Raw genomic sequence first — 144,179 nt, forward strand, 5'->3', positions numbered from 1 at the left:
GGAGTAAGGAGGGAGGAATTCTCTTGGTGGCATCTCTTTTACCTGGACGCCCAGTTAAATGGGAACAGTTCTGTGATCCCCAAGGATCAGGGGGATCTTATAAGCCATGCACCATGAAGATTAATGGCGCATTTCCCTATCTGTATTTTTCTGTGTATTTCCCTATGACACAGCAGTCAGTAAAGTCTTGCTCAAATGCCTCAATGGTGTCTTTTGTCTACGCTAAGGCCAGAGAATCATCAGCCTTTGTGGTTGTCTTGAAAGAACCCTCCTCACTTGGAGATTCCTCTTCAGTAGTAACCTTCCTGATTCTCAGGTTTGTTTTCCTTAGGGAAGCTTTTCTACGCAAAATCTCTCTCCTTAAAACCTATGAAGTGTATATCATCAACATCCCCATTTTTACAGGTAGAAACTGAGTTCTTGTGAGGTTGAGGAACATGCCCAAGGCCACAAGGTAGCAAATGGCAGAGCCAACTATTAAACCCATACTTTTTCTCATGGTCTGTAATAATCGCTATAATAAAGGTTCAGGCCAGTAATTTCTTTAAATGTGTAATGCACAGAGTAATGGAAAATTATAATTTATTTATCTTGACCATCACTTCTCCTTGCCTCTCCACTTCAGAGGCTAGACTTGTCCAGGGAGTATAAAATATGATGTCTTTTACAAATGCATCTAGTATGAATAACTAAGAATATCAGTGGCTTTTGGTAGCCTCAGAACACAGGCTTCTACTTTGATTTGCTTTTTAAAAACTGAAATATAATTCACATGCCATAATATTAACCCTTTTAAAGTATACAATTCAGTGGTTTTTAATACATAAAAAGATTTGTGAAAGCATTGCCGCTATACAATTTGAGAACATTTTCATACTTTGATTCACTGTAGAATATTTTGTTTTGTTTTTTTGAGATGGAGTCTTGCTCTGTCGCCCAGACTGGAGTGCAGTGGCCTGATCTCAACTCACTGCAACCTCTGCCTCCCAGGTTCAAGCGATTATCATGCCTCAGCCTCCCGAGTAGCTGGAATTACAGGTGTCTGCAAACATGCCCGTCTAATTTTTGTATTTTTAGTAAAGATGGGGTTTCACCATGTTGGCCAGGCTGGTCTCCAAATCCTGACCTCAAGCGATCTGCCCGCCTCAGCATCCCAAAGTGCTGGAATTACAGGCATGAGCCACCAGGCCCCGCTTAGAAGATATTCTTATAAGAACAAGACAGTAACTAAGTATGTGCAACTAAAACACTAAGATCTAGAGGGCCGGGCATGGTGGCCACGCCTATAATCACAGCACTTTGGGAGGCTGAGGCAGGTGGATCACCTGAGTTCGAGAGTTCGAGATCAGCCTGACCAACACAGAGAAACCCCATCTCTACTAAAAATATAAAATTAGCGGGGCATGGTGGCGCATGCCTGTAATCCCAGCTACTAGGGGGGCTGAGGCAGGAGAATAGCTTGAATCCGGGAGGCAGAGGTTGTGGTGAGCCCTGATTGTGCTACTGCACTCCATCCTGGGCAACAAGAATGAAACTCTGTCTCAAGAAAAAAAAAAAAAAAAGATCTAGAGATCTCAAATGAACCTTGAGTCAGTAAATGTAGTGCTGCTACGCAGTCTTAAAAGGGGGATTGCATTGCAAATAAGATGATGACATATATCGTGACAGAATTTTCCATGGTCCTATGGCCATCAGGATAAACACACGAGTAACAGAAGGCTCTGTTCTGGAAGTGTGAGTCTTATCATTCCATTACAGCTTGGTCCAATACTTAATAAAAGAAAAGTACTAAACTATTAAATAAATTCTATTGAGAACTGCTCAAGAAAATTACAACTACTGGTTTCCTATTTTGTGTGTGTTGACATGATGGGAAAAAAAAAACACTGCAGTTCAATAGATAATCACATATTAAGACAAGAAAACCGAAAAGCTAACGTAATCTTACAAATTAGGTGATGTATGTAAAATCATTTTGGGAGTTCCAAAGGATTTACAAACATGAGCTAGTGTTACCAGATAAACAAATTCAAAAGATATCATAGCTATATAATAAGAGCTATTGACCACACACTTACTGATAATTTTATGGAAATAAAGATTTATAGTAAAAATAGTTGCACTTATACAATATTTCTCATTCTTTTTAAAAAGTTATACATGTACAAGGAAAAAAGTTCAAATACCGCAATAGTATAAACGGTGCAAAGTATTCTTTTTTTTTTTTTTTTTGAGACTGAGTCTTGCTCTGTTGCCCAGGCTGGAGTGCAGTGGCATGATCTCGGCTCACTGCAAGCTCCGCCTCCCAGGTTCACGCCATTCTCCTGCCTCAGTCTCCTGAGTAGCTGGGACTACAGGGGCCCGCCACCATGCCTGGCTAATTTCTTGTATTTTTAGTAGAGACAGGGTTTCACCGTGTTAGCCAGGATGGTCTCAATCTGACCTCGTGATCCGCCTGCCTCGGCGTCCTAAAGTGCTGGGATTATAGGCGTGAGCCACCGCACACGGCATAACTGTGCAAAGTATTCTTGACACATAGGCCCTCAATTCTTATCCTCAAAGGCAACCTGAGTTTCTCCTTTTTAACATATCCATATGTTTTATGAATTTTATATCAATATATCTGTTCACTTTTTTTTTCTTTTTTTTTTTTTTTTGAGATGGAGTCTCACCCTGTCACCAGGCTGGAATGCAGTAGCATGATCTTGGCTCACACAACCTCTGCTTCCTGGGTTCAAGTGATTCTCCTGCCTCAGCCTCCCTGAGTTGCTGGGACTACAGGCGTGCACCACCATGCTCAACTAATTTTTTTTCTATTTTTAGTAGAGATGAGGTTTTACCATGTTGGCCAGGCTGGTCTCGAACTCTTGACCTCAGGTGATCTTCCCGCCTTGGCCTCCCAAAGTGCTGGGATTACAGGTGTTAACCACCATGCCCGGCCTCACATTTTTACTTATATCTTTGGAATAAAAATAATTGAATCTCAAAAAAAATAAGAAAAGATTATGACATATAGGTACCACTGCGTCAACAATGAGGCCCCAGCAGACACATTTGTATTCTGTCCAGCTCAAGAGCTGCTCTCTAAAAGTGATGAGAAAAAGGGTCAAGGGAGGGTAATGAAGATAATTAAAGAGGAGGAAAGTAAGATTCACAATGAAAACTTTGAAGAGTTTGCAGTTATTTAGTCTACGAAAGGTGAGTTAAGAACAACCTTAAAGTATATGAAAGGATTACTATACAGAAAATGGTGACCTTTTCTTTCACCCTCTTTCATTCACTAAGGAAAAAACAAAGAAAATGGGTTTATTTTACAGTATAAGTCATTAGATTAACAGAAAAAAAAAAGTCATGACACAGAGCCTTGCCAACCACCAGCAAGGCGGTGGCAGCAAAATGTCCCCTGATGCTTAAAAAAATTATTTTTGATTTGAAATTTTAGACTTAAAGTTACAAAGAATGGTATAAAGAATTCCCTTATACAGATTCCCCAATGTTAACATTTTATTGCATTTGCTTTATCATTCCCTTTACATATATTTTGTCTGAACCTTTTGAGATTAAGTTACAGACATGATTCCTCTTTACCCCTAAATACTTCAGTAGGTATTTCTACCAACAAAGACACTCTTTTGCCCAACCACAGTAATATTATAACAAACGGGAAATTAACATGGATATAATACTATTATTTAATCTACAGACCTTTTTATTTTTTTATTTTTTACTTTTTCCGGTTCAGGATCATGTCTCTTAAACTCCTTTAATCTGCAAAAGTTTTTCTTCAGTCTTTGTCTTTGATGGCTTTAATGTATGTAAGAGTACAGGCCAGTTATTTTAAAGGTTGTTCCTCAACTTGGGTGTCTGGTGCTTAAAAACACAAAACAAAACAACAGAATCTCAGCGTTTTGAGAGTTTGAGGTGTGGTCCTGCGCCAATACTTAAATAAGCCTCTCTCCTCAAGGTTCCTTCCAGCCACCTTACACAGATTATCCTTACTGAATTAGATTTATAGATGGTGGTGATAGACAGTAAAACATTTTTGTATTCAGAACTAATTGTCTTGAATTACATATATTCCAACCCCTCCACCACATTTTACAATTTTAATTTAACAAAAGTAAGTTTGTTGAAGAATTAGCACCTACTCTTTAAACATTTAAGTCTTAAATTACCTGTAGACTCCCATTTTGACAATCTCACTTCTGCAGTGATGAACTATGCCCTAGGCTCAGAAGACAAAGAGCTGCAAAAATGGGTGTTACTCATTACAATCATTCAACAAATATTTGTTGAGTGCCTAGTATATATCAGGCTCTGTTCCAAGCCCTGGGAATACATTTGAGAACAACAACAAAAAAAATCCTCATCCTTGAAAACCTAGTTGGAAAGATTAACCTTTTTTTTTTTTTTTTTTCCCTCAGACGGACTCCCGCTCTGTCACCCAGGCTGGACTGCAATGGCCAGATCTTGGCTCACTGCAACCCCCACCTCCCAGGTTCAAGCGATTCTCCTGCCTCAGACTCCCGAGTAGCTGGGATTACAGGTGTGCGCCACCCCACCCGACTAAGTTTTGTGTTTTTAGTAGAGACGGAGTTTCACCATGTTGGTCAGACTGGTCTCGAACTCCTGACCTCGTGATCTGCCTCAGCCTCCCAAAGTGCTGGGATTACAGGCGTGAGCCACCGCGCCCGGCCCGGAAAGATTAACTTTTAAATTACAAAAAAAAAAAAAAAAAAGATTAACCTTTAAATAAATTAAAAAAAAAAAATCAGAAACCGGGATTAGACTTCCTTAAGCCATTTACGCCGGAGGTTGCAAATTCTTTTTGTGAAAAATCACACCTTGGCGATGACCTTGGGCAGTAGGATGTAAATAACTCCCACAAGCTTAGCGTTCCAATAACGGAACACAAGGCATAAACTAAACAGGAAGAAGGCAAGTCTGTGTGAATATGGTCAACTCCAAGACTCAAGATTCTAATGTGGATACTGCTGCGGAATTCCTGGTAAATGCGCTGATTTAATAAAGTCTTCGGTTTATCCAAACGGGCTACACAAATGATTAATCCAAACTCCAAAGCCCTAGAAAGAACAGGCGGGGCCCAGTTTCCCGAAGTGTTCCAACCACTTTTTCAGCAACAGTCACCTGCTTGGCTACGAGCCTCCGGACCGCCGCGCGCTAGCTGGTCCGCCCCACGGGGGCCACGCACCGGGTTCCGCGTCCCTGCGAGGCGGCACCTCCTGGGCCCGGCAGAGCTGAGCACCTGGGAACCGCGCACCGAGAGCCCGACGGGGAGGTGGTTAGCTGGAACCGGCTCCTCCAGGCGGCCTCGCCCACTGCAATGCAATCTGGGTGGTTTTTCCAGGTCCCTCCCAGCCTCCTTCCGCGCCCAGTCCCTGCCCCCGCGACGCCCGAAGGCCTGGACAGGTGGCTCGGAGTTACCGGGGCTAGGGAGAAGCGAGGCCACTGCAGCAAGCCTGCCGGAATCCATTTATGACTCCGCACTCCTAAGTCCAGGACAAGGAAGCACCCAACTCTGGAACTCAAGCAGCGGACGAGGGAGGTCTCGAACGCCGTCGCAGCGCTGCGAGTGTGGGACCCTGGCCTTCGCCCGCTCTAAGGGGACGCGAGCTGCTACCCGCATCACGGGAGGCCCCGCCTCCGCCTGCACCTTCTCCTGCCAGGAAACGAGACGGCACGGGCCTCGGGCTCCTCTTCCCCCCGTCCCGGGAGCCTGAACCCCCAGTGGGAAAGCCGGGCCTCCAGCTTCCCTTGACACGCGTTCTGAAAGGATTTGTACCCGGAGTGGGTTCGGCAGGGATAGGTGCATGGTTGCCCGTTTCACATCGTGAATATGAACGGGGCTGGACACCTGGAGCCGAATTAGTAATACTTCAGACAGAATTCTGTTCCCAAGAACAAATCGCTTTGAGATGTATAACCCGAGAAAACTTCACCCGTAGCGCTTTTCTCTCTAAAATGTCAACAAGACCCAACAACATACTGCCACAGATGTGGTGGCTGGGGGTGATGGTGGGGGGGCACGAGCCTCTGGCAGACCAAGCTGAGGTAGAGCAAGGAAGGTTGTTTGGGAGCTTGGTCAACACACTCCAATACAATAACAAACGCATGAGCAGAGGGAATGGGATCAGGGCGCAGAACCTGGGAAGAAGCCTGCTTGGCCCGAATTAAGAAAACTTTTATTAGGCATGCGGTTAGATGCTTTTCATTTGGGGCCCAAGGCAAATAAAAGAAAATGGGCCCCAGCCCTGGAGATTGTTCCAGCTTCAAAGTAGCAGCCTGGACCAAACCAGACAGAGCATTTAGAGTTGAGAGAAAAACGAGCGGGCTCCATTGTGCCCGAGTTTCCTTGCAGGGTCCCCCAGCTGCTTTGCGCGCGGTGAGTAACTGCGTCCTGGGGCGTGACTAGGTGGCTGGGCGTCCAGCCCGGGGCGTCCGGCTCTGCCGTGCGCCGGGTTCCTCTCCGGAAGGTGGGCACTGCGGCGCGTTTGGGAAGAGCGTGCACCCGGGCTCCGGCCAGGAGAAGGGGAGGGCTCGCAGGATTTCTCCTGATGTTTGCACTGAAAGGTGTGTTAGCTCGGGAGCGGCTTTTCCGGGGATCGGCAGTTGCCCCTGCCACCTCCTGGCTGCGGTTGGCAGGTCCCTCCCTCAGCGGTTCGTCCTCCACCGGCGCCGCGCCCTGGGCAGCTCCGCGCCCCGGGCCTCACCTCTGGCCTCCTTTCGCCTCCCTGTACCTGGCCTTTTCGCTTGACCCTTCAGAACCTTCAGGCTTCATTCCCCGCAGCCGGTATTCTCCGAGCCCCCCCGCCCCGCACCTCTCAGTGGGGACCCCTCCCCCCAGCGACTCCGCGCCCTTTACCTCTCCGAGCCCTTTTCCCGTCTGGCCTCGTCTACCCTCTGGATGGCAACCGCCTCTTCCCCGCCCCTCGCGCCTCCCCCTCCTCCTCTCTCGCCCTGGCCTCTCCATTCATCCAGCCATTGTCTCCCGCCCCTTCTTCCCCCTCCCCAAGCGGCCTCCTCCCCCACCGCTGCCACGTCGTGGTTTGAAGGAGCCAATGGGCCGGCGCCGCCAGGTGTCTCTTACCTGCACCACGTGGGGGAGGGGGAAGGGGCGGGCAGGTAGAGCCACATCCCAAAACAGAAAAGCTTTCAGCCATTGCGTGCCTCCCGGGGGTGCAGCATTGCTCCAGGCTTTTTGCATAGACGCCCGGGCAACTGAATACAAAAAGGGCAGGCCTCCTGCGCCCTCCTTCCCACCCCCCTTCCTGCCCTGGGCGTGGAGCACCGGCCAGGTGTGGGCTTGGGTGGTTGGTTACCGCCTTTTGCAGTAGCAGCAGCGAGGAGGGGGGGTGGGCGCTCTTTCTTTTTCTCTTAGAAGAGGGTTTAGCACAGGTTTTTTCGTTCTCACTTCCACCCCGCCTTACCTCCTCCTGACCCCCCCCCTTCTCCCCCTCCCCACCTATCGTCATGACGGCCTCTCCGGATTACTTGGTGGTGCTTTTTGGGATCACTGCTGGGGCCACCGGGGCCAAGCTAGGCTCGGATGAGAAGGAGCTGATCCTGCTGTTCTGGAAAGTCGTGGATCTGGCCAACAAGAAGGTATTTCTTCACGTTTTCGTCTAAATGCAAGGAATGGGGCAAGAAGTTTGTAGTAGAGGTTTGGGCGGGGAGGGGGGTGGAGGTAGGTAAATAAGTGCTCTTGTTTGCCCCCTTGTGAGTCTGGACCCGCGGCCTAGGGAAGCTAGAGTAAAACCAAACTTGTTGGCCAACTGCCTTGGAGCCATTTCAGCCCTCCGCAACCTGGCTCAGGTGGGGAGGCCAGCGCTACCGAGAATGGTTCTTTGGCCGTCGGGGGACGCCCCGCCGAGACGAGGTGGGGTCTCGGAGGCCCCGGGATCCACTTCCAGGGCCTTTCCGACCTATCGGGTGGGGGGTGGGGCGGGGGGGCAGGAACGCACTGGAGCCGATGGCGAGTCAAGAGCTTTGATTCTGCGTCCGGACCCCTAGAGAGGCGCGGGTCCCCCCAGCAGGGGAGCGAGGGTGGAGGGTGCAGAAAGCAGCTCCGAAATTGAGGGAAACTGACCCCTGCTTCTTTACCTTCGGAGGTGGGACAGTTGCACGAAGTACTAGTTAGACCGGATCAGTTGGAACTGACGGAGGACTGCAAAGAAGAAACTAAAATAGACGTCGAAAGCCTGTCCTCGGCGTCGCAGCTGGACCAAGCCCTCCGACAGGTGACAGCCCCGGGTCACGCCGCCCACCCCAGCCTGGGCCCAACCCCACCGCACCCTACGCCCTCTCAGGGCGGCCCACGCGTGTTCCCGGAGCAGGGTGGCAAGACTCCCGCCCGGCCGCGTGGGTGGGAGCCCCGTCTGAGGGCCGGAGCGCACCGTTTGGGCGGGGGTCGCTGCTTCTCTTCACCTCCCGGCCCCAAGGGTTTGGGACCGACATTCACTAGTTTTCGAGTTGCTTCCAGAGTAGTTACTGGAGCGGGAGAGTCAGCTCCATTTTGCCAATTGATTGACGTGCGGAGTTTGAATCCTAGCGCCCCCATCTCCAGGTCCAGACCCTAGACGCGCCGCTCCCCTGCGGGGTTTGGGCCCACAGCCTTCGGGCAGAGGGCGCTGTGGCGTAGACGTCCAGGCGGGCCCGCGGGTGTGCAAGAAGTAGCACAGTTTGGGTCGGAACTTGAAGGTGCCTGCCTGGTTTCAGGCTTCTGAACTCCCAACGAAAGGCTCGGTCCGTCGTTATTTCTTTAGTGGCCTTGGTCCCAGGACCAGGGAGGTTTTTGAGGTCCGAACGTGCAAGGCTGCCCGTTGGGTCACTGCGGAACTGATGGAATCCCCTTATTAGGACTGAGGTGACCTAAAAACCGGCTGTTCCGGGGTGCTGACGGGTGCCGGATCGGGTAGGGCGGGGTGCTAAACCTGTGCACAGATGAATGCTCTGCGCTCTCATGACCTCTGCCCTAGCACACGAGCCTCGAGTTATAGGAGAAAGCTATCCTTTCTGGGGTGTATTCATCCAAGACTTTTTTCCAGATCTGTATACCCAGTACCCGTATTTGTTTATCAGAAGCTGGGGTCTTAAGCCTGGCACATCCAAACAAACAAAAAGTAACACTAAGGAATGATGTAATCTGAAGGCAACCTGCTGATGAGATGAGACATCTGACTTAAGTCTTGAGTGAATTTTTTTGTAAAAACAGAAGGGAGAATGCATTGACAAGTTTCTCCTGGGCGCGAACTGCGGATTGATTGGAAAGCTTCCCTACCTCGAGGAAGTAAGGAGGTTTGTGGGAAAGGAGTCTGTCTTTCCAAGGTTGCCCCAGCACCGGTGTCCCCCATCAGGGCCCTTATCTCAGTTTTCTCTGGCTATCGCCAAGGGGAGTTACTTTGCAGAGTTTCTAAATGGTGCATCAGTTGCATCCCTGTGTGTATCTTGTTCTTGCAGTTTAACCAGTCAGTGAGCAATGAACTGAATATTGGAGTAGGGACTTCTTTCTGTCTCTGTACTGATGGGCAGCTTCATGTCAGGCAAATCCTGCATCCTGAGGCTTCCAAGAAGGTAAGAGTGCTGGCTTCTGGAAAAAAAAAATGGTTGGACCTTTGGGGTGACTGGAAGTTTTTAAAAATTTTTGGTTTATTCAAGTTTCTCGGTTTTTAAAAATATGCATATAGGGAGTTATTTTAATGAGTACAGAATTTCAGTTTGGGAAGATGAAAAATCTCTGGAAATGGATGGTGGTTATGGTTGCAAAATATGTTAATGTACTTAATGTTTTACTGAACCATACTCTTAAAAATTATTAAAATGTAAATCTGGTGTTATGTATATACAAAGATACTCTTTGGTAACTTAAAATAGTCTCTTTATGTCCAATTTTCAAGATGCATGACACTCTCCCTTTCCCAAAGCTAATATGGAGTGTGAATTTTTGACATTTAAAATAACTATAGAGAGGAAAGAACTATTTTTAGTATGTCATAATATTCCCATTTGTGTTGAAAATCCTAGAAAGGAAGGAAAAAAGAATTAAACCTTTAAAGTTGTATTTCTAATCATTTCATTAAAAAGGCTACTTAAATAAGACAACGTTGTATCTAGTGAAACCACAATCGTAGCACTCTTCACTTTGTCTGATTTTAAGTAAATGTTCAAAACTGATTCTTGCATCAAAACAAAAGGGTCACCCTCATCTTTTACCTTTGCTCGTTTTTCTGACATAGAGAGGATTACAGAGTGAGAGAAATATAGTCTTACTATAGGTAAAATGTGATTTCTCTCCCTGGATAAATACCAAGAGGCTGTGGGAAAAGGAACAGCAGAGGCAACCCACCCAGTGTAGCCAATCATTGCTAATACACTGTCTCTTAACAACTTAAATTAGTTTGAGCTGTAACTTTTTATTGTGGTAGGCAGGCACTGAGCTTGAAAAGATGGAAGTAGAATATATTTAGGTACCTGTATGAGGCAAGGCTTGCAATGAAAGATGTAGACTGACAAATGACCCAGGCAAGTAAGCACAGATTTTATTTCGTTTAATATATTATGACAATTTAAAAAGTTTGAAGGAGTAACTCAAGTTCTTGTGTCTTCAGGAAATCTCTCCTTTTATATGAGTCTTAGTAATTATTTGATAAAAGGGGAAGAATTTTTTTAAAAAATTAAATGCTAGACTAGTTGCTACATCCTTACCAGACATAGTGATAAGTAAGGATTACTTTTTTCCTCCCAGACTCACATGACAGAAGGACAAGACTTAATCTTTTCTGTTGGGCCAGAGGAAAATAGCTGTTTTCATTATTTAGGTGGACTACTTTGGGTATAGGAAAACATCTGGAGAAAAAGTAAGACTTTTTCCTCAGCCACTACTATTAGGATTTTGATTAAATACAGAAACTAAAACAATTTTATAGTGAAAGTAATCCTGTATATTCATTAAAGGGAAAATGGCAAAACATGAAAAAATCCTGCCACTCAATACATTAAAATGTTCTTCTCTAACATGAACATGTTTGGATATATTCTTCCAGAATTCTGTAGACAAGCATTATTTACAAAGAGCATTCATACTGCATAAGCCTTTTAGCCTACATTATCTAATAGAACATCAACATTGTTATAAGCACTAAATAAAATACTCAGTATTTTAAATGGACACAACAACTTAAACTGATTATTGTTGAACATGTGAGTTACTGTCCTTACAAACAGCTTTTAAGTGAGCATCTTTGTAGGTAATAGGCAGGTTTCGTGGTTCTTTTAGTTGTTAACTTTTTTAAAAGCTGTGACCATGATGCAGCAATACTGATTTCAGAATACAGCATGAATAGGTCACATCTAATAAAATCCAATAGAAGGAACTTGGAGAGGAGACATTTTGCATGAACATTTAACATTTAAAAGTCTTAATTTCCTTGATGTTCTAATGTAAAAATGGGTAAAAATTCCCAGCAAATTAACACAAACAATTTTGAAATTTTAAGAAAAATCTAAATTGAGTTTTTAAAAGGATTATCTTTAAAAGCTATCCAATGCTGAGTTATTTTGTTAAAACAACAAAAGAAACAGTAGTGTAATATTTGTCCAGACAATTGTGCTTTGCTTAATAGCCACAGTAGTGGTGCTAATAGCTAAGAATAGCAGTAACAATTTCTCCTTTGCCTTTGGGATTTGTGAGTTTGTTTTTGTTTTTGTTTGAAGTCTAATTTGAGTTCAAAGGTACAGCTACAATATTGGTCAAGAAGACTAATGTGGGACTATTATTTGGCACAAAAATAAGCCTTTTCAGTTAATCAGGAATTTACTATTCTAATCTCACTACTGAAAATATGCATTATTAGAACCCAATAGTTAGAACTACCCAGTTTTACAATCTAATCCTGCATCTGTATGAAAACTGAAAGGGCTGCTAGTGCTGCCTGAAAATACAGATGTTCTAAAATGGTTATGGCTGGAAAAAAGAGTAGTATTAACAGCCAGAAAATATGAAGTATAACAGCCCAAATGTATCACAGCTTCAGAATTGTTTCGAATGGAATGCATACTGAAGCACAAACATGGTAATCCACTGCCTTAAAACAATAATTTTTTTTCATGAGACTGGTACATAGGATCTAATATAGAAACAGGACCAACTTTTAAAAATAAAGCAACTCTTGGCCGGGCGCGGTGGCTCAAGCCTGTAATCCCAGCACTTTGGGAGGCCGAGACGGGCGGATCACGAGGTCAGGAGATCGAGACCATCCTGGCTAACACAATGAAACCCCGTCTCCACTAAAAATACAAAAAAATTAGCCGGGCGTGGTGGCGGCGCCTGTAGTCCCAGCTACTCGGGAGGCTGAGGCAGGAGAATGGCGGGAACCCGGGAGGCGGAGCTTGCAGTGAGCCGAGATCGCGCCACTGCACTCCAGCCTGGGCGACAGAGCGAGACTCCGCCTCAAAAAAAAAAAAAAAAAAAAAAAAAAAATAAAGCAACTCTTACATTAAAATTTAAATTTTTTCCATTGTAAAATATGCTTATATTTCAATTTTTAGGTTCCTAATTGTAAGAGAAACATTGAACCAAATTCACCTAGTTAACAGTATCTACTTTGTCCTTCCTCAGAATGTACTATTACCTGAATGCTTCTATTCCTTTTTTGATCTTCGAAAAGAATTCAAGAAGTGTTGCCCTGGTTCACCTGATATTGACAAACTGGATGTTGCTGCAATGACAGAGTGTATCCTTTAAATCATTACTCAAGAATCATTTGAAAAGATAGTTCCAGGAAAAAAATGGTAATTCAAGAAACTTTCAAACATTTTAAATTTTGTCAGCATATGGATAAAATTGGCCTGTCCAAAATTTGTCTACTCTGCTGAGAAACTAACACAATTATAGACGTCTTTGAAAGTAGTTATAATTAATCAGATGGTTGGATGGATTTGGAGATGGATATTTTGGTGAGGTGATCACATGTAGAATAGGATTCCGTTTCAGATTATGTAATGTGTGTGTGTGCGCTGGAGAAAGAACATGAAGACTTCAGTGCAGAGTCTAAGGCCACTTTTTCTTGGTTACTGTGATTTTAGGTTTATTTTGGCTTCTTTAGAATGAAGTCAAATAATTTTTTTAATTAGTGGATATATCCCCTTTACAAACTGCAGTTCACTGGTCCCGCTTTTAGCCTCCCCTGAGTTTTTCAAATACAAGATTATGCTAATTATAATAAGCCATCTTTGAAGATGATAAAATGGGGGTCTGGATTGTTCCCCACATTCTTTAGTTACCAAAATAATATATTTGATGCATGATATATTGTAAAAGTAATTTTAAAATTACAAATCTATAATCACAAATGACCCATCATCTTACATTCATTAAGTCTTTAAAGTGCTAACTAATAAGCAGGCATGTGCTAATATATCAGATGTAAAGTTGAGTAATTGTTGCCTTGGGTGGCTTCCCAAAAGCCACTGTGAGAGTCATCATGAAGTTAAAACTAAGTTACCTTCAGTAACTTGTGGGTTGTAGATGCTTATTCCCAAACTTTCTCATTCATTTTCAGGAACTAAAGCCTGGTTTTTGTGTTACTTCAGGATTTTTTTTCCTGATTGAAGTTTGCTTGCATATATTTCATAACTACTTGTAAACAGGTCAAATCCATTTTCCTTTGCCTTCTTCTTGGAGTCAGGTAGCTGGAATTTTGGCTTAGCATGACCGCTAGTGTTGGGAAGAGGGTGTAATAAGTTCACTGTGACAGAATTCTTATAAGAATTTTGTTAAAAAGTTGGTACAGCAGAAAAATTCTCACTGGTTGTTCTGTTGGTTTGAATGTTGTATTAGACAGCTCAAGCTTCCATAACAAATACCATAGACCAGGAAGCTTAAACAACAGAAATTTACTTTCTCACAGTTTTGGAGGCTGGGATGTCCAAAATCAGGGTGTCAGCATGGTCAGGTTCTGGTGACAGCTCTTCCTGGCTTGCAGGTAGCTAGCCACCTTTTCTGGGGGGATAGCAGAAGGAGTTATCTTCTTACAAGGTCACTGCCCTATCTAATTAGACCCCTCCACCCTTTGACCTCATTTAAACTTAACTCCTAAAGACCCTCTCTCCAGATAGTTAAATTGGGGGTTGGGCTTCAACATAGGACTTTGGGGGAGGTGGGGAACACAATTCAGTTCTTAAGTATAAAACTTTTTGATGCAGATAGTTGGTCTTCTACAAAATAGCCAGAGTACCTAGAGAAAAATTAGAAGACAGTGGAGGAAAAATCTAATAAGCTATCTTAATTTAGAAAAAGACAACTTCTGGTTGGACGGGGTGGCTTACGTCTGTAATACCAGCACTTTGGGAGGCTGAGGAGGGAGGATGGGTTGAGACCAGGAGTGTTGACACCAGCCTGGGCATTATTGCGAGAACCCATCTCTACAAAAAGTAAAATGAAATAAAAATATTTTAAAAAATGAAAAAAACAACTTCAGTAAGGAAAGGAAGTATATTAAGGATTATTGCGCCGGGGCAATATAGAGAAACACAATGTCAACAAAAAATAAAAAAATTAGCTGCACATGGTTGCATAAGGCTGTAGTCCCAGCTCTACTTAGGAGGCTGAGGTGCAAGGATTGCTTGAACCCAGGAAGTCGAGGCTGCAGTGAGCTGTAATTGTGCCACTACACTCCAGCCTGGGTAACAGAGCAAGACCCTGTCTCAAAAAAAGTGGATTTTATTCTTAAATGTTTTAATATTTAATATCATACTTGTACATGTCTTTCTCATTTAACAAGTTAGAAATGCTAATAAGCTTTCTTAGCAACGGTTTTTGTGTTACATTGCTGCTGTGGTCAGTTATTTTGACTGCTATTCAGAGGAATACTTAATTTCCCTGACTAGGCTACCAGACCAATTTCTGAGGCTAAAAGCAATTATGTCCAATCTGAATATCAACTTGTGCTCATCTGTGCAAAGTATTTCTACAATGTCTGAACTGAAGAATAGTTCTGTTCTTTCAGAGCATTAAACATTTTCCTTGCCAATATGAAAGTGACGCTGAATTGGGAGATCTATAGTCATTAAACATGGTTTTGCCAAGTGGACAGAAGGTCATTTTACTCTTCAGGAATTACCTGTTTCACCTGGTAAACCAGTGGGGGAGGGAAAGGGGCTTCTGTAAACACCTGGAGAAGAGCAGATAAGAGAATGTGCAGGTTGAAGTGTTTAATTTTTTTGGTTGTGAAATACTTGTATTCTTGATTGGTTGTTTTAAATGAGGATACAGATATATCAATTTGGACCCTCAGTGATGTCACAATATTCTAAGTGTGTTGGAAACGTGCTTTATTAACTTTATATCCAAGTAAATTTAAAATTTTTAATAATTCAGTTTTAGCTGGGCAAGGTGGCTCATGCCTGTAATCACAGCACTTTGGGAGGCCAAGGTGGGTGGATCACTTGAGGTCAAGAGTTCAAGATCAACCCTGCCAACATGGCGAAGCCCCATCTCTACTAAAAATACAAAAAGTAGCCGGGCATGATGGCGCACATCTGTAATCCCAGCTACCCAGGAGGCTGAGGCAGGAGAATCACTTGAACCCAAGAGGCAGAGGTTGCAGTGAGCTGAGATCACACCATTATACTCTAGCCCAGGTGACAGAGTGAGACAAAAAAATTTTTTTTTCATTTTTTAGAGATGGTTCCTCATATTTTGCCCTGGCTGTTCTCAAACTCCTGGCCTCAAGCCATCCTCCTGCCTTGGCCTCCCAAAATGCAGGATTATAGCTGTTTGCCACCATATCCTGGCCTCATTTATTTTTTAATTAGTAGGCTTTATTTTTTTGAGATGTAGTTGAGCTATGTTACCCAGCCTTGTCTCAGACTGCTGAACTCAAGCAATTCTCCTGCCTCAGCCTCCTGAGAAGTTCAGATTACAGGCGCATCTGCTGTACCTGTAATCTCAACTTTTTATTATTATTATTATTATTATTGTTGTTATTATTATTTTGAGATGGAGCCTCCCTCTGTTACCCAGGCTGGAGTAAAATGGCACGATCTTAACCCACTGCAACCTTTGCCTCCCGAGTTCAAGCGATTCTCATGCCTCAGCCTCCCAAGTAGCTGGGATTACAGGTGCCTGCCACTATGCCTGGCTAATTTTTGTATTATTAGTAGAGGTGGGGTTTCACCATGTTAGCCAGGCTGGTCTCCAACTCCTGAGCTCAAGTTATCCACCCATCTCGTCCTCCCAAAATGCTGGGAGTACAGGTGTGAGCCACTGCACCCGGCCCCAACTTTATTTTTTAGACCAGTTTTAGGTTTAGAGCAGAATTGGGCAGAAAGTATAGAGTGTTCTTATATAACCCTTGTTACACACATACATACACACTCTCTCTCACTCACTCCCCCACTGTCAACATGCTGCACCATTGAGCAGAAAGTATAGTGTTCTTATAGAACCCTTGTTATTCTCTCCCTCTTCCTCTCCTCCTCTCCACTTGCCCCCTCACTGTCAAAGTGCTATACCAGAGTGGTACATTTGTTACACCTGATGAGCCTACATTGACAGTCATTATTACCCAAAGCTCATAGTTTACATTGGGTTTCACTTTTGGTCTTGTACATTCTATGGATTTTGACAAATGTATAATGACATCTATCTACCATTGTTGTATCAGAGTACATTGTAGTAATAGCATAGTACAGAATAGTTTTTTTGTTTAGTTTTGTGTTTTTACCTGCTACCTTAAAGTCTTTTATCCCTAATAGAGTAGTTTTATTGCCTTAAGACTCCTCTGTACTTTGGCCAATCATTCCTCCCTCTGCCTTAACCCCTGACAACCACCAATCTTTACTGTCTCTATAGTCTTGCCTTTTCTGGGAGGTCATATAGTTGGAATCGTGTAGTATGTAACCTTTTCAGATTGTCTTTTTAGCCAGTAGTATGCATTTAAGATTAGTCCATGTTTTTTCGTGGCTTTATAGTTTCTTTTTAGCACTGAATTTCATTGTTTGGATGTATGGTTTGTTTATTCGCCTACAGAAGGACATCTTGGTTGCTTTCAAGTTCTTGCAAATATGAATAGTGCTGTTATAAACATCACATGCAGGTTTTCATGTGGACATAGGTTTTTTTATTCATTTTTATTTCTATTTTTTTTGAGACAGAGTCTTGCTCTGTCACCCAGGCTGGAGTGCAGCGGCGGTGATCTCGGCTCTTTGCAAGCTCCACCTTCCAGGTTCACGCCATTTTCCCGCCTCAGCCTCCGGAGTAGCTGGGACTACAGGTGCCCACCACCACGCCCGGCTAATTTTTTGTATTTTTAGTAGAGACGGGATTTCACCATGTTAGCCAGGATGGTCTTGATCTCCTGACCTCTTGATCCGCCCTCCTCGGCCTCTCAAAGTGCTGGGATTACAGGTGTGAGCCATTGCGCTCAGCCTAGGATTTTTATTTATTTTGGTAAGTATCAAGGAGTGTGATTGCTGGATCATATGGGAAGAGTGTCATTTTTTATATCTCACTGCAATTTTTGTGTTTAAGGCAGACTTTTTTCCAGGGGGAATGGTGAGGGAAAGCAACCAGGCCTTGCATTTAAAAGAACAATATGTGGAACTTGAATAATATGCAGTATTTCAAGGCATTTATGGAAGATGAAAGAAAATTATAGTGTGGTCACTTTCTTTTTCCCCCCTAAAGTCTCACTTTCGCTCAGGCTGGAGTGCATTGGTGCTGTAATGCTATCATGGTCATGGCTCACTGTAGCCTCAAACTCCTGTGCCCTAGGCTCAAGTAGTTGGTACTGCAGACGTGCACCACTGTGCCAGGCCAATGTTGCGTATTTCTAATGGAAGAAGAGACTAAAACCCAATTTGTAGAGTCACAAAGTCTGAGCTGAGTATACACTGCCACACAGCAGCTTTGCTTTCCTGGGAGTTACTAGTGTCTGCCGAGCCAAACTTTAATCTTGAGTATTCCAAAATGAAAGCTTTGTAAGTGAAGTGCCATGTAAATGAAAAAGTAGGACCATTTTGATAAAGAAAGGGTTTAGGAATTTTTTTCTTTTTCTTTTTCTTTTTTTTTTTTTTTTTTTGAGATAGAGTCTCACTCTGTCGCCCAGACTGGAGTGACACAATCTTGGCTCACTGCAACTTCTACCTCTCGGATTCAAGCGATTTTCCTGCCTTAGCCTCCCAAGTAGCTGGGACTATAGGAGTCTTCCACCTCGCCTGGCTGATATTGTATTTTTTGTAGACACGGTATTTCACCATATTAGACAGGCTGGTCTTGAACTCCTGACCTCAGGTTATCCACCCACCTCAGCCTCCCAAAGTTCTGGTTTTACAGGCATGAGCCACCCCACCTGACCCTGACCAGGAATTTCATGAGTGTAGTTCTGGTTCTTATTTTTGGCACTTCTTTCCCTCTTTTGTCTTTGTATTTGTTCAAAAATACTTTTTTTTTTTTTTTTTTTTTTTTTGAGACAGAGTCTCTGTCTTGCCCAGGCTGGAGTGCAGCGTGCAATCTCTGCACACTGCAACCTTCGCCTTCTGGGTTCAAGCAATTCTCCTGTCTCAGCCTCCCAAGTAGCTGAGATTACAGGATGTGCCACCATGCCCAGCTAATTTTTGTATTTTTAGTAGATACGGGGTTTCACCATGTTGGCCAGGCTGGTCTGGAACTCTTGACCTCAGGTGATCTGCCCTCCTCGGCTTCCCAAAATGCTGGGATTACAGGCGTGAGCCACTGTGCCTGGTCCTAAAACACATTTCTGATGTTGATATTAGGCCTTTGAGTTATTCCAGTTTTATTGTTGCCTGCTTTTGAATCATGTGATGCTAGCTGAGAGACCTCATCTAGCAGGTAAACTGTGGATTACATGTTGTAAGCTTTTTACTTAATCAAATGTGGGTGTTGAGGGTGTGATGATAGGGGTTGGGGCTTTTTTTTTTTTTTTTTTTAATTATCTTAGATCCTTTAGGGAAATTAATACTAGTTGTCTCCTGCTGAAAGGACATTTGTGTAAATGGCTTCTTTCATTTTTTTTTTAACTCATTTTTTCCCCCACTAATGTTGGATGGAATTACTTCCTCCTGATTTCTTAACCTGCTTTTTGTTAGCTGTTTGTCAGGAACTTACTTATTCTCACTAATCAAGACTTCTAATATTGTGTTTACATCCCTTTGCCAAGCATTTATTAAGATCTTATTTTTCTGAAAGTATGGTAAGGAGGACAGGTGAAAATAACTATCAATTGACTGCTTACTACATATGCCATGAACGGCTCAGTGGGGAGATTTCATCCCCATTTTATCGCTAGGGAAACTGAGGCTTAGAGGCTTTGTCTTTAAGTTAGATGCTCTAGCATCCAACAATATACAAGGTGAAATAGTTTAGAATGCATACAATCATTTGAGGCACGCTGGCTACCTCAAATAGGTTGTCTCCCTTTTAAGTTAATATCCTGTGTTTGTTCAGCACATATCAAACCGTAAAGCAGTAGAGTTAATTTTGTAAAATATGTATTCCATGATAGGGTATTGCATTCGTATGTGCTGTTTGACATGATTACGATTGCCATTTCACTAGGGCAAATTTTCATTATCAGGAAAAATCACTAAACTGCTCATGCCTGCCCATTCAAAGGTTAGTAGGGTGTGTATGTTTCATCACTTCTTGGGGGTGTAAAGGATTCATGGGGGGTGTGTGTGCACATATGTGTGCTCTATTAGTGTGTGACATTAGCCTGTTTTTCCTATAGGTTACAATTGGGGATAATAGGATAGTAGTTAAGAACATGAACACTGGGGGTAATTTATTTGACCCCTCAGCCTCAGTTTCCCCATCTTAAAATGGGTAAGACTATTGTATAAGGATTAATGAGATAGTGTGTGCTGCCACTTAGCTGGTGGTTAGCCTGCTCCACACTCTGCAATGCTGACTGATCCTGTGGACCCTACCAGGTTGTCGGGTGTCTCAGAACAGGAGAAACAGCTGGTAAGGGACTTTGGAAATGACTTCCTTATTGTTTTAAAACTTATATAAACTATTTTATACAGAGAATTTTTTTTTAACCTTACGTGAGACTAGATGTAGACCTTTCAAAGTGTCAGCTACATGTTAGTACAGGTAAACTTGAAAGTCAGGAGTTTATTCTAACAGTGAAATGAGCTGGGGCTTTATAATTTTACAAACCTTCACTGCCCTGCTGTAAAGGTGAAGGCTAACACTGAATCCTCCTTGGTACTTTTCTGTGTATGGAAGGGATTTTAATATATATAATATATCATCAAGTATACAGATAAGCTGGGCCAGTAGTTGACCTTGTTAGCTGGAGGGGGAAGGAATTATCTCTGGCATCACATTGGCGTGACATGAGCCAAATCAGCAAGGATACTGGTTTGTCATCTGCAGTGAATGAAGTGACTAGAAATACTGCATATTCCTTGCCAGCCCTCAGACTGATGTTAATTAAGTGTGGTTTGTTTTAATTATAAAATATTTTGGCCTGGTACAGTGGGTAATGCCTGTAATCCCAGCACTTTGGGAGGCCGAAGCAGGTGGATAACCTGAGGTCAGGAGTTTGAGACCAGCCTGGCCAACATGGCGGAACCCCGTCTCTACTAAAAATACAAAAATTATCTGGGTGTGGTGGCGGGTACCTGTAATCTCAGCTACTCAGGAGGCTGAAGCATGAGAATTGCTTGAACCTCGGTGGCAGAGGTTGCAGTGAGCCAAGATCGTGCCACTGTACTCCAGCCTGAGCGACAGCAAGACTCCATCTCAAAAACATAAAATATTTTACTTTTAAAATGGGAGTTTGGAAATTTCAAATTAATCCTTTTGTTTTAGAAAGCTTCGGAAGACTTATCAAGGAGTCTCTCCTTTTCCTAATTTGTTTATCCCATATAAGTGTCTTTTTCCAAAGTAAAGTTTTTAATATCCTTTGTTGAATGAGACCCTACCTCCATCTTATTTCTTCTAGGGTATAATTGACTTACTAGGTTTGTTGGAAATCCTTCCGCATGACTCTTCAGTACAATAATATCTCCAAGAAGTAATATTTGTTAGGTAGGGATCTTATTTTTTATCCTCTAAGAGTAAGAGGCTGGGTGCAGTGGCTCATGCCTGTAATCTCAGCACTTTGTGACGCTAAGGCAAGGGGACTGGAGCCCAGGAGTTCAAGACCAGCGTAAGCAACACAGGGAGATCCTATCTCTACAAAAATAAATCTAAAAATTAGCTAGGTGTGGAAGCACACTCCTGTGGTTCCAGCTACTTGGGAGGCTGAAGTGGGAGGATCACTTGAGCCCAAGATGTCAAAGCTATACAGTGAGCCTTAATCACACCACTGCATTCAAGTGTGAAGATCCTGCCTCACCAAAAAAAAAAAAGCTGGGAAGTAAGGTTTAAAACTAAGGTTGTATTAACCTGAGACAGCTGGTTGGGATATGACAAAAGTAGGATTTTAAGTATGTGTGCATCTGTGTCTGAGTGGTTTTTTTTTTTTTTTTTCTGATACGGAGTCTCGCCCTGTCACCCAGGCTAGGGTACAGTGTGCGATCTCAGCTCATTGCAACCTCCACCTCCCGGGTTTGAGGATTCTCATACCTCAGCCTCCCAAGTAACTGCTGGGATTACAGATGTGCATCACCATGCCTGGCTAATTTTTTAACTTTACTTTTAGTAGAGATGGGGTTTCACCATGTTGGCCAGGCTGGTCTCAAACTCCTGGTGTCAAGTGATCCACCCACCTTGGCCTCCCAAAGTATTGGGATTACAGGGGTGAGCCACCACACCTGGCTTCTATTTTTTTTTTTTTAATTTTATTTTTACGTTTTTCACTCCTCTCAGCTCATACCTAGGTTTTAGATTTTTTCCCCCAGCATTTTATTGCTGTTGTTAAATAGTTTTGGTTGTTTTGACTTCTGGTTATATTTTCTTATGGTGACATTTTTTGTTTCCTTCAAAGCTCACTTTAAAATATATCAGATTATATGTAGAACTTAAATTTAAAATTTTGCAACCAAACTGGGCACAGTGTCTCAGGCCTGTAATCCCAGCATTTTGGGAGGCTGAGGTGGGCAGATCACTTGAGCCCAGGAGTTTTGAGACCAGCCTGGCCATCGTGGTGAAACCCTGTCTCTACAAAAAATACAATTAGCCAGGCATGGCGGCATTCGTCTGTAATCCCAGCTACTTGGGATGTCAAGGCTGGACAATCATTTGAACCCGGGAAGTGGAGGTTGCAGTAAGCCGAGATCACGCCACTACACTCCAGCTTGGGCAACACAGTGAGACCATGTCTCGAAAAAATAAATAAATTAAGCAAACAGCTAGGTTTGGTGGCACACGCTTGTAATCCTTACTCCGGAGGCTGAAGTGCGAGGGTCACTTGAACCCCAGGAGTTCTGGGCTGTAGTGCGGTATGCCCATCCAGCATCCGCAGTAAGTTCATCATCAATATGGTGACCTCCGGGAGTGGAGTGGAGGGCTGCCTAAGGTGGAGTGAACTGTCCCAGAAACAGAGCAGGTTAAAACTCATGTGCTGATCAGTAGTGGGATCGCACCTATGAATAGCCACCGCAATCCAGCCTAGGCAACATAACAGGACCCTAGTCTCAAAAAAAATAAAAAGGACAACTCTTTTTTTTTTTTTTTTTTTTGAGACGGAGTCTCACTGTCGCCCAGGCTGGAGTGCAGTGGTGCGATCTCAGCTCACTGCAAGCTCCACCTCCTGAGTTCACGCCATTCTCCTGCCTCAGCCTCCTGAATAGTTGGGACTACAGGCCCCCGCCACCACACCGGCTAATTTTTTGTATTTTTTTTAGTAGAGATGAGGGTTTCACCGTGTTAGCCAGGATGGTCTCGATCTCCTGACCTCGTGATCCGCCCCCCCACCGCCTCGGCCTCCCAAAGTGCTGGGATTACAGGCATGAGCCACCGCGCCGGGCCCATAAAGGCAACTCTTTTAAGACTAACATCTCTATCACATGATTTTAGAAAATTCAGTTTTTAGATGGAAGACTAATCAACTTTTCTCTTTTTTTCTTGCTATGTTTTATCAGCTACTCCTTTGTTCGTTAGCACAGGTATTATAAGCCTGTCAACATGAAATTGTGTTACTGTACAATAAATGAAAGTAAACCATAGAAATGGACTTAACACCTTGTGAGGGTTCTGTGGCAAGGAAAACAGCTTTCAGATGAAACTTCGAATTGGAGTAATTATAAAACAGTTTAAACTTGTCTGAGTTAATGTATCACCTTATTAAAAACTTAGTTTAAAAAGATATTATTTACAAGTAAAAATTGGATGTTCTGAAACCAGATGTGACCAATTTTAGGTAGTTGGGAAGGATAACTTTTTTAAGTAGATAAGCTAATATTGATAAACTTCATACAATTTCTCTCTGAATTATATCCTCAGCTAACACAAGTGTGAATTAAATCCTCAAACCTGTTTCATCAGTGGTGGTCATAAGGAAAGTGTCCCTCCTGTTAATATATAGACCAAGTCTCTAGATTCCTCTAACATGCATATACAGTTTTACTTGCTCATTTGCAGCCTGAAATGATGAGTTTTGTTCCCACCACCTCTGCCTGTACCCTTCCTCATTTCCTTGAGGCATTTCTCATTTGTAAAGCTGGCTAAGCCTGTTTGTGCTGTTGTGGCTGCCTTGAGGGCAGAATGAGTAAGTTGCATGAGGAGCTATAAATCAGGAGGCACAGACTCATCTTTCCTTCCCTCAAGATCAGACGTGTAGCAAGTAATTCAATATATACTTATAAATTGATAGGGGAAAGAATTACTACTAAAACTTTTTTTCTCATTCCTCTCTGTCACTCGTTTTCAGTGATGCTAAGGATCATAGATTGAAGAAACTGGCCTACTGAGGCTGTGTGTGTGTGTAAGGAGATGGCTTGGGCATTCAGGAGGTTGGGTGACTTACAAGTTGTTACACAGCTTAGCGCCGCTGATCCTGGTTGTGACGGCTTAAAGGGAGACGTGCTGGGACGTGTTGTGTGGCACCAAGGTAGCCAAATGTCAAGAACATATCCTTAGTTAAAAAGTAGAATTCATTACAATGATTCTTCAGCTACAAGTCTATTTTTAACCAGGCAGGAATGCTTTCCATTTTTACTTTTTATCTCTGTCTGCTTTAGTTGACTTTTATCTATGAATTTATAAAACTTCTCACACACTATTGTTCAATAGTCAAATCACAGCTGTCGTGTAATCCCACCTCCATTACCCAGCAGCCAGGTGACTGGGTGAACTACTGAACATCACTCAATCCCAGTGGTTTGTTTGAGATGGAGTCTTGCTCTGTCACCCAGGCTGGAGTGCAGCGGCCATGATCTCGGTTCACCGCAACCTCTGCCTCCCGGGTTCGAGCGATTCTTGTGCCTCAGCCTCCTGAGTAGCTGGGATTACAGGCATGCGCCACCACATCCAGCTGATTTTTGTATTTTTAGTGGAGACAGAGGTTCACTATGTTGGCCAGGCTGATCTCAAACTCCTGACCTCCAAGTGATCCACCCACCTCAGCCTCATAAAGTGCTGGGATTACAGGCATAAGCCACCATGCCCAGCCTTAGTGTCTACAACTGTTTGGTTTTGCTATAATCTATCTGTCAGAGTTATTATGAGAATTGGAAGAAATAGGGAGTGTTTGGCACAAAATGGTGTCCAATAAATGCCACCGTTTAAGTCAGTAGATCCTTGGAAGCTATAGAGATGGTGATAGATGGAAAGAGATCAGAGGAAGATGGGGGCCTACACCCAGGAAATGTTAAGACGGTCAAGAAGATAGCATAACATTATAGGAATAGTATCTAATGAACTCTAAAATTGACAATTGTGGCCAAGAACAGTTTTGGTGGGTCATTTGTGGCCTAGTTTGGTTCAGGGATTAAGATAAGAGTGCTTTCTTTAGAGGGTGGTACCTGAGCAATGTTGAGAAGGCTAGGTAATCCTGCCATTAATAGATGAGAGGAAAGCTTAATTTGAATGGAATATACTTTTATATTCCTTTCAAATCTAAATTTTCCCCATATTCTGTTTTGAGACTGATTGACAAACATTCCTGTGGCATCCTTTTTATCTGGCCATCTTTTTGCAATCTCCATTCTTCTGTAATAGGTCAGAGGTCAATAACCTTTTGCTGTAAAGGGCTAGAAAGTCAATGTTAGGTTTTGCGGGGCACATTAGGGTCTGCTCACACAGGTGCACCTTGTTTCAGTGTGCTTTACTTTATTGTGCTTCACAGTTGTTGTATTTTGTCTTATTTTTATTTTTGAGAAAGGATCTTGCTCTGTCACCCGGGCTGGAGTGCAGTGGTGTACTTCTTGACCTCCTGGGCTCAAGCGATCCTCCCACCTCAGCCTCCCGAGTAGCTGCAATGACAGGCCAATTTGTTATTTTGTAGAGATGAGGACTTGCTATCTCAGGCTGGTCTTGAACTCCTGGGTCCAAGTGATCCTCCCACCTCAGCCTCCCAAAGTGCTGGGATCACAGGCATGAGCCACCGTGTCTGCCCAGTTTTGTTTTGTTTAAAAAAAAAAGAAAATGGAAGGTTTGTAGCAACTCTGCATTCAGCAAGTCTACTGACAACATTTTTCCAACAACACTTGCTCACTTGTCTCTCTCACCTTTCAAACATTGTCATTATTCTGTTGTGGCGATCTGTAATCACTGGTCTTTGTTACTGGTGTAATTGTTTTGGGGCCAGCAAAGCAGGGCCATATTAGGTGGCAAACTTAATTGGTCAATGTTGTGTGTGTTCGGCTGCTCCAACTGGTGGTTACCCCATCTCTCTCCCTCTCCTTGGGACTCCCTATTCCCTGAAACACAATATTGAAATTAAGCCAACTAACCCTACAGTAGCATCTAAGCATTCAAGTGAAAGTAAGAGTTGCATATCTCTCACTTTAAATCAAAAGCTAGACATGATTAAGCTTAGTCAGGAAGACACGTCAAAAGCTAAAGTAGGCCAAAAGCCAGGCCTTTTGTACCAGATGATTTGCCAAGTTGCATAAAGGAAAATTTCTTGAATACTCCAGTGAATATATGAATGATAAGAAAGCAAAACATTATAGGGTGTTAATCTGAGCAAAGATGAGAAGGCTAGGTCCCACTTGTCATTTATAGAAGATAGGAAAGCGTAATTTGAATGGAATATACTTATTGCTATGATATGGAGAAAGTGTGAGTGGTCTGGATGGATCAAACTAGCTACAACATTCCCTTAAGCCAAAGTGCAATCTAAAGTAAGGCCCTAAGTCTCTTCAATTCTATGAAGGCTGAGAAAAGTGAGGAAGCTGCAGAAGAAAAGCTAGCAGAGATTGGTTTACGAGATTGAAGGAAATAAGTCATCTCTACGACATAATTCAAAGTGAAGCAGAAAGTGCTTATGGAGAAGTTGCGGTGAGTTATCCAGAAGATTTAGCTAACTGATCAAGGTAGCTACACTAAACAGCAGATTTTCAATGTACTAGAAACAACCTTCTGTTAGAAGATGACGCCATCCTGGACTAACATAGCTAGAGAGGATAAATCAATGCCTTGCTTCAAAAGTTGATTCTCTTGTTATAGGCTAATGTAGCTGGTGACTTTAAGTTGAAGCTAACGCTCATTAACCATTCTAAAAATCCTAGAGTTCTGAAGAATTATGCTAAATTGACCAGGTGTGGCAACTCATGTCTGTAATCCCAGCACTTTGGGAGGCCGAGGTAGGTAGATCATTTGAAGCCAGGAGTTCAAGACCAGGCTGGCCAACATGGTGAAACCCCATCTCTACTGAAAAATACAAAAATGAGGCCGGGTGCAGTGGCTTATGCCTGTAATCCCATCACTTTGGGATGCTGAGGCGGGTGGATCAGCTGAGGTCAGGAGTTCAAGACCATCCTGGCCAACATGGTGAAACCCCATCTCTAAAAATACAAAAATTATCTGGGTATGGTGGCGCGTTCCTGTAATTCTACCTGCTCGGGAGGCTGAGGTAGAGGTTGCAGTGAGCTGAGGTCGTGCCACTGCACTCCAGCCTGGGCGACAGAGCAAGACTGTCAAACAAAACAAAACAAAACAAAACAAACAAAACCAAGAATTACACTAAGTCAACTCTGCCTGTGCCCTCAAACAGCATCACAGGCTACCAAGGAATCTTTGATGAAAGGAAGAGGCAATGGATGTGGCAAGCTTCATCGTTGTCTTATTTTCAGAAATTGCCACAGCCACCCCAACGTTTAGCAACCATCACCCTGATCCATCAGCAGCCATCAACATCTAGGTAAGATCCTCCACCAGCAAAAAGATTGACTCACTGAGGGCTCAGATGATTAACATGTTTAGCAACAAAGTTGTTAAGTTGTTTTTTATTTTTGGAGACACAGTCTACCTCTCGCCCAGGCGGGAGTACAGTGGGGTGTTCTCAGCTCACGACAACCGCCACCTCCTAGTTTTAAGCGACTCTCTTGCCTCAGCCTCGTGAGTAGCTGGGATTACAGGCATGTGCCACCACGCCTGGCTAATTTTTGTATTTTTAGTAGAGACGGGCTTGGTCGTCTCTTGGTCGTCATATTGGCCAGGCTTGGTCTCGAACTCCTGGTCTCAAGTAATCCTCCCGCCTCGGCATCCCAAAGTGCTGGGATTACAGGTGTGAGCCACTGTGCCCGTCTGCAACAAGGTATTTTTGAATTAAGGCATGTACATTTTTTAAAAGACATAATGCTATTGAATACTTAGTACAGTCAAACCATAACTTTTATATGTAGTGGGAAACCCACAGAATTGTGTGACTTGCTTTATTGTGATATTCACTTTAATATAGTGCTCTAGAACCAAGCCTACCATATTTTCAAGGTATTCCTCTATTTGATGGAAACACATCCGTATTTTAGAGAGATTCACAAAACTTCATGTGAATTCCTGGTTTCACCCTCAAACCAAGTTTGACCTATGTGTTTTGAAGAGTATACTTTTGGTAAAGAAGCACATTGGCCTGTGTTGACTCTGAGTGCTTGAATTGTTTCCAAAATTTGCTGCCTAGAACTAGCATCTGCTGTCATCAAAGGCGGACTATCCTACAGGGCTCCGAAAGTGTTCTATAATGGAATTTCTAAGCAAAAGTGGCAATGTGGAAGTAATGTCACATCAGTAATCTGCGGTGTCCATCTCAAACATTAGGCCAAAAAAAGTCATTTAATACCTTGTATTGATAACGTCACCATATCTTGAAATCAGCATGGTCATTGCCTTGTATGTGCTTTACAGCTTCAGAGAATTAAATATTCTAATTAACTTTGTTGCATACTTTGATTTGAAACGAAATGAAAATGCTCAGTATTCATTTGCTACAACTGGATAGATAAAAGTCGTATTCCTGGTAATATCTCAGGACTGGATTGATTTGGCCCTTTTACCCAAAAGGGCAGTTGGAGGCTAAGTTGAATGACTGACTGATGGGAGGCAGCCATTCTGAGATTTCTAAAGGAAGCTCGGCTAGATCCATCTTCCCTCTCTTGGCTTGGTATAGGTTTAATTTTGATTTAGAAGTAACCTGATTTTACCTTTCCAAAGTGTTTCCTTAACTTAATCTCACAGATTTAAATTTTGAGAAGAATAGTTCAGTCTCTCGATATGGAGCCTCTCAAGTTGAAGATATGGGGAATATAATTTTAGCAATGATTTCAGAGCCTTATAGTAAGTATTGCTTTTATAGTAGTGCAGTCCAGAATTTGTACTATTTTTCTCTTACCTATACTCAAATTTCCTCCTGCAACTTTGTCTCCCTAATCACTAAATGATGACTTGCATGTTCTCATTTTTAGATCACAGGTTTTCAGATCCAGAGAGAGTGAATTACAAGTTTGAAAGTGGGACATGGTAAGTGCTCGAGTACTATTTATTTGAGCTTTTTAACTTGTTTTTGTTTGTTTTGTTTTGTTTTGGGACAGAGTCTCGCTCTGTTGCCCAGGCTGGAGTGCAGTGGCATGATTTCGGCTCACTACAAGCTCCGCTCCCCAGGTTCACGCCATTCTCCTGCCTCAGCCTCCGAGTAGCTGGGACTACAGGCACCAGCCACCACGCCCGGCTAATTTTTTGTATTTTTAGTAGAGACGGGGTTTCACCGTGTTAGCCAGGATGGTCTCGATCTCCTGACCTCGTATCTGCCTGCCTGCCTCGTCCTCCTAAAGTGCTGGGATTACTGGCGTGAGCCACCGCACCTGGCCTTTAACTTGTTTTTGTTCATATTGTGCCACTTAATTCTTGTCATATTTTAGAAACTTTACTAATCCTTTTAGCTATCCTTTCTCACTGTTAGGTCATCTGTAAAAGAAGGTTGTATTACTTAGAGCTTGGATACTGGGAATAAAATGTAATGACTTAGTGGCATCTTTAGTCACCCTGACCTTAAGTATATTACATGCTCGTATCTGTGATTGTTATTTTGGTCTCCCCAAACTATCCAATCTTTCACTTAGAAAATTTCCAAAGGAGAACTTGTAGGCTTTAATAGAGTTCACAATTTTTACTGAGATAAAATTTTACGTACATTCTATAAGTACTTTATTTATTTTCGAGACACTGTTGCTCTGTTGCCCAGGCTGGAATATCGTGGTGTGATCTCTGCTCACTGCAACCTCCGCCTCCCAGGTTCGAGCGATTCTCGTGTCTCAGCCTCCCCAGTAGCTGGGATTACAGATGTGTGCCATCACACCTCACACCTGGCTAAGTTTTGTATTTTTAGTAGAGAATGGGGTTTTGCCATGTTGACCAGGCTGGTCTCAAACTCCTGGCCTCATGTGATCCACCCACCTTGACCTCCCAAAGTGCTGGGATTACAGGTGTGAGCCACTGTGCCTGGCTATATAGGTTTCTACTTTAAAGCCAAGGAAATAGCTGGGGAGAAGTATGAAGTGGTATCTGTTAGTGATCGCAGGTAGACCTGTTTGTTTGTAAATCACTCTAATGAATTGAGTGTTTGCTTGGTCTCTGAAGTGAATAGAAACTTCTGACAGCTTTGCCCATAGAGACTTTGAGGCCGATTTAGTTATGAAGAAAGTGACTTATTAAGAAAATGTCCTGAGAGAACTGAAAATATGAACTTAGGAGGGATAAGACATCAAAAGGTGTCAAAAAATATAATAAGTGATTTGCAAGTGAGTCATTAAGGTGTAGGAACTCACAGGCATTTCTATGGATATTCTCTGGGATGGCTCCCTGGTTTGATGTGGGGGATATTTTAATGGCAGACTTCTTACCATGCACACATATTCCTCTTGCGGGTTACTTGTCAGCTTTATTCTGATCCTAAATTCGGCTGCTAAACTGGATTTAAACCCCACATGTATACTGGCTAGATTTGAGAATGAATTCAAACCTATATTTTGGGATTCTAGGAACTTTCAGGACATGAGCGTGCCAAGCAAACATTTCCTCTTTTTTTTTTTTTTTTTTTTTTTTTTTTGAGATGGAGTCTCACTCTATTGCCCAGGCTGGAGTGCAGTGGCACAATCTCAGTTCACTGCAGCCTCCACCTTCCAGGTTCAAGTGATTCTCCTGCCTCGGCCTCCCAAGTAGCTGGGATTGTAAGCATACACTACCATGCCTGGCTAATCTTCATAATTTTAGTAGAGACGGGATTTTACCATGTTGGCCAGGCTGGTCGTGAACTCCTCACCTCAGGTGATCCACCTACCTCAGCCTGCCAAAGTGGTGGGATTACAGGCATGAGCCACCACGCCTGACCTTCCTCAGCTTTGATAGATAGATGATTTGCTGAGTGAGCTAGCTGTGTTGGGCCTACCCAGATGGCCATCTTTCTATAATGAACCACCTAAACAGTACTTTGAGCTGTACCCATGTAATTTTTGAGGTTATAAGGAAAATCGAGTAGTATTGGTAGTCTGAACACCAAATAATACATCCTGTGTAACTAGGCAGTTGTCTTGCAGGGGGTAATAGTTGTCTGACTTGCTGGCATTTATCATGCAACCTGAAGTTTTGCTTCATCCACAGCAGCAAGATGGAACTTATTGATGATAACACCGTAGTCAGGGCACGAGGTTTACCATGGCAGTCTTCAGATCAAGATATTGCAAGATTCTTCAAAGGACTCAATATTGCCAAGTTGGTTTTCTTCAATATCTATTTTACTTAATCCCACAGGGGTAATGGATTTTCTATCTTTTTTTTTCTCACTGTATTTTTTTTTCTACTTGCCATCTGTTTTATTATTCTCAAAGGGGAGGTGCAGCACTTTGTCTGAATGCTCAGGGTCGAAGGAATGGAGAAGCTCTGGTTAGGTTTGTAAGTGAGGAGCACCGAGACCTAGCACTACAGAGGCACAAACATCACATGGGGACCCGGTATATTGAGGTATGTCCTCAAAATCTGAACCCCTGGACATCGCGAATGAGAATTAACATAGGCTCAGAAACACTAACTTCTCTGTCTTTTCTCAGGTTTACAAAGCAACAGGTGAAGATTTTCTTAAAATTGCCGGTGGTAAGTGCCTTTTATATAATGTGGCTTTAGTTAATAAGAATATGAAAATTTTGCATATTTAATTTAGCAAGAGTGGATAAATAGGGTCATGAATGGTTTTTATTTTCTACTGTAACATGGGAATAGATTTTCTTCCCCAGAAGTAGAAGCTTCCGGTAATAACAGTGAGCTTAATGTATAACACTTGTCTTAAGGCTTGAGCCAGCCTACTATAGTTAAATAGCCATTAAAAATAGTACTATACAAAGGTGAAAAGGTGATATGAAGTTGTATGCATATGGAAAGGCTAGGTTGTTTTGTTTTGTTTTTTTTGGAAACAGAGTTTTGCTCTATCACCCAGACTGGAGTGCAGCGGCACAATCTCAGCTCATTGCAACCTCCACCTCCCAGGCTCAAGCAGTTCTTGTGCCTCCGCCTCCAAATGTCTGGGCTTATAGGTGTGTGCCACCACGCCTGGCTAATTTTTTGTAATTTTAATAGAGATGGGGTTTCACCATGTTGGCCAAGCTGGTCTGGAACCCCTGGCTTCAAATTGATCCTCCTGCCTCAGCCTCCCAAAGTGCTCGGATTACAGGCCTGAGCCACTGTGCCCGGCCAGGAAATGATATTCTTGAAAAGAGTCAGAAAACTGCTTTCAAACAGCTATGCTGCAATACCTGGGATTATTGCACATGTGCTTCTAATTTTTCTCTAAACTTAACACGAGTCGCCAGAAACATGGTAGTTTTGGGTCTCACAGTATTTTTGGATACATATTTACGGTAATATGGTTAAAAAGAGGGTGGAACAGATGTGGTTTTTTTTTTTTTTTTTTTTTTTTGAGACGGAGTCTTGCTCTGTAGCCCAGGCTGGAGTGCAGTGGCCGGATCTCAGCTCACTGCAAGCTCCGCCTCCCGGGTTCACGCCATTCTCCGGCCTCAGCCTCCCGAGTAGCTGGGACTACAGGCGCTGCCACCTCGCCCGGCTATTTTTTGTATTTCTTAGTAGAGACGGGGTTTCACCGTGTTAGCCAGGATGGTCTCGATCTCCTGACCTCGTGATCCGCCCATCTCGGCCTCCCAAAGTGCTGGGATTACAGGCTTGAGCCACCGCGCCCGGCCACAGATGTGGTTTTTATCCAGTTATTTAGTGATTAATAACTTTAAAGGAAGTAACAGATGTATAAAACATTCACTGTGCTTTTTGTCTGATTTTTTTTCTACACATGTATCTAATTTGTAAGTTTCTATTGCTCATTCATATTGTTTTATAATTTCCTTTTAATGTGTTATGAACATCCTACATTACTCAATTTTCTTAAATATTAATTGCTACATAGTATTATATGTACCGTAATATTTTAAAACATCCCTGTTGGAGCTGGGCACATGGCTTGTGCCTGTAATTCCAGCTACTTGGGAGGCTGAGACAGGGAGGATTGCTTGAGCCTTGGTGTATTTTGAGAATGGCCTGAGCAACATAGCGAGATTCTGTCTGTAATAAATAAAATATCCCTGTTGAGGATTTAGAACTCATTTCCAACTTTTGACTTTAATATATTGTGGTAAATAGTTTTAAATCTCTGTGTGTACCACTCATTAGGATAAATCTCTAAAAGAAGGATAGCTGAATCAAAAAATTGTGGACCTTTTCAACAGCCATTTGACACCTATTGCCAAATTATATGAAGATGACTTTCACTGTGTAAAAGAACATTTGTATTCCCGCATTACATAGCCCCGGTGAAAATTTTGCAGCTATAGAACTTATAGGAGCAGCATCCTATTAACACAATTTGCTGGTATATTTTTGCTCCAGTTCATCTTTAGATAAACTCTAAGGCTTCAAAATTCAGGACTTTAGGAGCATTTCCAGAGTTCCCAAGCAATGTTTGATATTGTTTGGGGCCAAATATATTTGGAGTTGCTGTGGTTTTACCTAAATCTTGACATTTTGTGATAGATGCATTGCAACTTGGAGATGGCAAAGTCAATTAATGTTTATATCGTTTCTGGGATTTCATTGTATATGGGCAATGCGATAAGAATTTGCTATTGGGCCTGGGCTGGGTGGCTCATGCCTTTAATCCCAGCTCTTTGGAAGGCCAAGGCAGGCAGATAACTTGAGGTCAAGAGTTCAAGGCCAGCCTGGCCAATGTGGCGAAACCCCATCTCTACTAGTAATACAAAAATTATCCAGGAGAGGTGTAGGGGTGTGTGTGTGTGTGTGTGTGTGTGTTTGTGTAATCCCAGCTACTCCAGGAGGCTGAGGCAGGAGAATCACTTGAACCTGTGTGGCGGTGATTGCAGTGAGCTGAGGCACTCTAGCCTAGGAGACAGAGTAAAACTGTGTCTCAAAAAAAAAAGCACAAAGAAGAATTTGCTATTAGGGAAAATGTTACTAGTGTACGAGTTTCAAAGATACACATTTAAGTATTTGCTATATGACAACACTGTACAAAATGTTTTATGTTAGGCAGAATGTTGATCAATATTGAAAGTAGGTACCCCATATAATCATTATACTATTGTTTTTACTCAAGAGTGTTTGAACCTTTCTTAATTTAAAAAAAAAAAAAAGTAATTGAGTTACTTGCAGATGGTTTTCTGGGGGGGGGGGGGAAGTAATCAGGAAAAGATTTTTGTTTTTAAAGCCAAAGTGCTTTATATCTGTTACCCTACTTAATTTTCATAATTTATGACATAGGCAATCTTACAGACCAGAAAAAGCACAGAATTGAACTGGACTAAGATTATGCCCTAGTAAGCAGTAAAACCAAGATTGGACCCAGGCATTCTGGCTCCAGGACCTGTGCCTTTAACTACCACAATGACTTACTAGTGATCAGCCCATGATTTTATTGTGTTGCCAGCTTCCTAAAATAAAAAGGATGTTTTATGAAGAAGGGGAGGAGTAGGAGAAAATTCTGATTTCTAGGATGTTATTTTGAATTCAATAGGAGTGTGGGTCTTCATTACGAACTCAATACATTGGCAGGGCTTTTATCACTTTAAAAACGGTAATGTTGATGTCTTAACTATTTCTCTCCCTGCTTCCTGGTATTTGTTTTCCCTAGGTACTTCCAATGAGGTAGCCCAGTTTCTTTCCAAGGAAAATCAAGTCATTGTCCGCATGCGGGGGCTCCCTTTCACGGCCACAGCGGAAGAAGTGGTGGCCTTCTTTGGACAGCATTGCCCTATTACTGGGGGAAAGGAAGGCATCCTCTTTGTCACCTACCCAGATGGTAGGCCAACAGGGGACGCTTTTGTCCTCTTTGCTTGTGAGGAATATGCACAGAACGCATTAAGGAAGCATAAAGACTTGTTGGGTAAAAGATACATTGAACTCTTCAGGAGCACAGCAGCTGAAGTTCAGCAGGTTGGTTTTAAAAACGAGTATGTTGTACCTTTGCATTGATTTCTGTTCTTTATCTCTGAAAACAGTCCTACATTACTCATTATGTTAAAATAAAACTGGCAAAATACTGAAAGTGTAACTGCATGAAAATAGTCTTGATTCTATAACCAAGAGATAGCCACTGTTATCCTGTACACACACAGAAAACATACTATGTGTTTTTACAGAAATGGGATACTGCTATAGCTGGAATTTTGTATTCTGGTTTAAAACTGTATCTTGAAAGTTTACCCATGTCTGAAAAGTTTCATCTTTAAATATCTCATGGAAGTGCATACTTTATCTAGAAATTCCTCTAGTGTACATTTAGATTGATCTTTTTCTACTGTAAGACATTTCTATGTAAAATGCTTGAACTGTCATCAGTTTGATTTCTGTAGCACTGGATATAGAGCGTGAGCTTTTAAGGTTTTTAATGTGTTGCCAAATGTTATTTCCCAAAAGACTTCATCAGTTTCATACCCTGCTGGTGAGCTCTGTCCTGTTTTTACTAGCTTTCCGCATGTGTGTGTGTGTGTGTGTGTGTGTGTGAGTGTGAGTGTGTGACAGAGTCTCACTCTGTCGCCCAGGCTGGAGTACAGTGGCGCACTCTCGGCTCACTGACACCTCCGCCTGCCCCAGTTCAAGCAAATGTCCTGTCTCAGCCTCCTGAGTAGCTGGGATTACAGGTGCCTGCCACCACACCCAGCTAATTTTTGAATTTTTAATGGAGATGGGGTTTCGCCATGTTGGCCAGGCTATTCTCGAACTCCTGACCTCAGGTGATCCACCCACCTCGGGCTCCCAAACTGCTGGAATTACAGGTGTGAGCCACTGCGCCTGGCTACTTTCAGCGTTTTTGAGGCACAAAATGAGGCAATCACTTCCTCAAAAATGTACTGAGATCTAGGCATTAAACCATTTACAGAATCACAAGCTTTTCAACTGTTCTTTACTTACCAGCCACCAGCTGAACATGTCTTCAGGGATCAGTTTTTCTTTGTAGCAGAAATGGTATAGACTGCTTTTCCAACTTGCTCTTTACATAGCTTTTCCAATTTGCTCTATTTGTGTCCCATAGTAGAATAGTGATTCAAATGATTCCACAGATCTGCTTTGTAAGTATTTAGGATACTTACTTCTGTGAGTTCATCAGAGTCTTGTGTAGCTTCTGCATCCCATTATATGTTGTGATTTTAAATAATTGTGCAAAGTTAAGAACCTTTTTACCTAGTAGAATACCAAAATGATTTTTGTACTTAGAATAAGTTTAGGTGAAATTCTAAATTATTTTTGTGTTCCATTGTACTGGTGCTCTTGAACCCTAAACTAGCTACATTCTTACAGTTTAAAATTTAAATCTGGCCAGGTGCAGTGGCTCATGCCTGTAATCCTAGCACTTTGGGAGGCCGAGGCGGGCAGATTGCCTGAGCTCAGGAGTTCAAAACCAGCTTGGGCAACAAGGTGAAACCCCATCTCTGCTGAAGATACAAAAAAAAAAAAAATTAGCTGGGTGTGGCAGTGTGCACCTTTAGTCCCAGCTACTTGGGAGGCTGAGGCAGGAGAATCGCATGAACCCAGGAGGCGGAGGTTGCAGTGAACTGAGATCACACTGCACTCTGGCCTGAGTGACCAAGCAAGGCTTTGTCTCCCCCCACCAAAAAAAAAAAAAAAAAATCTTTATACCTTTTTGAAAATGTCATAAGTGCTGAATCTCTAAAATGTGCTTGAGTTTTCAAACATGGCACGCATTCTTCCCAAACCAGGAGAAAAAACTAGATAGAGATGTGGTTTCAGATCTTTACTTGGAAGGAGAGTTTCTTTTATGAAATCATGGCCTAGAACAAGCTACTGCAGGTCCTGGCTACTGTGTGTTGGTTTGGGAATAGAGTAGGCTGCCTCTCTATGATTCTACTATGAGTTGCTTTTGGGTGTGTGTTCTCTCTACTTCTCCATCCTTCCTGATGTATTTAATAGGTTTTGAACTAGTCATAGGTTCTTCCACTGTTTTTTCTTCATTACTAGTAATCATTTTATTCAATAAATATTTGAGCACCTCTTAATTGTCAGGTATCATGAGATGCTTCACCATTTCCTGTCCTGAGTTTATCTATTACTACACTAATTTTCTATTCTTGTTCTTCTAATGTTTTTGCTGTGTCTGGATTGTTGATATAATTTCTTTTTTCTTTTTCTTTTTCTTTTTTTTTTTTGAGACGGAGTCTTGCACTGTTGCTCAGGCTAGAGTGCAGTGGCACGATCTCGGCTCACTGCAAGCTCTGCCTCCTGGGTTCACGCCATTCTTCTGCCTCAGCCTCTCGAGTAGCTGGGACTACAGGCGCCCACCACCATGCCCAGCTAATTTTTTTGTACTTTCAGTAGAGTTGGGGTGTCACAGTGTTAGCCAGGATGGTCTCGATGTCCTGACCTCGTGATCTGCCCACCTCAGCCTCCCAAAGTGCCGGGATTACAGGTGTGAGCCACCGTGCCCAGCCCCTGTTTATATAATTTCTTATTAAAGTCTTCATGTCTCTTTTTCATGCCGTTTCTCTGGTGGTGCTGTTTGATTTTTGTCCCCTCTTACTCAGCAACTGAGCAGGGTGTGAGTGGGGAAATTAGTGCATGTTTTGGGGAGGCATTCACTGATTCTTCTGTATTGTCAGTTTATGGGATGTTAAAGGCTAGAGTGATTAAGTTGTTCAGAAAACCTGGAGATGCCACAGATGGCATTTGCCTGAGGACTTCTAGTATTATGAACTAGTTGGCATGCTCTGAGGCAAAAGTGGACAAGAGCCTTGTAATATGAGTGTTGCCTAAGGGCAGTCTTTTGTCTAAAATTCGCCTGACCTATCACCATCTGTTTCCAAGAAAGGTGAATTCTGTGAATCTAGAAGATATTCAAGATCTTGTGTCTTACCACTGTCTCAAATTCACAGGGAAACTAAATTACTATTCATCTTTATAGTCAAGAAATGATTCTTTTTTTTTTTGAGACGGAGTCTTGCTCTGTCTCCCAGGCTGGAGTGCAGTGGCCCGATCTCAGCTCACTGCAAGCTCCGCCTCCCGGGTCCACGCCATTCTCCTGCCTCAGCCTCCCGAGTAGCTGGGACTACAGGCGCCCGCCACCTCACCCGGCTAGTTTTTTTTGTATTTTTTAGTAGAGACGGGGTTTCACCGTGTTAGCCAGGATGGTCTCGATCTCCTGACCTCATGATCCACCCGTCTCGGCCTCCCAAAGTGCTAGGATTACAGGCTTGAGCCACTGCGCCCGGCCAAGAAATGATTCTTTTCAGTTCTTTATATACACCCATTCTGTCTTGTGCTATTATTCATTATATTTTAATATAATCCAGAGTGATTTTTGGCCTGATTCTTTTACTGGGTCATTCTCTATTTCTTGGGTTTGGAGGTGGAGTATGAAGGTAATGAGGGGAATAGTGTGTACTTAGTGAAATGATATCTAATGCATTGCTACAAAAGTCCACATTTAGTGATATGTTCAGAATTGTATAAAAGCGGCAGCTTTAGGGATAATAGTCCCTCATAGATAGTGATACATTGTTACAAGTAGACACTAAGTGTTTAAATGTTTTGTGTTGTACGCCTCACCGTGTATTTGACAAAAATGAGTATCATGCTTTCCCTGCTGAAATGCATGAATCCCTTTCTCCATTACTTCTCAAACTTGCATGTACTTCTGAATCACTTGAAGATTTAGTTCAGATGAAGAGTCATATTGATTAGGTCTGGGGTGGAGCTGGATTCTGCATTTCTGACGAGCTTCCCAGTGATGCCATTGCTGATCTGCGGAAAGCAGGGGAGTAGCACAGCTCTAAATCACTTCTGTTTTGCTTTGAGTACAGGTGCTGAATCGATTCTCCTCGGCCCCTCTCATTCCACTTCCAACCCCTCCCATTATTCCAGTACTACCTCAGCAATTTGTGCCCCCTACAAATGTTAGAGACTGTATACGCCTTCGAGGTCTTCCCTATGCAGCCACAATTGAGGACATCCTGGATTTCCTGGGGGAGTTCGCCACAGATATTCGTACTCATGGGGTTCACATGGTTTTGAATCACCAGGTAAGAACGATACTTAGTGGAAAACTTATTTGCTTTTTCTCACTACGTATGAGAATATCTAATACTAGATATTAGATAATCTATTAGAAATATCTAATATTGGCCGGGCGCGGTGGCTCAAGCCTGTAATCCCAGCACTTTGGGAGGCCGAGACAGGCGGATCACGAGGTCGGGAGATCGAGACCATCCTGGTTAACACGGTGAAACCCCGTCTCTACTAAAAAATACAAAAAACTAGCCGGGCGAGGTGGCGGGCGCCTGTAGTCCCAGCTACTCGGGAGGCTGAGGCAGGAGAATGGCGTGAACCCGGGAGGCGGAGCTTGCAGTGAGCCGAGATCCGGCCACTGCACTCCAGCCTGGGTGACAGCGCGAGACTCCGTCTCAAAAAAAAATAAAAAAAGAAATATCTAATATTAGATATTAGTCTTTGATAAATAAAATTAGTCTTAGATAAATTTAGATAAAATTAGTCTTTGATAAATAAAATTAGTCTTAAATTACTTACATCTAATTAAAAAGTACATAGTCCTCAGTTACACACTAAGTCTTTAAGGAAAGACTTAACTGTAAATACAAGAGGTCTTTAGAATGAACTGAAAATAATGCTATCATTAGTATAATAATTCAAATTCAGCTTTGATTCCTTCATCACATATATCCATCACATTATCAATAGCATCAAGTAGGCACCACATACATTATCAGTCTTGACACAATTTTTCTTATTTTGGCTACTCAACCCTGCAACTCTGCTGTAGTGTTACAGCAATCATGGATGATGCTTATTTTAACAAATAAGCATACCTGTTCCAGAATATTTTGTATCCATAGACTATCTAGAAATGGCTTATTTCGTATTTAATATATACATGTTAGACATCAAATTACATTCAATAGCAAGCAAACTCAATGAAGACTTGTATCCACACCACCTAGAAAGAACAATATGTGTGGATCATAACAGGCTCTCAAATGTATTAATGAGTTGCTGAGAAGCCTGTATCAAAATCTAATGGAATTCTTCTGTATGCAAATGTAAAGTATTTCCTAGATTATTGTCATCTAATTTTTGGTTAAAGAAAATATGTTTACTGGAAAATTAACAGTATCTTGTGCTGTCATAAGCAGCATAAAATTTTACAAACCCACAAGACAGGTATTTCTAATTGAAACTTTGGAACTTTTTTTTCTTTTTTTTTTGAGACAGATTCTCACTCTCTCGCCCAGGCTGGAGTACAATGGTGTGATCTTGCTCACTGCAACCTCTGCCTCCTGGGTTCAAGCATTTCTCCTGCCTCAGCCCCCCGAGTAGCTGGGATCACAGGTGTCCACCATCATTCCCGGCTAATTTTTGTATTTTTAGTAGAGACAGGGTTTTACCATGTTGGCCAGGCTGGTCTCAAACTCCTGACCTCAGGTGATCCACCCACCTCGGCCTCCCAAAGTGCTGGGATTACAGGCGTGAGCCGCTGCAACCAGCCTGGAACTCTTTATTAAATGCAAAGCTATATTAATTTTTGAAAATGTTTTCTGAGGATTAAGGATTGAATGTAGGCTTATATTGAAAATACTGAATTTTTTTTTTCCCTAAATTGCTAATTTCTCACCTTTTCACTTGGAGATTTGGTCACTTCATAACTGTAATCTTGTCTCACTGGAAAGCATGTACCATTGGATACAAGGAGTCAGAAAACCATCCTGAGCCCTTGCCTTCTATACCAGTTTTCTCCATCAGCACATGCTCGTTCTAAATCTTCAGTCAATATTAATATTATACAACTTGTTATCTGACCCTCAGCATGCTTCACTGGTAGGAGTTTTTAATGAATACAATTGCCCACATTTAAGCATCACCAGGGAATTATTTGGTTTCTTATTGAGTCACCACTTCTAATAACCCAGAGGCCATTACTCTTTGATTAACAACAGTATTTGTCTCTCTTTGACTCATGTGACCTACTGTGATTACACTTGGGGAAAGGTTCTTAGATGATGGGCAAACTCTTAGCTGCCTTGAAGATGTTAGGTTTCCATCTTGGACTGGGTTTGTTGCTAGTTTCCCTGGTATGGTAACTCTAATGGTAACTTGCATGGTAATAATTTCATAGTCCTTAAGAGACTTACTGAGAAAAACCATAAAATAAGAAAGTAGTCCTATAAGCTGATCATGTCTTTTTCTCCCCCATAAAACATTCATGCTCAATAAAACTAAGGCGTTCTACCTCTGTGGAACACAAATCTACAGGCTTGGTTTGAAATAGGGGATTTTAGCAAGCTATTACTAATAGAAAATATCTATTAGTAATACCTGTTTGACCAAGGTAGAGCTGTAAGGAGTGAGAGAAGGGCTCCCAAGCAAGGCTGATGATACATACAGCTCTCACCAATAATCACTGGGCCTTGTACCTCCCAAATTCCTTGCCCCCAAGCTACATTCCAACCCAGGCCTCAGGGATAAGGGAAGAGTGAAAGGGATATGGCAGGTCAGTGATGAACTGAGAGTCGAAAAAGAACACCGGTTTGTTCATTTTCCTGTAGGAGAGTACCTAAAGCTCCAGTGCTGGTTCTGTTACTAGCTTTTCTCAATTGAATGAGATTTAATCAAATTTCTCAGAAGAGAAGAAAAACTAACACACGATCCTATATTTTGAAACCACAGTCTCAAGGAGACCCTTTCAAAACCTTGTAAATCTGATACTAATTAACAAGTGAAAAAGGCCCATTTTCAGCTATGAGCTCTCAAAACTGTTTCTTAAAGGTTTTGTTGGTCATTCTGGTGATCAAGTGATGAAATGCAAGTCAGGTTCCAGCAGACCACACCATCACCCGGATTTTGTGGCTGAAATATCTGTATTATGGGTGATTGTCACTTTGCATGTTCTATAAGCAACCATTTCCTTGTTGAAGGAGACAGTCTCCTTTTGTTTTTATTCTTCCCCCACACACTCAGGGCCGCCCATCAGGAGATGCCTTTATCCAGATGAAGTCTGCGGACAGAGCATTTATGGCTGCACAGAAGTGTCATAAAAAAAACATGAAGGACAGATATGTTGAAGTCTTTCAGTGTTCAGCTGAGGAGATGAACTTTGTGTTAATGGGGGGCACTTTAAATCGAAATGGCTTATCCCCACCGCCATGTAAGTTACCATGTAAGTTTTTCTTGGGTCTTGGCGCTATTCTACGCTATATGCTGGTAGGTGCTTAAGCTGCTTTCGTAACTCTCTGTGCCCCTGGTTCTTTCTGAGGCAGGCGAGGTGGTTATATAAGGTTCTCCCATCTGTAATCGGTAGTATCTGGTAATCATTTAAGACCTTGGTTGTGGACACCCATAATTAGAGATGCTACAGATATGCTTTCAAATTATATTCCTGCTTTTCCAGTGATAAGCACTTGATTTCTGAAGCTTAGTGTGCTCCAGATAAGCACTGACTCTGGGAGGCAACCTGGCTATATAGATAATTTTAGTACGCATTTAAAGTCAAAATAAAAGTATGGCTGGATTGTTTTTCTTTTCTTTCTTAAAACATACTAACCTTTAAGAAGGTCGGTTTGATGCACATGTTGCATTTAACTTTTTGAGCATCAAGTCTTTTTTGAACATTTTTGAGCATTTCTGTTGCTCTCCAGGCTATCTGGAATGAGCAAGTTAGCAAAAACAAAAAACAAAATGAAACAAAAAAACACATAGATTAATTAGCCAAAGTTTCCTTTGGATCACAGGATCAGTGCTTAATTTCAAGCCATGCTCTTGCTCATTGGCACCTGGGTGCAAGCCATCTGGAATCCTGTTTGAGGGGAATAAGCCCTGTAGTATATGAAGTTCTAGTTAGTGAATAAGGAACATATGGGATCTGATGTTAAAATTTGAGTCTTTTTTTACACAATTTCTCCTGTAAGTAAGATGTACCTTCTTAGGCCTGTTGGGTATGTTTAAAGAATATAGTATTTGCAGTACAGTTCAAAGATAACTAAGAAAGTAAACTGGATTGTGTGCTTGATTCCCATAAAGTGGGGGATTCGGGCACCTCACTTTCTAATAAGAGGGACCTATACTAATAATCTTGTTTGGTAAAGTATTATTTGTAGAACATTCAGTGGGGCTTAATCCTTTTTATCTTTTGAATTTCTAAATGCTAATATTCCATTTACCTGCTGCTTGCTGTTGGTGAATATCTTAGAGTTGATCATTAATGAGTATGAAGTTTTGGAAATTTATAATTGGGTTAAGAGATCTTACAGTAATCTCAATTGTATGTCTTCAGTATATAAACCACTGGTAATGTCAGTAGCTTTTACGATATCCTTTAGTGATAATCTGTCAAACATTGTAGGATAAAGCCTCTGTGTGACCCAAATTCTGCTTTTGGAATATCCTTTCACTTGTCTATCCTCCTGGTCATTACAGACTTTTCCTCTGAAGACTTTCATTTTTACCCATTTTTCCTCACAAACCCCCAAATAAAAAAGATTTAAAATCCATGTGTCAGCCAGATACAATGGCTCACACCTGTAATCTCAGCACTTTGGGAGGCCAAGGTGGGAGGATCACTTGAGGCCAGGGGCTCAAGACCAGCTTGAGCAACATAACGAGACCCCTATCTGTACAAAATGTTTTTAAAAGCCAGTCATGGTGGCACACACCTGTGGTTCCATGGGGAGGCGGAGGTGGGAGAATATCTTGAGTCCAGGAGATTGAGGTTGCAGTGAGCCATGATCGTGCCATTGCACTGCAGCCTGGGCAACAGAGCAAGATCCTACCTTCAAAAGTTCCCATAAGAATATACCTTCAATACTTACCAAAAATGATGATAACATTTAGCCATATTTCTTTTTAGTGGAAGAGCTTAGTTTTTTAAAAACAAAATTCCAATTTTTATGTAACTAATACCTGTTCTACTGGACTTTTTTTTTTTTCCTGCCAACGCACTTTAGGTGGTTGCCTAGTCAGCCACCACGCCCAGCCATGTATGTTTGTTTTATTGGTGTGAGGCACTGTCCTGTAATGAACTGCTTGATAGTTTTGAAATCAGAATATGAACCAGGCATGGTGGCTCACGACTGTAATGGCACTTCGGGAGGCCAAGGCGGGCAGATCACCTGAGGTCAGGAGTTTGAGACTAGCCTGACCAACATGGCAAAACCTTATCTCTACTAAAAAAATACAAGAAATCAGAATATGAGCACAGGCTGCTTAACTTTCTGTAAGACTTAAGTGCCTCAATTTGTGTTGTTGGTCTTTCTCTTGCACAGTTTTTGATGAGTATGAAAGAGGCCCTCAAGTTAAACGTGATATCAATATGTTGACCTTTGGTCTGTATGCCCATATTTAGCTTGCTGTCTTATTTATCTCCATGGAAATGTAGAAACTCATAAGAACAAAAGACAATTTGAATTCAGCTTGGAGATTTTTGTGGGAAAAAGTTATCCCTTGGGCCTCTGCTGATTGCAAAATATGGTGGTTCTAGGTTTGAAGCTTAAAGTCAGGCACCCCATATTAATTCAGCATCTTGTCTTAACTCTTCTGTTGGGTATAGATGGCCCGGATAGTTGTGTTCATTCTACAAGTGAAAGTATCAAGTGACCAGCCACTGGTCTTCTGTTTCTAAACCTAGAAGATGTTGGATAACCAGAAGACAATGGAGTTTGGGCCCTTTTTTTTTTTTTTTTTTTTTTTTTTTTTGAGACGGAGTCTCGCTCTGTCACCCAGGCTGGAGTGCGGTGGCCGAATCTCAGCTCACTGCAAGCTCCGCCTCCCGGGTCCACGCCATTCTCCTGCCTCAGCCTCCCGAGTAGCTGGGACTACAGGCGCCCGCCACCTCGCCCGGCTAGTTTTTTGTATTTTTTAGTAGAGACGGGGTTTCACCGTGTTAGCCAGGATGGTCTCGATCTCCTGACCTCGTGATCCGCCCGTCTCGGCCTCCCAAAGTGCTGGGATTACAGGCGTGAGCCACCGCGCCCGGCCTGGCCCATTTTTAAATTTAATTTGAGTCAGCTTTTTATTAGTTGATTCCCAGGAAGACTTAGGCATCAATTCCTTCGGGACTATTTCCCAGGTTGGGTTTTTTTCTTTTTAAAGGTCTGAAAATATAAATTAGCTTCAAAGTCCATCATGTGGGTTGCCTTTAGGTGAGAATAATGCAGAGTTGATCTGCTCATTCCTTTTAGGTCAGTTCCTTCTGGCACAGTCTATGCTTTGACCTAATGTGTGGTAGTGGCCAAGAGAGGTTTATCATGACACTTCTCATTTGATGCTGTACTAATGGGTAGATAACAAGAGGGAGTAGAAGCATAACTTAAAATTTAAAATATTTTGTAGCCTCTAGTGTGAAACTTATACTAAACGTCAGTTCCATGTTTCTTTCCTCTGAGAGTTGGTTTATAGTAACTGGCACTCAGGAACATGGGGGGGAAAATTACATATTGTGAAATGGTTGAGAAGACATGAAAATCCACTTGATGTTGGTGTTTCCGAATTTCAGGCTAAGAACTGTTTTTTAGGTTGACAGTGTGGAATTCAGATACTTCTATGTGTTAACTATATAATCAAAAGGAAATTGCTTAGGATAGGATAAAGAGCTATAATCTTTTTCTTTAAAATGTGTAGATGGAGCAGTGACTTTATGGTTTTAGTGCTAGCACGTGCATGTCAGCTGTGACAAACATGTCTCAAAGAATCTCTCTTTGCATATCTAGGCCTGTCTCCTCCCTCCTACACATTTCCAGCTCCTGCTGCAGTTATTCCTACAGAAGCTGCCATTTATCAGCCCTCTGTGATTTTGAATCCACGAGCACTGCAGCCCTCCACAGCGTACTACCCAGCAGGCACTCAGCTCTTCATGAACTACACAGCGTACTATCCCAGGTAAGGCTCTGACAGAAGTGGAAATGAGGGGCAGAAACAAAGGACTCCTTTGATAGCCAGTGGCCGAGCTCACAAAAGAATATTGTCTGCCATGTTGAAGGTTAGCGTGGCAGGCCACAGCCTCTGGTCATATCTCTGACCAAGAAGGTTGTTTCAAGACAAAGCGAAAGAAGTATAGTTTTTAACCATATACTGACAGCAGGATCTTTTAGGTCAACTATGTCTACAGCTTTCCTTTTTAACCTCTCCTGTCGTAGGACCCTAAGTGAGTAGTGATGTAATCACTGCAATAGGGTGGCAATATCAGATGAATGAATCATAAAACAGGAAAATTCATAACAGGGACAATGGTATTTTGAAGTAGTGTGAATTCATGTTATGGCACAGTGAATAAAAACTGTTGCTTTAAATATTCCAGGGCTTATATTCTTTTCCTCCTAAATCTTTAAACAAATCTATAAACCGATCCAGAATTAGATTATTCAGTGTTTTCTTAGAGTCTATATATTTTAAGTCTGTCTTTTTAGTTGTGTTCAGTTTCTTAGACATAGCATCCTAGGGTATCATGGAGAGAATGTAGTCAGTCTGGGAGTTGGGAGACTGAATGTTAGCTTCTTTCCAAGCTATTTAGACAAAATATTTTGAGTACATACGCAAGCATGTAAGTGAGGCTTATAATAAGTGTCTTGGACCTAACCTGTCTGATCCTACAGCTATGTTGCATTGTACATCCAATATACAGTTTTCCACTAGGAAATAAGAGTTGGGGGTCTCATAGTAACAGGCAAGTTTGTCGCCACTTTTAATTATGTTTTTTATTTTGTTAGGAGTTTTTAAAACATTAATGCTATTGAACATATTCTTTATTCCACTGGAGAAGAAAAATAAGAAAAAGGCTATGACAGTTGTCAGCTAGAAGGTTTGAAAAGGCTGAGAAGCATGAGTAATTGTTCATGATGGAATACTGTGCCAGACACATAGCCCAGCCCCAGTCTGCCACCCTCTCTGGACGCTGTAGTAATTGCTTATGGCATCAGAATGTCAGGAGTGGAATCCTTGGGGTCTCTGAATGTCTGCCAGAGTCCTCGTTCCTATAGTGTAATTGTAGAATATCCACTTCATCACTACTTGCCACCTGAGTATGGTATAGGAAGGAGTTTCTTGGAAATGAGACCGTGAATCTTGAAGCCCCAAAGGCAGAAGGCACTGACATTTATGGCTTAATAGCTCCTGTAATTTTGCATCTGGGCCTGTAGGTCAATATATTTTTCTACCAGTAGTTTAAAAATTTGTAATGTGCTCATTATTAAGTCTGAATGTAGGAATATAGTGAGTAAAAGTGAAGAGTCCCATTTTATACACTTCCAAGTCTAGAAGTAACCGTTACTATCAGTTTGGTAATACACATGGATGCTTCCAAATAATGTGTCATCTTAATGTGTACTGTCTAATAGTTTCTTGTTCCTTTTTTAAAAACTTGAAAATGTGTCAGTGACTTCTTTTTTGTATATTTACCTCATTCTTGTAATTTCCTCATAATGTCCAAAGAGTAAAAATATAATTTAAGTTTATTTGTAGATATTTGTACTTTTAATTTTTCTCTATTAAAGCTCATGTTGATCTTTAAACACTTGATTTTATCTTTCTCTCTCTCTCTCTCTCACTCTCTCTCACTCTCTCACTCACTCTCTCTCTCTCTCTCTCTCTCTCTCACTCTGTCTCTCTCTCTCACTCTCAAACTTTTTTTCCCCTACTAGAGACGAGGTTTTGCCATTTTGCCTAGGCTGGTCTCAAACTCAAGTGATCCACCTGCCTCAGCGTCCCAAAGTGCTGGGGTTACAGGGGACATGCTTGTATTTCTGTAGGACAGTTTTACAGAAGTATAATTTTAAAAATGAAGGTTGGGTGCATTATAAATAAGCTAATACTTCCAAATTAACCCCTAGAGTGTGTTATTTTATATTTCTCCACTTTTAGTGAAATTACCTACATAACAATATGAAAGCATTCAAACATGGGAATTATATGTTCTTATTTATGCTGTAAATCTGGTATGATTTAAAAAGCATATGCCAAAAGATGTTTTATAATTTGGATAGAAAAACATCAATTTTTTTTTTCTTTTCTTTTTTTTTTTTTGAGACGGAGTCTCGCTCTGTCACCCAGGCTAGAGTGCAGTGGCCGGATCTCAGCTCACTGCAAGCTCCGCCTCCCAGGTTTACGCCATTCTCCTGCCTCAGCCTCCCGAGTAGCTGGGACTGCAGGCACCCGCCACCTCGCCCGGCTAGTTTTTTGTATTTTTTAGTAGAGACGGGGTTTCACAGGGTTAGCCAGGATGGTCTCGATCTCCTGACCTTGTGATCCGCCCGTCTCAGCCTCCTAAAGTGCTGGGATTACAGGCTTGAGCCACCGCGCCCGGCAATTTTTTTTTTTCTTTTGAGTCGGAATTTCGCTCTTGTTGCCCAGGCTGGAGTGTAATGGCACTATTTCGGCTCACCGCAAGCTCCGCCTCCTGGGTTCAAGCAATTCTCCTGCCTCAGCCTCCCAAGTAGCTGAGATTACAGGCAGGCACCACCACACCCAGCTAATTTTATATTTTTAGTAGAGAAGCGGTTTCTCCATGTTGGTCAGGCTGGTCTCAAACTCCCGACCTCAGATGATCTGCCTGCCTCGGCCTCCCAAAGTGCTGAGGGATTACAGGTGTGAGCCACCGCGCCCAGCAAAAAACATTAATTTCTAACCTGGCATAAACTATTGGGCATTTGAGTCTATTAAAAAACTTTGTTATGTAAATGCTCAAGTATGTTTTGGCCTCCACTCTGATAAGTGGGAAATCTGAAACAGCATATTCTAGGGATATATTAATCAGAAGCTCTTGTGTTTTTCTTTATTTTTAAATTTTCTCCATTAAAAAAAAAAAGCCACAAGTGGTAGGTTATGCCTGTAATCCCAGCACTTTGGGAGACTAAGGTGGGAGGATCACTGGAAGCCAGGAGTTAGACACCAGCCTGAGACTCAAAGTGAGACCCCATCTCTACTAAAAATAAAAAAAAAAACTGGCTTGGCATGGTGGCTCATGCCTGTAATCCCAGCACTTTAGGAGTTCGATACGGGCAAATCATTGGAGGTTAGGGGTTCGAGACCAGCCTGGCCAACATGGTGAAACTCCACCTACTAAAAAATACAAAAATTACCCAGGTGTAGTGGTGGGTATCTGTAATCCCAGCTACTTGGGAGGCTGAGGCAGGAGAGTTGCTTGAACCCAGGAGACAGAGGGTGCAGTGAGCCAAGATCATGCCACTGCACTCCAGCCTGGGTGTCACAGCTAGACTCCGTCTCAAAAAATAAATAAAAATAAATGGGCTGGGTGTGGTGGCTCACGCCTATAATCCCAGCACTTTGGGAGGCCGAGGCAGGCAGATCACAAGGTCTGAGACCAGACTGGCCAATATGGTGAAACCCCATCTCTACTAGTACCAAAATTAACCGGGCATGGTGGCGGGCACCTGTAGTTCCAGGTACTAGGGAGGCCGAGGCAGAAGAATCGCTTGAACCTGGGAGGCGGAGGTTGCAGTGAGTTGAGATCGTGCCACTGCACTCCAGCCAGGGCAACAGAGCGAGACTCCATCTCAAAAAATAAAAATAAAAATAAATGAGGCTGTCATAACAGCATCTGGAAGAGCAGGTGAAATGAAAGCTTGTATGCCTCATGTGGTTTTGTTTTCTCTTTTTGGGCTTGTGACCCGCTTCTCTCCCTCAAAACAGGGTTTCAGTTATCCAGTGACTCATACGTTAGCATAGAACAGAAAATAATGAGAAGGGCTTTCCATTTGGGTTGTCTCTGATTATCAATACAAAATCAGTTACATCACATCTTTTCTCTTTCATTACATCAAGCCCTACTTTTTCTTCTGACCTCTCATGTTTCTCAGAAAAGAATATTCTCCTTTGCATCAAAGGTGTTGCATAGGTGAGAGACACGCTGATTCTTCAAAGAAGGAATGACATACATACCTTCTATGCATCTCTTGCCTTTCATATGACACTATAAATTACAAGTAACGTCATCTTTTTTGTTTTTGTTTTGCGAGATGTAGTCTGGCTCTGTCACCCAGGGCAGAGTGCAGTGGCGCTACCATGGCTCACTGCAGCCTTGATCTCCCAGGCTTAAGTGATCCTCACATCTCAGCCTCCCAAGTAGCTGAGACTAAAGGCATGCACCACCTCACTCGGCTAATTTTTTGACTTTTTGTGGAGACAGGGTCTCACTTTGTTGCCCAGGCTGGTCTCAAAGTACTGAGCTCAAGCAATCTTCCCACATCAGCCTCACAGTGTGCTGGGATTACAGGTGTGAGCCCCCATGCCCAGCCAAGTAACAACATTTTGAGCCATCAAAGGAAGCACAGGAAGTTTTACTTTTTTTTAATGAGTGATATAGTCACAAATAAACTGTGCATGCTTGTATAAAAGCTTTATGGTGAGGAATAACCGTTTTCTTTCTTGGGATAACCCTTTGTTGTAAAATCAGCTTTTGTTATAACCCAATGAATGAATATGTATATTTAGTAATATGTGTGTGTTTTTCTATCTTTGGTTTGTTGTATAGTGTTATTGTGTTCTATCCTGGAATTCTTTGTAGTTGAACCAGAAGAATACCAAGCCTCAGAGATGCTTATATTTCCTATTTTGAACTTGCCCTTATCATTCCAGTTTACTACTTTAATTGAAATTTTTATTGAGATTCACATGCAGTTGTAAAAAATAATACACAGTGAACCCTTGTACACTTGGCCTAGTTTATCCCAATGGTAACATATGGGAATCAGCTTACTTACTAATTCGCTTGCTGTTGCAAGTGTTCTCACAGGACCAAAAAAAAAAGAGAATTCTTGATTTAAAAGTTTTCTTACAAGTTAAATATTTAGTATAACAAATGCAAACAAGAATTTAGCATCCAATGAAATGATGCTAGAAGTAATAGTAATATTGATGCAATATGAAGCAATATTATAATATGAGAGAAGTGCCAGGTAATTTTTGTGGGTGGCCATGATTACGATTATCAGTGTTTTCAGTTTGGATTAGGTGTCTAAATGATGTAAAGAAGAACAACTGCTGTGGGCAACTCACTCTGTACTACCAGTCAGCGAGAGTTCAGTATGGCTTTCAGGGAGGAAATGACCCTTTTTAATTAAAAACCTTAATGCACCTTCTGAGAATAAAAATACAAATATGCTTAATCCTTTTTACCGTTGCACAAAATTAGCAAATGTGTTGGACCTCAAGGAAAAATAATCAGTCAAAACACCTAACAGACATTTGGTTTCAATTTAAAAAATTGTTTTTCCAAGGATTTTTTTCTTATAAAATTCAAACCATATTAATCAAATATAACTTAAAATCCCTATTATAGACACTTGCAAACAGAAGTTGTGAGATTATATATCTACCACTAAGTTTCAACAATATCTTTTTTTTTTCTTTGAGATAGTCTCGCTCTGTTACCCAAGCTGGAGTGCAATGGCGTGTGGTCTCAGCTCACTGTAACTTCTGCCTCTTTGGTTCAAGCAATTCTCCTGCCTTAGCTCCCCGAGTAGTGGGGTTACAGGCGTATGCCACCACCAGGGAAATGTTTAAAATAGGGCAATATGAGGTGAAATAAGCTTACTGTGTTTATCAAGATTGTCTCCTATATTTTGGTTAAGTTCTTCTGCTTTAAAGTCGTTACTACTTTAAGAATAAAGTATATAATTTAAAGGTATGTCTGATACAAATAGTTAACAGATGAAAAAAATGATCCCTAGGTTTTGTTCTTGGGGGCGGTGGGGGTGGTAGTAGGAAAAGCAATAGCAGTAGATGAAACAAGATTGGCAAACTTGATATTGTTGTGCAGGGCACATTATCTCACGGCTGTAATCCCAGCACTTTGGGAGGCCGAGGCAGGTGGATCACTTGAGGTCAGGAGTTTGAGACCATCCTGGCCAACTTGGGGAAACCCCATCTCTACTAAAAATACAAAAGTTAGCCAGACATGATGGCACATGCCTGTAATCCCAGCTAATTGGGAGGCTGAAATGGGAGAATCACTTGAACCTGGGAGGTGGAGGTTACAGTGAACAGAGATCGTGCTACTGCACTCCAGCCTGGGCAACAAAGTGAGACTCTGTCTCAAAAATAAATAACTAAATGATAACCAAAAAAATCTTCAAAAATAATAACTTTTGTGAATGTGCCTATCTGGAAAGTGCTTTCCATTACTTTGCCAATGTGCCCAAATGTTCATGGATCACAGTGGATTTTACTTGCTTCCTAACCTAGGATTTAAATAAAAATACTGCATTTTGAAATGTCATTTTTTCCTAAATCTATAAAAGGATCAGCTGTGTTATTTTGTACTTTCAGCTGAGCAAGAAGACTACTTTTAGCCGAGCACGGTGGCTCACACTTGTAATCCCAGCACTTTGAGAGGCCGAGGAGGGCAGATCACCTGGCGTCAGGAGTTCGACACCAGCCTGGCCAACATGGTGAAACCCCACCTCTACTAAAAATACAAAAATTACCCGGGCGTGGTGGTGCACACCTGTAATCCCAGCTACTCAGAAGGCTGAGGCATGAGAATTGCTTGAACCTGGGAGGTGGAGGTTGCAGTGAGCCGAGATTGTGCCATTGCACTCCAGCCTGGGTGACAGTGAGATTCCTCTCGAAACAAACAACTTTCAAAACAGTTTCTAATATAGGATTTTCTTTTTTCTCGAACACTCTGAAGAGACCAAGTATAGGATTTGTTTGAAAACTAGTGTGGGATTTATTTGAAAACTAAATTCTTTTAGGGGACTTTATGCAGTAATCTTGTTTTGTGTAAGCAGTCTCTCACTTTGCTGTGTGTTTGGAACAATATTAAGTTAACGCTAGTATGCAGTTCCTTTTTTGTAATCTTTGATACAACTGGGGTAAAATTTTTTTTTTTTTAATTTTGTTTTTTGAGACGGAGTTTTGCTCTTATTGCCCAGGCTGGAGTGCAATGGCGCGATCTCAGCTCACCACAACCTCCGCCTCCCAGGTTCAAGCAATTCTCCTGCCTCAGCCTCCCGAGTAGCTGGGATTACAGGCATGCGCCACCATGCCCAGCTAATTTTGTATTTTTAGTACAGATGGGTTTTTTCTGTGTTGGTCAGGTCCATCTCGAACTCCCAACGTGAGGTGCTCCACCCACCTCGGCCTCCCTAAGTGCTGGGATTACAGGCGTGAGCCACTGCGCCCAGCCTGGGGGTAAATTTAAGTTTAGTTTCCAAATTTTTTTGGCAGCACATACATTTGCCAGGTATTTGGGTGAAATATATTCTTAGAAGATTTATTCATTTGTGCCAAAGTGTTTTCCTATTTATTTGGTTCCTTAGACTTTTCTCCGAGTGGTAGAAACACAGGGCTGTAGAAGCCTGTATGGACTTTTAGGAGCACTAACAGAAATCCAGGGTCCAGAGGTAGTCATCAGTCCATAGACTGCTGTAGTTATTAAATCCATGAAGAACCTTGAAAAGTTAACCTTATTAATTTCAGATGAAATTTAAAGTCAGTTTAAAGGTTTCCTACATGAAAATTGACTAGGTTTTACACTGGCAAGGACTGAAACAGAATGTTTCCAGTAACTTCCAAATATGTGGTATTTGTAACACTAGGGATGTTAATGTTGATAAAATGGTTCTGTGCGGTCATTTTGCAAAGCAGTGGAAATTAGATTTTTCTGCAGGGTTTCGCAAAAATGTGAAACAATATGTAGCCCGTGATTCAGAGGGGAGAATGTAATTCTCTAATCTTCCCACTTAATCCATTCCTCTAACCATACATATGATACTTTGGCCTCTCTTTTTTAGAGAAATTATGGCAAGTCTGCAGGGCGTGGTAGCTCACGCCTGTAATCCCAGAAATTTAGGAGACCAAGGTAGGAGGATCACTTGAGCCCAGGAGTTAGAGACTATCCTGGGCATACGAAAAATTATTTTTTATGTTGGGATGGTGGCACCCACTTGCCCACTTGTAGTCCCAGCTACGTGGGAGGCTGAGGCTAGAGGATTGCTTGAGCCTGGAGATTGAAGCTGCAATGAGCTGTGATCCTGCCACTGCTCTCCAGCCCTGGGAGACAGCACAAGCCTGTCTCTTAAAAAAATAAATAAATAATAAAAAGCCACGTATATCTATATATGGCAAATCCTCAAATTGTGAATATTAATACTCTCTCATACTTCTGACTACCTTTATTTTAGAAAATCACCTGATAACATTAAGTAGTATTACCAATGTTTGTACTTTGTAATTATTAAATGGAGGAAGAGTATTATAAATCTTGTTATCAATATAGTATATATTATGAGTATGTTGATGTGGTGGGCATCTTGGCATCCAGTATGTTCATATCTTGTTTTATATACAATTTTATATGATTTGTTAGGCTACACTGTATATTATAAAACTAGACAATATATATTAGGGTCTGGAAAATATAGAGTAGGGAGAAATTTGTGGATAACAGAATCTTGGCCAATTAAATTGATATTGGCATACCAATGGGCTGTGCGGGAGCTTGAGACTGCAGGGAACTGTGATTGTGCCACTGCACTCTAGTCTGGTTGACAGTGAGACCCTGTCTCAGCAAAACAATAAGGTTGGGTGTGGTGGCTCTGTAATCCCAGCACTTTGGGAGGCTGAGGAGAGCAGATCACCTGAGGTTAGGAGTTCAAGACTATCCTGGCCAACGTGGCAAAACTCCATCTCTGAAAAAATAAAAAAATTAGCCAGGCATGGTGGCAGACGCCTGTAATCCCAGCTATTTGGGAGGCTGAGGCAGGAGAATGGCATGAATATGAAAGATGGAAGTTGCAGATCATGCCACTGTACTCCAGCCTGGGCGACAGGGAGACGGAGTCTCAAAAAAAAAAACAAAAACAAAAAGAAAACCAACAAAAAACAATGGGTTGGGAACAGGTAGTCAAAGCAAAGGAAGATTGAATGGTAAAATTCATAATTTAAAGGAAAAGATCATAACTTATCAGGGAAATGGAATTTTTATTTACATTGTGTTTAGAAAAACTTAATACCTATATATGTTGTTTTGTTTGAGACAGTCTCCCTTTGTCACCCAGGCTGGAGTGCAGTGTTGTGATCTCAGCTCACTGCAACCTCTGTCCCCTGAGTTCAAGCGATTCTCCTGCCTCAGTCTCCTGCAGCACCCACTACCCTGGCTAATTTTTGTATTTTTAGTAGAGACAGGTTTTGCCATGTTGGCCAGACTGGTCTCGAACTCCTGACCTCAAGTGATCCACCCGCCTCGGCCTCCCATAGTGCTGGGATTACAGGCATGAGCCACCACGGCTGGCCTATGTTACCTATATATGTACAGAGGATATTACGTGCTGCAGTGGAGGAAGTCTTTGACAACTTTATAATATATTAACTCATGTATTTCATTCAGTAATTTCCTAACATGATCTTGGTGCAGCTTACTGAAGGAGCCTTGGCTGTGATCCTAAGTAATTAATGTCTTTGCAACTATGATGCTCTAACAGTTTTCTGGATACAAGCCTTTAGAAAAGCCCCTCTAGTATTATTTTCTTTCCCTTCATTTCCTCACATCCCTTCAGCTCTTTGTTCAGGCAACCCTACGGTTGCTTATCCAGCTCAAGGACAGTCTCCTTGTTAGTTTATTTGATGTGGTGTAGTCTCCAAAACTTTAGAACCTTTGAATACACTGCTACATTGACTTGGTCATTTGTCCCTAACCCTTCATCCTGTCCCTCTGTCATCCTGTCAATTTTTGAACTTTTATATCTTTTGAGTACAAGTTACATTATTGACACCATGTATATATGATATGTTAATAAATACTGGGCACTTGAGAATCTGAAATATAAAGGTATAATGGAGGTAAGAATCTAAAACAGTGACATTATTGAACTTAACTTTAGATGAGTTACTAATTGGCATAGCACTTTTTAATGAACTTTTTATTCTTAACTTGGCGTGTGATTAGAAAATTTTGTGCTTAATCCTTATATTTCTCTAAACTACTGCCATAAAGTCAATACACATGATTTTTATTACAGCTTTGAGGTAATTTGATAAAATTTACCTATTTTAAGTGTTCAGTCATTTTTAGTATATTTACAGAGTTCCAAAATTTACAATTGTAGAATAATTTTACAATCTATAGGTAATCATGTAACAGTCTAATTTTAGAATATTATGTCACTCCAAAAAGAAACCTTATGCCCATTAGTTAGAAACTCCCATTTGCCTGTCGTCTCTCTCTTCACTGACCCCTCTCCTCATCCCTAAACAACTATCAATCCATTTTCTATTTCTATAGATTTTCCTGTTCTAGATAATGTTTCAGTTTCATTCATATTGTAACATATATCATCCCTTTTATGGTGAAATAATCATTGTAGAGCCATACCACATTTGGTTTATCCATTCATCAGTTGATGGCTATTTAGAGTTGTTTACGCTTTTTGGCTATTAAGAATACTACTTCAAACATTTGCATTCATGTTTCTGTGCGGACATAGGTTCTCAGTTTTCTTGGGTATAAGAAGTGGAATTGCTGGATAATACAGTAACTTTAGCTTTCAAGAAATTGCCAACCAGCTGGGTGCTGTGGCTCACGCCTGTAATCCCAGCACTTTGGGAGGCTGAGGCAGGCAAATCACAAGGTCAGGAGATCGAGACCATCCTGGCTAACATGGTGAAACCCCGTCTCTACTAAAAATACAAAAAAATTAGCCGGGTGTGGTGGGAGGGCCTGTAGTCCCAGCTACTCGGGAGGCTGAGGCAGGAGAATGGCGTGAACCCAGGAGGCAGAGCTTGCAGTGAGCCGAGATTGCACCACTGCACTCCAGCCTGGGCAACAGAGTGAGACTCCGTCTCAAAAAAAAAAAAAAAAAAAGTTTTCCAAAATGGCTTCACCATTTGACATTCCCACTAACAGCATACGAAGGTTCTAATTTCTGTAATTCCTTCCCAATTCTTACTGTCTTTAATTTTACCCATTGTCTTGGGTGTGAGTTTGCTATCTCATGGTTTTGATTTGCCATTTCCTTAATAAGCATTGGTTTTGAGAATCTTTATATGTGGATCTTAGCTATTTGCACATCTTTGGAGAAATGTCTACTCAAATCCTTTGCACATTTTTAAGTTGGATTATTTTCACTTGTAAATTTTTTTCATATATTCTAAATATGAAATCTTATAAGACATCATTTACAAATATTTTCTCCAATTCTGTAGGTTGTCTTTTCATTTTCTTGATAGTATCCTTTAAAGTCTAAAAGTTTTTAATTTTGATAGTTAAGTTGTTCTTTTTTCCCTTACACTTTTGGTGTGATATCTAATCCAAAGTCACAAAGATTTACTACTATGTTTTATAAGTGTTTTGTAGTTTTAACTCTTAGGTTTAGGTATAATTCGATTTGAGTTAATTTTTTGTGTGGTGTGAGGTAGGGGTCTAAAATCATCCCTTTAGAAAAAAATAGTCATCCTTTTATGTGTTGATAGTCCATTGTTACAGCACCATTTATTGAAAACACCTCTTTCCACATCAAATTGTGTTCTAGTAACTCTTATCAAAAATCTATGACCAGCTCTTTTTGTGCCATCAAAATGGTGCACATGAATGTCCTGACCATTGCTCTTAAGAGCATCAACAATGTCAAAAAGAAAGGCAAACATCAGGTTCTTAGAAGGCTGTGCCCCAGTGTGATTGTCCAGTTTCTGACTGATGATGAAGCATGGTTACAATGGCGAATTTGAAGTCATTGAGATCAGAGCTGGGGAAATTGTTGTGAACCTCACAGGCAAGTTAAACAAGTGTGATCATCCTCAGATTTCATGTGCAACTCAAAGATCTAGAAAAGTGGCAGGATTATCTGCTTCCGTGTCATCAGTTTCGTTTCATTATACTGACAACTTGGGCTGGCATCACAGACCATGAAGAAGCACGATGAAAACACACAGGAGGAAAAACCCTGGGATTCATCTTCTTGGGGATATAATGTATACAAATAAAATTCCTCAACAGCCAGGTGCCGTGGCTCATACCTGTAATCCTGGCACTTTGGGAGTCCGAGGCGGGCAGATCATGAGGTCAGGAGATCGAGACCATCCTGGCTAACATGGTGAAACCCCCCCCACCCCAAAAAAAATCCCCCAACAGACAAAAACAAAACCAATTGATAATAAGTGTAAAGGTTTATTTCTGTTCTCTCAATTGCATTCCGTGGGTCTATATGCCTCTCCTTGTGCTAGTACTATACTGTTGTGATTGCTGTAGCTTTGTAGTACGTTTTGGATTTGTGAAGAAAAAGTCCTAATTTTTCTTTGTTGACTATTCTGGATCCTTTGTATTTCCATATACATTTTAGGTTAAGTTTTGTCAATTTCTGTATGAAAGACAGCTGGAATTTTGATAGTTATTTAATTGCATCTGTAGGTCAATTTGGTGGTATGGCCATTTTAACAATATTAAGTCTTGCCCAGGCATGGTGGCTCATGCCTGTAATCCCAGTACTTTGGGCGGCTGAGGTGGGCAGATCACTTGAAGCCACCAGTAGTTTGAGACCAGCCTGGCCAACGTGGGAAACCCTGTCTCTACTGAAAATACAAAAATTAGCCGGATGTGATGGCACATGCTTGTAATCCCAGGTACTTGGGAGGCTAAGGCACGAGAATTGCTTGAACCTGGGAGGCAGATATTGTAGTGAGCTAAGATCAAACCACTGCACTCCAGCCTGGGTGACAGCAAGACTCAGTCTCAAAAAAAAATTACATTTATGAACATGGGCTGCCTTTCCATTTATTTAGATGATTTTTTCTTTTAACAATGTTTTGTAGTTTTCAGTGTGCAAGTCTTGCACTTTTAAATGCTTTTCTATTTTTGATGCTATAGTGAATAGAATTGTTTGATTTTTGGTGATTGTAGTGTATAGAAATGCAATTGATTTATCCCTGTATTGATCTTATGTAACCTTGCTGAACTGGCTTACTCGATCTAGTAGTTTTTTAGTAAATTCTTTATTTTTCTACATATAAGTTCATATTTGTCTTTATCTTGTCATTTTTATAATGTGAATTATTATTGCTGATTCTTATTTCAGTAATCCACAAAAGACCTTAAAATTTAGAATTTAGGGTTTTTTTGTTTTGAAACAGAGTCTCACTTTGTTGCCCAGGCTGGAGTGCAGCAAATCTTGGCTCACTGCAACCTCTGCCTCCTGGGTTCAAGTGATTCTTGTGCCTCAGCCTCCCAAGCAGCTGGAATCACAGGCATGTGCTACCATGCCTGGCTGATTTTTTTTTTTTTTTTTTTTTTTTTTTTTTTTTGAGATAGAGTCTCGCTCTGTCGCCCAGGCTGGAGTGCAGTGGCACGATCTCAGCTCACTGAAAGCTCTGTCTCCCAGGTTCACGCCATTGTCCTGCCTCAGCCTCCTGGGTAGCTGGGACTACAGGCACCTGCCACCATTCCCGGCTAAATTTTGTATTTTTTAGTAGAGATGGGGTTTCACTGTGTTAACCGGGATGTTCTTGATCTCCTGACCTCGTGATCCACCCACCTTACCCTCCCAAAGTGCTGGGATTACGGGCATGAACCACTATGCCCGACCTAATTTTTTGTTGTTGTTTTTAATTAGAGACAGGACTTTACCATGTTGGCCAGGCTGCTGTCACATTCCTGGCCTCAAATGATCACCTGCTTTCGCCTCCCTGAGCTACCATCCCTGGCTAATTTTTTCTTTTTTTCTTTTTTTCTTTATTTTTTTTTTTTTTTTTGTATTTTTAGTGGAGATGGGATTTCACCATGTTGGCTAGGCTGGTCGAACTCCTGGCCTCAAGTGATCTGCCCGCCTTGGCCTCCCAAAGTGCTGGGATCACAGGTATGAGCCACTGTGCCCCGCCTAGAATTTAGGTTGATGAAAAATTCTTACTCTCATGCCCTGTCAGGTAGATATATGACTTTTTAAATTTTTCTTATGGTTCTTTGTATACAGCAGGTAATCATAGTTGTGAAAAATAAGGGTAAGAATCCAAATTGTGTTGTATTTAAGCCTCATCAGAATAGATGGTACCTTAGATGTGGAATATAATTGTCATTTATAACCTTAAATTTCTAGTTGTGCAACATTTACTTTGGCTGGTTTTATCTTGATTATATTTTGAGAGTACTAGAGACCTCAGGCTTAATTTATAAAGGAGATCTTTAGGCAAATGGAATAGAATATGGCAGGACAAAGCTGTGAAAGTAAGTTGTATGCTGTGAAAATGACCTTTTATATCTAGTCTGGAAAAGTCTAAGTAACCAGTAATGAAATTTGTGCAGAAGTCCTGATGGTCTTTGAGGATTAGACTTGCTATCTATCTGAGCAAACACCATCTTTGAGTGAATGCTAGTTGTATAGGAGGAAAGTAATGAACCAGAAGTCGAGTTTGAGTGGTTCTTATAGTTTGGCAAGAGGTAACTTATGTGACCCATTGAGAAATTATTAAACTCTTAGCTTCTGTTTCTACCTCTGTGAAAATGAAGAGGTATGGCTGAATAGTGGCTAATGTCCTACTCAGACCAAAAGTTTAGCATTTCTTCTTTCTCTAGTCTCATAGTTGCCCATAAATTGACTTAAAATCTCACATTATGATCACTTAGTAGCCTTTAAAATATATTTATATCAGTGTCTGGGTTTTGCTTTCTTGAGTTTCTAATTTTTAATTTGTTGCGATAATATCTCATAATAGAGAGTTGTTTAAAAAACAACCCAAAAACTCTACTGGTGATTCTTACTTGCAAATTAGTTAAAGACTGCTGCTTTAGCAACATAATAGGTTAAGGGCAGCTTAATGTCAAGTAATAGTTTCAGGCTCCCATTGTTTTTAAAATAATGAAATATGATGGTGATGAAAATAGCAAGAATGAAGTAATGTTACAGCATTTTTATTGTTTATGAAGTAATTTGATATGTTAAGTCACTGAAGCTGAAGAGCAGTTCTGTGAAACTAGGAAAGTGCTGATCACCCCCTAGTTAGCAAATGAAGGAATTAAGTGACTTACTCAAGGTAGATGTGCTAATTAGAGACAGAGTCTGGGACTGGAGGCACATCTGACTCCATTCTCATTAAGCCATCTGGTAGGATTATGTATGATAGATAATCTCAAAGACTTTTAGTCCTTTCTGTTATGTGTTTTTCTTTGAAATGGGACAATTACCAACTCAGAAAGATGAATAAAGGTTAATAATCCTAAGTTGCGAGTGTATATTACTCGCTGATGACTTTTTTAAAATTCCCTATATATTTTCAATTATGAGTTTTAATTATATTAAACTGCATATGTAATATGAATTGTGTAATAAAAATAATTTTTTAATAATGGCCACCAATTGAGGTAGAAAACAGACTGGGTGGGAACAGGGTGAAACTAATTGCATAATATGGTAATGACTCGAGATGTCACATAAAGTTGGGTGTTCACTTGGCTGTGTTCCTTGGAGGTTATGGTTGCAGATATACCTGAAGACCCACTGATCAATTTTCTCCCTTGTGTTAACGGTGATTGATTTAATTTTTTATGTATCCCTTCCAACTTCCCCCACCCCCATTTTTTAAAAGGCAAGAAAATATAACTAATGGGCACTCTAGTACTTTGATTCGCTGTAGTACTGCTGTGCTATTCCTCATGCTCATATGGGTAGAACAGTCTACTCTTTGGTGCAATCACTTTGGATACTTTTGGTCTCCATGGCTGTGGTTCCCATTAGTTCTTTGTATGTGTGCCTCTTCATGCCTTAGTGTTCCTGGTAGCTAGCCTGTGAATCATCAGAGAACTGGGCCTCGGAAGTGGTGCTTTGTGGTGGAGTTGACATGAGGCTTACTTCTGTCCTTCCTCTTCTCTTAAGAATCTCAGGGATGTGAGGAAGCCCTGTATGTAATTCTGCACTAAGCTCTAATCTCACTGCCTTTCAACTTTTGGCTTTCGTGGTAACGTGAGACAGAACTGCTGTGGTGTTTTCACCTGTCTTAGGAAAGACAGCTCTGAGAAGTATAAGAAAGGTTGCCTTGAGAAATTCTGTTTCCTTAAGTAACTAATGTTTTTATAGTAAGTATTCAACATTGTCTATTCCTATTGGTTCACTGTGCTTTCTCTTCCTTTAGCCCCCCAGGTTCGCCTAATAGTCTTGGCTACTTCCCTACAGCTGCTAATCTTAGCGGTGTCCCTCCACAGCCTGGCACGGTGGTCAGAATGCAGGGCCTGGCCTACAATACTGGAGTTAAGGAAATTCTTAACTTCTTCCAAGGTTACCAGGTCAGTAGCTTGAAGGAGAATAATCCTCAGTGCCCTTATTAAGTTGATTTACCTAAAGAATGCAGCCAGGAAAGAAACAGATTCTATGAAACTCGTGTGTGTATATATGCTAATGGATTTGCTTATGGAAACAAATAGATCTGGAGTCACTGTGGGGACCAACTTCAGACTCATCCCCTTGTCAAAAATTAAGGCTTTTCCATGCTGTCTTAAGTCTTCCAACTTAATCTTTTAGTTACTTTTTGAAAAGTGAGCTACTTTGGGAAAGCTCTTGAGGGCATGCAGCAGTATGAGTGTTTACATCTAGAATAGGATTGGCTAAGGGGTTTTATTCAAAGTCAAGTGTCAAATCCTTGACTAAACCAATAAGTACTTAAACATGGATTTTAAAGGTGAGTATTTAAACATGGTCAGAGGCCCCTGGATAACCTGAAGAAAAAAAAAAATTGCCTAACTCCTGGGAGACTCATGAGTCTTTAAGTGGTGACACCTTAGAATGAGCTCTCAGGTGTTTGGCGAGCCTTTCATATTTATTCTTGTGACGCTAATGTTTGCTCTTGGCAGTTTTTTCTACCTCAGTCTGTGTCCATCAGCTGTTTTCTCAAATATGCTAAAGAATGAGATGACTTTTAGTTAAGAGTTCTTTAACAGTGAACATTGTCATCCCATCTAAGCAGATACCTTTCTTTCCTCAAGTCACATAATTACCTAAGTCTTGAATTCCTTCTTTCCTGCCATGTCTAAAAACTAAGTGACTTACAGTCTTTTTATTGTACTAATAGCAAAAATTGTCCTCTTTCCTCCTGGATCTGAACGTTTCTTGAGTCTTTAGAGTTGAGAAGCTGTTTTCGGAATAATAGTCACATTCTAAAATAGCCCGTGAGCATTTTCAGTACAGCATTACAAGGGTTGTGTCTGTAGAGGCTAATTGATGATTACAATGGGTTTACGAGCTTGGCATCTATGAGTCATGGAGGACTGTGATCTCAGCTAAAATTATCTCAGGGGTGATGCTACCGGCCCAAACCTACCAAGTGGCTATCATTTTCTCAGGGGCTTTTAAACATACAAAGGACACTTTCTGACAAAGAAAATCTATGGCTCATAGTGAAAAGCTGAAGGAAGGTGGAGGTCAGTAGATACTCCTCCCTTAGCAATTTTGCTGCCTTTAGAAGACTTTGAAAGGGATTAAAAAGTTACTTTTTCAGCTGTGTGTGGTAGCTCACGCCTGTAATCCCAGCACTTTGGGAGGCTGAGGTGGGTGGATCACGAGGTCATTAAATCGAGACCATCCTGGCTAATGAAACCCCGTCTCTACTAAAAAAAAATACAAAAAATTAGCCAGGCATGGTGGTGGGTGCCTGTAGTTCTAGCTTCTTGGGAGGCTGAGGCAGGACAATGGCATGAACCCAGGAGGCAGAGCTTGCAGTGAGCTGAGATTGTGCAACTGCACTCCAGCCTGGGTGACAGAGCGAGACTCTGTCTCAAAAAAAAAAAAAAAAAAAAAAAAAATTACTTTTTAAACTTCCTGTCTGATTCGTTAGATTATAAAAGGAAGATTTTACTGAAAACTTATTGAAAAGGTTGCTTATTATGGAGAAAACATTTTGACATGTATTTTATTTTTTCCTTTGTTTTCCTAGTGAAGAAAGTTCAAAGAAAGTTTCGGGTTTTAGTACTCAGCTCAATTAATTTCTTTTTCGTTTGTTAGACTAACAAACTTTTACATTCACACTGAATAGAATTAGGTTGCCTTACGTATAAATTAGTAATGAGATGAAGCAAAATTGCTCTTTATTATTAAGAGTGTCGGCTGGGCATGGTGGCTTACACCTGTAATCCCAGCACTTTGGGAGACTGAGGCAGGTGGATCACTTGAAGTCAGGAGTTTGAGAACAGCCTGACCAACATGAAACCCTGTCTCTACTAAAAATACAAAACCTAGCCAGGCGTGGTGGCATTCGCCTGTAGTCCCAGCTGCTCAGGAGGCTGAGGCAGGAGAATCGCTTCAACCCAGCAGGCTGAGGTTACAGTGAGCCAAGATCACGCCCACTGCACTACAGCCTGGGTGACAGAGCGAGACTCCATCTCAGAAAAAAAGTGTCATGGCTGGCATTTGTGGGTATTTATTTTACCACAACCATGCAATAGGGATTATTTCTATGTTTATGACTAAAAGATTCACATTCTTCAAAATTAAGATAACATAACTTCAGTCTGTAGCAGTTTTTCTTTTTAGTAACTTCTTAGAACCATTCAAGGTTGAAATAGAGTTGTCCAGTATAACTAGAAACATAACGATTATGCAATATTATTTCATCTCAAGGCATTTGGCCTTCATTTCTGAAGTGCTTGGAATTTATGAACTGGAACAGTGAGTTAGGATTACATAGGAACTTCAGTTATCTAATTCAACCTATCAGATTTTTCTGATATCTTCTTCAGTAATCTGAGCTTTGAGGCAGTCATAATGCATGCACTCAAAATCTTTACACCTAACTCAATTTTGTATCATTCTTACATAAAACGCGTATTTTCTACTATCTTGAAGAGTCCATGCCTTCTTGTTTCGTGTTCTCAGTTAAATTCACTATGGGGTTCCATCTTCTTTAGATTTGGCAACCAAGACGATAAAATCAGTGGATGACATTTTTAAAAAACTGTTCACTTAAGGGTAATCTGTGTTTACCGAGAGTGCATATATTGCTGTTGCTGGCTTAATGGGAGGTTTTAATTTTATTTCTAGTTATTTTATATAATTATATAATTATATAATAACTAAGCAAATATCCAGGCAATAATTGGTTGAGTAAATAAAATTTCTTTTTCTTTTTTTTTTTTTCAAGACAGAGTCTCGCTCTGTCACCCAGGCTGGAGTGCAATGGCGCAATCTCAGCTCACTGCAACCTCCGCCTCCTGGGTTCAAGCAATTCTCCTGCCTCAACCTCTCAAGTAGCTGGGATTACACGCGTGCCACCATGCCCAGCTAATATTTTGTATTTTTTTTAGTAGAGAGAGGGTTTCACCGTGCTGGCCACGCTGGTCTCGAACTCCTGACCTCGTGACCCACCTGCCTCCACATCCCAAAGTGCTCGGATTACAGGCATGAGCCACCGCACCTGGCCTATTTTTCTCTTTTCTATCTATTCTGAAGCTGAAGAAATTTGATGGTCTCTGATTCTGTCTCTTAAAAATACATATCTTGATGTAATAATGGCATATATAATTTTATAAATTATCTTTAAATATAATTTTTTATGTATTTTCCCCCAACCTTTAACAAAATTTCTTACATAAAACTACTCTAGGCCAGGCGCAGGAGCCCAGGAGGTCAAGGCTGCAGTGAGCCATGATTGCACCACTGCACTCCAGCCTGGGTGACAAAGAGCAAGACCCTGTCTCAAAACAAAATTTCTTACATAAAACTACTCTAGGCCTGGGATTACACCTGTAATCCCAGCACGTTGGGAGGCCGAGGCGGGTGGATCACCTGAGGCCAGGAGTTCAAGACCAGCCCGGCCAACATGGTGAAACCCTGTCTCTACTAAAAATACAAAAAAATAGCCACGCATGGTGGTGCACGCCTGTAGTCCCAGCTACTCAGGAGGCTGAGGCAGGAGAAGTGATTGAACCCAGGAGGTGGAAGTTGCACTGAGCTGAGAATGCGACATTGCACTCCAGCCTGGGTGACAGAGCAAGACTCCGATTAAAAAAATATATATGTTAAGAGGGCCAGGTGTGGTTGCTCCTGGCAACCTGGTTGCTCCAGAGCAAGACTCTGTCTCAAAACAAACAAACAAAAAACTACTCTTTGTGTCTTCCATACTTCATCTGGGGTGGAGGTAAAGCCAGAAAGACCAAGGATTTACAAACTACCATGAAAATACTTGATAATGAGGATGTCATTCTGGTCCGTAAAAGAAACGTGTGTATATTTTAGATAATACTTTTTCATACTGAATGGACTCTCAGGTATCCTTACACAAATCCTTTAATATTTTCATTTGCTCTTTGTACTACCCTTTACCATCAATGCCTTTTACATTTTCAATAAATGCGAGTTTTTGTTTCTCTTCAAGTACTGATTGTTTCTTTGGACCTCTCACTCCTAGCAGCTTTACTTGCTGCCCTATTGGGAGAATAAGACTGATATTACAAATACATCTAATGCTATCTAAAATTCACTGCGTTGTTTGGAGATACTGGGTATTGGGCTTATTGTACAATGCCTTGCAAATAACTAGTGCTCAAATATTTGATATCTAATCATACCTGCAGTAGCGTGAAAACAGTACTATGCAAGATCTGAAGAAATTGGTCTCCTAAGAGACCAATATGTGTATGTGTGTAATCCATGTTTTCAATCTAATGTCCTGTGTGTGTGTGTAATCCATGTTTTCAATCTAATGTCCCGTGTGTGTGTGTGTGTGTGTGTGTGTAATCCATGTTTTCAATCTAATGTCCATCCTAGAAAGGACTCTTATGGTATTTAAACATGTTAAGAAATAAAGATTTGGGTTAGTAGATATGTATATGGCTTGTACCTGTGTTTGTTTCCTCCTATCTAAATGTCCTATACTTTCATTGGTAGATCTATTTAGTTGAAATATTATCCATAGTGACAGTTTGTCCGTCTTTTGATCCTGTTTGTTTTAACTTGCGTTTTAGTATGCAACCGAGGATGGACTTATACACACAAATGACCAGGCCAGGACTCTACCCAAAGAATGGGTTTGTATTTAAGGGCCCCAGCAGTTAGAACATCCTCAGAAAAGAAGGTAAGGCTTTATGATGTGCAAGTTAAATTATAAAGGGCCAAACAAATAGAGATCAAGATTCTGAAGGCATTTAGAAATCAACTGAGAGAATCCTTTTCTTCAGTGTAATATAAAATATCAGATATCCTGGAAGGAATGGAGACTAGAATTAAGTTTGTCATCTAGGCACATAGAATCTAAGCAACATTAATGGATCAGAGTTGTTATTGTGGGGCAAGGGAAGACTTTTCCCTTTGGACATTCATTTACTATCTCTCATGTGGAGTACGAGTTGGGTATTCTTTTTTTTAATTCAGGTAAAAATTACATAACATAAAATTAACCATTTTAAACTCATTTACAACTCAGTGGTTTTTAATATATTCACTACATTGTGTAACTACTACCTCAATTTAGTTCTAAAACATTTTTGTCACTCCCTGTTTTCTCTCCCAATAGCTCCTGGCAACTAATCTGCTTTCTGTCTCTGTGGATTTGGCTATTCTGGATATTTCATATAAATGGAATCATACATGTGACCTTTTCTGTGTTTATCTGTTTAGGTTCAACCTTGTAGCACATGTTAATGCTTCATTTGTTTTTATGACTGAATAATATTTTGTTTATGGACATATGACATTTTATCCACTGATAGACATTTTAATTGTTTGCACTTTCTGGCTATTGTGAATGGTGCTGATGTGAGCACTCACGCATAATTATTTGAATATCTGTTCTTAATTATCTTTGGTGTGTACCCAGGAGTATAATCACTGAGTCATGTAGTGATTCTTTTGGATTGGGTATATTTTTCCTGTTTCCTCTTTTAAAAAGATTGTTGTAGAATATACACAACAAAACTTAACAATTTTAAAGTGTCCAGTAGCATTAAGTGTACATTCACATTGTCGTGCAACCAGGTACCGCCATCTACCTCCAGAACTTTCTCATTTTCTCAAACTAACATTCTGTACCCATGAAACAAGAATTCTCCATTGCTCCTTCTCCCCAGCCTATGGTAACTACCATTCTACTTTGTCTCTATGAATGTGACTATTCTAGGTAGTCCTAAGCAGATTGATTTGTCCTTTGGTAACTGGCTTATTTATTTCACTTAGCATTATGTGTTTAAGTAGATTTGGGCATACGTTTACATGTGCTTTAATCCAAGATGATTGGAAGGTTTTTTGTTGCATGTCTTTTTCCTTTTCTAGAACTAAATGTAGACAACAGGAACCCTGATAAGTTTCTTTGAAAATAGTCTTCTAGATTAATGTTTTGAGTCCAGTTTCTCCTCAATCCCCATTAATCCACAATCTTTTCTTAAAGGATACTGGCATTCTTTGAGGCTTCTTGGGAGATGTAGTTGTAGGGCTGTGTTCAGGAATTTTGATACTGGTTTTTATTCATTTTTGATTGTTGAGTTTTTTGAAGTTGGCATGCTGGCATGCCCAATTCTGTTAACATTTTCATGGCTGTGGACCCTGTGGGCTTTAACCATGTGGTTTCTAAACTGGAAATGAGGTTGCCAATACTTTGTCATCATTGAGAAATAAGAATTTGCATCTTAGCCCTTTGCTCTGAAGTGTGGAAACCCCAGTTCTAAGTTAGAAGTGAAGATTTTTTTCAGATCTGTCATTTTCGGTGAGGTTTCAGGATACTTGGTCCTACTAACGAGTGTCACGTACGAATGCTTTGCAGTGGTAATGGGTGTTCTCTAATCTTTGTCTCAGTGGTGAGAATACATTGTTCTAGCCTGTTGATATCCATTTTGGTCCGTATTTTCTTTTCATGTGTTCATTGTTGAACACAATGTTGTCTATGAATTTGATTAACACACAGTCTATATTTTTAAATGAGTATACTGGATAAGAAATGACTAGAAATGGAAGCTTTTGACATTATACCAGAAATGTCCTAAACTGACTATGAACCATTACTCACCACCTCTAGTTTTTTACCCTATATTTATATATTTGGAGTCATGACAGAATAACAGATTGGGTGCTGTGTTCTAATCTAGATGTCTGTATCTTTTCATCATAATAAAGTCAGGTGCCTTTATATTACAAATTTTTAAAAATACAGATCAGGCTAAGAGCAGTGGCTCATGCCTGTAATCACAGCACCTTGGGAGAACAAGGTGGGCAGATCACTTAAGCTCTAGGAATTTGAGACCAGCCTGTGCAACATGGCGAAACCCTGTCACTACAAAAAAATACAAAAAATTACCTAGGTGTGGTGACATTTACCTGTAATCCCAGCTACTCTGGAGGCTGAGGTAGGAGTGTCAATTGAGCCCAGGAGGTCAAGGCTGCAGTGAGCCATGATTGCACCACTGCACTCCAGCCTGGGTGACAAAGAGCAAGACCCTGTCTCAAAACAAAAGAAAAAGGATAGATCACTGTGTGAAATACTTGGCATAATTTATCTCATTTAATTATCTTACCAACTCTAGGAGATAGGATTATAAAAGTATTGGGTGCTCATTGCAAAGAATTTGGAACAGAGAGACAGGTATAAAGAAGTCACTAATAATCCCACCACCCAGAAACAAGCATAATAAATACTTCCTTTCATCCTCTCATACCCTCATGCAATTTTGGACCTTGTTTCTTTCCCCTTAACCTTGTATTGTTTTATATATATATATATATATATATATATATATATATATATATATATTTACCACCTCCTTATCAGTATCAAATTCATCATCATAACCAAGTGGCTCATGCTTTTGTAAGTACTTACATCCACAGTTTCATTTGAGACACAGCATAACCTTGCAAGGAGGCATCATGGGCCCATTTGACAGATGAAGAAATGAAACCCAGAGAGGTTAGGCAACTTCCACAAGTCATACAGCTAATGATGAAGCTGACAAAAAGATCCACGCCTTCTGGCTTCACTCTGAGGACTCTTTTCTGTTAACCAAACAGTAGCATGGCAAAGTGCTTCCAGTGGACTGCATGGTGGACCCCGAGATATATCCACGTCCTGATCCCTGGAACCTGTGACTATTACCTTCTATGGAAAAAGCTGTAATGAGGTTCTTGAGAGGACAAGTAGATCATGAATTATCTGGCTGGCCCCTAGATAAAATCACTTGTGTAAGAAAGAGGCAGAGGGAAATCAGACAGAGACACATACAGAAGAGGAGGCAGCGGTGTGACCAGGGAGGCAGAGATGAGAGAGCCGTTGACACAGCTCAGGAGTGTTCCCAGCTACCAGCAGCTGGAAGAGGCAAGGACCTGACTGCTCCCTGGAGCCTCCAGAGGATGCGCAGCCCCACTGACAAAATTTCTCACTCCTGGCCTCCAGAATTGTTAGAGAATGAATACCTCTTATTTTATGCCACCCAATTTATGGTAACAGCAGTGACAGGAAACTAACAATATTTTTAAAAATATATTAAAAGGGCCGGGCGCAGTAACTCATGCCTGTAATCCCAGCTCTTTGGGAGGCCAAGGTGGGTGGACCACGAGGTCAGGAGATCGAGACCATCCTGGGTAACACGGTGAAACCCATCTCTACTAAAAATACAAAAAATTAGCCAGGTGTGGTGGTGGGCGCCTGTAGTCCCAGCTACTTGGGAGGCTGAGGCAGGAGAATGGCATGAACCTGGGAGGCAGAGCTTGCAGTGAGCTGAGATTGCGCCACTGCTCTCCAGTCTGGGTGACAGAGCAAGACTCCGACTCAAAAAAATATATGTTAAGAGGGCCAGGTGCAGTTGCTCATGTCTGTAATCCTAGCACTTTGGTAGGCTGAAGCAGGCAGACCATCTGAGGTCAGGAGTTCGAGACCAGTTTGGCCAACATAGTGAAACCCTATCTCTACTAAAAGTAGAAAAAAATTAGCTGGGTGTGGTGGCATGTGCCTGTAAGCCCAGCTACTTGGGAGGCTGAGGCAGGGGAATTGCTTGAACCAGGGAGGTGGAGGTTGCAGTGAGCCGAGATCATGCCACTGTACTCCAGCCTGGGTGACAGAGTGAGACTCTGTCTCAAAAAAATAAAATAAAATAAAAAATTTGAGAGAACGATCTCATGGCTGTCTATAGGATCAGGTAAACATAGCTAACACCCACAACGAGGTCTGGTAAAGAAGTCACACTATTCTGTCTTCTCTTGCCTTGTCCCATCCACCCAGCCAACACGTGTTGACTATCCCCTTGAATCACTGGAGATGTTGGAGATATGCCTCATTTAGCCATTCAAGATGCCCACAAACCTTTCTGGAAAGAGACTGGGCATCTGGCTGGAAGAAATGCTTCCTCAGATGGCCAGAAAGGGTGTTTTTCTCCACTTACTGTTACATTCCAAGGTTTTTTGTTTTTTGTTTTTTGTGGGTATTTTTGAGACAGGGTCTTGCTCTGTTATCTAGGCTGGAGTGCAGGGGCAGGATCATGGATCACTGCAGCCTCAACCTACTGAGCTCAAGTAATCTTCCTACCACAGCCCCTGAGGACCTGGGTCTACAGGTGTAGGCTGCCATGCCTGGCTTTTTTTTTTTTTTTGGTCCCTGTAGAGACAAGGTCTCACTATGTTGCTCCAGTCTGGTCTTGAACTTCTGGGTTCAAGTGATCTGCCTGCCTCAGCCTCTCAAAGTGCTGGATACAGGCATGAGCCACTGTGCCTGGCCAAGTTCCAAGGTTTGTATTTGTTAGGTCTCAAAGGCAATGTCGGCCCCCAGATTTAAATCTATTAATGATATTTTGGCTAGTACATGGTAGCTCATACCTGTGCATGGAGGATTGCTTGAGCCTAGAGGTTCAAGAGTAGCCTGGGCAATGTGGTGAGACCTCGTTTCTACAAAAAATTAAAAGATAGGTGTTGTCATGCACATCTATAGTCCAAGTTACTCGGGAGGCTGAGGTGGGAGGATGGCTTGAGCCCAGGTGGTCGAGGCTGTGGTGAGTTGTCATCGTGCCACTTCACTCCAGCCTGGACGACAGAGCGAGAGTTAATGAATGAAAACAAGTTTTACAAACTAAAGTTTCATATTAATACATAACTTCTGCTGTTGTGATTACAATAATCATAGGGACATAGGGTTTATTTTTGAGTTTTTTTTTTTTTTTTTGAGATGGAATCTCACTGTCGCCCAGGCTGGAGTGCAGTACTTTGATCAGTGTTATCTTTCCCCTTTTTGTTATTGGACTGTCAGCCTTAAGCAACAGGGCTTTGCTGTTTTGATGAGTGTGTTTTCTATGCCTTCCGTAGGATCTGTTCTAAAGAGGTCAGATTACATAAACTTTCTAAATAACAAGAGAAATTCCTACTGATAAATTTTATGCAAAAATAACACTGTATTTACCTCTGTCTGGAGGGTTATCAGTTAATTACATGAAAATATAAAAACTGTGTATTTGATCATTTTGTAACTTTATGTTGCAAGTTATTGTGTAAGATGATTAAAAAGAACAAACTTTTTATGAGATCTTAGTTTTTCCATTTAGATAATCTGAGTCCAGAATAACAGTAAAAACACATAGGAAGTACTTATAGTTTCCCGAGTAGCTGGGACTATAGGCGCCCACCACCACGCCTGGCTAATTTTTTATATTTTTAGTAGAGATGGGGTTTCACCATGTTAGCCAGGATGGTCTCGATCTCCTGACCTCGTGATCTGCCCGCCTCAGCCTCCCAAAGTGCTGGGATTACAGGCATGAGCCACTGCACCCAGCCTTCAAGTGAGCCTTTCACTTCAACCTCCCTGGTAGCTGAGATTACAGGTGTTCTCCACCATGTTTGGCTGCAGAATTGCAGGGTTTTTAAGGGATTAAAGGTTCATTCTGTAGCATATAGCACCAGTGGTGAAATCAAGATATCTTTAAAGACTTCTTTGTATGTAATACTTTAATGACAGTGTATTACAAAATAAAAACATGTTTTAACACAGATCTTATTTGAAAGGGAAATCAGATTTGTAAATGTCTGCAGTTGTAATTCTCAACTATCTTTAAGTGTTTGCTATAGCTAAAGGGGAAGAGGAAACATTTTCTCTATCCCCTTCTGAGATCAATTTTTTTTTTTTTTTTTTTTTTTTTTTTTTTGCTAGCAGTTAGGAGTCTGCAGTTTCTTGTTGCTGTTGTTTTGAGATGGAGTCTTGCTCTGTTGCCCAGGCTGGAGTACAGTGGCGCGATCTCGGCTCACTGCAACTTCCACCTCCCGGGTTCAAGCGATTCTCCTGCCTCAGCCTCCTGAGTAGCTGGAACTACAGGTGCACACCACCACTCCCAGCTGATTTTTATGTTTTTAGTAGAGACAGGGTTTCGCCATGTTGGCCAGGATGATCTCCATCTCAACCTCATAATCTGCCTGCCTCATCCTCCCAAAGTGCTGGGATTACAGGTGTAAACCACTGTGCCCAGCCTCAGTTTCACTGTTACACAATCAAACTCCACTGGATACCACTGGGATTAAAAAGCATTTTGAGAAGGCTAAATGTTTAACTTTTCCTGGCATTTCCACATTTTATCAGAATATGAAGGCTTAATTTGCAGCATCTACAAAGATGCTATTTCTTAGAGCTAGGAATGAAGAAGGTGGTACTCATTGACTCTAATAACTGAGAGTCCCAGGGTTGACTGATACAGCTGGATCCAAGGGTTTGCTCCTCCAAGCTCACTCTGAGATACTCCTAGAACACTTGGCCTTCACTGGCCTGGCTTACATCCATCCCTGAAACCACAACGACCTGGGATATGCAGGGCTCTTAACTGGCCATGCCTGGGCCACTTGTTTGGCTCAGTGGTAAAACTGCCTCTTAGGGGCTTGAGATTAGGTGATGGGGCAGTTTTAAATTCAGGTGCTACTGCCAAAAGAGGGGTAAAATAGATATTGATCAATAGTGTTGGGTCATTGATTTTCTTATCTGAGTTTAGTATCAAAGGAGAAGCCTTTCAGCGTGTGGTATTTTAAACTGAGTGCCAAATTGTGGTCACTTTGGAAACCACATTTAAAAGATGCATCCTAACCAGTATTTTTGTGTTTTTTAAATACCCGATTTTACATTTGTACCATTTGTAGAATCTGTGTTATTAAAGCAAATTTAATCTTGAAATAAATTAATCTTCATGTCCTTCTGAGACTGATTTTTTTTTTCTTTTGCTAGCAGTTAGGAGTCTTCAGTTTCATTGTTAAGCAATAAAACTCCATTAGATATTTCATACTGGCCATATGAAATAAGACTGCAGTCTAAAACATTCCTGTTTTTCATTTACATGTCAAAGTATGCATAATGGCCGTGTGTGGTGGTTCACACATGTAATCTCAGCACTTTATTATGCCAGGCAAGAAGAACACTTGAGGCTGAGTTTGAGACTAGCCTGGACAACATAGGGAGACCCCATCTCTAATATGTGTATATATATATATATATATATATATATATATTTTTTTTTTTTTTTTTTTTTTTTTTTTTTGATTTAGTCTAGGACCAGGTGCTGTGGTTCACACCTGTAATCGCAGCACTTTGAGAGGTCAAGGCAGGAGGATCGCTCGAGGCCTAGAATTTGAGACCAGACTGGTTAGGATGGTGAGAATCTCTCTTTATAAACAATTTGAAAATTAGCTGGATATAGTGGTGTGCTTGTGGTCCCAGCTGTTCAGGAGGTTGAGGTGGAGGATACCTTGAGCCCAGGAATTTGAGGCAGCAACGAGCTCTGATCGCACCACTGTACTCCAGCCTGGGTGACAAAGCGAGGCCTCATCTCTTTTTGGGGGGGAAAAAAAATTCTGCAGTGAGCTATGATTGGACCATATCGCTCCATACTCTATCCTGGGTGACGGAGCTAGACCCTGTTTCAAAAAAGTATATAATGCCTACCAAAAGTTCTTATTTTATTCTTATTTTAAGGTTGTATGGTATATAAGTAAATCTGTATTAGTTTAAATCCTGCATCTGCCCATTACTAACTTAATCATTCTTTGCTTCAGTTTTTCCTTCTCTAAAATGGGGATAACATGGTAATCTAGGTTGTATATGGGGATGAAATAAATTTATCCATGATCCATATAAAGGTGCTAATTATCAACTAGTCACGGGCACATAGAGCATATATGTCATGCCTTATTGCTTTTTTTTTTTTTTTTTTTTGAGATGGAGTCTTGCTCTGTTGCCTAGGCTGGAGTGCAGTGGCATGACCTTGGCTCACTGCAACCTCCACCTCCTGGGTTCAAGCAATTCTCCTGCTTCAGCCTCCCAAGTAGCTGGGAATACAGGCATGCACCACCACCCCCAGCTAATTTTTGTATTTTTAGTAGAGATGGGGTTTCACCATGTTGGCCAGGCTGGTCTCAGACTCCTGACTTCAGGTGATCTGCCTGCCTCGACCTCCCAAAGTGCTGGGATTACAGGCATGAGCCACCACACCTGGCCCCTTACTGCTTCTTATTAAGTGTCTTAGAAATTATTTGGAATTTCTTATACTAGAATTTAACTTTAAAATTTTGTCTAAATGGTTTTATTTTTGTAATGATATTGAACCTCTAAGGAATGAATGAAATAGTCTCTCCAGAAAGGAGCTGAGCTGAGCAGGGAGTTGGCAACCATACATGTTAAACTAAACACATGATACTACAAAGGGTAGGAGTGGTTCAGAATGCCAACTACTGTGTAAACCATGGAAACTTCCTTGACTAGTGCTCTACTCCCAAAGCCCTTGCCATGTAAATGCCAACTATGTCTGTGTGAAATAATAACTTGGACCGTCTTAAAGCTTTTTTGTCCTTGTGGAATTTGAAATCATTTTGGTGGCTGCTGAGAATGACATTTAGAGACTATAACATTTCCTTTTATCACTTTTTTTTTTCCAGTGTTTGAAAGATGTATGGTGATCTTGAAACCACCAGACACAAGAAAACTTCTAGCAAATTCAGGGGAAGTTTGTCTACACTCAGGCTGCAGTATTTTCAGCAAACTTGATTGGACAAATGGGCCTGTGCCTTGTCTTTTGGTGGAGTGAAAACATTTGAGCCAGTGAAGCCAAATCCTTATAGCAAGCAGCATGCAGCACACCTGGCCCTTTGCTGATTGCAAATAGGCATTTAAAATGTGAATTTGGAATCAGATGTCTCCATTACTTCCAGTTAAAGTGGCATCATAGGTGTTTCCTAAGTTTTAAGTCTTGGATAAAAACTCCACCAGTGTCTACCATCTCCACCATGAACTCTGCTAAGGAAGTTTCATTTTTGTATATTCCTGCTCTTTTCTCTTCATTTTCCTGTCTTCTGCATAATCATGCCTTCTTGCTAAGTAATTCAAGCGTAAGGTCTTAGAATAATAAAATCACAATCTTAGGAGAATGAATAAAATTATTTTCCCAGTCTCTTGGCCATGATGATATCTAATAATTAAAAACAAATTAAAATAAATTTTTAAACTCCTGAAGATAAATTAGAAGAAATTGTGCACCCTCCACAAAACATACAAAGTTTAAAAGTTTGGATCTTTTTCTCAGCAGGTATCAGTTGTAAATAATGAACTAGGGGCCAAAATGCAAAACCAAAAATGAAGCAGCTACCTGTAGTTAGTAATTTCTAGTTTGAACTGTAATTGAATATTGTGGCTTCATATGTATTATTTTATATTGTACTTTTTTCATTATTGATGGTTTGGACTTTAATAAGAGAAATTCCATAGTTTTTAATATCCCAGAAGTGAGACAATTTGAACAGTGTATTCTAGAAAACAATATACTAACTGAACAGAAGTGAATGCTTGTATATATTATGATAGCCTTAAACCTTTTTCTCTAATGCCTTAACTGTCAAATAATTATAACCTTTTAAAGCATAGGACTATAGTCAGCATGCTAGACTGAGAGGTAAACACTGATGCAGTTAGAACAGGTATTGATGCTGTCAGTGTTTAACACTATGTTTAGCTGTGTTTATGCTATAAAAGTGCAATATTGGACACTAGCTAGTACTGCTGCCTCATGTAACTCCAAAGAAAACAGGATTTCATTAAGTGCATTGAATGTGGATATTTCTTTAAGTTACTCATATTGTCCTTTGCTTGAATGCAATGCCGTGCAGATTTATATGGCTGCTATTTTTATTTTCTGTGCATTACTTTAACACCTTAAAGGGAGAAGCAAACATTTTCTTCTTCAGCTGACCGGAAATGGCCCTTTAACTGCAATAGGAAGAAAAAACAAAAAGGTTTTTGTGAAAATTGGTGATAACTGGCACTTAAGATCGAAAAGAAATTTCTGTATACTTGATGCCTTAAGATGCTGTCTGCCCAAAGCTCTGAAAGACTTTAAGATAGGCAGTAATGCTTACTACAGTACTACTGAGTTTTTGTAGAGTTAACATTTGATAATAAAACTTGCCTGTTTAATCTCAATGTTTGCTATTATTTTATTTTGTTTTGTTATTAGAAGAATTATGGTACTGATGGAAGTACATAGATAAGCCATCTCTTCCTAAGGTGGTGATAGGGTTTTTCTCTAAACTTATGTATAAAAGCTATCAGTGATAAAAGTACTCAAGATGGCCTGGCATGGTGGCTCAGGCCTGTAATCCCAGCACTTTGGGAGGCAAGGTGGGTGGATCACGAGGTCAGGAGTTTGAGACAAGCCTGGCCAAAGATGGTGAAACCCCGTCTCTACTAAAACTACAAAAATTAGCCGGGTGCGATGGTAGGCGCCTGTAGTCCCAGCTACTTGGGAGGCTGAGGCAGGAGAATCGCTTGAACCCGGGAGGCGGAGGTTTCAATGAGCCGAGATCATGACACCGCACTCTATCCTGGGTGATAGAGCGAGACTCCATCTCAAAAAAAAAAAAAAAAAAAAAAAAAAAAGGCTAAGTCTAGCCTGACTTCTAACTTTTTTTTTTTTTTTTTTTTTTTTTTTGAGACGGAGTCTCGCTCTGTCACCCAGGCTGGAGTACAGTGGCCAGATCTCAGCTCACTGCAAGCTCTGTCTCCCAGGTTTATGCCATTCTCCTGCCTCAGCCTCCCGAGTAGCTGGGACTACAGGCGCCCGCCACCTCGCCCGGCTAGTTTTTTTGTATTTTGTAGTAGAGACGGGGTTTCACCGTGTTAGCCAGGATGGTCTCGATCTCCTGACCTCGTGATCCGCCCGTCTCGGCCTCCCAAAGTGCTGGGATTACAGGCTTGAGCCACCGCGCCCGGCCGACTTCTAACATTTTATAGCAAGATATATTATCAGTATCACTTGTCATGCAAACTCTGTTGTTAATGTGTTTCAGTTCTGAAATTAGATTATAACCCCCAAGGGCAGGGATTATGTTGTACCTACATTTCCCTCAATGTCTAGCACTTTTTTTTACTTCGTAACATTTACATCAAATGTCTATATTTCTGTTCACCCAGTATGTTCTTCATAAGCATTCATTGAGTGTAGCTTAGTTAACCCAGGACAGTTTTTCAGCCCTAGTCCTTGCCAACATCACCTTACAAGAATGAAGCCATTTTTTATTAATACTTTTGGTGTTTGCCATCATGTATGGTAAAGTTCTCTAGACAAGCTGGAGAACTTTATTCCCCAAGTTTTCCTTGCTGTAATATCTCTGGTAGGCATTTAATGTTCAGGCTGTTACCTACCTTCAGTAGAATCAGAGTTGCCTGGGCAAAGCTAGTGTTACTCATCTTGGTACAGCACCTGGTACAGCTGCTCTCTTCATGCAGAAAAAAAAAATTGGCAGAAGGAAGTGGAGTAAGGGTGATGGGAAAGAAAGGGAGAATGAGGGAAAAGAGGACTGGGATATGTGGAAGAACCTTAAAGTTCCACCTCTTATGTGTATAGTCTTCTCCCTGCATTCTCCAGCTCTCGGGGAAAACAAAAGCTTAACAAAAGTAGACAGAATGAACATCCATGTATTTTTTTTTTTTAAGCAATCCAGAGGTCCCACTTTTTTTTTTTTTTTGAGACAGAGTCTCGCCCTGTCACTCGCCTGTCCACTGGCTGGAGTGCAGTGGTGTGGTCTTGGCTCACTGCAAGCTCCGCCTCCCAGGTTGTCGCCATTCTCCTGCCTCAGCCTCGGAGTAGCTGGGAGTACAGGCGCCCGCCACCACACCCGGCTAATTTTTTGTATTTTTAGTAGAAATGGGGTTTCGCCGTATTAGCCAGGATGGTCTCTATCTCCTGACCTTGTGATCCACCCGCCTCAGCCTCTCAAAATGCTAGGATTACAGGTGTGAGCCACCACGCCCGTCCAAGGTCCCACCTTTTTACATCTATTACTATTATGCCATGAATTCATAGGTTCCAGGAGCCCAGGCTTTTTTCCATTGGTTCTCACACAGTGTGCTGCTCTGGGTGGAGTGGGTTGGTGCTTCAGTTGAACCCACGGACCTTTCTCTTTGGCTTCCTTCCTTTTCTGATCATTTTCCTTCACGCATTTCGGGAGGCTATCTCAGCTCTTAGAGTGGTTAATATGCTCAAAACACACATTGATTCTATTGGCAAGAATCTTATCCTTGTTTACAACAATGCCAACAGGATGTTGGGTAACATTACAGACTCATCCAGTTTTGCCATGGTAGCTTTTGTGTGGCATTCCTTTTTTGTTTGGTTGGTTGGTTTGGAAAGGGTTGCTCTGTTGCCCAGGCTAAAGTGCAGTGGCACAATAGTGGTTCACTGTAGCCTCAATTTCCCAGGCTCAGATGATTCTCCCACCTCAGCATCCCAAGTAACTGGGAGACTACAGGCACGTGCCAACTTCCCAGCTAATTTTTGTATTTATTTATTTTTTTTAAGACATCGGGTTTTGCTGTGTTTCCCAGGCTGGTCTTGAACTTCTGAGTTCCAGCGATCTTCTCACTTCAGCCTCCCAAAGGGCTGAGATTACAGACATGAGCCACCTTGCCCAGCCCCAGACTCTTAACCAGATCTCAAATGAACTGAGAACTCACTTAGTACCAAGGGGATGGTGCTAAGTCATTCAGGAGGCATCTGCTCCCATGATCCAATCACCTCCCACCAGGCCCTACCTCCAACATTGGGAATCACATTTCAACGTGACATCTGGAAGGGACAAACATCCACACAGGCCAGGTGCGGTGGCTCACGCCTGTAATCCCGACACTTTGGGGGGCTGAGGCAGGTGGATCACCTGAGGTCAGGAGTTCAAGACCAGCCTGACCAACAAGGTGAAACCCCGTCTCTACTAAAAATATAAAAATTAGCCAGGTGTGGCGGCGTGCCCCTGTAGTCCCAGCTACTCAGGAGGCTGAGGCAGGAGAATCGTTTGAACCCAGGAGGTGGAGGTTGCAGTGACTGAGCCGAGATCACGCCACTGCACTCCAGCCTGGGCGACAGAGCGAGACTCCATCTCAAAAAAAAAAAAAAAAACAAAAAAACATGAAAGAGGGGATCTGGAAGAGAAGGTAAGACTTGAAGACTGGTCCATGTAGTTAATACTCTCCTAGTTGCTCCTTCATCTACTCCAGCTCTTTACCTAACATTGCATAAATGCAGCTCATTTGTTTACAGCATCACAGAATAGGGCTTCTAGTGCTCCTTTGGTCTGCCTTTTTACTTTATATCCAGCTTGCCATTAATTTGCCATTAATTTGCCATTATATTGTTATTGTTGCCATTCTAAAAGTGAATGCTAATATATGGATAATAAATCTGCTAGTTTTACACTTGAATTTGAGCTAGTGTCTTATAACTGAAACCCTTTCGAAACTTAGCAGAGTCAACGCTACAAACACATTTTTAAAGATCAATGTCAAATACTCAACTTGTTCTGGTTCTCAGCCTCCTTTGTGATTCATTCTTTCCCACATGATTGGTGTTAATCATGGTTCTCTCCTCAGTCATCTTCATCTATTCATTCTCTCTGGGCAAATTCATTCATTTATTTCCACACTCTTCTGTGGATCTATAGATCCTCTACCCAGCACTGTAATGGACATTTCCATTTGGATGTGTCCCACGCATTTCAAACCCAGCATGCTTAAAATGGAACTTATCTTGCCACATCCAAAATCCTGCTGCTTTCTGGGTTCTTTTTACTTCACTAACCAGCACTATATACTACTGCCAGGTCTTAAGGAGGTCATTCTTTTTTTATTTTATTTTATTTTATTTTTTTTTTTTGAGACGGAGTCTCCATCTGTCGCCCAGGCTGTAGTACAGTGCCGTGATCTTGGCTCACCACACCCTCTGCCTACCAGGTTCAAGTGATTCTCCTGCCTCAGCCTCCGTAGTAGCTGGGATTACAGGTGCATGCCACCACATCTGGCTAATTTTTGTATTTTTAGTAGAGACAGGGTTTCACCATGTTGGCCAGGCTGGTCTCAAACTCCTGACCATAGGTGAGGTGATTCATCTGCCTCGGCCTCCCAAAGTGCTGGGATTACAGGCATGAACCACTGCACCCGACCCAGGAGGTCATTCTTTTTGTTATTTTTATTTTTTATTTTTTATTTTTTTTGAGACAGAGTCTCGCTCTGTCACCCAGGCTGGAGTGCAGTGGGGCAATCTCAGCTCACTGCAACCTCCACCTCCTGGGTTCAAGTGATTCTCCTGCCTTAGCCTCCTGAGTAACTGGGATTACAGGTGCCTGCCACCACACTAGGCTGGTTTTTGTATTTTTAGTAGAGACGAGGTTTCACCATGTTGGCCAGGCTGGTCTTGAACTCCTTACCTCAGGCGATTCACCCACCTCGGCCTCCCGAAGTGCTGGGATTACATGCGTGAGCCACCGCGCCCGGCGCAGGAGGTCATTCTTAACCTCTCCTTCATCATCCTAGACAATCTCACCCATTTTTTGCCTCAATGTTGAACTCTATGCATCAAATTTTGTTCCTCTCTATTGGCAGTATGTTTTAAATAATTTTTAAAATTAAAAACGCAGATCTGATCATGTGCTCTTGAAATCTTTTAATAGCTTCCCATTTGCTGTGGGAAAAATCCATACATGTACAACCTGCATGACATTGCATAAGCTGATTCCAGCCTTCCTCTGTTGCTTTCTTGCAAGGCACTTTTCCCCCCATGCTCTATATTCTGTGATACATTTTCCAATTGTTTGTGTGGGAGTGATAAACTTTTGTCTGTTTCCTCTACCTGAAACATTTTTTTTTGTGCTATCTCTCTCTTAACTGATGTCCACTTAGAAATCTTATCTTCCTGGGCAGGCGCGGTGGCTCATCCCTGTAATCCCAGCACTTCGGGAGACTGAGGCCAGAGGATCACTTGAGGTCAGCAGTTCGAGACCAGGCTGGCCAAATAGTGAAACCTTGTCTCTACTAAAAATACAAAAATTAGCTGTGCGTGGTGGTGAGTGCCTGTAATTCCAGCTACCCTGGAGGTTGAGGCAGGAGAATTTCTTGAACCCAGGAGCTGGAGGTTGCAGTGAACCAAGATCATGCCACTGCACTCCAGCCTGGGCAAAGAGCAAGACTCTGTCTCAAAACAAAACAAAACAAAACAAAATAAAAACCAAACAAAAAAAGAAATCTTCCTAAGGAAGACCTTTCCTGACGAAATAGGCTCACAGTAAGATCTCCCTGTAACCAGTTTCCCATATTGTTAATGGCAGTGTGTTTCTTGTTCCTCACTAGTGACTAGTCAGTGCTTAAAATGTATTTGCTGAATGAATACATTTATATTTATTCCTGCATGTAGAAACTAATGTGATTATACATACATACATACATACATATATATATTTTAGACGGAGTCTAAAATTTTTTAGACAGAGTCTCACTCTGTTGCCCAGGCTGGAGTGCAGTGGCCTGATCTTGGCTCGCTGCAACCTCCGCCTCCCGTGTTAGATTCTCCTTCCCTCAGCCTCCCAGGTAGCTGGAACTACAGGCGCATGCCACCACGGCCAGCTAATTTTTGTATTTTTAGTAGAGACAGGGTTTCAGTGTCTCTTGTTGGCCAGGCTGGTCTCGTACTCCTGACCTCGTGATCCATTCACCTCAGCCTCCCAAAGTGCTGGGATTACAGGCGTGAGCCACCATGCCCGGCTGATTCTATATATGTGTATATATATATATATTTTAAGAATTTTTATAAACGTAAATGTTGCTAAATAGCAAATACTATGTTTCTTTCTTTTTGGTTTTTTTTTTTTTTTTTTTTTGAGAGGGAGTTTCATTCCTGTTGCCCAGGCTAGAGTGCAGTGGCACGATCTCAGCCCACTACAACCTCCGCCTCCTAGCTTCAAGAAATTCTGCCTCAGCCTCCGGAGTAGCTGGGATTACAGGCACCCACCACCATGCCTGGCTAATTTTTTTGTACTCTTAGTAGAGACGGGGTTTTACCATGTTGGCCAGGCTGGTCTCAAACTCCTGACCTCAGGTGATCCACCTGCCTCAGCCAATCCACCTGCCTCAGCCTCCCAAAGTGTTGAGATTACAGGCATGAGCCACCGCACCCAGCCAGTATTATGTTTCTTTAGCACCATTTTGTGAATTTTTAAAATGTTAATGTTAATCTAATTATTAATGGTATGTTTTTACATGGGAATATAAATTCAAAGAGTCACTTTTTCACTGAAGTGCACAAAGAAGACAGTTGGGTATGAAATGTACCTTTACATTATGATTCTGGCTGCGTCTGCCATCTACTGGACACGTCATGCTGTTGGCTTTTAAGGTTTCTATTCTCAGTTAAGGTGCTCATCCAGGATTCTAATAGGATTTAAAATTTTTTCTATTTTTAAATCATATTATAATTGATGAGAAATTGATATGTTTTTTTTAACTGTATTTGTTTTAGACTGGTCAAGTGAAGCAGTGCGAATGGAGAAGCAGCAAATCTGTAACTGGTTGTGATCAATTAGTTGTGAACACCACGGCACTTGGGCCAGCCTTTACTGTATTTAAAAAAAGAAAAAGAAATGTCGTAGCAGTTTCCGTGTTACACACACTTTTTTTTTTTTTAAACTTTTAAGTTCAGGGGTACAAGTGCAGGGTTGTAACACAGGTAAACTTACGTCATGGGGGTTTGTTGTACAGATTATTTCATCACCCAGGTATTTATCTTAGTAACCATTAGCTATTTTTCCTGATCCTCTCCCTCCTCCCACCCTCCGCCCTCTGAAAGGCCCCAGTGTGTGTTGTTCCCCTCTATACACATACATTTTTATAGTGATGTCACAAATTTGGTAGACAACTTTTTTTCCCCAAAAATCATTGTGCTCCTTTGCTTTTAAGATACCTACAATTTGGAATGTGATGCATCCTCGACGCATCAGTCTGGACATGCCTAGTAAATGATCTGCAGTGGCTGTCTGTCTGAAGAGTACTTCAGGGACAGCTCCAGAACTGCACTAGATTTGGCCTCAGCATCCAGGTCTAGCCTCAGCTCTTTGTAGGGTGGAAAAACAGCAGAAACAACTTCATCTGTCAGGGCTTTAGGAATAGCAGATTTTTTTCTGAATTAACTGAATTGAGGTACTCAGAGGCCACCTGCTATCCAATTGCATCCCTTTGATCAAAATAAGAAAGAATTTAATCTGCCATTTACATGTACCAAGAAGGCCTAAGTGCAATTAATAGCAGGTGTCTTCTAATGTGGCAGTCTCATTCCCTATAAATAGGGTTGTTTGAGTTAGCAAAAACAAACAAAATACCAAACCAAAACAAAACCCAGGATATTCAATTACATAGAAATTTCAGATAAAAACAAATCATTTTTGGTGTAAGCATGTCCCAAATATTGCATGGGACATTCTCATACTAAAGTGTCCTGAATTGTATCTGGAAACCCTAATATAATTCACAAATATTTAAAGGGCTTACTATCTGAAAGAAGAGAGGTGAGAGGCAACAGTCTTGGTACAAAGTCAGCAACCTATGTTTCTAGCATAGAAGCTTTGCCTGGGACAATCTTGATAATAGGCCACTTAGTTCCAAAAATGTTTTGCTTTATGAGTATTGTTTCATATGACCAACTTGATCAAAAATCTCTACCTAGAGTAGTTTTAACTCTGGGAAAATTTGTTTTTTGATAAAACGTCCTAGCCAGGTGCAGTGGCTCACGCCTGTAATTCCAGCACTTTGGGAGGCCAAGGAGGGCGGATTGCTTGAGCTCAAGAGTTCAAGACTAGCCTGGGCAACACGGTGAAACCATGTCTCTACAAAAAAAAATAAAAAAATATATATATATGTATATTTTATATATACACACACAGAATATACCCATATTCAGAAAATATATATATATATACACACACACACACACACACACAGAAAAATTAGCTGGGCCTGGTGGTGTGTGTCTGTAGTCCCAGCTACTTGGGAGGCTGAGGTGGGAGGATCACCTGAGCTTGGGAGGTCAAGGCTACAGTGAGCCATGATTGCACCTGTGCACTCCAGCTGTCAACAAAATGAGATCTTATTTCTTTTTCTTTTTTTTTTTTTTGAGACGAAGTCTCCCTTTGTCGCCCAGGCTGGAGTGCAGTGGCCGGATCTCAGCTCACTGCAAGCTCCGCCTCCCGGGTTCCCGCCATTCTCCTGCCTCAGCCTCCCGAGTAGCTGGGACTACAGGCGCCCACCACCTCGCCCAGCTAGTTTTTTGTATTTTTTTAGTAGAGACGGGGTTTCACCGTGTTAGCCAGGATGGTCTCGATCTCCTGACCTCGTGATCCGCCCGCCTCGGCCTCCCAAAGTGCTGGGATTACAGGCTTGAGCCACTGCGCCCGGCCTTCCAACATCTTTTGAATTCATTCTCTTTGAACATTTTTATTTTCATTGCCTCATACCAGGCCTTTATTTTCTTACTAAGTTTACTATAACAGCACAAGCTTCTTTCTTGTAATGGTCAAGTGGTCTACTAAACCAAAGCGCTAACCGAGTAGCTGGAATTACAGGCAGTTCTGCCTCTGTCCGGCTTTGTGACTTCCACCACATTAGATCTGTTTCCTCCGTGTAAAATGGGGCGGGAATAGAGGCTGGACCTGGGAGGTGTCGCTGATGATCGTCTCCGACTCGCTAAGTCGCGGAGTCACAAACGTGGCGGAAAGCAAGCCCCCACTTTTTGGGAAGAGTAGGACGAGGGGCGGGGCTGCAGCGAGACCCACTAGTTTCGCTTTCCAGGGGAGGCAGTGGCCGGTAGCTGCTGCTGTGGGCGGCGCCCCCGGCGTGGAGTCTCCTTCCTGCCCTCGCAGGCTCCGGCGCCCCAGCGAAACGCTCCGACCGCTCCCCTCTCCCAACACTCTGGTTCCCTGGCCGCCTGCGGGGACGCGGTTGGCGGCGACACCGGAGGGGGGTGGGTCAGGAAGTGGGGGCGCGGCGGCCAGGAGCGGGCCCCGGGTGGCCGAGGGGTTCGGCGACGCGGAGGGAGGGACACTCCGGGCCGCGCGGGATCCGGAGGGCGCCCCGGCCTCCGCAGAGACGATGGCGGAGGAAGAAGGTGACTGCCGCGGGGTCCAGCGCGCCAGCGGCTGCCTGTGGTCTCGGGAAGGAGGGGCGGGGGCGCTGGAGGTGTGGGCTGGAGCTGCCGGTGGCCGCGGTGGCGGCCGCACGGGGAGGGCGGGAAGGAGCGCGGCGCCCAGGAGAGGGCTGCGGAGAAATTCAGGAGAGCGGAGCGAATGGCTCGAAGTTTTGTCGGCCGAATTGGGAAGCAAAGGCGGAGCTGAAAGTTGGGAATCCGTAGCAGGAGAGAAAGCTGTGCAGGGAGTGGTTGGGAGGGAGGGAGGGTCCTGAGCAGATTTTTGGTGAAGTGGGGGGCGCAGTTTGGTTTCGAAGATGCAGGTTTAGGTACTGAGTGCATATTTGAATGTGGTCGTTTCACTCAAGGCCCCTCATTCGGAGGGCGATTTTTAAAGGGCTGTGGGTATTGACAAACCCAGAGGCACAGGGGGTGAGGGGACATTCACCACGGGGATAAAGAAGCAGGGATTTGGGATAAACATGGCATGATGAATTGGGAATGGGTGAACACGCAGAAACTGAAGAAAGCCAAGTTCACTTAGGTTTAGAGGAAAATGGTAAAGAGCAGAGCCATCTAAGTATTACAGTTTTGGGAGCTGATGAGGCCAGGAGGCCTTTGAGGGTCAAAGTGGGTGAGTAGAGATGGGGTTTATCCATGTTGGTCAGGCTGGTCTCGAACTCCGGACCTTAGCTGATCCGCCCACCTCGGCCTCCCAGAGTGCTGGGATTACAGGCGTGAGCCACCGCGCCGGTCGACTCAAGCCTTTTTGAACCAAGAGTACAAGGAAGGAATTTAAAGAATTTAGCGGAAAGCAGTTTTTAAAAATTAAGCATAAGAAGTGTTTACTGATCTGTGACTTGCTGACCTGTCCCTATGCAGGCTTGGTTCATATTTGCTTCCTCTTGAGTTTTCAGAGTGTTAAAGCTGGTCTGAATTTAAGACATTCTAACTAAAAACAGCTTCAAAACCAAAGCTGTTTGTCGTTGGTGAGAAAGAATGTAATTCCACTTGTTTCCTTGGTTGTCTGTGGTTACAGTATATTATCATTTGAAATATTTCTTGATGTATTTTTCTTTTCTAATTGCAAATTTATGGAGGCTGGTTGATACACTAGCTTGCATGTTCCTATGAGTACATTCATGCTTAACTTAAAGCATTAAAAAAGTTAATACTGCATAAAAAAATCAATACTACAATACTGAAAGTCTTTAATACATCATGCAAAATGAAAAATTATTTTAGACTATGGTTGTACTTAAATAGATCTGTGGAGCCGATATTAAGATTGTACTGTTTTGTAAATTTTACTTACGTGATATAAAATGATAAATGGGCTGGGCATGGTGGCTCATGCCTGTAGTCCCAGCACTTTGGGAGGCCCGGGTGAGTGGATCACTTGAAGTCAGGAGTTCAAGACCAACCTGGCTAACACAGTGAAACCCCATCTCTACTAAAAATACAAAAATTAGCCGAGTGGCGAACGTCTGTAGTTCCAGCTACTCGGGAGGCTGAGGCAGGAGAATCACTTGAACCCAGGAGGCTGAGGTTGCAGTGAACCGAGATTGCACCATTGCACTCCAGCCTGGGTGACAGAGCGAGACTCCATCTCAAAAAAAACAAAATTAAGGCCGGGCACAGTGGCTCACACCTGTAATCCTAACACTTTGGGAGGCCAAGGCGGGCAGATCACGAGGTCAGGAGTTTGAGACCACTCTGGCCAATATGGTGAAACCCTGGCTCTACTAAAAAATACAAAAATTCGCCGGGCGTGGTGGCGCACGCCTGTAGTCCCAGCTACCTGGGAGGCTGAGGCAAGAGAATCGCTGGAACTCAGGAGGCTGAGGTTGCAGTGAGCCGAGATCTCCCCACTGCACTCCAGCCTGGGTGACAGAGCGAGACTCCCTTTCAAAAATAAAATAAATAAAATGATAAATGATTTTTGGTTGTAGAATTACATATAACTAAAAAACAGTTAAATACATCTTATATGGGACAATTAATGGGTTGCAGTTTATTAAAATACTGCTTTATTCAACACATTTTTAATTCCATAAATATTTGTGTTAATACTCTATTAGATGCAAGGATATAATAGTCAGCAATGAATGAGTAATTAAATTTTCATTTATTATAATGCTAGTAATAATAATATATATAGCATACCTGTCTGTCTATGTGCCAGGCATTCTGAATGTTTTTTGTTTATTTGTCACACTATAGTTTTTTCCCCAAAAATTCATATTATCTTTTATTCGCTGTGTTAAAATTAGACTAAATAGTCTGTATATTTTACTTGTATCCAGGTGTTCTCCATGTCCCATCTTACTTACAGTTCACATTCGCTTGGATCCTCTTCATTGTCCAAGTAAATACTCTGGGAATCTGGTTTTTAAAAAAATGTCTTCCTTGATGCAGTAGAGGGCCAGGGTGTTTATATTTATGCTTTCTGAAAGCAGTGTTAGAGCAAAGAAAGAAGTGACAACCTTGAGTAGAGCAGTATTAACATTTCATTTGGAAACTGCTATGTCTAGCCTGCGTGGACATTTGAAAGCCTGTTTGTAGCCCTACTATTTCATATGAAGATGACTGGACTGAAGTCTGAAATAGCAGGTTACTTTTGTGGATGTGTAATCATCTTCATTTAGTTTGACTTTTTCTTTACAATGCTAAGAATATAAGATAGTGAAAAGGAGTGGCTGGACATCATGGCTCACGCCTGTAATCCCAGCACTTTGGGAGGCTGAGGCGGGCGAATCACGAGGTCAGGAGTTCGAGGCCAGCCTGGCCAATGTGGTGAAACCCCCCTCTCTACTCAAAATACAAAAAATTAGCTGGGCGTAGTGGCAGACACCTGTAATCCCAGCTACTTGGGAGGCTGAGGCAGGAGAATTGCCTGAACCCGGGAGGCGGAGGTTGCAATGAGCCGGCATGGCACCACTGCACTGCAGCCTGGGCAAAAAGAGTGAAACTCTGTCTCAAAAAAAAAGATAGTAAAAAGGAGGCTTGAATTACATCGCAGAGCTTTCCTGTCAGAACTGATAATCTCATTTGTCCATTGCTTTGACCTTTGCTTTTTTCCACCTAGAGATGTGTGGCTTTGTTTTTCCATTATGAAATTATATGGAAAGTTAGCTTTAGGGATAAGGTTGAAGAGATGAGCTAAAATGAATACTGTATTTATCAAGTCATACTTTTCACTCTTACAGTTTAATGCCACTAAAATTGGTATGTCTTAAAATCAGTACATGCATTCAATGTGACAGTGTGGTTTTTTTTTTCCCCCTTGAAAACCTATTGAGTGGTATCTTCAAATATATGGCATCTTAGAATCAGGAAAATATAATATTATAGATTTTTTATAGATTACATATTTGTATGGTCCTCGATCATTGCTAATATAAATTCTTGAGAGGTGACTGTTGAGAGTTGTATACTTCAGAAATTACATGAAAATCTATGCAAAATTTTTGTGTAAGTTTTACTTTTATAAACAAAATTCATTTATGGGCACAAAGAGAACATGTTTAATTAAAGTCCTGTAAGGTGATTTATTTGATAAAGAACATTTTTAAAAAGGAAAATGATAGTGTTTTGTAAGAACACGTTTTATGTGACTATTCCCCTCCCAATTTATCACTAAGTGTATATTTTTAGACTCTAATGGAAAAGACCCACTTACCTAGCCCATTGGTCACATATAGTATATCTGTTGACTATCTCAATAGATTTGTTAATTTGATTTCTGAAATTATCCAATTAAATGTTTTAAAGTCCAGTGCTGTTATGTGATTAATCATGCAGGTGTACCTACAAAGGAAGGTTCTTGTGGTTATATTTTCCCCTTGTATTCTTTTAAAATAAAATTAAAGGCCAGGCGGTGGCTCAAGCCTGTAATCCCGGCACTTTGGGAGGCCGAGACGGGCGGATCACGAGGTCAGGAGATTGAGACCATCCTGGCTAACACGGTGAAACCCCGTCTCTACTAAAAAGACAAAAAACTAGCCGAGCGAGGTGGCAGGCACCTGTAGTCCCAGCTACTTGGGAGGCTGAGGCAGGAGAATGGCATAAACCTGGGAGGCGGAGCTTGCAGTGAGCTGAGATCCGGCCACTGCACTCCAGCCTGGGCGACAGAGTGAGACTCCGTCTCAAAAAAAAAAAAAAATTAAATTAAAAACAATAATTTGCTTTTGAAGACTTTATTTGATTTTGCATAAATATTCGTTCTTGATGACTGCTTCTAACTTCTACTTTAACCCAGAGCAGGGGAATATTAAAGAGGCATAATGAGGAAGGAATATAGTGATATTTACTAATTGACCTAGATTTATATGTATAAATACTCAAAGTCTGGGGTACATTTTTCTAATAATGCCATTTTTTGTTTTTTTGTTTTGTTTCATTTTGTTTTTGAGACGGAGTCTCCCTCTGTCACCCAGGCTAGAGTGCAGTGGCGCAATCTCGGGTCACTGCAACTCCACCTACTGGGTTCAAGTGATTCTCCTGCCTCAGCCTCCTGAGTAGCTGGGATTACAAGAGCGCACCACCACACCCGGCTAATATTTGTATTTTTAGTAGAGACAGGGTTTCACCATGTTGACCAGGCTGGTCTTGAACTCCTGACCTCGGGTAATCCACCCACCTTGGCCTCCCAAAGTGTTGGGATTACAGGCATGAGCCACCATGTCCGGCCTGATAATGTCATTTAAAAATATTTTCATTGATTTCACTACTTAACATGACTACAGAATAAATGGTAGTATAGAAATGAGTAAACATTAGATTCATCAGTCTGAATCCGTTAAATGTACAGCTTTTTTTCTCACTATGCCAGTGTTTAAAGATATTTTAGTGAGCACGTAAGTTTGCTATGAAGCTATTTTAAAATATGTTTATTTTATTCATTTTCCACAGTAAAGCTAAGAACATACATCTGATCAGCAGCAACTGATTCGTTTCTCCTTCTTTGACTTCTATGTTTATTTTCACATTTCATAGCCTGAAGTTATTACTAAGAGAAAGGAAAAAACTGTCTTCCACTTCCATGAGAAAGATAAATTATTGTACCACTTTATAACTTGGCAGGAACACTCTGTACTTATAGTATCGTAATCTATCCCACAAGATGATTAATTCTAGGGAGGAAAAGTATAAATTGTACATAGTACATTCCTGTTTAACTTAGAGTTTAGTTTACTATTTTGGAGGTAACTTCTGCATCACATTTTCTAAAACTGGAGCTAGAAGAGGAAGCTAGTCTAATCCTGGGAAATTATTTTGAGACCTTCTCATATATAAGTATCTTTGTAGGTTCAGCCTATTTTCTAATCCCTAAATGTAAAAGATTGTACAATGCTAATGATAACACAGTACTGAAATTCTGCAGAGCTTTCAGGGTTAAACAAAGAAGTGTAGTTTATGATGAATGTGTTATGTTTTGATTTTTACAAAACACTTAAACCATGAGTTATGCATTTGATACTTTAAGGTAACTAGAATTATGAGCTGAATAACACCTTGACCCTAATTTGGAAAAGAGCTTACTTATTTTGGGATGTTTTGAAAATTGCATCATCTTGGGAGAAGAGCGCATTGGTTTACTACTAGGATTGTCAAAACACAAATTGGGGAGTGGAACTTAAAATTGTCTTTTTTTTGGACAAAAGAAGATTTTGCAGGGGTGCCAAAATAATTATGAAAATGTTATCTTTGATGCTAATAGGTCTTAGTGGTACTTTTGCTTTAGAATAATAAAGGTTAATTGGCTCAGGATACAGATCAAAATAATTTTATACACACATTGCAATAATGTCTTAAATATTTTAAGGACCACCTGTAGAGCTGCGCCAAAGAAAAAAGCCAAAGTCTTCAGAAAATAAGGAATCTGCCAAAGAAGAGAAAATCAGTGACATTCCAGCTCCTGAAAGAGTTCCAAAACGTAAGTTAGACTTGGAATTTGTGCTACTACAAAAATAGTGTACGCTAGAGAGTATATTAATATTTTAAATACACATATTTTGAGATTATGTATATGCTCAGCTTTCGCTAGGTTTTGAACAACCCCAAATCTCACTGGCTTATGACAAACATTTATTTCTAATTAATATTACATGTTATGGCTGCAGTTTGGCTGTCATAATTTTATGTGTTGTGAAGGAATAGTCCCTATTTGGGAAAAATTTTTCTTGTGACGTAGGAAAAGAGGAGGCAGAATCATGCAATGCCTCTTAAAGTTTCTGCTGACCTAGCACAGTATCACTTGTACACACCTTTTATTGACCCAAGCAAGTCATATAATCAGTTTAGACGATGGGATGTGAAGTATATTTTCATTACAGGGAAGTGTTCCAGGTCCACATGGTAGTGGGCAGGGATATTTAATCTTTTTACTGGGAAGGAGAAAATAGTTGTGAATAATAATATAGTTTACCGCATCCTGTCCTTGTGATTTATTTCCCCCCCTCAGACAAAATACACTTACTTTTTCCCACACCCTAAGACTCTGTCTTATCTAGTCACAGCCTTCATCCTGAACCCAAGGGCTTATCGACATCAGGGCCAGCTATGACTCATTCTAATCCAGAGATCTATGAACTAAACAGACAGGTTATCTGTTTTGTGTCAGGGGTTCCCAAGACCACCCCCATGTTTGGTTATTAGCTGGAAGGACTCACAAGTTTCAGAATGAAGTTGTATTTACAGCTATGATTGATTGATTGATTTTTGAGACAGAGTCTCACTCTGTCACCCAGGCTGGAGTTCAGTGGCATGATCTCAGCTCACTGCAACCTCCGCCTTCTGGGTTCAAGCAATTCTCCTGCCTCCCTCCTGAGTAGCTCACACCACCAAGCCTGGCTAATTTTTGTATTTTTGGTAGAGACAGGGTTTCCCCATGTTGGCCAGTCTGGTCTCGAACTCCTGACCTCAAGTGATCCACCTACCTCAGCCTCTCAAAGTGCTGAGATTATAGGCATGAGCCACCGTGCCCAGCCTACAGCTATGATTTATTATAGCAAATAATATAAAACAAAATCAGCAAAGCGAAAAGACCTATTGTGGTGAAATCTGCAAGAAACCAGGCATAGGCTTCCACATTTCCACTGCAGTAGAGTCACACAGGATGGGCCTGATTCCTTCAGCATCAAATTGTGACATTTGTAAAGTTTTATCTACCAGGGAAGCTCATTAGTGATTCAGTGCTCAGGGTTTTTATTGGGGGCTAGTCATGTAGGTATCCTCTGCCTACCATGTACCAAAATTCTTGACTCCCAGAAAGAAATCATAAACTACATTATTTGTACAAAGAGGATAGGCACTGTTATCAGTTAGAGAATGGTGGGAACTCTCCTGAAATTGAAGTTCCTAGATGCCAGCCAAGAGAGCCTACCTTGCAAGCAGGGCTTTCTTTTTTTCTTTTTTCTTTTTTTTTTCTTTCTTGAGACAGTCTTACCCTGCCACCCAGGCAGGAGTGCCATGGTGCAGTCTCTGCTCACTGCAACCTCCACCTTCTGGGTTCAAGCAATTCTTGTGCCTCAGCCTCCCAAGTAGCTGGGATTATAGGCATGTGCCACCACACTTGGTTAATTTTTGTGTTTTTAGTAGAAATGGGGTTTCACCATGTTGGCCAGGCTGGTCAACTCCTGACCTCAGGTGATCCGCCTGCAAGCAGGCCTTTCTCAGGAAAGTGTTCTCAGACCTGCTGTGTTAACTCTTTTCTGCACATCCCCCTGCTCAGTATACATTGTTGGACAGGGACAGGATATCCCCTTACTCTGGGAGAAGGAATCTGTTGTGTTTATGCCCCAGTTGTGTTCCTGGGGAATTGTTTCCCAGTTCATTGTTCTCCATGGTCCTTGATTTTACACTCTGGAGATCTTTTCTCTTCCATTTTCTTCTATAACCATATCTAAAGATGGGTTTGGAGAATGTATCATCCTTAAGGGCTAAACAGCTTTCTCATACTGCTTCCTCTGCACTGAAAGTTGAGGCCTGTATATAAATTTGCTCAAGATAAAGGCTGTGGGTAATAGTTGAGGGGCTGGCTACAAGAAAACTATATTTGGGAGCTGGAAAAATGAAGATCTATATTACGTCATGACAAAACATTTGATAATACTGTTTCCTGTGAATAGTTGACAATACTATTTTTTTCTATCATTTTAGGTAATGAGATTGCAAAACAGAATGTTACTAGAGTGCCTTTGGTATTAACAGCTACATTTGACTACAGGAAAGAGATCTGAGTTTAGAATGGAATTGGTCTATTTGTAAGTGGGAATGAAGAAGAAAATAGAGAATTCCAAAATTCTGGGACTTGTAATGTTGAAGTGAGAACAGTTTATTAACCAGGCAAGGTGGCTCACGCCAGTAATCCCAGCACTTTGGGAAGCTGAGGCAGAGGATTGCTTGAGGTTAGAAGTTCAGGACCATCCTGGACAACGTAGTGAGACCCTGTCTTTAAAAAAGAAAAGAAAAAGCCGTTTGTCTTTTTCAACCAATAAAAGTTAAAATCACGAAATGGGAGGCCGGGTACGGTGGCTCAAGCCTGTAATAACAGCACTTTAGGAGGCCGAGGCGGGTGAATCACGAGGTCAGGAGATTGAGGCCATCCTGGCTAACATGGTGAAACTCCGTCTCTACTAAAAAAATACAAAAAATAGGGGCCGGGCGCGGTGGCTCACGCCTGTAATCCCAGCACTTTGGGAGGCCGAGGCGGGCGGATCACAAGGTCAGGAGATCGAGACCACGGTGAAACCCCGTCTCTACTAAAAATACAAAAAATTAGCCGGGCGCGGTTGTGGGCGCCTGTAGTCCCAGCTACTCGGGAGGCTGAGGCAGGAGAATGGCGTGAACCCGGGAGGCGGAGCTTGCAGTGAGCCGAGATCGCGCCACTGCACTCCAGCCTGGGCTGGGCGACAGAGCGAGACTCCGTCTCAAAAAAAAAAAAAAAAAAAAAAAAAAAAATACAAAAAATTAGCCGGGCATGGTGGCGGGCGCCTGTAGTCCCAGCTTCTTGGGAGGCTGAGACAGGAGAATCGCTTGAACCTGGGAGGCGGAGGTTGCAGCAAGCCGAGATTGTGCCACTGCACTCCAGCCTGGGTGACAGAGCGAGACACCGTCTCAAAAAAAAAAAAAAAAAAAAAAAAAGAAATGCTTTGAGTAACAGGCTGATTAAGATGAGTCCTTAGTGCAAAAGTCAAATCAAGGGCATAGCTATTGTACAATTTGTTAAAATGTGTGAATAAATTAAAGTAGTTCCTACTAAATCTTGTTGGATACAGGACTTAGAAAAAAAGAACTAAAGCTGTTGGCCCACAAAAGTTTAATAAACTCAAACTATGTATAATGAAGCCTTTGAGAAGGCATATCTAGAAAAGGTGTGTAATTTAGCCTTTGAGAGTGGCATATCTAGAATAATTTGTAGCTATAGTTACTGGAACATGGAGCTGACTGAAATCAAGTAGGTAAATCAGTAAAATTTTTCTTTTCTTTGCAAAATGAGTGATTTAATTGTTTAAAAGTGAAGTATAATTAACATATAATTAAATGCACAGATTCTTAGTTGTTTAATTAAATGCATTTTGAAATGTGAATGCAGGCAAAACAAACTATAGAACATTACCATTATCTCAGAAAGTTTCCTTGTGCCTCATTCCTATTGTTTTGCTAGTTATCACTACTGAATAATTTCACATGTTCTAGAACTTCATTATAAGTGGAATCATACATGCTTCAGTGTCCAAATTCTTTCATTCAGCTCAGTATGTTATCTTTGAAAAATGTAATATTTTGTGGCTGGGTGCGTTGGCTCACGCTTGTTAGCCATGCGTGTAATCCTAACATGTTGGGAGGCCGAGGCAGGAGGTTTGCTTGAGTGCAGGAGTTTGAGACCAGCCTGAGCAACAAGGCGAAACCCCATCTCTACAAAAAATATAAAAATTAGCCAGGCATGGTGGCACGTGCTTGTAGTTTCAGCTACTTGGGAGGCTGAGGCGGGAGGATCACTTAAGCCCATGAGATTGAGGCTCTGGTGAGCCATGATCATGCCACTGCACTCTAGTCTGGGTGACTGAATGACACCCTATTTCATAAAAATAAAAAATAAAAATATAATCATTTTGAGATTCATCCATGTTGTATATCTCAATAGTTCATCCTCCTTTATTATTAAGTATATTCCAGTGTTTGAATATATAGTCATGTGTTGCTTAATGACAGGGATATGTTCTGAGAAATGCACCATTAGGTGATTTTGTCATATTCACACAAACTAGACGGTACAGCCTACTACACACCTAGGCTATGTAGTATAGCCTATTCCTCCTAGGCTACAAACCTGTACAGTATGTTACTGTACTGAATACTGTAGGCAGTTGTAACACAATGGTAAGCATTTGTGTATCTAAATATATCTAAACATCAAAAAGTGCAGTAAAAATATGGTATTACAATCTTATAGGGCCACCATCATATATGCAGTCCATTGTTGACTGAAATGTCATTGTGCAGGGCATGACTATACCATAATTGTTTATTCCTGTTCCTCTTGTTGGACATTTAGGTTGTTTCTAGTATTTAGTTGTTATGAATACGAATGCTATGAACATTCCTGTACTGGTTTCCTTGAACATATGTTTTCATTTCTGTTAGGTAAATACATAGAAGAATTGCTAGTTAAGCTTTCGAGAGAGCGTACTGTTGAACTGCCAGCCTAGATTCAAAATAACTTTTAACTCTTCAGGTCTTCCCTAACTACAGATTGAATAAACTGCTCTCAGGTTCTCTTCTGAGAAGGAGTGAGTGTGTTTTGCTTAGGAGAGAAATGAATATTGTGTATTAAAAATATTTTGGTCAGGAACGGTGGCTCACACCAGTAATCCCAGCACTTTGGAAGGCTGAGACGGGCATATCACTTGAGGTCAGGAGTTTGAGACCAGCCTGGCCAACATGGCGAAACCCTGTCTCTACTAAAAAAAAAAAAAAAGAAAAAAAAAAAAAAGCCAAATGTAGCAGTGCGTGCCTGTAGTTCTAGCTACTTGGGAGGCTGAGGCATGAGAATCACTTGAACTCGGGAGGTGGAGGTTGCAGTGAGCCAAGATTGCGCCACTGCACTCCAGCCTGGGTGACAGAGGAGACTCCATCACAAAAAACAAACAAACAAAAAATGTAAGCTTAGGCAATATAGTGAGACTTCATCTCTACAAAAAATAAAAAATAAAAAAAATTAGCCAATCATGGTGGTGCACACCTAGAGTCCCAGCTTCTTGGGAGGCTGAGACACAAGAATTGATTAAATCCAGGAGGTGGAGATTGCAGTGAACCGAGAATGTGCCACTGCACTCTAGCCTGGGCAACAGAGGAGACTCCAAAAAAAAAAAAAAAAGTTGAAGCCTAGGCAATATAGGCTCCACAAAAAAAAAAAAAAAAAAAAAAAATTAGCTGAGAATGTGGTGGTGCATGCCTGTCTGTAGTCCCAGCTACTTGGGAGGCTGAGGTAGGAGGATTGCTTAAGCCTGAGAAGTGGTGTTTGCAGTGAACCAAGATCGTGCCACTGCACTCCAGCCTGGGCAATGCAGCAAGACTGTCTCAAAAAAAAAAAAAAATTTTAAATTTGAAAAATATAATGTAAGAAAGAAAATTAAATAAGTCTAGAAATATCAACTACAAAATAGTATTTCCTCCCCAACTACAAAAATATATTTTCAGGGTAGAAAATGTGGAAAGTAGAGGAAAAAAAAAAACTGCATCCATAATTTCAGTAGATATAAATACTCTTAAAATTTTGGCATAAGTATGGCTTTTTTTCTATGTACTTATAGTTTTTTTTCCACTTTTTGTGAAATTGAACCCTGCATTTTTTTCTCAATGTATCATTGGCTTTTTTATGTGCATTAAATATTACTTAACTATGTTCTGTATTACTGATAGTGACATTTTATGATCTGTTTTTAATTTTGTGTGCCTGATCACCGTTTTACAAATGAAGGGACTGATGCACATAGAAGTTATCTGATTAGGCTGGTTTGTGACTAACAGCTTAAAGTCAGATCCTTTTAGATTTTCAAACTAAAATGGTTATATTTTAAGACAATTTCTAAGACCCAGAGCTCCTTATTTTCTCTAAAATACATGTACTTATACCAAACACTGAAAGCTTGATGTCTACTCCATCTTTGACTCCTTACAAAAGTAAAATATTTATTATTGCCAGACGTGGTGGCTCATGCCTGTAATCCCAGCACTTTGGGAGGCTGAGGTGGGCGGATCACCTGAGGTCTGGAGATCAAGACCAGCTTGACCAACATGGAGAAACTCCATCTCTACTCAGAATACAAAATTAGCCAGGCGTGGTGGCTCATGCCTGTAATCCCAGCTACTCGGGAGGCTGAGGCAGGAGAATCGCTTGAACCCGGGAGGTGGAGGTTGCAGTGAGTTGAGATCATGCCATTGCACTCCAGCCTGGGCAACAAGAGCGAAACTCTGTCTCAAAAAAAAAAAAAAAAAAAAAAAAAGTAGTATTAAGGTTAGGCATTTATATATAGAAATTGGTTGAATATACTTTTTATAATAGTTCCTGATAAGTAGGATTAATTTGCCATCGTCTAAGCCTTAATGAAAAAAAAAAAAACCCAGGAAATCCATTTAGAAATTTCTAAGTGCTTTTGCCAAACTGGCACCCTAGGTTACTTTTCTTACTAGTTTTTATGGTTCGTTCATATTGTCTCAACATTGCTTTAATGATTTCATATATTTTTTCAGGTATGCTTATGTGGCACAATAATGATAGCCAATATTTGCTGAGCTCGTACTGTACATCAGGAACCATGCCAGATGCTTTAAACATGCTACTGGAAATTTTATTTTATTTTGAGATGGAGTTTCGCTCTTGTGGCCCAGGCTGGAGTGCACTGGTGTGATCTCAGCTCACTGCAACCTCCACCTCTCGGGTTCAAGCAGTTCTCCTGCCTCGGCTTCCCAGTAGCTGGGATTACAGGCATGCACCACCACATGTAGCTAGTTTTGTATTTTTAGTAGAGATGGGGTTTCACTATGTTGGCTGTAGTTGGTCGCAAACTCCTGACCTCAGGTGATCCGCCCACTTCAGCCTCCCAAAGAGCTGGGATTACAGGCGTGAGCCACCACGCCGGCGAAACAAATTTTAAAACACTTGTGTCACATTGATGCTAATATTGGATTTATTGCAGAGTGTTTTTCAAACATTTAGAATATGATTATTAATTTATCGATATTTAATTATGCTATACTAGTTTGCATAACAACACAATTGCAACATGCTATGCAAACTATTATGTATTAAATAATGTTATAAAAATAACTAAAATTTTAGTTTAGCTAAAAAATATCAAGTTGATTTTTACTGTCAGTCATTCGGTAACAGAACACTGGGTTTTAGGCCTTTAGTCCCTTATTTTATTTATTATGCTTATTATACTCAATGGCTGTAGCAGGACTGAATCATCTTTTGTATACAAAATCCAAATGTATCTTACGTTATTTCATTAAGAGGCAGTTACAGCCTGGATGCAGTGGCTCATGCCCGTAATTCAGCACTTCAGGAGGCCAAAGTGGAAGGATCTCTTGAGACCAAGGTTTGAGACCAGCCTGGGCAACATGGCAAGAATCCTGTCTCTACAAAAATAAAATAAAATTTAAAAAAGAAGTAGTTTGTGTCCATATATAACAGTTGTATGTGATCTTTTAAAACATGATAATCAAAACTTACTGAGTTGTACATTTTACATGGCTTTAGGTTTATAGTGAGTTATTCTTCAATGAAGAAAAGATCCTGAAAGGAAAAAAAATAATTTCTGAATGAGCCTGTACTTTTTTAGACATTGGGTCCTACATTCCTTTGGATTACTTTTTGATATTCATAGGTTAATTTTGTACCATTTTACCCTTGCTTTCTTTCTTTTTTTTGAGACAAGATCTGGCTGTGTCGCCCAGGCTGGAGTGCAGTGGTGCCATCTCGGTTCACTACAACCTCTGCCTCCTGGGCTAAAGCGATTCTCCTGCTTCAGCCTCCCAAGTAGCTGGGATTACAAGCACCTGCCACCACATGGGCTAATTTTTTGAAGAGACATGCTTTCACCGTGTTACCCAGTCTGGTTTCGAACTCATGAGCTCAAGCATTCTGCCTGCCTCTGGAAGTGTTGGGGTTACAGGCATAAGCCACCATACTTAGCTACATCTTAACCACTTTTTTTTTTTTTTTTTTTTTGAGACGGAGTCTCGCTCTGTCGCCCAGGCTGGAGTGCAGTGGCCGGATCTCCGCTCACTGCAAGCTCCGCCTCCCGGGTTTACGCCATTCTCCCGCCTCAGCCTCCCGAGTAGCTGGGACTACAGGCGCCCGCCACCTCGCCCGGCTAGTTTTTTGTACTTCTTTTTAGTAGAGTCGGGGTTTCACCGTGTTAGCCAGGATGGTCTCGATCTCCTGACCTCGTGATCCGCCCGTCTCGGCCTCCCAAAGTGCTGGGATTACAGGCGTGAGCCACCGCGCCCGGCCCACTTTTTTTTTTTTTTTTTAACAGAGTCTCGCTCTGTCACCCAGGCTGGAGCACAGTGGCGTGATGTGTGCTCACTGCAAGCTCCGCCTCCAGGTTCACTGCGTTCTCCTGCCTCAGCCTCCCAAGTAGCTGGGACTACAGGCGCTTGCCACCACCCCTGGCTAATTTTTTGTATTTTTTAGTAGAGACAGGGTTTCACCGTGTTAGCTAGGATGGTCTCGATCTTCTGACCTCATGATCCGCCCGCCTTGGCCTCCCAAAGTGCTGGGATTACAGGCACGAGCCACTGCGCCTGGCCCATCTTAACCATTTTTAAGTGTAGTGTTCTATTGTGTTAAGTATATTTAGGTTGTGACACAGATCTTAGAACTTTTTCCTCTTGCAGAATATAGACTTTAAATTTTATCATACTTTTTTTTTAATTGTATTATTTTTTTGAGACAGAGTCTTGCTCTGTCACCCAGGCTGGAGTACAGTGGCGCAATCTATGCTCACTGCAACCTCCACTTCCCAGGTTCAAGTGATTCTCCTTTCTCAGCCTCCTGAGTAGCTGGGATTACAGGCACCCGCCACCACACCCAGCTAATTTTTGTATTTTTAGTAGAGACAGGGTTTCACCAGGTTGGCCAGGCTGGTCTCGAACTCCTGACTTCAGGTGATCCACCCGCCTTGGCCTCCCAAAGTGTTGGGATTACAGACATGAGCCATGGCACCCGGCCTATACTTTAATTTTTAAAACAATTTTAGATTTGCAGAAGAGTTGAGCAGATACAGTTCCTATATTACACTCTACCACATATGGAGTTTCCTTATTAAAATTTTACATTAGTATGGTACATTTGTTAGAATTAATGAAGCAATACTGATACATTATTATTAACTTAGGATCATATGTTACTCAGATATTCAGATTTCCTTATTTTTTACCATATATATATATATATATATATATATTTTTTTTTTTTTTTTTTTTTTTTTTTTTGAGACGGAGTCTTGCTCTGTCGCCCAGGCTGGAGTGCAGTGGCATGATCTCGGCCCACTGCAAGCTCTGCCTCCCAGGTTCACGCCATTCTCCTGCCTCAGCCTCCTGAGTAGCTGGGACTACAGGCGCCCGCCACCATGCCCGGCTAATTTTTTGTATTTTTAGTAGAGACGGGATTTCACCGTGTTAATCAGGATGGTCTTGATCTCCTGATATCGTGATCTGCCCGTCTCAGCCTCCCAAAGTGCTGGGATTACAGGCGTGAGCCACTGCGCCCAGCCTTTTTTTTTTTTTTTTTTTTTTTTTTTTTTTTGAGATGGAATCTCGCTCTGTCCCTCAGGCTGGAGTGCAGTGGCGTGATCTCAGCATACTGCAACCTCCACCTCCCAGATTCAATGATTCTTGTTCCTCAGCCTCCCGAGTAGCTGGGATTACAAGTGTGCGCCACCACACCCAGCTAATTGTTGTATTTTAGTTTCACCATTTTTGGCCAGGCTGGTCTCAAACTCCTGACCTCAAGTGATCTGCCCGCCTCGGCCTCCCAAAGTGCCACCGTTTCCGACCCGTAATGTCTTTTTTCTGTCCCAGTATCCCATCCACGATACCACGTGACACTTATTATGTCTGTTGTTATGTCTGTTAAGCTTCTCTTGGCTTTGATACTTTCTCAAGCTCTTGTTTTTGATGACCTTGACGGTTTGAGAGATATATTTATAGGATGACCCTCTATTGGAATTTATCTGATGCTTTTCTCACAATTAGACTCTAGTTGTGGGTTTTGGGGACAAAGACCATAGAGGTAGAATGCCATTTTTAATCACATCATATCAAGGGTACATATTACCTTTTGATTACTTTTAATATGCTTTTCAGATGTATTATTTCAACGCTTTGCAAAGATTTTCATTGGCTGTCTTGCAGCGGTTACTAGTGGTATGATGTATGCTCTCTACTTATCAGCATACCATGAACGGAAATTCTGGTTTTCCAACAGGCAGGTAAGAAGAAAGAATTTTGAGCACATGAAAGTTTTTTCCCAGGGAACCAGAATATGTGTATGATAAGTATGACAAGTGCTGTCTTATTTATGGCTATTAGGAACAAAGTGCTCCAGAAGCTCTTTTGAGAATATAGTTACAGTATCAACCTTAAAATACTTAATAGTGTATTTCATAGAATAAAACTATGAGGGTGCAATTAACTTATCAGGGACTTTTGATGACAGTGAAATGTTAGGGAGTTTAGCCAGCCTTTTCATAGTTTTGGTAGGTAGTTCACATTTCAGAAACAATCTGGAAGTTTTAGTATTAAAATATTTTAATTTTTAGATCACATGATTAGAATGTTTTTGAGGGAGTTGAAAGGGATTAACAGGCATCACATAGTATTAAAATTTTGCCTCATTACTGTGTTTAGTGTTTGGTTTTCAATCATGTATATTTCCACAGATTCTTCAGTTGCTATAGTTGTATTCATAATTTCATAGTTTGACTTTTGAATAAGTTTGTTTGCAAAGTCCTCTTGGCTTTGTAGAGTTTTTAAATTTTTGAGCCCAGACTGGGTTTTTTGTTGTTCTTATTTTTTAGTCAAGCTGACCAAGTATTTTAAAGCAATTGGTTTAATTAACACCATGAAGACATTTAACTGAGTAATGACTACGTCTGTCTTGATTTAGCTATTACTGTAGCATGTATTATTTCCCTGGAAATGTTATGCAGATTAACTGCAGTTCTCAACAGTGGATGTATGACAGAATCATCTAGGGAGCTTTCAAAGATAACCTCCCTCTCAGATTCTTAGGTAGAGGCAGTGGAACATGCTGCGATCAGTATGTCGATGAATATTTTTAGGTGATTATGTTGTATAGGCAGAACTGAGAATAACCAAAGCTTTGAAAATTAGAAGGCCTTCATTAAGAACTTTGTTTTACAAAGCTTTGTGTATGGGTCAGGAACATTGGCAGAATCTGGGAGCTTTTTCAGAATCATAGACTCTTAGACTCCACTTTAAAATCAGAATCTACAGTTTAATAACGTCTTCAGGTGTTTCATATACCCAGTAGACTTGAGAAGCACTGATTGAGAGTTTACATCTTTGAAATCTTAGAAACAAATGTTTGCATTCATAAAACAAAATTTTAAGTAATTTATTTAGGTCAGGAAGCTCTTAGTTCATTCAGACTGCTATAACAAAGTACCATAAGCTTATAAACAACAGAATGGCTTATAAACAGCAGAAATTTATTTCTCACAGTTCTGGATGCTGAGAAGTCCTAGATAAGGCATGGGCAGATTTGATGTCTGGTGAGGGCTTGCTTCCTGGTTTATAGCAGGGATCATCTTGCTGCATCCTCACATGGTGGAAGGAGCAAGGGATCTCTGTGGGGCCTCTTTTATAAGGACATTAATCCCATTCATGAGGGAACTGCCCTCATGACCTAATCACCTCCCAGATATCCCACTTCCAAATATCTTCTCATTGGGTGTTAGGTTTCAGCATATGTATTTTAGGAGGACACATATATTCAGACCATAGCAAACTCAAGATGGGGAAAAATAGATCTGAGAAGACTTCCTCTTGGAGAGTCACAATATATAAGATATACTGAAACTCTGAAAAGTCTTATAATAAAGCTATTTAACTTTGTTTAATCTAGTCTTTCTCAGAACTTATTTAACTACAGAATTCTTTTTTGGTAACATCCGTTAACATTTTAGGAAGTTCTGTTGATCAAACTTTGTGAAAAGTGCTCTAATATCTTTTGTTTTTGTATTAATTGATACATATTATGCATAAAAATAATTCATTTGATTGTAAAAGATTATAGATTCATAAAATTTTGATTCAGTCTAAAAAGCACAAGGCCTCCTAATGTTATTTTTACTATTATTCTTAATTCTAATTAGCCTGATTGTAGGAATTTTAAGATTTGCTGTACCTCTTGAAGTTCATGTGTAGAGTACTGACTAAGTATCTGGTGCTCTTGCAAAGTACTAATTAAAGACTTGCTGTTCTGGATACATAGAGATGTGGAACCGTAATAGAAAATATGACTTTCTCCTTAAACTTGTCTTTTTATTATGGAGTTCTAACACTTCAACTATCATTCGTTATTGCCTGTCTTACTATTCTTGCTATTCTTAGGGCATGTCTTGTGGTTTTCCTTCTAGATTTTCCTGATATATATTATATATAACAAGTGATGACTTGTGATTTACAATTCATTTTAAACCTTAATGTTTCATTAAAATTATTGCCAGATTACTAAAAGGTTAAGTTCCTCATTAATGGAGCCACTAGTAATTAAAGAAAATTCATGTCTTTGAATAAAAGGATAAATACTATTAATATGTTAATTTGGAAGGTGAGAATTTGGAAGGTGAGAAGGAAGACAGAAGATTGAGGCTGAAATTTATTTTATTTTATTATTATTGTTATTATTTTTGGAGACAGAGTCTCGCTCTGTGTCCCAGTCTGCAGTGCAGTGGTGTGATCTCAGCTCACTGCAACCTTTGCCTCCTGGGTTCAAGCGATTCTCCCACCTCCCGAGTAGCTGGGGTTACAGGCACACACCACGACGCCTGGCTAATTTTTGTATTTTTAGTAGAGACAGGGTTTCACCATGTTAGCCAGGCTATTCTCAAACTCCTGACCTCAAGTGATCCACCCGCTTTGGCCTCCGAAAGTGCTGGGATTACAGGCGTGAGCCACCACGCTGGGCCAGAGGCTGAAATTGAAAACTTCAGAAAATCCAGCCTAGACAACATTGTGAGACCCCCTTCTTTACAAAAAAAACAAAACAAAAAAAACGTCGGCCATGTGCCTGTAGTCCTAGCTACTGGGTAGGCTGAGGTGGGAGGATCATTTGAGGTTTCAGTGAGCCATGAGTGTGCCTCTGCACACCAGCCTGGGTAACAGAGAGAGACTCCATCTCTTGAAAAGCAAAAATAATTAAATCTTAGGGCCGGGCGTGGTAGCTCATACCTGTAATCCCGGCACTTTGTGAGGCCAAGGTGGGCGGATCATGAGGTCTGGAGATGGAGACCATCCTGACTAACACAGTGAAACCCTGTCTCTACTGAAAATACAAAAAAATAGCCGGGCGTGGTGGCGGGTGCCTGTGGTCCCAGCTACTTGGAGGCTGAGGCAGGAGAATGGCGTTAACCCAGGAGGCGGAGCTTGCAGTGAGCCGAGATTGCACCACTACACTCCAGCCTGGGCGACAGAGCAAGACTCTGTCTCAAAAAAAAAAAAAAAAAAAATTCAATTTTAAATAACTATTTCATTTCCTTTTAGGAGCTTGAACGGGAAATCACGTTTCAAGGTGACAGTGCCATTTATTACTCCTATTATAAAGATATGTTAAAGGCACCTTCATTTGAAAGAGGTATGATAACCACAGTTACATTTTTAATAACAATATTTTCCTTTTTCTTTTCTTTTCTTTTTTTTCCCAAGATGGAGTCTTGCTTTGTCACCCAGGCTGGAGTGCAGTGGTGCGATCTTGGCTCACTGCAGCCTCCACCTCCTGGGTTCAAGCAATTCTCCTGCCTCAGCCTCCCGAGTAGCTGGGATTAAAGGCGCCGGCCACCATGCCCGGCTAATTTTTGTATACTTAGTAGAGACAGGGTTTCACCGTGTTGGCCAGGCTGATCTCGATGATCCGCCTGCCTTGGCCTCCCAAAGTGCTGGGATTACAGGCGTGAGCCACCACGCCTGGCCATAATGTCAACATTTTTCTTAAATAAAACATTGTTCTTCTATTTTAGAACCTTTCCTCCTCCTCTTACTTTTACTCGACATGTAGTAATTGTGCATATTTATGGGGAGTGATATTTTCATATTATACACAATGTATAATCATCAAATCAGAGTAGTTAGCATATCCATCACATTGGACATATGTCACTTCCTTGTGTTATGAATATCCAAAATCGACTCTCAGCTTTTTGAAAATATACGCTAAATTGTTGTTAACCATATTCATTCTATAGTACTATAGAATACTAGAAGTTATTTTTCCTATCTAGCTGTAATTTTGTATCCATTAACCAATCTCTCCCTATCCTCCCCTCCCCTCTGCTCTTCCCAGCCTCTAATAATCTCTGTTCTACTATATTGGGACCTTTCATGTGGGGATTTGTCTCAGAATATAGATATTTCTCTTTCTTGTGCTAAATTGTTAAAAATTGGAAAATGCAGCATGGAGTATTCTATTTGGGATCTTTCTTGATAATAATATTAAATATTTAAGGACTAATGAATGACATCTTTAATTACTGTGAAGCAGAATAAATAATCTGGAGAAAAATCTTTCTGTCTTTAGGTGTTTATGAACTAACACACAATAACAAAACTGTATCTCTGAAGACTATAAATGCAGTGCAGCAAATGTCTCTATATCCGGAACTTATTGCTAGCGTTTTGTATCAAGCCACTGGGAGCAATGTATGTATTTTTCTTTGGACCCTATTATTTATTTTCTCATGTAGTCATGAATCCTCGAATTATTTAATGCCATCCTGTTATCTTGTTCTCTTTCTGTTTTTTCCACATAGGAGATTATTGAGCCAGTGTATTTCTATATTGGCATTGTTTTTGGATTGCAAGGAATATATGTGACTGCTTTATTTGTTACAAGTTGGCTTATGAGTGGAACGTGGCTAGCAGGAATGCTTACTGTTGCATGGTTTATTATTAACAGGTAGGAAAGCTGTTTTAATTGATTTTTAAAAACTTTTTGTGACTGTAGTAGTCAGAGTTCTCAAAATGCCTCCCCTCCCCAACATTCCTCACTCTAATTCTCAGAACCTATGAATATGATGAGATGCCATTCCCATGATTATGATACTTTATATAGCACATTAGACAGATTGGAAAGATTACCCTGTGAGCCTGATCTAATCACGTGAGCCCTTAAAACCAAAGTGCTTTCTCCAGCCTGTGTAGAAAGAGAGGTCAGAGAGATTTGAGGTATGAGAAGGATTTTCTGCACCACTGCAGGTATGAAGCAAGGAGGAAATGAATTCTGCTAGTAGCCGATGAGATTGTAAGAGGACTACAAGCCCCTGATGAAAACTGTAGCCCTGGCTGATGCCTTGATTTTAGCTTAGGGATGCTAAGCAGAGCATCCAGCCATACTCTGCTGGCCTTTGTGAGATAATACATTTGTGGTGTTTTATGCCACTACATGCAAAAATTGAGACATAATATACCAGCATATTCTTTTGGATCTTTTTCTTTTTTTTAATTCATCCTAATCCTTAGAATCTGAATTTTGGGTCTTCTTCTAGGTGAATGTGTGTGTATATTCATCTATGTATTTGTATGTGTATTTTTTACTAAAATCAGTAATTTACCAAAAAAAAAAATACTGTTTTTTTTGTTTTGTTTTGTTTTTTTGAGATGGAGTCTTGCTCTGTCACCCAGGCTGGAGTGCAGTGGCGTGATCTCAGCTCACTGCAAGCTCCACCTCCTGGGTTCCCGCCATTCTCCTGCCTCAGCCTCTGGAGTAGCTGGGACTACAGGCGCCCGCCACCAAGCCTGGCTAATTTTTTTGTATTTTTAGTAGAGATGGGGTTTCACTATCTTGGCCAGGATGGTCTCGATCTCCTGACCTCGTGATCCACCCGCCTTGGCCTCCCAGAGTGCTGGGATTACCGGTGTGAGCCACTGCGCCTGGCTGCAATACTTTTTTTTTTTTTAATGCTGCTTTCTCTGTTCAACTGTCATTGCCTTTACATTTCAGTAATATTTTATCTTATCTAATACCCGACCTTATTACAGTTTCCCTGGTTGACCCTGAAATACTCTATATACCTGATTTATGCAAATCAGGATTTAATCCAGGACTCCATAGTGCATCTGGTTGTTCTGTTCCTTGATACTCTAAATCTAACATAGTCCCCCAATTTATGTTGAAGAGACTAAGTCTTGTTGCATCCTGTGGTGTCATTTAGCTTTTACCTTTATCTCCTGTGTTTCTGTCATCTGGAAATTATATGTAAAGGCTTGATGGGTTCAAAATAAACAGTTCTGGTTGAAATATATGCTAGATTATATATTTTTCATGTTCTATGACAGTAGAAGTTATATTTAATTGATCAACCCCTAGTGAAGCTGAGACTGACTGCTGGTTTGGGGGAATGGCAGTCTGATCTCTCCCTTGAATAGTTATGTTTTTCTCTAATAACTGGAGAATAATCTGTGTGGTGTTTTTAGCACCAAATGAATGTCCTTTTTGCCATTAAGCATTTACCTAATAGTTGTAACACCAGTTTATAACCTTTGCCTTAAAGTAATAATTTTATTAGGGTTTATAAAATTATATTTTTCTATTTTCATTAGCTACATTCTTCATTCTTCAAAAGTAGAATTTTTCTTCATTAACCAGGGCTTTTTGGTTACTTTAAAAAAATTTTTTTTTCCCTTTGAGACGAAGTCTCACTCTGTAGCCCAGGCTGGAGTGCAGTGGCGCAATCTTGGCTCACTGCAAGCTCCGCCTCCCAGGTTCACGCGATTCTCCTGCCTCAGCCTCCTGAATAGCTGGGACTACAGGTGCCGCCACCATGCCTGGCTAATTTTTTGTATTTTTAGTAGAGACGAGGTTTCACCGTGGTCTCAATCTCCTGACCTCGTGATCCACCCGCCTCAGCCTCCCAAAGTGCTGGGATTACAAGCGTGAGCTGCCGCGCCCGGCCAGTTACCTTCAAATTTAGTCACTGTTAGAAAGTGAGGACAAATGCTTAATTTCAATTTACCAAGTTCTAAATAAGAGATTAATTTAATAGCTTTCCCAGATAGTGACAAAAACCTTTGATTCTGGTGTTCTCTTTTCTAAGCATCTTTCTGTACTTATGAATTTTTATTGATTCAGTGATTCATTTTAATTCATTTCATTGATTCAGTCCATTATGATCAATGTTCTTCTGTTGCTCAAATTGTCACAACCTTGGTTAATAGGAGTACCTTTCAGGCTGGCTCCTGAGTTCTTTTTACACAACTTAGTTAATCTTTGAAAGCTTTCTTGTTTTCTGGCTCAACAAGGTGAGTAGGTTTGCAGTTTTGCTGCAGAAGATTTGTAAACAGCCATTTCTCATTGGAGCTTTGGTTCCTTTTAGTATAGAAAATCCAGTCTGGCAAGTAGGAGAACAAGATGATTTTTTGTTATGTCAGAAAGTGCCTGTTAGAGGACATTTTGAGTTGCTGTGTACTTTTCTAAAATTCTATTAGGATTTATTTTTAGAAAGAAAGTTATAATAATACTCATAGATTAAGTTTAGAAAGTCTTATATTTTATGGCTGGGCGCAGTGGCTCTTACTTGTAATCCCAGCACTTTGGGAGGCCGAGGTGGGCGGATCACGAGGTCAGGAAATTGAGACCATTCTGGCTAACACGGTGAAACCCCATCTCTACTAAAAATACAAAAAATTAGCCGGGTGTGGTGGCGGGTACCTGTAGTCCCAGCTACTCAGGAGGCTGAGGCAAAGGAATGGCGTGAACCTGGGAGACAGAGCTTGCAGCAAGCCAAGATCTCGCCACGCACTCCAGCCTGGGTGACAGAGCAAGACTCCGTCTCAAAAAAAAAAAAGAAAGTCTTATATTTTATTTTATTTTTTTACTTTTATTTTGAGACAGAGCCTATATTTTATTTATTCATGTTTTTACTTTTATTTTGAGACAGAGTCTCACTCTGTTGCTCAGGCTTGGAGTACAATGGCACGATCGCGGCTCACTGCACCCTCTGGCTTATGGATGCAGTAATTCTCCCACTTCAGCCTCCCCAGTAGCTGGGACTACAGGCACATGCCACCATGCCTGGCTAATTTTTATTTTTTTTTTGAGATGGAGTCTTTCTGTTGCCCAGGCTGGAGTGCAATGGCGCCATCTCGGCTCACTGCAACCTCCGCCTCCCAGGTTCAAGCAATTCTCCTGCCTCAGCCTCCCAAGTAGCTGGGATTGCAGGCACATACCGCAATACCCGGCTAATTTTTTTGTATTTTTAGTAGAGATGGGGTTTCACCATATTGGCCAGGCTGTTCTTGAACTTCTGACCTCAACTGATCCGCCACCTTGGCCTCCCAAAGTGCTGGGATTACAGCCGTGAGCCACCGCGCCCAGCTAATGCCTGACTAATTTTTATTTTTTTTGGTAAAGTCGCGGTTTCACCATGTTTCCCAGGCTGGTCTCAAACTCCTGACCTCAGGTGATCCGCCCGCCTTGGCTTCCCAAAGTGCTGAGATTACAGGCATGAGCCACCATGCCCCACCAAAAGTCTTTTATTTTATTTTATTTAGTTACGTTTTGAGATGGATTCTTGCTCTTGTCGCCCAGGCTGGAGTGCAGTGGCACGATCTCAGCTCACTGCAACCTCTGCCCTCTAGGTTCAAGCGACTCTCCTGACTCAGCCTCCTGAGTAGCTGGGATTACAGGTGCCCGCCACCACGCCCAGCTAATTTTTGTATTTTTAGTAGAGATGGGGTTTCGCCATGTTGGCCAGGCTGGTCTTGAACTCCTGACCTCAAGTGATCCACCCGCCTCAGCCTCCCAAAGTGCCGGGATTACAGATGTGAGCCACTCTGCCTGGCCAATTCTTGTATTTTAAAGTGAAGTGGGGCCAGGTGCAGTGGCTCACATCTATAATTCTAGCACTTTGGGAGGCCCAGGTAGGAGGATCACATGAGACCTGAAGTTTGAGACCGGTCTGGGCAACATAGTGAGATCTCATCATCTCTTACAAAAAAAAAATAGCCAGGCTTGGTGGTGTTTGCCTGCAATCCCAGCTACTTGGGAAGCTGAGGCAGTAGGATCACTTAAACCTGAGGCTGCAGTGAGCTATTGACTGTGCCACTACACTTCAGCCTGTGTGACAGAGAGAAACCCTGTCTCAAAACTAAATGAATGAATGAAGTGGTATTTAACACAAATGATTATTGTATTATTTAAAATACAGACTTTCTAGCTGGGCGTGGTGGCTCACGCCTGTAATCCCAGCACTTTGGGAGGCCAAGACGGGTGGATCACAAGGTCAGGAGATCAAGACCATCCTAGCTAACATGGTGAAACCCCGTCTCTACTAAAAATACAAAAAATTAGCCAGGCATGGTGGCATATGCCTGTAGTCCCAGCTACTCGGGAGGCTGAGGCAGGAGAATAGTGTGAACCCGGGAGGCGGAGCTTGCAGTGAGCCGAGATCATGCCACTGCGCTCCAACTTGGGTGACAGAGCAAGACTCTGTCTCAAGAAAAATAAATAATTAAAAAATAAAAAATAAAATAAAAAAATACAGACTTTCTAAAAGGATTGCTTTCTTGTCTGGGTGCAGTGGCTCATGCCTGTAATCCCAGCACTTAGGGAGGTTGAGGCGGATGGATCACTTGAGGCTGGGAGTTCAAGACCAGCCTTACCAACAAGGTGAAACCCTATCTCCACTAAAAATACAAAAATTAGCCAGATGTGGTGGCGGGTGCTTGTAGTCCCAGCTACTCCGGAGTCTGAGGCAGGAGAAGTGCTTTAACTTGAGAGGCAGAGGCTGCAGTGAGCTGAGATCACGCCACTGCACTCCAGCCAGAGTGACAGAGTGAGTCTGTTTCAAAATAAATAAAAATAAAAGGATTGCTTTTTTGATTGTGTGATGTATTAGTTATTGCTGCATAACAGATCACCCGAAATTTAACAGCTTAAAACAACAAACATCTCACATATTTCTGTGGGTCAGGAATCCCAAGAGGTTTAGATCGGTGGTTCTAGCTCAGGGTCTCTCATGAGATTTCGGTTATGATGTTGGCTTGTACTGTGTGGTCTGAAGGCCTGGCTGGGCTGAAGCATCTGCTTCCAAGCTCACTCATGGCCATTTATCAGAGGCCCAGTACCGTACTGGCTTTTGGCCAGGGAGGCCTTAATTTCTTACATATGGGCCTCTCCATAGGGCAGCATGCAACTTGGCAGCTGGTCTCCCTTAGAGTGAATGATCCAAGAGAGTATGAGAGTGTGCCACAATGGAAGCCAGGTATCTGTTATAACCTCATCTTAGAAATGATATAACATCACTCTGCCATATTTTGTTAGTCACGCAGACCCCTGGTACAGTGTGGGAGGTGACAACACAGGGTATTAATACTAGGAGGCAGGAATCATTGGGATCGTCTTGGAGGCTGGCTACCACATTCAATTAACCTTGCTATTAATTTCGTTTAATCCCTACATCTGTCTTCATATTTGAAGAGGAAAAGATACTTTCTCATGTAAACATAATGGTCTTAAAGAGTAAGACTCTCTTATGCCACTTAAACAAAAGAATAAGACTCTCTTTAGAGATCTTAGTGAGAATTGTAAGAAATAAACAGAAGTCTGACTGCCTTATTTGATGTCATTGATGTATGCTGTATTGCTGGAGTAGAAGTTAAATAGAAAAATTGACCTGGTATATTCTACTGAAATGTGTCTTTTGACAATTGAAATGTTCTTAATAGCTAAGTTTTAAAAAATGTGTTTGTTTGCTTTTCGTTTATATTTTATTGGTATGTATCTTATACTGCAAAATACATTCTAATGCCATGAAAGAATATGCTGTCTCTTTATTTGTCAGCTTTATAGCTTATATTTATGTATGACTTCTTAGAAAAGTATAAAAAAGATACTAAAGTCATTCCATTATTTATTTATTTATTTATTTTGTTGAGACGGAGTCTCGCTCTGTCGCCCAGGCTGGAGTGCAGTGGCCGGATCTCAGCTCACTGCAAGCTCCGCCTCCCGGGTTTACGCCATTCTCCTGCCTCAGCCTCCCAAGTAGCTGGGACTACAGGTGCCCGCCACCTCGCCCGGCTAGTTTTTTGTATTTTTTAGTGGAGACGGGGTTTCACCATGTTAGCCAGGATGGTTTCGATCTCCTCACCTCGGGATCTGCCCGTCTCGGCCTCCCAAAGTGCTGGGATTACAGGCTTGAGCCACCGCACCCGGCCCCATTCCGTTACATTATGATTATTCGTGTTCTTAATGGTATTTTATGTTACTTGTTCCTTAACACTGGAAGGGGAAAGCAGGGTTATAAAATAGTTCCTGTTTGTTCAAACTAAAAGGTGTAGGTATACTAGAAAATTTAAAGAGATTTCAGGAAATGGCATTGTACAGATAGTAGTAGGGGGAAAAATCAGAGGTGAATGACTCCCTTTGAAGACTTGCCACCAAAATGGACTAACAGAGTCCGGGCTCCACATACAAGCAATGTGGAAATGTAGATGATCTTCTCATATACAAATACATACCTGGGTTTCACTTTCAGGGGGAACATCTTTATATTTGAGGAGCGCTGAAAATATATTTGATTAAAAGTCTGTATTTAATCTTTGGCAAAAAAGGAACTGTACATTGTAACACTGTACAGTTGTACAACGGTAACAATAAAGGAATAAGGTACAAGGAAATGTACATGTCATATGTATATATGATATGTAGATATAATTGACATATAGATATATAAATAATTGATATGGTATGTAGATATATATCTTATATAACATATATATCATATGTAGGTATTATATATAGCGTATATATAGATATAATTGGCAGACAATAATGGAACACATGATACTGATTCTGTTGCGATGATGTTGGTATACTCAGGCTGCTGGTAGAGGTATACGTTTTTTCAATTTTAGGGAGCAGTTTCTCCCAGGAATTCTGTTTTATTCCAAGGAAGTAATTCAAAAGGAAGGAAAGAGTTTGTTACTTCGATTTATGTATTATAGTACTGTTTGTAACAATTTTTTTTTTTTTTGAGACGGAATTTCACTCTTGTTTCCCAGGCTAGAGTGCAGTGACATAATCTCAGCTCACCGCAACCTCCGCCTCCCAGGTTCAAGTGATTCTCCTGCCTCAGCCTTCTGAGTAGCTGGGACTACAGGCATGCACCACCACGCCCACCTAATTATGTGTTTTTAGTAGAGACAGAGTTCCTCCATGTTGGTCAGGCTGGTCTCGAACTCCGGACCTCAGGTGATCTGCCTGCCTCAGCGTCCCAAAGTGCTGGGATTACAGGTGTGAGCCACCGTGCCTGGCCATTTTTTTTTGGTTTTAGATGGAGTCTGGCTCTGTTGCCCAGGCTAAAGTGCAGGGGCGCAATCTCGGCTTACTGCAATGTCCGCCTCCTGGGTTCAAGTCATTCTCCTGCTTCAGCCTCCTGAGTAGCTGGGATTACAGGCACCCACTACCATGCCCAGCTAATTTTTGTATTTTTAGTAGAGACAGGGTTTCACCATGTTGGCCAGGCTGATCTCGAACTCCTGACCTCAGGTGATCCACCTGCCTTGGCCTCCCAAAGTGCTGGGATTATAGGCATGAGCCACTGTGCCCAGCCTATTTGTAATAATTTAAAAAACAATACAGTTATAATTTATAATAGTAATATAGTCATTTGTAATAATATAAAAAAATCAGAGGAGAATGGTTAGGTTAATTGTGATACATTAGTACAAGGGAATGTGCAGCCATTATATTGACATTGTATAGGTGGTTTTCAGCTTTCACATATTATACATTGACATGCCAAACTTAGACATATGTCATCTAACTCCATGTTTCTCAAACTTCAGTTATAAATATTTAAAACTTAAGTTACTCTCATGGATTCATGCATTGACTTAAGTAATTTGAATTATAAGGCTACCTAAATATAAAACATAAACTAGGTAAAGCTCCTTATACTTAAATGCATATAAAATCGAAACTAATTTACCAATAAAATAATAACCAGTAAAATATTACTTGAAAATACTAATTTATGTAAAAGTGATATTTTACTGAAACCAAATTGCACACCCTCAGTGTAAATGTGGTACCAGTGCAGCAACAGGTTCGTTTGTTTGTCTTCTTTCTTCTCTTTAGAGTCAAGGTCAGCAGGTTCTTGCAACTGTAACACACCTGTACAACTGGGTGCTGTGAATGACTCAGTTCTCATGATTTTGGCTCTGTTTAGTCTACTACAAACAATTTTATTTTTTCTACCATAGTGATCAAAACATCGGTGTTTTTGTTGCTGTTGTTTCGGGTTTTTTGAGACAGGGTCTCACTCCCATCACCCAGGCTTAAGTGCAGTGATGTGATCACAGCTCACTGCAGCATCAACCTCCCTAGACTCAGATGATCCTCCCACCTCAGCTTCCCTAGTAGCTGGGATGACAGGTGTACACCACCACACCCTGCTTTTTTTAGTAAAGGTGGAGTCTCACCATGTTGCCCAGGCTGGTCTCGAACTCCTGGGCTCAAGCAATCTGCCTACCTCAGCCTCCCAAAGTGTTGGGATTACAGACATGAGCCACTGTGCCTGGGTGATTGTTTTGTTTTTATTTGGCAATGTATCATTTATTATTAAGACTATGTCATTTTTTTCTGATTAGCTCAAACCAATTAAAGTGGTACCGCATTGCCAACTAGATGTTAACACCACACAAAAGTGAGCACTGAAGTCCTTTGGCAATAGTGAGTTCCATGGGGGTCATCCATGTGATGCATAGTGTTTATTCTGTGATGTTTCTAAACATCATTAAAATGAAAACATGAAATTAAACTCAAAGAGAAGTTGCAGATCTCTGTGAATGTATCAGTAGGTCTGTGGACTCCAAAATTGATCTAATTACTGTTTTGAGCTGTTAGTTTGTGCTACAATCTGCCAGACTCTGCCACTGCAGGAAAGAAGTGGGTCTTACTTGATTTTGTCACCTCCTACTGTTAGCCTTCTGGTTCTTACTCCCACCACGCGTTGTGACGGGAAAAGAGTGAGTAGCATAGGTGTCGAGGGAGGTGGTAAAGGGGAGGCCTGTCCAGGATGTCACTTGTGGGTGGAATGGCTGGCAGAGATCCTACTCAGTTTGTGCAGCAGACACTGGAGAAGGATTCTCCCTTCTGTATTCCAGACACCTACTTTGTGTTTCTGGTGCAGAGTTTTAAAGATTTGACTGCACTAATACATGGTTAGGTAAACCTTTGGGAAGGGAACTACTGAGTTCAGCTTCCTGGTGCTGGGCTGATGGAGTGGTTGCTGGGGTCCTTCTGCCCCACCTCCTACCTTATGGTATATGAATTTCTTGTTTGTCTTTTAGAAAGTTAACTTTCAAAAAAATTTTAGGGATAATATATATGAAAATAGGTGATCTTTAGAACAGGGATTCCCAACTCCCAAGCCACAGACCAGTACCCATCAGTGGCCTGTTAGGAACCTGGCCTCACAGCAGGAGGTGAGTGGCAGCAGCAGCAGCAGCAGTGACGATGATGATGATGATGATGATAATGATGATGATGACAACTGAAGACTTATCTGTATTTACTGCCACTCCCCATTGCTTGCATTACCACCTGAGCTCCGCCTCCTGTCAGATCAGCAGAAGCATTATATTCTCATAGGAGCACGAACCCTATTGTGAACTGTGCATGTGAGGAATCTAGGTTGTGTGCTCCTTATGAGAATCTAATGCCTGATGATCTGAAGTGGAACAACTTCATCCCCAAACCATCCCCCCCCAGCCCCCCTGTATTAGTCTGTTTTCACACTGCTGGTAAAGAAATACCCAAGACTGGGAAATTTACAAAAGAAAAAGGTTTAATGGACTCAGTTCCATGTGGCTGGAGAGGCCTCACAATCATGGCAGAAGGTGAAAGGCACATCTCACGTGGTAGCAGACAAGAGAAGAGAGCTTATGCAGAGAAACTCCTCTTTATAAAACCATCAGATCTTGTGAGACTTATTCACTATCATGAGAACAGCATGGGAAAGACTTGCCCCCATGATTCAGTTACCTCCCACCAACTCCCTCTCACAACACTTGGGAACTGTGGGAGCTACATTCAAGATGAGATTTGGGTGGGAAAATAGCCAAACCATATCACCCCGCATCCATGGATTGTCTTCCACAAAACCAGTCCCTGGTGCCAAAAACATTGGGGGCTGCTGCTTTAGAAGATGTTGGGCATGGGAGTTTGATATTGCAAAGAAATCAACACCAAGACGGAGGATCCCTCAGTAAGACTAGTTTACTTTCTGCGAAAAGGGTGCACTCATCAGCAGTCCAACCACGAGAGCACGCTGAACAAAGGAGTCGAGGACATTTATAACCTTTACATCCTGATGCAATTCCCTAGAGCTGTGTCCCATTCCCATTGGCTGGGATGGGACCTCACACTCTAAACTTAACTCTATTGGCTAATAATTCAGAACTTTCCTAAATAGGGAGAAGGGAAAGAAGACAAAAGAGGAAGTTAGTGATAAGAGGTCAGAGGGGTTTCCAAAAAAGCAATGGCAAGCATCCTAATTCCAGACTCATTTAGCCTTATCTCAACCTACCAGAACAAGTTGGAGCAGCCTCGGAATATACATATACAAACATTTAACCAGGGAATGATAAACCCTTTATGGGTTAAGAAACTTTGAAGAACTTCTCTATTCCCTACAGAAGACATGATGTTCATTAAAAGGTATTGGGACAACTAAATCTGGAAAATAAATGCTTATTGCACACATATTAAGATAAATTTTAGATGGATTAATGAGCTTATACAATGAAATCGGGGGGAGGGGGGAGGGACTGCATTGGGAGTTATACCTGATGTAAATGACGAGTTGATGGGTGCTGACGAGTTGATGGGTGCAGCACAGCAACATGGCACAAGTATACATATGTAACAAACCTGCACGTTATGCACATGTACCCTAGAACTTAAAGTATAATAATAATAATAATAAATAAATAAAAACAATGAAATCAATAATTACCATATAAAAATACTGGTTCATGTTTTTTGTGTTTTTGTTTTTGACCAAGTCTTGCTCTATCACCCAGGCTGTAGTGCAGTGGTGCAATCTCAGCTCACTGCATCCTCCGCCTAGTGGGTTCAAGTGATTCTCGTGCCTCAGCCTCTTGAGTAGCTGGGACTACAGGTGTGCACTACTACAGCCAGCTAATTTTTGTATTTTTAGTAGAGATGGAGTTTTGTCATGTTGGCCAGGCCGGTCTTGGACTCCTGGCCTCAAGTGATCCACCTGCCTTGGCCTCCCATAGTCACTGTGCCTGGCCTGATTCATGTTTTTAAAAATTATTTGTAATAGACAAAGTTGGAAACAAAGTGTATAACAATAGGAAATTTATAGTAGATCTATACTATACAATGGTGTGTCATGGTCATTAAATGTTCTTGAAGTATGTTTATTGACATGGATATCTTGGAAAGATGTTCATAATATATTGTTAAGTAAAAAATAGTTTGTTAGAGAATTAGGAAAGAGCTAAGATTTACTGTAATACTGAATGTTTACTAGGTTCTAGGCACTGCTAACTTCCTTGCAGCTTTTGTTTCATTTGACTGTCACATGTGATCCTGTTTTTGCATATGTATGTGTATCTGTGTGTGGGTGTGTGTATAAATATATGCAAACCTATCTTCTATGAATGTATATGTGAATAAGTATTTTAATGCTTTTTAACAGCTTTATTGAGGTATAATTGACATAGAATGAACCAGACATACTTAAAGTATCCAATTTGATCAATTTAGGCATTTAAATATACCCACAAAATCATCAACACAATCAGTATAATGAACATATCCATCACTACCCAAAGTTTCCTTTTTTTTTTTTTTTTTTTTTTTGAGACAGGATCTCACTCTCACCCAGGCTGGAGTGCAGTGGTGCAGTCTAGGCTCACTGCAACCTCCATCTCCCAGGTTCCAGCAATTCTCCTGCCTCAGCCTCCTGAGTAGCTGGGGTTATAGACATGTGCCACCATGCCTGGCTAATTTTTATATTTTGAGTAGAGGATGGGTTTCACCATGTTGGCCAGGCTGGTCTCAAACCCCTGACCTCAAGTGATCTGCCCACTTCAGCCTCCCAAAGTGTTGGGATTACAGGTGTGAGCCACTATGCCCAGTCTCCAAAATTTCCTTTCTAATACCTCCCTCTTTTCTTACCCAACCACCACTACTATGCTGCTGTCCCCAGGAAACCTGTGTCTGCTTTCTTTTTTTTTTTCTTTTTTTTATTTTTTGAGACTGAGTCTCACTCTGTCGCCTAAGCTGGAGTGCAGTGGCACGATCTCAGCTTGCTGCAGCCTCTGCCTCCTGGGTTCAAGCAATTCCTGCCTCAGCCTCCCAAGTAGCTGGGATTACAGGTGTGCACCACCACGGCCAGCTGATTTTTGCATTTTTAGTAGAGATGGGGTTTCACCATGTTGCCCAGGCTGATCTCAAACTCCTGGGCTCAAACAATTTGCATGCCTCAGCCTCCCAAAGTGCTGTGATTACAGGTGTGAGTGAGCATGCCCAGCATGATTTGCTTTCAGTCTCTATAGATGGTGTTTTCTAGAATTATATATTAATGGAGTCATACAGCACATACTTTTTGGTGGTGGGGCTCCAGCTTTTTTTACTCAGTGTTATTTTGGTATTCATGTATGTTGGCTATATTAATAGTTCATTCTTTTTTTATCACTAAGTTCTATTACATAGTATGAATATATCATAATTCATTTATTCAGATACTGATGGACATTTGGGTAGTTTCCAGTTTTGTGTGGACATACGCTTTCATTTCTTTTGGGTAGAATTGCTAGGTCGTATGGCAGGTGTATATTTAACTTTTAAGATACTGCCAAACTGTTTTCTAAAGTGATGGTACCATTCTATTTTTCTGTCAAAATTGTGTGAGAGTTCCATGTGGTCTATATTCTTGTATTTCCCTGATGATTAATGATATTGGGTACCTTTTCATGTGTTTGTTGGTCATTCATGTATTTTGTGAAATGTCTAAGTATTTTGCCCATTTTAAAAGCTTAGACTGCCAGGCGCAGGGTCTCACACCTGTAATCCCAGCACTTTGGGAGGCTGAAGCAGGAAGATCATGAGATTAGGAGATCTAGGAGACCATCCTGGCCAACATGGGGAAACCCCCCCTCTACTAAAAATACAAAAATTAGCTGGACAGGGTGGCATGCGCCTGTAGTCCCAGCTACTCAGGAGGCTGAGGCAGGAGAATGGCTTGAACCTGGGAGGCGGAGGTTGCAGTGAGCCGAGATTGTGTCACTGCACTCCAGCCTGGGTGACAGAGTGAGACTCGGTCTCAAAAAAAAAAAAAGCTTAGATTTATCTTTTAATTGTTTATTTGTCAGAGTTCTTTGTTATTGTAGATAACAGTCTTTGGTCTCATATGTGTACTGTGAATATTTTTTCATAGGCTGTGGCTTGCTTTCTTTTAAGATTAATACTTACAGTATCCTGTCCAAGAAATCTTTCTTTTTTTTTCTTTGTCTTTTTCTTTCTTTCTTTCTTTCTTTTTGAGACAGTCTGGAGTGCAGTGGTGTGGTCTTGGCTCACTGCAATCTTGACCTCCCAGGCTCACTGGATCCTGTCACCTCAGCCTTCCAAGTAGCTGGGACTACATGCATGTGCCACCGTGCCTTGCTAATTTTTCTATTTTTTGTAGAGGCGTGGTCTCATTATGTTGCCTAGGCTGGTCTCAAACTCCTAGGCTCAAGTGATCCTTTCACTTCAGCCTCCCAAAGTGCTGGGATTACAGGCGTGAGTGAGCCACCATGCCCAGCCTCAATAAATCTTTCTTCACCGGAAATATACTGTAATGTTTTCCTATGTTTTCATCAAGAAACATTATGGTTTCGGTTTTTAGGTTTAGGTATATGATCTATTTCAAATTAATTTTTATGTACAATGTGAGATAATGGTTGAGATTTTCTTTTTCGCATAGTTGTCCAGTTGTTACAGCATGATTTTTAAAAAGACTTTCTTTTTACTAGTGGTTTGACTTAGCACTTTGAGTAAAAATGAACTATGTATGTGTGGGTTTATTTCTAGACTGGTCTTTTTTGTCCTATTGATTTGTATATTCTAATTCCAATACCATACTGTATTGATAACTGTTGCCTTTTTATAAGTCAAAATTAGATTGTTTAACCCTCTAAATGTGTTCTCCTTTGTCCAGATTATTTTGGCTATTGTAGATCCTTAGTACTTCCATATAAATTTTAGAATCAGCTTTTAAATTTCCTTTTTAAAAGCTTGCTCAGATTTTGATAAAGATGTCATGGATCCATCAGTTCAAGTGGGGAGAACGGACATGTTAACAATATTGAGTCTTCCATTCTGTGGTATATAAAACATGATACATCTGACATATCACTTCATTTATTTAGGGTTTCTTTCTCTCAGCATTTTTGTGGGTTTTCTTCCTTTTTCTTTTTTTCTTTTTTTGAGACAGAGTCTCTCTCTGTCGCCCAGGCTGGAGTGGGAGTGCAGTGGCACACTCTTGGCTCACTGCAGCCTCCACCTGGGTTCAAGCGATCTTCCTGCTTCACTCTACCATATAACTGGGACCATGGAAGCCACACCCAGCTAATTTTTATATTTTTGGTAGAGATGGGATTTTGCCATGTTGACCAGGCTGGTCTTGAACTCCTGGGCTCAAGCAGTCGTCTGTCTGTGCCTCCCAAAGTGTCAGGTGTGAGCCACTGCACCCAGCCCAATTTTCTTGTTTTTAGTGTAGAGATCTTACCCATCTTTTTAAAGATTCATTCATAGAGATTTTATCTTTTTGATGTTGTTATTAATGGTAATTTTAGGCTGGGCGCAGTGGCTCATGCCTGTAATCCCAACACTTTGGGAGGCCGAGGTGGGCGGATCACCAGAGTTTGGGAGTTTGAGACCAGCCTGACCCATATGGAGAAACTCTGTCTCTACTAAAAATACAAAATTAGCTGGGCGTGGTGGTGCATGCCTGTAATGCCAACTACTTGGGAGGCTAAGGCAGGAGACTCGCTTGAACCCGGAGGCAGAGGTTGTGGTGAGCCAAGATCGCGCCGTTGCACTCCAGCCTGGGCAATAAGAGCGAAACTCCGTCTCAAAAAACAAAAAAACAAAAAAGCTAATTTTAATGTTCATTGATAGTTTATAGAAAAACAATTGATTTGTGTCTATTAACCTTATATCCCACAGCTGGCTGGGTGTGGTGGCTCATGCTTGTAATCCCAGCACTTTGAGAGGCCAAGGTGGGTGGATCACCTAAGGTCAGGAGTTTGAGACCAACCTGACCAACATGGTGAAACCCTGTCTCTACAAAAAATACAAAATTCGCTGATTGTGGTGGTGCGTGCCTGTAATCCCAGCTACTGGGGAGGCTGAGGCAGGAGAATCACTTGAACTTGGGAGGCGGAGGTTGCAGTGAGCCGAGATCGCACCATTGGACTCCAGCCTGGGCAACAAGAGGGAAACTATCTCAAAACAGCAAAAACAGGGCGAGCACGGTGGCTCACGCCTGTAGTCCCAGGATTTTGGGAGGCGGAGGCGGGCGGATCACAAGGTCAGGAGATCGAGACCATTCCGGCTAACACAGTGAAACCCCGTCTCTACTAAAAATACAAAAAAATAAGCCGGGCGTGGTGTCACATACCTGTAGTCCCAGCTACTTAGGAGGCTGAGGCAGGAGAATCGCTTGAACCCGGGAGGCAGAGGTGGCAGTGAGCCGAGATCACGCTATTACACTCCAGCCTGGGTGACAGAATGAGACTCCATCTCAAAAAAAAAAAAAAAAAAAATAGAAACCGTATAGCCCACAGCCTCGCTAAATTCATTTATTCGTTTTGGTATTTTTTTGAGTTTTTTTTTTTTTTTGAGACGGAGTCGCACTCTGTCATCTGGGCTGGAGTGCAGTGGCGCGATCTTGGCTCACTGCAAGCTCTGCCTCCCGGGTTCACGCCATTCTCCTGCCTCAGCCTTTGGAGTAGCAGGGACTACAGATGCCCGCCACCGTGCCCGGCTAATTTTTTTGTATTTTTAGTAGAGACGGGGTTTCACTGTGTTAGCCAGGATGGTCTCGATCTCCTGACCTCATGATCCGCCCACCTCGGCCTCCCAAAATGCTGGAATTACAGGCATGAACCACCGCGCCCGACTTTTTAAGATTCTTTAGGGTTTTCTATGTACACAGTATCTTCTGCAAAAAAAAAACCCCACAGTTTTACTTTCCTTTGCAACTTGATTCCTTGTGTTTCTTTTCCTCATCGTACTGTACTGACTAAGCTATGGCAGAAGATTTAACAATGTTAGCCTCTGAATGGGTGAGATTATAGGTGTTTTAAGATTTTTCTTCTTTTTGTTAGTATACATTTTCTAATATTTCTTTAACAAACATATATTGCTTTTACAATAAAATATTTTTCAAAAAAGAATAAGTATGAAGAAAGGAAAACATGCAGAATACATTTAAGTTTAAAAAGCAGAATATAAATTCATTGAAGAGTTTTGATCCTGTAAAATATTTATATAAGGGATGAATACTTGAATGGATTATAGGGCAGTGGAGATCCTTGATTTTTTATAATAGTGATTAGTATTATTACAGATATTGACAGGAACAAAAATATTTAAGTGTAATTCTTTTTTACCCTGTTTTTATCTCTTTTCTTCCTGGGAAATTCTTTTGTCTTGTTTTGCTTAGCTACTGAACTATTGTGCTAAACAGAAAATGGTCAAAATATTATTTTGAAGCATCACAGAGAGGGCTGCAGATGACTTAAGAAAGTACGGTGGCTCACGCCTGTTATCCCAGCACTTTGGGAGGCTGAGGCAGGTGGATCATGAGGTCAGGAGTTCCAAACCAGCCTGGCCGTCATAGTGAAACCTTGTCTCTACTAAAAATACAAAAAATTAGCCAGGCGTGGTGGTGGGCACCTGTAGTCCCAGCTACTCAGGAGGCTGAGGCAGGAGAATCGCTTGAACCTGGGAGGCAGAGATTGTAGTGAGCCGAGATTGCACCATTGCACTCCAGCCTGGGTGACAGAGCAAGACTCCGTCTCAAAAAAAAAAAAAAAAAAGAAAGAAAGGAAGTACATTGTGCTACCGGGCATGGTAGCTCACACCTGTTATCCCAGCACTTTGGGAAGCAAAGGCAGGCAGATTGTTTGAACCCAGAAGTTTGAGACCAGCCTGGGCAACGTGTCATAATGCTGGCTCTACTAAAAATACAAAAAATTAGGTGGGCGTGGTGGCATGTGCCTGTAATCCCAGCTACTTGGGGATACTGAGGTGGGGCGATCCTCTGAGCCTGGGAGGTCGAGGCTGCAGTGAGCCATGATCATGTCACTGCACTCCAGCAATTGGGGAGGGAATAGGAAGAAAGTTATTAGTGCTTAGAGGTCTGAGACTAGGAAAAGAGATGAGTAAAAATGATTTTTAGGGTTTATTGTATATGCTGCTATTATGAATAGGAAAAAAGTTGTTAGTGCTTAGAGGTCTGAGACTAGGAAAAGAGATGAGTAAAAATGATTTTTAGGATTTATTATATATGCTGCTATTATGGAAGGAGAAAATTGCTTTCTCAAAAATGTTTTTGTTCCTATGTTTTCATGGCATTTTGAAGTATGTGTTTGTTTCTTTTGGCTGTGATAACATGCTGAGCCTGGTTGGATTTATTGCTGTTGCAACTTTATCTTCTTGGTCTGTGAGGATGTGACATTTGTAATTTTGATTATTTGCAAACAATTCAGTGGTTCATGATTGGTGTAATTGGAAATATAATTACCAACTCTGATACCAGTATGCAGGAGTGTGTCACTTGGCCATTGAGGGAACTAAGTTAACATGCAAGCATGTTAATCATTATTACTTAGACAAGTTAGGCAGCAATTTTCATAAATTTTCAAAAAAACAATAGCACCTTTATTTTTGTGTAGAAAATAGCTATTGAGGTAAGAGAGCCAAATTCTATGATTGCTGGAGAGGTATGAGGTATTGTGGTATGAGGATATGCACAGGACACAACAAGCTCTCAATGAAAATTGATTGAGGAGTCTTGCTGTGTCACCCAGGCTGGAGTGCAATGGCGTGATCTCTGCTGTCCGCAACCTCCGCCTCCCGGGTTCAAGCAATTCTTCTGCCTCAGCCTAACAAGTAGCTGGTACTACAAGCACGCACCACCACGCCAAGCTAATTTTTGTGTTATTAATAAAGACAGGTTTTCACCACGTTGGCCAGGCTGGTCTGGAACTCCTGAGCTTAGGTGATCCATCTGCTTCAGCCTCCCAAATTGCTAGGATTACAGGCATGAGCCACCGTCCCCGGCCTGACATTCCTATATTTCTGATTCTGGGAATTTTCAAGTCTCTAAGTATATCACATAAAAGACTGTGATATTAATTCTGGGGAACCTGCTGACTGAAAAGATTATTGAATTAGATATCAAAAGATGAGCATTTTAATCCCAATTATGCCACCTACTAGCTAGATGGCCTTGATTAAATTACCTTACATTTCTGAACTTCATACTCCTTTTGTAAAGGGGAATAAGAACTTTGGATCTGCCAGGCTGCTAATTATATGGTGCAGATTGTACTCTAGTGAAGGGTAGCCATCTGGTTAAGGGAAGGGAGGGTGTGGCTGAAATCCGGGGTACTCTGTGCAACAAGCTGTGTACCTTAGCATGGGGTGTGCCTAGAGAAGGCATGCCTTTTTCAATCTCTCACAGAGGCCCATCTGTTCACCAAGTAGTGCACAGTAGCTCTGCAGCTTCTTGGGGGCGACGGGGGCCGGGGATGAGACCCTATTAATTTGCTCAAAGATGCTGTATAGACCATGGTGGATCTGGGCTGGGCGCGGTGGCTCATGCCTGTAATCCCAGCACTTTGGGAGGTCGAGGCGGGTACATACCTGAGGTCAGGAGTTTGAGACAACATGGTGAAACCCAGTCTCTACTAAAAATATAAAAATTAGCCAGGTGTGGTGATTCGCGCCTGTAATCCCAGCTATGCAGGAGGCTGAGGTTCACTTGAACCCTGGAGGCAGAGGTTGCAGTGAGCCAAGATCGTGCCACTGCACTGCAGCCTGAGCGACAGAGATAGACTCCATCTCAAAAAAAAAAAAAAAAAAAAAAAGACAATGGTGGATCTGGCTATGCCTGCCTCACAGGATTGTTATGGAGAACAATGAGATTTGTGTTAAAGTACTTTGAAAAGTATAATGTAACACAAATATAATGTCTTATTTACTGTTCATCTGTGGTTTATTTTAGGGTAGATACAACAAGAATTGAATACTCCATTCCTTTAAGAGAAAACTGGGCACTACCATATTTTGCATGCCAAATTGCTGCACTTACAGGCTATTTAAAAAGCAACTTAAATACTTATGGAGAGGTAAGATACAAATCTGTTTTATCCATTGCAGCTAATTCTAATGTATTGCAAATGTGGTACATAATAGCAAATAAATTTTAGTCCTAGTAAGAATTAAATAATATTTAATGAAGCCTGGTTACTACATATTAAAAGGTATAGTTAGGTAGTTTTCTTACAACACTGTTACTCTGTAATCTGATTAACAGTCAACAAGGAGAAAGGAGATGTTTTATTATTTTAATATAGTTAACTTGACAAATATATGAAGAATCTCTTATTTTGAAAATCTGTTCCACTGTTATTTTATCACTTCTCGGACTTCTGGAACATTGATGGCCTTCAATCGCAATGATTTAAAGATATATTAAACAAGATGTAGAGTGACCACAAATGACAGCAGTGTTAACTTGGATGGCAGCCCTGCATATTCTGTTTCTTCTCATGTTTTCTGTGACTGAGGTATAGGTAGGTTGGTAAAAATTTCAGGAGACTTTCCCTGGTAGTTTAGATTCTTACATTGTTATTGTTATTGTTGTTGCCACAGCCCTTTTGGCAGTTAGAAAAAGCCTGCAGAGTCTGTCTCAGGATAATGAATTTAGGCCAGGCGCTGTGGCTCATGCCTATAATCCCAGCACTGTGGGGGGCTGAGGTGGGCAGATCACTTAAGATCAGGAGTTTGTGACCAGCCTGGCCAACATGGTGAAACCTTGTCTCTAATAAAAATTCAAAAATTAGCCAGGTGTGATGGCACACACCTGTAATCCCAGCTACTTGGGAGGCTGAGGTGGGAGGATCGCTTGAACCTGGGAGGCGGAGGTTGCAGTGAGCTGAGATCGCACCACTGCCTTCTAGCCTGGGCAACAGAGTGAGACCCTGCCTCCAGATAGAAAAAGAATAATTATTTAAAATGCATAAAATGATTATAGAGGCAACCAGTTATATTGAAATTGACTGAATTGTAACAGTCCTTTGATAGTCTTCTTATTTGGGGTTAAGAATTCCTGGCTAGAAAAAGAGAGCAGAGATTATTAAACCTGGTTGTCCAGGAAACAGGATGTACTTATGGGTCCTTTATAAAAATCTCTGAAAAAATGTACTATTGTTTTCTCCTTTCAGTGGTGACAAATGTCCTGAGCATAGCAAACTTTATTATTTCATTTTTATAACTAGCATTTCCTTTTTTGTGTATAAAATAACATGAACACATTTCAGCTTTGTGGTCTTCCTTTATGTTGTATTTGTATAAAGATCTTTCTGCACAAGAGTATATTTTCTTTTTTTTTTTTTTAGACAGTCTTACTATCTGTCACCCAGGCTGGAGTGTAATGGCGTGATCTCTGCTCACTGCAACCTCTGCCTCCCAGGCTCAAGCGATTCTCCTGCCTTAGCCTCTTGTGTAGCTGGGATTACAGGTGCCCAGCACCATGCCCAGCTAATTTTTGTATTTTTAATAGAGACGGGGTTTCACTATGTTGGCCAGGCTGGCCTCGAACTCCTGACCTCAAATGTTCTGCCCTCCTTGGCCTCCCAAAGTGCTGGGACTATAGCTATGAGCCACTGCACCTGGCCAAGAATATATTTTCTTTAATAGTCAGAGAGTCTATGATTGAATATTTTCCTGTTTGATTGTACAGCTGTCTCTTAGAGAAGAATAGTGCTTCAATTGTTAAGTAAAAGAGTTTAGTATAGGCCGGGTGTGGTGGCTCACGCCTCTAATATTACCCAGCGCTTTGGGAGGCTGAGGCAGGCGGATCCCCTGAGGTCAGGAGTTCGAGACCAGCCTGGCCAACATGGCGAAACCCGTCTCTATTAAAAATACAAAAATTAGCTGGGTGTGGTGGTGCACAGCTGTACTCCCAGCTAGTTGGGAGGCTGAGGTGGGAGAATCGCTTGAACCCAGAGTTGGGGGTTGCAGTGAGCTGAGATCATGCCACTGCACTCCAACCTGGGCAACAGAGTAAGACTCCGTCTCTAAAAAAAAAAAAAAGGAGTTTGGTATAGCAGAATGAACTGCCTAAGTTTCTTTATATTTACCTTTTTGTTTGTTTCTTTGAGACATGGACTCGCACTGTCACCCAGGCTGGAGTGCAGTGGCATGATCTAGGCTTACTACATTTTTGACCCATCACCCATCTTCCCCCAATAATATCTTGCATGACCTTAATACCTTGTCAAAGTCAAGAAATTGACATTGATATAATACTGTTAATTCAGGCACTGACTTTCTTAACATTTCACCAGGTTTTACATGTACTGCTTTTGTGGAAAGTGGGTGTATAGTCATATTAGTTGTTATCACATGTATACATTTGAGTAACCGTCATCATAATCAAGACATAGAACTCTTCTCTCACCACTAAGAAACTCTTGTGTACGTTAATAATCACATCCTTCCTCTAACCCAAACCTCTGGCAACCACTGATCTCTTCTCTATCACTATAGTTTTGTCACCTTGAAAGGTTATATAAATGGAATCAAATCATGTAGTATGTAACCTTTTAAGATTAGCTTTTTTCACTCAGCCTAATAATGCCCTTGACATCCATGTGAGTTATTACGTGTGAATACTTTGCTCCTTGCCATCACTGAGCAGTATTTTAGCAACATGTTTTTTTTTTTGTTTTTTGTTTTTTTTTTGAGAGGGGGAGTCTCTTGCTCTGTTGCCCAGGCTGGAGTGCAGTGGGACAATCTCAGCTCACTGCAACCTCCGCCTCCTGGGTTCAAGCGATTATCATGCATCAGCCCCCCTAGCAGCTGGGACTACAGACGCACATCACCACACCCAGCTAATTTTTGTATTTTTAGTAGAGACGGAGTTTTACCATGTTGGCCAGGCTGGTCTCGAACTCCTGGCCTCAAGTGATCCACCTGCCTTGACCTCACAGAGCGTGTCCGGAGTTGGTTCTTTCCAGTGGGTTGGTGGTCTTGCTGACTTCAAGAATGAAGCCGCGGACTGTTGGGGTGAGTGTTACAGCTTTTAAAGATGGCACGGACCCAAAGAGTGAGTGGTAGCAAGGTTTATTGTGAAGAGCGAAAGAACAAAGCTTCCACAGCATGGAAGGGGACCCAAGCGGGTTGCCACTGCTGACTGGGGTGGCCAGCTTTTATTCCCTTATTTGTCCCCTGTCATGTTCTGTTTTTGTCCTATCAGAGTGCCCATTTTTCAATTCCCCCTGCGATTGGCTACTTTTAGGATCCTTCTGATTGGTGCATTTTACAGAGCGCTGATTGGTGCACTTTACAGAGCGCTGATTGGTGCATTTTACAGAGCACTGATTGGTGCGTTTTACAGAGCACTGATTGGTGCATTTTACAATCCTCTTGCTAGCTACAGAGCACTGATTGGTGTGGTTTTACAGAGTGCTGATTGGTGCATTTTACAGTCCTAGCTACAGAGTGCTGATTGGTGTGTTTTACAATCCTCTTGTAAGACAGAAAAGTTCTCCAAGTCCCCACTGGACCCAGGAAGTCCAGCTGGCTTCACCTCTCAAAAGTGTTGAGACTATTGGTGTGAGCCACTGTGCTCAGCTTACATGTGTTTTTTTTTTTTTTTTTTGAGATGGAGTTTCGCTCTTGTTGCCCAGGCTGGAGTGCAATGGTGCGATCTCGGCTCAACACAACTTCTGCTTCCCTGGTTCCAGCAATTCTCCTGCCTCAGCCTCCCAAGTAGCTGGGATTACAGGCCTGCTGCACCATGCCCAGCTAATTTTGTATTTTTAGTAGAGACGAGGTTTCTCCATGTTGGTCAGGTTAGTCTCGAACTCCCGACCTCAGGTGATCCGCCTGCCTCGGCCTCCCAAAGTACTGGGATTACAGGTGTGAGTCACCGTGCCCAGCCCATATACTTTTAAAAAATCACGTATTTTGTATTTTGCTTCCCATTGTTGAGGCTAAGTTTCGTCGTCCCAGTTGCCTTAGGATATCCAAGTTCAGTTCAGTCTTTTGTGCAGTTATCTGGAGTCATTAAGAAACATTTGTGGTTGATTATTGAAACCTGTTTGATGTATCACATAAATCCTATGTGTAAAAAGTTCACACTACAGGCACAGTGAAAGTGAAGCCCTGTGAGACACTGCAAGCAAGGTCGGGGTAGGCAAGACTGCACAGAACCTTGAAAATGCTCAGGGAAAGAAATAACTTTGCTAACTCTACAGGTTGTGTTTGATACATAGTTCTCTCTTTAAGACATTTTTACTGTGTGCTCTTAGAGTAGTTTGAGAGTCAACCTTTGGAATTAACAATTTGTTTTAGTATGTTGTAGCTTTCCCCCAGAATCTCAGAATTAATCTCCAAATGCCCGGTACGTTAATTAGGCTGGGTCTAGATTTGAGCCTTCATTGCTTTCTGGAATTGGTTTCTCTGGGAATGATGGTGTCAGGTCTGGTTATTACAGTTCTGATTGTTCCACATTAGAAGGCTTCCAGAACCCTTGCCCTGCGTATAGCTATGGTGACAGGAAGAGCAGAAGCTTATGTTAGAGCCCTTCTGTGCTTTGCAGTTGGTGTTATTTGCCCAACAGGTGGAAGTTTGCCATTTCTTACATTTGGTTCTCTGGTCTTAATCTAATTCAGGATGCTGGAAAATTATTTTATCTGCTGAAGGCTGAGGTATTTCTGACCCTGGAATTTATCCTTGAGTGTAGTCAGCTGAGTATGAAAGACTTGGTTTTAGAGAGCACAGTTCTTAGGTTTCTTGACTGACCTTTATTGTCCTTCTCCTTCACTGTTCTTATCTGAACAAGGTCATTTGACACTACAGCCAGTGGAGGGATCCAGAGTTTAAAAGTAGGTCCATGGAAGAAGGAGAAGCTGTTGTTGAATATGTTATGGGATTTGTCACAGACTTGGTAACTTGCTAAGGGATCACATGGGAGATGACATTTTGAAGGACAAAATTGACCTAGGCAGATTTTCGGCAAGGGCAGTGACATCCCTTGTGTTTAGTATTTAGCAGAGGAAAAGAGCTGAAAGTTTAATATGGCTGACAGTACAGGCATTGGGGAAAGATAACACTTCTGTTGACAGGAAATGAAAAAAGCAAAGACATAGGCTGTGGAATAGGCTGAGATGTAAACAGACTATTTAAATGAAGTTTTTAAGAAAATAAGTTTGAACCATGATGAATACCAACATTTAAGTTATTTGGACAGAGAAAAGTTAACATAAATTGTTAACCAAGTATAAAGTCATTAACTTGCTAAATGAAAGGGTAATAAGAGCCTGAAAGTTTCATAGAGATCACAACTATAGAAAGCGGCTACCACCACTAGGACTGAGGGAACAAAGGGAAAATTAGGAAATTATTAAAACTTGAAGCACCATGGAATTGAAACATTATTTTCACAGCAAAAGGAGTTGCTTCCACAATAACAAAAGCTCACCAGCCAGGTCTAGTAAACGCCACCACTTTCTTATATTTATTGCTTTACTTCTTTTGGGATGAAAGAAAATTATATTGAATTTTCTTTTTCTTCCCCTTTGTCTTCCTGAAATTCTCAATGTGATGTTGAACACTGAAGGACAAGTGGTTGATTTCTCTCAAGTGCCTTATTTGAGCTCTTGTTGTTTTTGTAAGGATTTAATAATAATTATGTGATTTAAAAACAAAGTTTCAATAATTACATAGCTTAAAGTTGAACGAGTAACAGAGCTGCAACTTTGAGGTAACAGTCTCATAGGCTTTTATCGTAATAAAGCTATTGATATTTAGTTTCTTTCATTTGTTTTCCCTAGAGGTTTTGCTACTTGTTGATGAGTGCTTCAACTTACACATTTATGATGATGTGGGAGTATAGCCATTATCTCCTGTTTCTTCAAGCAATATCTCTATTCCTGCTAGATATCTTTTCACTGAAGCAAAATGACAAGGTATTATGGCATTTTGAAATGATGATTTTAAATCCAGAGAATGAATGTATTTATAGCATTGTATCTTAAAACCTCTCTTTTCTTCATCCATACACTCCTATGGTTCAGAACCCCAATGCGTACAACATTTAAGTTATTTGGACAAAGAGAAGTTAACATAAATTGTTAACCAAGTATAAAGTCATTAACTTGCTAAATGAAAGGGTAATAGAGCCTGAAAGTTTCATAGAGATCGCAACGCAGAAAGCAGTTAACTGCTAGGGAAAAATACGAAATTATTAAAACGTAGAAATATAGAACAGGACCTCACAGAGCTGATACTCAGACTTTTGAGCTCAGAAATACCAGCTTTGCTCAAAAGTAGGGCCCTTCAGAATTGGGACCCAGGCCTCTGAGGATGTGGCTGTGTCTGACTGGTCTTGGGTTTCTTGGGCTGGAAGATGTGATGAAGCTAGTTCTTGAAGTGTTGGGAAAACTGCAGCTGCATTCAGTGCTTCCATAGGAAGTAATTGCTCTGTTGGGTTGAAGAAGCATCCTTGAGGTGAGATCACAGGACCCTCAAGTCATCAGGAAGCAAGAGGAAGGAGCAGGCTCCTTCCTCCTCCAGGCTTGCACTTTCCCTCTAGCATTTCCTATTGGCAGAGCTTCATAGGGAACCGACAGGAAAAGCAGAAATGTAGATTGCAGAGTCCTAGGCCCAGCATTGCCAGGCAAAGGATAGAAAGGGGAGTTTGGAACTAAGAGAGTTATTTGGTAACTGGCACACTTCTGTAGAACCAGAACCCAAATCAAAAATAGAACATAAGCCAGGTATGGTGGCACATGCATGTAGTCCCAGCTACTCGGGAGGCCAAGGCAGGAGGATTGCTTAAACCCAGGAATTCAAATCCAGCCTGGGCAACACAGTGAGACCTTATCTGTACAAAAAATTTTTTTAAATTAGCTGTGTGAGGTGGGGGCTGAGGCGGGAGGATCACTTGACCAGCCTGAGCAACATGGTGAGACCCCACCTCTAAAAAAATTTAAAAAGGGAATAGATCATTACCAACACCCAGAAGTCTCCATCATGCTCTGTCTCCCAGTCATTACTTCAACCCCCAAGGGTAACTACTGTTCTGACTTGTAACAGTGAGGTATCTTTTTGGTTTTTTTTGAGACGGAGTCTCACTCTGTTGTCCAGGCTAGAGTGCGGTGGCTCAATCTCAGCTCACTGCAACCTCCACCTCCTGGCTTCAAGCGATACTCCTGCCTTAGGCTTCCAAGTAGCTGGGATTACAGGCGCTTGCCACCACACCCAGGTAGTTTTTGTATTTTTAGTAAAGATGGGATTTCACCATGTTAGCCAAACTGGTCTCGAACTCCTGACCTTTTGATCCACCCGCCTCAGCCTCCCAAAGTGTTGGAATTACAGGCATGAGCTACCGCACCTGACCGAGGTATCTTTTTTTTTTTTTTTAAGTGGCTCTGGCTATTGACTGATTTTTTTTCTTTTTGTTTTTTATTTTATTTTAATTTATTTATTTTTACTTTTTTGGAGACAGGGTCTCACTCTGTCACCCAGGCTGGAGTGCAGTGGCTCAATCATGGTTCACTGCAACCTCTGCCTCCCAGGCTCAAGCGATCCTTCTGCCTCAGCCTCCTGAGTAGCTGAGACTACAAGTGCGTGCCACCATGCCCGTCTGATTTTTCTTTTTTCTTTTTCTTTTTTTGAGACAGTCTTGCTCCGTCACCCAGGCTGGAGTGCAATGGTGCGATTTTGGCTCACTGCAACTTCCACCTACCGGGTTAAGCAATTCTCTTGCCTCAGCCTCCCGAGTAGCTGGGATTACAGGCTCTCGCCACCATGCCCAGCTAATATTTTTTGTTTTTAATAGAGACGGGTTTCACAATGTTGGCCAGACTTGTCTCGAACTCCTGACCTCAAGTGATCTACCCACCTTGGCCTCCCAAAGTGCTGGGATTTCAGATGTGAGCCACCATGCCCGGCCAACATTAAAAATATTGATTGAACATTTGCATAATACTTTCCTAAATTATAGTAGAGCATTTACTGTATAATTATAGTTAAATCTAAATAAAACAAATGAAAACATGTATGATAAAATATAACTTATTCTCACTTATTTTATTTTTGTCACAACAGGTTTATGAAGTTTATAAAATCTACATATTTTCCCTCTTTCTGGGATATTTACTGCAATTTGAGAATCCAGCTTTGTTGGTATCTCCTTTACTAAGTTTAGTAGCAGCCTTAATGCTTGCTAAGTGCCTTCAGGTAATTAGAACTGTCTTTTTATTGTTCTTATTTTAATTTATTTCTTTTGAGATGGAGTCTTGCTCTGTTGCCCAGGCTGGAGTACATCTCAGCTCACTGCAACCTCTGCCTCCTGGGTTCAAGTGATTCTCCTGCCTCAGCCTCCCAAGTAGCTGGGATTAGAAGCATGTGCCACCCCACCCAGCTAATTCTTGTATTTTTAGTAGAGACCGGGTTTCACCATGTTGGCCAGGCTGGTGTCAAACTCCTGACCTCAAGTGATCCCCCCTCCTTGGCTTCCCAAAGTGCTGAGATTACAGGCTTGAGCCACTGTGCTCGGCCATTCTTATGATTACTTTTTAAATTGTTAATTTTTTAACACCTCACTTCTTTATTCATATGCTTTTTCCTCCACAGCTGAATGTGAAGAAAGGAAGTTTTGTAGCTAAAATAATAAAAGTGATTAATTTTTACTTGGTGTGTACTCTGACAATAACATTGAATATTATAATGAAGGTAAGTAACTCTCTGGGATTCATATAGTAAAACAAAATGAATAATGAAGTATATTGGACTAAATTTTAATGAGAATAATGAGGTAGCACAGTAATAGAGTTTAAACAGTATAATTTTGAGTTAAACAATAATCATAACTAGCATATTGGGTGAGAAAGTAGGATTCTGATTCTTTTCTGTATATAGTTAAAAAGAAAAAGGGAATGCATATTTTTTATTAAGTTAAAAATGTCACCATATGGAATAAAGTGAGACAAATGAAAAGTGTTTAGAAGAGTGGGTGAGTTACTTGAGCCTGGTGGGATAAGGTTGAAATGTTCTTGATCACCTGAGGTTAGGAGTTTGAGACCAGGTTGGCCAACATGGTAAAACCTCATCTCTACTAAAAATACAAAAAATTAGCTGAGCGTGGTGGTACGTGTCTGTAATCCCAGCTACTGGGGAGGCTGAGGCAGGAGAATTGCTTGAACCTGGGAGGCAGAGGTTGCGGTGAGCCAAGATCATGCCATTGCACTCCAGCCTGGGCAACAAGAATGAAACTCTGTCTCAAAAAAAAAAAAAAGAAAAGAAAAAAAGAAATGTTCTTAGTACCCCATTGTAGTTTATGCTTTAACATAAGGTCATGGTATTGATTTATGTCAGTAAATCTCCTTGCTTCCTAGTCGTACCATATATTATTTATTCATATTTTTGTTTTGTAGTCTTGTTGTGTTTTCTGTCTCTAGTATTGGGGAAAGCATGTGCTTGTAAGCATAGCTAATATTTCTTTGTTTAACTGGTGTTTTTCTCTTCTAGATGTTTGTCCCACACAAAGAAAATGGGCATATGCTGAAATTCCTTGAAGTAAAATTTGGACTAAATATGACTAAGTAAGTTTTAGATTATGTAAGTTTACCTAAATTGATACCACTTAGACAATAAAGATAAAAAAACTTCAATGGCCGGGCATAGTGGCTCACATCTGTAATGCTAGCACTTTGGGAGGCTGAGGCGGGTAGTTCATGACTGCTTGGGCAACATGGCAAAACCCTGTCTCTACAAAAAAACCAACCAAAAAAAAAAAAAAAATTAGCTGGGTGTGGTGGTGCATGCCTTGGTCCCAGTTATTTAGGAAGCTGAGGTAGGAGGACCACCTGAGCCTGGGAGGTGGAGGTCGTAGTGAGCCAAGATTGTGCCAGTGCACCCCAGCCCGGGCGACAGTGAGACCCTGTCTTTAAAAATAAAAGAAAAAAAACCCTTAGAATGTGTTTACCACATTGTTAAACTTTAACATTTTGTTCTAAACCCAATGATTTAAGTAGACATTCTCAATCCATCAGTGAGCACTCCTGAACATCACTCCATCTCTAACATCCTTCCCCACGGCTAGGGATTGAGGATAGGAGTTTAGAGATGGATGAGAAATGAGGACGCAGATAAACATATATACAACCAGGAGTCTTGTTGATCATACTTAGGGCCAAAAAATGTTTATCCTGATTCATACTGCTCAAAAGGTTTACATTTCAAATGTTATGATTTATCTTAATAAGTAGGTATCTCTTTTTTAAGTGGGTCCTAGTTGAGTTACACCTGTCAATATAGAGTAGGTCTATCCAATAATAATATGTGAACCACTTATGTAATTGTAATTTTCTAGTAGCCATATTTTTAAAAATACAAAGAAGCAAGTGAAATTAATTTTAACATATTTTCTCTAATATATAAAAATAATTTGTAAACAATGTAAAAATTATTAAGGATATATTTTGTTTTTCAAATCATTATTTTGCTCTTCTTTTCTTTGAAATCCTGGGTGTATTTTGTACTTAAAGTATGTCTCAATTTGAATTGGCCACATTTCAGCTGTTTAAAAACCTCATGTCTCTAGTAGCTACCATATTTGACAATGCATTTGTAGAGGTTAGCCAGCTGAATTGTTTGTTGTCTTCTAGATAAAGATAGAAACCAAAATTCCCTAAAAACTATATTGGGCTTTAGAGATGGTCACGTTACTTGGCAATAAAAAGCAGCAGTTTTACATTCATTAGAGCAGTTTTAGTGAGAGCACATGCTTTGTTTACTAATACGTTACTATTATCGTCATTTATAAAGGATAGTACCTTGCTATTATAAGTAAACGGGTTTAGGAAATGTGGTTTTTCTTAGTTTTTACTGATATTAAAAAAAATACTTCTGTGTTCAGTAGTTTAAAACGTCTGTGAATTTAATATCATGCTTTTTGTCTTCTATAGGAATTTTACAATGAATTGGCTCCTCTGTCAAGAATCCCTGCAGGCACCATCTCAAGATTTTTTTCTGCGATTGACACAGTCTTCTTTATTACCTTTCTATATCCTGGTGTTAATTATTTGTTTTCTTTCTATGTTGCAAGTTATTTTTAGGAGGATTAAGTAAGTACCTATGAGAATCAATCATATTACTAACATACATTATGGAAATATATGAAATACTTATTTTTAATATTCTTCCAATATTTTTATATTTGTTTTAGAGCTTCTAATTCCATTCTCTTTTCATTGACATGGAAAATATCATTATAAGATATGTTGGCCAGGTGCGACGGCTCACACCTGTAATCCCAACACTTTGGCAGGCCAAAGCCGGCAGATCACAAGGTCGGGAGTTTGAGACCAGTCAGGCCAATATGGTGAAACCCCATCTCTACTAAAAGTACAAAAATTAGCTGGACGTGATGGCGCTCACTGTTAATCCTAGCTACTCGGGAGGCTGAGGCAGGTGAATCGCTTGAACCCGGAAGGCAGAGGTTGTGGTAAGCCGAGATTGCACTACTGCACTCCAGCCTGGGCAACAGAGTGACACTCCCTGTCAAAAAAAAAAAAAAAAGGTTTTGTTGACCAGAAAAATTTAAACTTAGTTTTTTGTTTTGTTTTGTTTTTTGTTTCTGTCTTTTTTTTTGAGACAGAGTCTCACTCTTGTTGCCCAGGCTGGAGTGCAGTCGCACAATCTTGGCTCTGTGCAACCTCTGCCTCCCGGGTTCAAGCAATTCTCCTACCTTAGCCTGGGTTCAAGCGATTCTCCTACCTCAGCCTCCCGAGTAGCTGGGATTACAGGCATGCGCTGCCACGCCCAGCTAATTTTGTATTTTATCTATGTTGGTCAGGTTGGTCTCAAACTCCCGACCTCAGGTGATCCACCCGCCTCGGCCTCCCAAAGTGCTGGGATTACAGGCATGAGCCACCGTGCTCAGCCCTAAACTTAGAGACTTAATATATAACTGAAGTTTAAATAATCAGTTAAACTTTTACAGACCGATTCACTAATTTGTACAAATGTTTACTTAATATAAGAATAATTTATTCTATTTAACTTAAACGAAGTTAGCAGTATAAGTAGTTTTAAATTACAAAGTTTGAGGCCAGGGGCAGTGGCTTATGCCTATAATTCCAACAATCTGAGAGGCTGACGCAGGATTGCTTGATGCCAGGAGTTCAAGACCAGCCTGGGCAACACAGTGAGACCCCCATCTCTTAAAGAAAAAGAAAAAAAAAAAGCTATAAAGTTTGACTAACCTTTGATGTTTTTATCATGTTTGAAAAGACAGAGATTGTGTATAATTTCTTAATTTTAAGAATTTATTCAAATTATGATTTAACTATATTAATTTAGCAATTGCTAGTTGATTCATAATTGATCTTGGAAGAAGAACCTACAAATCTTTATTATTATTTTCTTTTTTTTGAGACAGAGTCTTACTCTGTCACTCAGGCTGGAGTGCAGTGGCACGATCTTGGCTCACTGCAACCTCCACCTCCCAGATTCAAGCGATTCTCCTGCCTCAACCTCCAGAGTAGCTGAGATTTCAAGCATGCACCACCATGGCTGGCTAATTCTTGTATTTTAGTAGAAACGGGGTTTCATCATGTTGGCCAGGCCGGTCTTGAACTCTTGACCTCAAGTGTCCTCCCACTTTGGCCTCCCAAAGTTCTGGGATTACAGGCGTGAGTCACTGCTCCTAGCCCTTTTTTATTTTTCTGAAAATTCATGTTTAGTCTTCATAGAGTTTGTTGTCTTCAGGTTCTAAAAGCCATTTGCAGAAACGTAGTATATATGTTAGGTATTTAACTAGTACAATATACTTTCAAATTTTAAAGATCACCTATATTTTTTGTTCTGTTGAAATATAAAATTTTAGGTATGTACTTCAAAGATGATAAACAATGTATCTTTGGTTTTTTACAAATATATTTTCAAAGTATTAAAAAATACATTTTCTTTTTGTAGTGGTAAGTCCCTGAAGGAAACTGTTACTCTTGAAGATGGACGAATTGGAGAAAGACCAGAAATAATTTATCATGTAATTCACACTATTTTATTGGGTTCTCTTGCAATGGTTATAGAAGGGTAAGTGTACTTTATGTGATCCCTTTGTTTTTACAAAGATTGTTGGCCGAGAGCAGTGACTCACACCTGTAATCCCAGTACTTTGGGAGGCCAAGGCAGGCAGCTCACCTGAGGTCAGGAGTTTGAGACCAGTGTGACCAACATGGTGAGACTCCATCTCTACTAAAAATACAAAAATTAGGTGGTGGTGTGCGCCTGTAGTCCCAGCTACTGGGGAGGCTGAGGTGGCAGGGTCTGTCGAACCTGGGAGGTACAGGTTGCAATGAGCCGAGATTGCGCCACTGCACTCTAGCCTGAGCAACAGAGCGAGACACCGTCTCAAAAAAAAAAAAAAAAGTAAAAAAACCCACAAAGATTGTCTTTTTTTTTTTTTTTTTTTTTTTTAGAATCTCGTTCTGTCACCCAGGCTGCAGTGCAGTAGCGCAATCTCAGCTCACTGCAACCTCCGCCTCCCAGGTTCAAGCAATTTTGTCTCAGCCTCCTCAGTAGCTGGGATTACAGGCGTACAGCACCATGCCCGGCTAATTTATTTGTATTTTTAGTAGTGACAGGGTTTCACCACATTGGTCAGGCTGGTCTTGAACTCCTCACCTCATGATCTGCCCGCCTTGGCCTCCCAAAGTGTTGGGATTACAGGTGTGAGCCACCATGCCCAGCAAAGATTGTCTTTTTTAATGATAATAAGTAGATACATCTAATAATACATTTATAAAACTTTATAAAAACTCAAAACCTATAAACTTTCTTAATTTATCTGGAGTTTACAAAGATGTTTATAGTATAATGAACTGACATTTACTTATTCATTCATTTGTTTAAAAACTATTGAACATATTCCAAGTTCTAGGCGTTGTGCTAGGTGCTAAAGGTACCTCAATAAGCCCAATAGTGGAACAGACAGTCTCTAACCTTATTTAACTTATGGCCTAATGGAGATGACAGATGTCAATCATACAAAAATAAAATTACAACTTTGGTAAGTGAAGGAGATGTACATGGTGCTATAAGAACATATAAAACAGAATTTGACTTAAAGAGATCAGAAAGGTTCCCTAAGGAAAAAGTGCCTGAGACCTGAAGGGTGAGTAGGAGTGGACTAGGTGACCCAAAGAGGCAAGAGTACTGCAGGTAGAGGGAACGGCATATGCCCAGGCCTGGGCAGGAAGGATCATGGCACATTGCTGGCAGGAGGAAAAGGAGCTCAGTCTGGCTGTAGCACAGGGAGCTTGTGGTAGGCTTTTATCCTTTCCTTACCTCATTTATTTTATTGTCTTTCAATGGCAAATGAACTTTTACAAAATATATGTAGGGCCCCATTTAATGTTCAATAAGGTAGAATTTTTGTATTTCACTTGCTTGATCATTTTAGTGTTCTGTATACCTTAAATTTGTTAAGGCAAAATAGGTATTCACATATTAATATTTAGATAAGTTATGTAATAATTGTTTAGGGAGTTTGAATCCTTGAAACATATCTTGCACTATTTATTTTTAAGTATTTAGTTTTTAAACTTCCCTTCCTGCTTCTGTAGAAAATCGTGCCATCTTGTTAATAAACTTTATTAAAATGTATTCATTCAGCAGAAGTTTTTGGTTTTTTCATACTCTTCTAGCAATAGTGGGAGATACAGAAATACACATGATAGGATCCCCCTTCCTCAGAAGCACACAGTCTAGGAAGGTAAATGCAATGGTCAGAAATTCCTAAGACCATCCTTACTTCTGTCACCAACTGCAAGTTTGAGAGTCCTCCAAACTACCCTCAGGCTTGATTTTAAAAAGTCATTATACTCGAGTTACAGTTTGTTACAGTGAAAGGACACAGATTAAAATCAGCAGAGGAAAGAGACCCATAGGACAAGGTCCAGGAGACACCAAAGCACAGAACTACCATTTGTTCCCTCCCAGTGGAATCATGCAGACAGTACCTGTTTTCCTCTCAGAAACGATGTGTGACAGTACACACGGAGTACTGTCAATCAGGGAAGCTCACCCATGCTTTGAATTTAGGGTTTGTACTGGGGCTCAGTCATATATATGTGGTTGACCACCTGTGTGGCTGACATTAGTCTTCAGCCCTTCAGAAGTTGAACTGACACCACATGGCCCAAGGCTCCCACCATAAATCACACTGTTAGCATAGACTCTTATGCATGACCTAAAGGACCCAGGCAAACGAAGATGCTCTTATCAGGCAAGAGGTTACCACCTAGAAGTTGAGGGCAAAGGCCAAATCTCTTTTTAAGCAAGGTTAATCCTTTACTGTACAATAAATAAGATGCATGGGAATACGTTTCATAAAAGGCAATATATGAGGCCGGGCACAGTGACTCACGCCTGTAATCCTAGCATTTTGGGAGCCTGAGGCAAGCGGATCACTTGAGGTCAGGAGTTTGAAACCAGCCTGGCCAACATGGTGAAACCCCGTCTCTATTAAAAATACAAAAAAATTAGCTGGGTGTGGTGGTAGGCACCTGTAATCTCAGCTACTCAGGAGACTAAGGCAGGATAATCACTTGAACCCAGGAGGCGGAGGTTGCAGTGAGCCAAGATTGTGCCACTGCACTCTAGCCTGGGCGGCAGGGCAAGACTCCCTATCAGAAAACAACAACAACAACAACAACAAAAGGCAATATATGAAACTCTTTGCATATTAAAGTTAATCATTCTTAAGTTGTAATTCATATAGGAGCATCTTTCTTTAATAGATGAAAGAAGAAAATGTTACCATCTTTAGAAGTTTGGAGCTTTAAATTCTTCAATTAGGTTACTTGTATAGAAACTGAATGTTTAATAGCATTGAAGATAATTATGTTTAAGTTTTTGTTTTTTGTTTTTGTTTTTTGAGACAGAGCCTTTGTCGCCCAGGCTGGATTGTAGTGGCACAATCTCAGCTCACTGCAACCTCTGCCTCCCAGTTCAAGTGATTCTCCTTCCTCAGCCTCCCAAGTAGCTGGGTACAGGCATGCGCCACCAAGCCCAGCTAATTTTGTATTTTGAGTAGAGATGGGGTTTCTTCATGTTAGTCAGGCTGGTCTTGAACTCTTGATCTCAGGTGATCCGCCTGACTCAGCCTCCCAAAGTGCTAGGATTACAGGCATAAGCAGGTGCGCCTGTTTTTGTGTTTTTGAGAGATAGGCTGGGCGTGGTGGCTCACGCCTATAATCCCAGCACTTTGGAAGATGGAGGACGATGATCACTTGAGCCCGGGAGTTTGAAACCAATCTGGGCAACATGGCAAGACCCCATCTCTACAAAAAAAAAAAAAAGCGCCAGGCATGGTGGCATACGTCTGTGGTCCCAGCCACTATGGAGGCTGAGGTGGATGGATTGCTTCAGCCTTGGAGTTCAAGGCCACAGTGAGTCATGATCATGCCACTGCACTCCAGTCTGGGCGACAGAGTGAGGCCGCGTCTTCAGTTAAAAAAAAGAAAAAAAGACAGGGTCTCATTCTGTCGCCCAGACTGGAGTACAGTGGTGCCATCACAGCTCACTGTGCTCTCGAACTCCCAGGCTCAAGCAATGCTCCCACGATATCCTCCCAACTAGATGGGACCACAGGCTGGTGTCACCATGCCTGGCTAATATTTTTTAAAGTTTTTGTAGAGATGAGGTCTCACCATGTTGCCCAGGCTGGTCTTGAACTCCTGGGCTCAAGCCATCCTCCCATCTCAACCTCCCAAAGTGTTGGGATTATAGGCGTGAGCCCCTGTACCCAGCCACATTTAAGTTTTTTTAAAATTATGATAAAAAAGTACATAACATAAAATCCACTATCTTAATGTTTTTTAAGTATACAATTCAGCAGTGTTTAGTATATTCACACATTGTTGTACAACAGATCTGCACAACATTTTCATCTTGTAAATCTAAAACTGTATATCGATGAACAACTCTCATTTTTTTCCCTACCCTCAACCTCTAATAATCACCATTTTACTTTCCATTTCTTTCTTTTTTTTTTTTTTTGAGACGGAGTTTCACCCTTGTTGCCAGGCTGGAGTGCAATGCTATGATCTCAGCTCACCGCAGCCTCCACCTCCCGGATTCAAGCAATTCTCCTGCCTCAGCCTCCCAAGTAGCTGGGATTACAGGCATGCGCCACCATGTCCAGCTAATTTTGTATTTTTAGTAGGGATGGGGTTTCTTCCATGTTGGTCAGGCTGGACTCGAACTCCCGACTTCAGGTGATCTGCCCA

General features: G+C 41.3%; 2 protein-coding genes and 1 long non-coding RNA gene across 20 annotated transcripts in view; 2 read left to right on the plus strand and 1 right to left on the minus strand.

Moving 5' to 3' along the window:
* Positions 1-3,706: 3,706 nt before the first annotated feature.
* LOC141407436 (uncharacterized) lies at positions 3,707-5,343 on the minus strand. Its single transcript, XR_012416536.1, has 2 exons — positions 5,149-5,343; positions 3,707-3,870 (listed from the first exon to the last, which is right to left on the minus strand). It is a non-coding gene; the product is annotated as an uncharacterized lncRNA (long non-coding RNA).
* A 58-nt stretch (positions 5,344-5,401) lies between these two features.
* Positions 5,402-77,287, plus strand: ESRP1 (epithelial splicing regulatory protein 1). Of its 10 annotated transcripts, XM_073999097.1 has the most exons (17): positions 5,402-6,403; positions 7,562-7,623; positions 8,130-8,258; positions 9,478-9,591; positions 12,635-12,749; positions 28,610-28,708; positions 28,837-28,891; positions 31,028-31,138; positions 31,255-31,387; positions 31,474-31,516; positions 34,572-34,873; positions 38,755-38,973; positions 41,924-42,122; positions 45,667-45,835; positions 62,024-62,174; positions 66,843-66,952; positions 75,751-77,287. In XM_073999097.1, the coding sequence occupies exons 5-16, from the start codon at positions 12,740-12,742 to the stop codon at positions 66,915-66,917; spliced, it is 1,566 nt and encodes a 521-aa protein (XP_073855198.1). In that variant the 5' UTR covers positions 5,402-6,403; positions 7,562-7,623; positions 8,130-8,258; positions 9,478-9,591; positions 12,635-12,739; the 3' UTR covers positions 66,918-66,952; positions 75,751-77,287. The 10 variants fall into 10 exon arrangements, with proteins under 10 accessions (XP_073855198.1, XP_073855199.1, XP_005563773.1 ...); XM_073999098.1 differs by lacking the exon at positions 66,843-66,952 and having other exon boundaries at positions 41,924-42,110; XM_005563716.4 differs by lacking the exon at positions 5,402-6,403 and having other exon boundaries at positions 7,176-7,623.
* An 8,541-nt stretch (positions 77,288-85,828) lies between these two features.
* Positions 85,829-144,179, plus strand: part of DPY19L4 (dpy-19 like 4) — a 76,110-nt gene continuing 17,759 nt past the window's right edge. Inside the window, exons 1-13 of one of the 9 annotated variants that reach the window (XM_005563724.5) lie at positions 85,829-86,282; positions 92,128-92,238; positions 102,684-102,808; positions 106,107-106,197; positions 107,137-107,258; positions 107,369-107,514; positions 126,872-126,995; positions 132,711-132,845; positions 134,989-135,120; positions 135,517-135,615; positions 136,411-136,484; positions 137,850-138,008; positions 139,861-139,980. In XM_005563724.5, coding sequence (XP_005563781.3) covers positions 85,844-86,282; positions 92,128-92,238; positions 102,684-102,808; positions 106,107-106,197; positions 107,137-107,258; positions 107,369-107,514; positions 126,872-126,995; positions 132,711-132,845; positions 134,989-135,120; positions 135,517-135,615; positions 136,411-136,484; positions 137,850-138,008; positions 139,861-139,980 — 1,877 coding nt within the window. In that variant the 5' untranslated portion in view covers positions 85,829-85,843. Of the gene's footprint in view, positions 86,283-92,127; positions 92,239-102,683; positions 102,809-106,106; positions 106,198-107,136; positions 107,259-107,368; positions 107,515-126,871; positions 126,996-129,863; positions 129,940-132,710; positions 132,846-134,988; positions 135,121-135,516; positions 135,616-136,410; positions 136,485-137,849; positions 138,009-139,860; positions 139,981-144,179 lie in introns of those variants that run through there. The other 8 variants (XM_015455044.4, XM_015455043.4, XM_073999100.1 and 5 more) reach the window with 8 other exon arrangements.

Source organism: Macaca fascicularis, chromosome 8 (assembly GCF_037993035.2).
Source record: "Macaca fascicularis isolate 582-1 chromosome 8, T2T-MFA8v1.1".
Classification (NCBI taxonomy): Eukaryota; Metazoa; Chordata; class Mammalia; order Primates; family Cercopithecidae; genus Macaca; species Macaca fascicularis.

Bases quoted from the DNA above. Each gene is read 5' to 3' on its own strand.
- ESRP1 (XM_005563716.4), top strand. From the start codon at position 7,492: ATGACGGCCTCTCCGGATTACTTGGTGGTGCTTTTTGGGATCACTGCT. The intron at 9,592-12,634 runs GTAAGAGTGCTG...GTCCTTCCTCAG, and splicing joins ATCCTGAGGCTTCCAAGAAG to AATGTACTATTACCTGAATG. The intron at 34,874-38,754 runs GTTGGTTTTAAA...CTTTGAGTACAG, and splicing joins CAGCAGCTGAAGTTCAGCAG to GTGCTGAATCGATTCTCCTC.